General features: G+C 41.3%; 2 protein-coding genes and 1 non-coding gene across 3 annotated transcripts; 2 read left to right on the top strand and 1 right to left on the bottom strand.

Moving 5' to 3' along the window:
* Positions 1-16,466: 16,466 nt before the first annotated feature.
* On the bottom strand, positions 16,467-20,175 carry IL10 (interleukin 10). The gene is made up of 5 exons (XM_004610057.2): positions 20,011-20,175; positions 19,084-19,143; positions 18,676-18,828; positions 17,529-17,594; positions 16,467-16,577 (listed from the first exon to the last, which is right to left on the bottom strand). The coding sequence occupies exons 1-5, from the start codon at positions 20,173-20,175 to the stop codon at positions 16,485-16,487; spliced, it is 537 nt and encodes a 178-aa protein (XP_004610114.1). The 3' UTR covers positions 16,467-16,484.
* Positions 20,176-59,514: 39,339 nt separating this feature from the next.
* On the top strand, positions 59,515-59,677 carry LOC129406711 (U1 spliceosomal RNA). Its single transcript, XR_008631184.1, has one exon. It is a non-coding gene; the product is annotated as a U1 spliceosomal RNA (small nuclear RNA).
* A 1,199-nt stretch (positions 59,678-60,876) lies between these two features.
* Positions 60,877-128,914, top strand: IL19 (interleukin 19). The gene is made up of 6 exons (XM_004610056.2): positions 60,877-60,917; positions 119,804-119,950; positions 125,723-125,788; positions 126,624-126,776; positions 127,692-127,763; positions 128,819-128,914. Exons 2-6 carry the CDS (start codon positions 119,807-119,809, stop codon positions 128,912-128,914), a joined length of 531 nt encoding a protein of 176 aa, XP_004610113.1. The 5' UTR covers positions 60,877-60,917; positions 119,804-119,806.
* The last annotated feature ends 15,265 nt before the right edge of the window (positions 128,915-144,179 follow it).

Genomic DNA, 144,179 nt, shown 5'->3' with positions numbered 1-144,179 from the left:
GCAATTCCAATTTTGGGCATCTATCCTCAGGACTTAAAGATATTCTTTCAAAAGGATATATGCACACCATTACTTATTGCTGTATCAACATAACAGCTAATATATGAAATCAGTGTAGGTGTCCAATGACAATGAAATGTAGTATATATACACGATGGAATACTATGCAGCTGCAAGGAATGATGGAATCATGCATTTTGCTGCAACATGGTTGGAACTGGAAGATACCATGTCGAGTGAAGTTAGTCAGAAGAAAGGCAAAAACAAGATGATATCATCTATGGTGTAATGAATAACTGGACGAAGAAGTGTGATGTGGTAAATGTATAAAAAGAAAAAGAAAAGGCGCTGGCGAGAGAAGGGACGCCTCACCGCACTGAGCCAGGCACAGGGCCTAGGGCAGCCGCTGTCTCTCCCGCCACCCGAGTTCGGTAGCCTCCGGCCGCTTCCCCCACCCCGGGGAGGTTGATGGCGATGATGTGGCAGGCGAAGGAAGGAAGGAGCCAAGATGGTTGGTCTCACTTGCAGTTTATTCCAGTCTTCCCTCTATACACTCTCCCCCCCCCCCCACCTTCTCTCCGAACCCTTTATTGATCATGGCCCTTCCAAAGGGCGCAATACATTGACATCACCAAAGGCACCAAAAGATCTTACAGGAAGAACATTGAGGCAACATAATTCTCTTGTATCTGTAGGCCGTTAATGTAGCCCCCCCCCAAAGAAGATACAAAACCAAAACAGAAGCTTTCATTGGGCTGAAAGCACTCGGATTTACATCCCAAAGACCGGGCTAGGCCAGAGCCTGGAATCTACAATGTCAAGTCAGGCCTGGCTAGCACCTAAAATCTGCATGTCAAAGATCAGCTAGGCTTCTGTGACAAAAGGGAAACTGCCTCTGAAATTAACTCCAGAAAGCAGCTGGAAAAGGGGAAATATTCCAACAGTAAAGAGAGGATGTCCGAACACCCTTTCCCTCAGAGCTTAGGAAAGAGGACAGAAATAAATAAATAAATAAAGGGGGAAAGGAAGTACGTGAGAAAGGCAAGTAATGGGGAACAGAGGTCAGGGCTTTGATTATACAGATGATGTGGGAGAATGGTATAGTTATACATCCGTAGCACAGGCTCAACAACACTTAAAACAGAACATCTAAGCTCAACCCACTGAACTTTGTAATATGCCCGTCAAGGTGGCAGGTGAGGTATGTGTGAGTGATAGGGGATGGAGTATGGGAACATTATGGAGGGAAGTTGACACTGGTGGTGGGATTGGTATTGGAATACTATATGCCTAAAACTCAACTATCAATAACTTTGTAAATTACAGTTATTTAAATTTTAAAAAGAAAAAATCTCTCTTGAGAGCCATTTGGAGCTTGCTCTGCCAACCCATGTTCTCTTTTGAGCACATATATTGCTTATTTGTCTCTATTTCTTTCTTTGCTTATTTCCACTCTGGGGAAGACTGTGTTCTGTATCCTTCCACCCCTCCCTCAAAACAACATGGATTTCTTTATTGTCCAGTGAAAAAGGCTATTATGATGATTTCTATATTTTTCTTTTATTTATGCACCATAATTTTCAAAGTTGTTCATAATGCAGTTGTTTCAGCATTCAATATTCCAACCCAATCCCATCACCAGTGTGACTTTCCTTCTACCAAAGTCCCCAGTTTCCCTTAACAGGAACAAATAAGTTTACTGCACATTGCTTGTTACAACAAAAATGGCAAATGGAATTATCAAAAAACAGACCAATAAAAATCAATTTATGATCATTGTTTTGTCTCACGGTAGTGTTACTAAAATCATTGTCTGGGAATTTACTGAGCTGGTTGGTGTTAGTCGAGTCTTCTGTGTTACTCTTTCCACTCGTTGAGCTCAGCGGGCTTATACACAACTTTCCTATCAAATTTACCGTGTTCCTGTTGAGCTGTCAATAGTATGAAGTTTGGAGGTGTCACATACCACATGTGTGACCATGCACTCCAGGAGCTGTGGAACTGGGACAATTTGGTGACTTGGAGGCTTGGTAAGGTTCAGTTGTAGAACTGGGTTAATTATATGTGAGGATGTCAAGCGTAGCTTAGGGCTGCTGGGTCTTCCAGCAGGGAGGGAAATGTGCCTTTCCCTATTCTGAGAAACCTCAGAGTTCTTAGACCAGAGATCAGTCAAACTACCTGGGGTGATTCAGCAACTTGGAATTCTTTTGATATTAGTGTGGAGCTGGGTCAGTTATATCAGCTGGGTCAATTATATCAGCTGGGTGAGTGGGCATCATTGGACCATCTGTCAGAGAGGGCAATCTTCTCTCTCCCATTCTAAAAAGACCCCCAGAATTCTCAACCTGGAGACCAGTCTACCTGAGTGATTCAGCACCCTGACATTCTTTCACTATGTTCTTTTTTCTTTTGTTTTATTTTATTTTTTATTTTATATATATTTTTATTTTCTTTAATTACTGAATCACTGTGAGACAAAGTTACAGACTTACAGCTATATGCAAAAAAATGGGCTCAGACTTATACATAACATCATACACAAAAGTCAGATCAAAATGGATTAAAGACCTCAACATCAGACCAGAATCCATAAGGTACATTGAAGACAAGGTCGGCAAAACCCTCCACGACATTGAAGCTACAGGTATCTTCAAAGAGGACTCGCCACTGACCAGCAAGTGGAAACAGAGATAAACAAATGGGACTACCTTAAACTGAGAAGCTTCTGTACCTCGAAAGATACAGTGACCAGAATACAAAGACAGTGTACAGAATGGGAAAGGATATTCACCCAATACCCATCTGATATAAAGGGTTGATATCAAGGATTTACAAGGCACTGGTTGAACTCCACAAGAAGAAAACATCCAACCCCATCAGAAAATGGGGCAATGAAATGAACAGAAACTTTCTCAAGGAAGAAATCCGAATGGCTAAAAGACACATGAAAAACTGCTCCTCATCACTAATCATCAGGGAGATGCAGATCAAAACTATGTTCTTTCTTGAACACATTTCCTCTCTCTCTCCTGTCACATCTTTTTTTTTTGCCTTTTGGGTCACACCCAGTGATGCTCAGGGGTTACTCCTGGCTTTGCACTCAGGAATTACTCCTGGCAGTGCTTGGGGGACCATATGGGATGCCGGGGATTGAACCCGGGTCGGCCGCGTGCAAGGCAAACGCCCTACCCGCTGTGCTATCGCTCCGGCCCCATGTCACATCTTTTCTAAGCAAGTTTCATTCCATAAAAATGATCTTACTTCATTAAAAAAAGACAACAAAGATGGGTGAGGTTTCAGCACCATGCAATAGGAGGACTAGAAAGATAGTATAGCAGACAGGACACTTTTCTTGCATGTGGCCCAGCTGGATTGAAACTCCCACACCCAAGGTGGCATACAACATTGTATTAATTACAACAATTAATTTCACTGTTATTGTTACTATGATAATGCTCAGAAATATTGACCACATGTGGAAAATGGCTCTTTCTCTTTCTTTCTCTTTTCCTAAGAGCACTAAGAGATAAACTGAGCGCACAGTAATATGACAGCGATGGTCAGAGTGAATAGTTCAATGACCCAGAATAACCACCTTGTAAGCATATGATCACAAACTCAATTCCCTTTGTCTCCATATGTGTCAAGCACAATGCTAAGGTGCTTGTAGTTTGAACCTTAAAGCTCTTATGCCTGTAATCCCCCATACCACAATTTCCTGCCACACCACAGCCAGGTCTCATTCCCCTGACCCTGAAAGAAGCCTCCAATCATTGGGAAAGATGAGTAAGGAGAGGCTGCTAAAATCTCAGGACTGGGACAAATGGAGACGTTACTGGTGTCCGCTCAAGTAAATGGATGAACAATGGGATGACAGTGATACAGTGATACCACAGCCAGGTATAAAGTTTCTCAATTCAAAATTGGTTCTCAATAAATTGTAGTTGTTATTGATGTCACATTAATATCTCTAAGATTTTGTCTATTGATTTTAGATGCCTCTGGTGTTACATGAAGTTCTTCTTTAAAAAATTGAATCACCACGAATTAAAAAATTATAAATTTTGGGGCTGGAGTGATAGCACAGCGGGCAGGGCGTTTACCTTGCACGTGGCCGACCTGGGTTCGATTCCCAGCATCCCATATGGTCCTCTGAGCACCGCCAGGGGAGATTCCTGAGTGCAGAGCCAGGAGTAACCCCTGTGCATTGCCAGGTGTGACCCAAAAAGCAAAAAAAAAACAAAAAAAATTATAAATTTATTTATTATTCAGTCTTAGGTATACCCAACCAATCATTTCACCAGTGCCTACTTCCCTTCACCAATGTCTCCAGTTTCCCTCCTGCGCCCTAGGTCTGTCTCTGTGGCAGACAAATTTTCCTTCCGTCTCATCTCTTTTCTTTGAAGCACTGTGGTTTATAATACTTTTTCCATTAGGGTGTCATGCACATTATCTTACCTCCTTTAAGCACTTACCTGGTCTTACTCCAGAATGTCCACTTCCTTCCACTACCCTCATATTGTTAGTATTCCCTTTCCTGACCTCGATAACCCAGCACAAGCTTCCTACTAAAGACCAGTTCTTTGTTTCTATTTCCTGTTTCTAACTCTGTTATTTCTCCAATATGTTTTTTTATATCCCGCATCTGAGAGAGAACATTCCGTGTTTGTTCTTCTTTCTTTGACTAACTTCATTCAGCAGGTTACTCTCTAGATTCATGCATGAGTAGCAAATTGCGTGATTTCCTCTTTTCTTATAGCAGAGCAATATTCTATTGTGTAGACGTCCCCTAATTTCATCTATTCTTGGGTACTTGGGTTGTTTCCAGATTTTGGCTACAATGAACATCAAATGTCTTTTCTGCATTGTGTTATTTTGTCATTAGTGTATTCCAAGAAGTGGTTTATGGAAGCTCAATTCCCAGTTTTGTGAGGAATGACTATACTGTTTTCCAAAAAAGGCTGGACCAGTTGACATTCTCACTAGCAGTAAATGAAGGTTCCTTTTACCCCATATCCATACCAATACTGGCTGTTTTTGTTCCTTTTGATATTTGACAATCTTTCTAGTGTGATATGGTATCTCATTGCTTTGATTTACATTTCCCTGATGATTAGTGATAGTTTGTTTTCACATGCCTTTCAGATATTTGTAGTTCTTCTTTTTTTTTTTTTTTTTTTTTCACTTTTATTTTTTATTTTTTTTTTTAATTTTATTTTATTTTATTAAATCACCGTGTGGAAGATTACAATGCTTTCGGGCTTAGATCTCAGTTATACAATGCTGAAACAACCATCCCTTCACCAGTGCCCATATACCACCACCAAAAAAAAAAAAAAAAAAAAAACCCACAGAGTACACCTCCCATCCCGCCCCCCCACCCCCTACCTTGTAACTGATAAGTTTCATTTTTACATTCTGTTTACTTTGGTTATATTCAATATTTCAACACAAACCTCACCATTGTTGTTAGGAGTACCCCACTAGATTCAGACCTACTGTGAAGACAAATAAGGTTGCGCGGCCGCGGTAGCGGCCGCGCGGTTTTGAATTTCTGTACTTTAACAAGAAGTCCAGGGAGATTTCTTCCAGATATTAGATAATTGCAGGCTTGAAAACCCAATCTGTGGTCGCTTGTACAGCTGCGGAGAGGCCGCACATGTGTGCGGCCCCCGGGATCACATCTCGGCGGTGGGAGGGGCCGGTGCCTCCCACCTTCCCAAGAGCACCCTCGTGTCCTTTTGCTGCAGTTTTTGTCGTAAATCCCATCTGTGGTCGTCTTAATATGGCGGCCACCGCGCCCTTCATCCCCGGAGAGAAAGAGGCGAGAGAGAGAAATACCTTTCCCCTCCCGGGCGGGCACGGGGCCGAGGCTTAGTTCTCAGGCTGGAGACATTCTGCGAGGAGTTGCTCACACCGAAAGAGGTTTTGCTGGGTCTGGATTCACGCTTGTACAGCTGCGGAGAGGCCGCACATGTGTGCGGCCCCCGGGATCACATCTCGGCGGTTGTAGTTCTTCTTTGAGGAAGACTTTGTTGTCTCTCCTCATTTTCTGATGTAGTTGGGTTTTTTTTAGAATAATTTAAAAATGTATTTACTTTTTAAAATTATGGTTTCTCATGCACATAATTCCAACACTACACCCATCACTAGTGTACCCCTCCTCCTAAGGGCTCCATGACCCCTCCTTCCTAAGCCCCACCTCCAACTCAGTTATGAGGATCAGTTCTCCCATTATGTTGTCTTTGGACCTTTGTTGCTACCTTGCTGCTTATCTTTAAGCCCCACATGTGAGTTACATATGAGTTTCTTTTCGATCCCACCATTCTTGCTGCACTAACATATGCCTCAGAGACCTGGGCCCTACGCAAACAGGATGAGAATGCTATTCAGGTATCCCAAAGAGGAATCGAAAGAGCTATGCTAGGAGTATCACGTCTCACTCAAGTGAGAGAAGAAATCTTGACCTCCATCGACGGTCAAGAATCAGGGACAGTGTCTCGTTTGCCAAGACATCAAAAATCAGATGGGCCAGACATGTAATGCAATTCAGAGATGACCGCTGGACTAGAGCTGTTACCAACTGGATTCCATGGGACGTCAAAAGACCACATGGCCGCCCACAAACGAGATGGTCAGACTTCTTCGTCAAAACCCTGAATGAGTGGTTTGAGGCTCTTCCTGTTCCTGGAGCAAGCAGATATCATTGGGCTACACTAGCACGTGACAGGGACAAATGGAGACGTTACTGGTGCCCGCTCAAGCAAATCGAAGATCAACGGGAAGACAAGTGGTACAAGTGATATGAGTTACATCATTCTATTTATATCCCTTTGTGACTGACTTCACTTAGCATGGTATCCTCTAGTTCCATCCATGTTGCTACAAATTGCATGACTTTGTTCGTTCTTAGAGTTGCACAGTATTCCATTGTGTATATATACCACAACTTCTTTATCCATTCATTTATAGTTGGACATTAGAAGCACTAGAATTGTTTTATATCTTGGCTATTGTACTAAGTGTGATGATGAACATAGGTGTGCATGTGTTCTTTTGAATGTTTTGTAGTCTGGAGGTAGATGCCAAAAAGTGGTATTGCTTGATCATATGGTAGTTTTATTTTTTTTTAAATTAATTTCCATATTGTTTTTCATTTAGACTGAACCAGACAATATTTCCAACAACAATAGGAGGGATTGGCATATTTTTTTTTTGTCAAGTTATAGCAGTGTTCTGTATATTTTGGATTATCCCCATATCAGATGAGTGGTGGGCTAATAGCTTCTCCCACTCTTTGGGGTATCTGTAAAACAATTTTTTTTGTTGAACCACCATGAATTATATAGTTCCAAACTTATTTATGATCGAATTTCAGGTATACAGTGTGCCCACTTCTCCCCATCAGTGTTCCTGGTTTTCTCTTTTTTTCCCTTTCATGTACTGTGGTTTACAATACTGTGACTGATAGGGTATTGGTATGTCACTGCTTCCTTTCTACAACTAGCCCTGGTACAGAATGATCACGTCCCTCTATCACGGACATAGTAGTATCTCCCTTAGCCTATTCCATCGCTCCTCCTCCAGCCCCCACTCCCCACCCCCAGTGGCAAGCTTTCTACTAACAACAGTTGTCCTATTAAGGAGAACTGCTTGCTGTTTCTATTGCCTTTGGGTTTTAATTATTTCTCTATGTTTCTTTATATCCCACATATAAGTGGGACCATTTTGTGTCAGTGCCCCATGCCACCTCACCCATTTCACTCTCCAGATCCATCAGGAAATTGAATGAGTTCATTTTTTCTTATGGCTGAGTAGTATTCCATTGTGTATGTGTATGTGGGATTTCTTTGTATTCTGGTCCTCCTTCCCTTCACATTACTTAAATTAACCTTAATCTTTTAAAAAAATTATTTACTTCACTGTTCATCATTGTTATCCCATTGTTCATCGATTTGCTCATGTGGGCACCAGTATGTCTTCATTGTGAGACTTGTTGTTACTTATTTTTGGTATATTGAATACACCACGGGTAGCTTGCCAGGCTCTGCCGTGCGGGTGAGACACTCTTGGTAGCTTGCCGGGCTCTCAGAGAAGAATGGAGGAATTGAACCCGGATCGGCCACGTGCTTATTTTTTTAAAATTAAACTTAATCTTAACTTAATGCAGTAGTATTTGTTTATCTTTGCTTCCACTTGTTTGGCAAATGGCATTACATTCTTAAAGATATTTTTGGTTTCAATATAATGGAAGGTTCTATGTTTTCTTCATGTAACTTATGGAAACAGGTCTATTATTGAGGTCTTTTATGCATTTTGATTTGATGCTTGTCCATTGCATTAGAAAGAGGTCTGAGTTTATTATTTTGCATGTGGGCAACCATTTTTCACAGCACCAGTTGAATAGGTTTTTCTTGCTCTACTTCATACTTTTTGCTTCTTTGTCAAATATTAGCTGACCGTATACCTAATGATTTCTCTCTGGATTTTCAATTCTATTCCATTGATGATTGTTTATCCTTATTCACATACTACGCTATTTTTATTCTACAACTTTGTAGTACAGCTTGAAGTTGGGGGAAGCGATGCTACCCGTCTTTTTCTCCCAAGGATTTCTTTGGCTATTCGGTGGAGGGGCACTTTTCCATATGAATTTCAGGAGTGTTTGATCTATTTCTTTGAAAAATGATCTAGGTATTCCCTTTGAGATTGCATTAAATCACTATAGTGCTTTGGGGAGTGCTGTCATTTTGATAATTCTCCCAATCCAAGAACAGGGAATATGTCTTCATTGTCTCATATATTCTTTTTATTTCTTTAGTTGTATTTTGTTATTTTCTTTGTATAGGTATTTCACTTCTTTTTTTTCTTTTTTGGGTCATACCCGGTGATGCACAGGGGTTACTCCTGGTTCTACACTCAGGAATTACTCCTGGTGGTGCTCAGGGGACCATATGGGATGCTGGGATTCAAACCTGGGTTGGCCTTGTGCAAGGCAAACGCCCTACCCGCTGTGCTATTGCTCCAGCCCTGTATTTCACTTCTTTGTTAAGCTAATTCCTAAGTACTTGCTGTTCTGAGGCACATTGTGAACAGGATTTAAAAAATAATCTCTCTTTTATTTAATCATTTGCATCCAGAAAAGCTTCTGTGTGTTGATTTTGTAATCTTCCACTTCACTACACAAATCCATTATTTCTAGGAACTTTTTTGTGGAGTCTTTGGGGCTTTTTAAAATATAGAATCATGTCATCTGTAAATACTGAGAGCTGAATTTTTCTTTTTTTCTCTTAGTGTTCTTCATATACTTTTCTGACCTTATTGCTATGGAAAGCAATAATATATTGAAGAGGAGTGGTGAGGTGGACAATCTTTCTTGTCCACCTGCTATTAGAGGAAAGGCCTTCTATTTTTCACAATTGAGTATAATGGGTGCTGAATATTCTTAAATGCTTTTGCTGCATCTACTGATGATCATATGATTTTAATTCTTCTTTGTATTGATATAGTTTATTATGTTGGTTGACTCATGTGTTAGACCATCCTTCTATGTGTAGGGTGAATAGCACTTGGTTATGATCTATGATCTTTTTGATGTGTTTCTGGATTCAATCTGCTATTATTTTGTTGAGAATCTATGATATGCAGCTATGTTCATCAGAAATATCTATCTTTGCTGTCTCTTTCTTGCACTGTCTCTGTCTGCTTTTGCTATCAGGGTATGTTTGCTTCATAGAAATTGTTTAGGAGTGTTTCTGTTTCTTCAATTTCCTGGAAGAGTCCAAAAAGGATTGGTAGTAGCTGTTCTTTAAAGTTTTGGAAGAACTCACTATTAAAACGATCTTGGCCTGGGATTTTGTTTTGGGGAGACTTTTGACAATTATTTTGATTTCCTTGATAGTAATTGGTCTGTTCAGGTGTTCTTTATTGCCTTGGTTCAACCTTTGGAGGTAATGGCAATCCAAGAATGTATCCATTTCTTCTGCATTCTCTTGTTTTGTGGAAAAAAGATTTTCAAAGTAGTTCCTGATTATCTTTTAAATTTCTGTGAAATTGTTGTTATATCACCTTTTCCTTTCTAATTTGAGTTATTAGAGCTCTCTGTCTCTTTCTTTGTGAGTCTTGCTAGTGGTTTGTCAACCTTGTTAATTTTATCAAAGAATCAACTCTTGGTTTCATTAATATTTTGGATTTTTTCTTGGACTTAAGTTCATTAATTTTTGTTCTAAATTTTTAAAATTTTCTTCTTTTTATCTGCCTTGGCCTCCTTTTGTTGGTCATTTTCCTTCCAAGCCATGGAGCCAACCTCCTGGTACTTATTTCTACTATTCTTGGGTGCTAGTCTCCCATTCTCATGTGTGGTTCTTTAAAAAAATTATTTTCAAAGAGTTTTTCACAATAATTGATTACATTCAATATTTCAATACCAATATCACCACCATTATACCTTCCCACCACCATTATTTAGAATTTTCCCACCACTACCTGAGCCTGAACCAAAGGCAGATGCTAAATTATTTTCTTTTGCTTGTTATGAATAATTAACTAAAAATTATTTAAAAAGATCACTTAGAGGAAAGTGTATGAAAATTGTTGTATCTCTTCTTGGAACCATTCAGCCCTGTATCACTAACATGTTGTTAGAGTTTGAGCCTTGTGTGCTAATATATATAAATATATATGTATATGTATATATGGGTTGGAGCGATAGCACAGCGGTTGGGTGTTCACCTTTCACGCGGCCAACCCGAGTTCGATTCCTGCGCCCCTCTCGGAGAGCCCAGCAAGCTACCGAGAGTATCAAGCCCTCGAGGCAGAGCCTGGCAAGCTACCTGTGCATATTGGATATGCCAAAAACAGTAACAATAAGTCTCTCAATGAGAGATGTTACTGGTGCCCGCTCGAACAAATCGATGAGCAATGGGATGACAGTCTTAGGATATGTATATATATTGATTAAGATTAGTTGTCTTCTGCCTTACACCTCATAAAATATGGCGTGCTACTCTTAGTATATCAGTGACATAATCATATGAGATGTCATGTGTGGCCACAAAAGTGGCCATATGCTCCTGGAATTCTAAAATTTTTCATAGTGTGCTATAACTGAAGTTAAAATTTTTTTATCTGGATGTTTATTTTGGAGTCTGGAGGCATCTCTGCAGCATGTTGTTCTCTTCTGAGATTCATTTGTGTGTCTCTGGATCATGGCTGTTAATGCGCTTAAATGGTGCCTAGAGGTAGTTCATGGGCATGACAACCAGGAAAACAGAAGTGAATGGAGATGGGAGAAGGGGATCTATTCCAACCCTGGAAGCCTGAAGATTTCAGTCATAAGTCCCACATACTTGGGTTTTCCAGCGGATTCAGTATCGTGTGTGTGTGTGTGGGGGTAGGGGTTGGAGTGACCATGAGTGTGGCAGCGATTGGGTTCTGGAGGTTTGCAGCTGCCAGGGTTCTTTTTTGGGGGCAGATGAGGGACCCACCTGACCCCCTCCGAGGTGCCCAGATGAGATCAGCCTGACTTGGGATGGGGAGACATCTCTGCAGCATGATGCTCTCTTCCAAGATTCATTTGTGTGTCTAGAAGTTTTGAGGAAGGGGGTGGGGAGGGGCAGAGAGAGATACATAAAGATAGATATAGAGAGATGGAAAGAGAGAAAGAGAGAGAGATAGAGAGGGGGGGAGAGAGAGAACAGGTTTCTCAAAAGTGGAGAGGTTGCCAAAGTACACATCGCAGAATCTGATATGTCAGTATGAAAGTACACATCTCAAGAGGGGAGATGTTAGTGACACATTTGCTCGGGTACCACAGGGGATTGGCAGCAACACAGGGGCAGAGGCAATAGTACATGGACTCAGGCAGAATGTGTGCGTGCTTCTTTATTTGGGTTGACTTTTATAGGGTTTCTCCCAAGCTGCCCCACATGGGGCTTTCTACCAAAGTAAGAGTATGTTGCTAGGGTGATTACCAAGCAGTAGAGTTGGGAGTCATTGATGATCTTTGATACTTTTTTCCCCTGGTCTTTCTCAGAGTGGGGTCCAACTTTCTCTGGGTCTGTGCTGGTACCAGGTACAGATCTTATCAGGCCTTAGTCCCTGTGTCCCCAAGGTGGACTTTTGCAGCCTTAGGACTGTTGGTTTTCTTGCTTCCCAAGAATTCATTGCCATGGGGGACCTTCCCTATCTACCTGTCTGCCTGCTTCAGTTCTGTTCTTTCTGTTAGTGGTTTTCTCATTTCTGATCTCCATTTTTTTTCTCTTGTCTTGTTTTTTATTGTCTTGGTGGCATTGTTTCTTTGAGTTCATTAAATGTTTTCCACACTTCCTCTCTAAATTCTTGACTTGAGAGATATCACCAGTCCATATTGATTGAGTCTTCAGGGCTACACTCTGCTCACCTGTGGGTCTCTGTGCTGCTCTCCCACTGTCCCTGTTGCAGGTCTGTGATTTTATTGTCAGACTCCAACTGTGCTCACTCCGTTATGAAGGGGAAAGTCTTTTGCGGCTGCTTCTGGGAGGCCTAAACATCACTCCTCTCACTCTGGTGTCTGGTCCACGGGGGGCATGCACTTGGGAAGTTAGCAGGTTTGGGACAGTGATGTAGTGACACTGCAGACAAGCTCTAACCCCCTGAATGTACATGGAGTTCTTTTTTTAAAAAATTAAAAAAAAATTTTATTGAATCACCATGAGATAGTTAGAAGCTTTCATGTTTGGGTTACAATCTCAATGATCAAACACCCATCCTTCCACCAGTGCACATTCCCCACCACCAATATCCCAGGTATACTCCCCCTTTCCCACCTTCCCCCTGCCTCTATGGCAGACAATATTCCCCGTACTTCCTCTCTACTTTTGGGCATTATTGCTTGCAACACAGACACTGAGAGGTCATCAGATTTGGTCCATTATTTACTTTCGGCATGCACCTCCCATTCCAACTGGTTCCTCCAGCCATCATTTTCTTAGTGATCCCTTCTATATTCCATCTGCCTTCTCCCCTCTGCTCATGAAGCAGGCTTCCAGCTATGGGGCAATCTCCCTGGCCCTTGTATCTACTGTCCTCGGGTGTCAGCCTCATGTGATGTTATTTTATACTCCACAAATGAGTGCGGTCCCTCTATGTCTGTCCCTCTCTTTCTGGCTCATTTCACTTAGCATGATACTCTCCATGTCTATTGATTTATAAGCAAATAATGATTTCATCTCTCCTAATAGGGCTGGAGTGATAGCACAGCGGTTGGGCTTTCGCCTTTCACGCGGCCAACCCGAGTTCGATTCCTCTGCCCCTCTCGGAGAGCCCTGCAAGCTACTGAGAGTATCGAGCCCGCGCGGCAGAGCCTGGCAAGCTATCCGTGCATATTGGATATGCCCAAAACAGTAACAATAAGTCTCTCAATGAGAGACGTTACTGGTGCCCGCTCAAACAAATCGATGAGCAACGGGATGACAGTGACAGTGACATCTCTCCTAACAGCTGCATAGTATTCCATTGCATACATAGAGTTCTAACCTTACACTTAATTTGGTGCACATTCCATGGCAGAGAGCCCCAACTCTTAAGCTCCAGACTTCCAGACCAAGGGACTCTTGGCTTTTCCTCCATTTCAGAGTAGAGTTTCTGCATAGAGGATACTTAGCATGCTCTTCTCTCTTCTACCAATGGTAAACACTCTCTCCCTTTCCTCCCCTCCCCTCCCCTCCCCTCCCCTCCCCTCCCCTCCCCTCCCCTCCCCTCCCCTCCCCTCCCTCTATATGTGTGCGTGTGTATGTATGTATATGTTTTGGGACCACACCAGGCAATGCTCAGGGATTCCCCCTGGCTCTGTGCTCAGGAATCACTCCTGGCAATATTCGGGGACCATATGGGATGTCAGGGATCAACTCAGGTCAGCTGTGTGCAAGGCAAGTGCCTCACCTGCTATACTCTCACTCTACCCGACGCCCCCGCCACCCCCTGCCCTTTTAAACCCCATTTCCTTCCCTTTTGTTGTGATAGCCAGAGGTCACACTCTTACTCAATCATAGTAAGTAAGTATCTGGTTGCAGTGCTTGGCAGAAATTGCATGCTTCAGTTGTGATGCTTGTATGTATGCTCACACCTTTAGTAGTGGTGCTTGGGCATTTTCTGGTAGTAGTGCTCAATGGGAATTGCTGTGGTGCTCACACAGTGATCACTTGGGGGGTGTCACATTTCCTGGCTGCAATCGGCACACATCTTTTTTTTTCTATTCTTATTTTTTATTGATTGAAGTTCTGTGACTTACAACATTGCTAATGATGGCTTCCTGTGCATATATTCCAACACTACATTCATCACTGGACTGGAGCGGTAGCGCAACTGGTAGGGCGTTTGCCTTGCACGAAGCCAGCCCAGATTTGATTCCTCCGTACCTCTCGGAGAGCTTGGCAAGCTACCAAGAGTATCCCGCCTGCGTGGCAGAGCCCGGCAAGATCCCCGTGGCATATTCGATATGCCAAAAACAGTAACAAGTCTCACAATAGAGACGTTACTGGTGCCCGGTTGAGCAAATCTATGAGCAACGGGACGACAGTGCTACAGTGCTACACTCATCACCAGTGTACTTCCTCTCTTCCTCAAGGTGTCTGATGCCCTTTCAATACCCTCCCCCTGCGAAACCTCCCCCCTCAGTTATGTACATCTATTCTCTTGTTGTGTTCCCTTTGGCACTTTGTTGTTACCTTGCAATGTATCTTTATCTCCACATATGAGTGAGATCGTTGTATTACTACCCCTTTCTTCTGACTTATTTCACTTTGCAAAATGTTCTCTAGTTCTATCCATGTCATGGCAAACTATATGATTTTGTTCTTTCATAGAACTGCACTGCACTGTATTTCATTGTGGATATATACCACAGCTTCTTGATCTACTTTTCACTCATAGTTGAGCATTTGGGTTATTTCCTTTTATTTTGGCTATTGGACTTAGTGCTGTAATGAACATAGACGTGGAGACATCCTTTCAAATTATTGTTTTTGCAACACACTGTTTTTAGTTGTGATACTCTCTAGGGTTCCATACCCCAATTGTGGAGCTCACACATGCCTGGGTGTGTGCTGAAAATCATACACTCTGTTGCAGTATGAGTTGAGATCCAGATAGCAGAGTTGCTGGAACCAAGTTTGACATATGTGGTCAACACCAGAAGCTGAATTTGTGGCTTCACTTGCAAGAGGAGTGTTTTTTTTTTTTTGCCTTTGAGCCATCCCTGGGTTTTTAGCCTCCATTCTTAACCCTAATCTTTTATGTCAGAATTTAGGCTTTGATGTTTCCCACTTCCTTCCTATGGTTACTTTAACTAAAGTGAGTCAGGTTTTACTGAAAAACTGACCACAGTCGGTTCACTCCCACCCTCCACTCCACAAAGACCGTCTGGTAAGAGCGAGGGGATCAGTGTTTACTCAGCCCATTCTTAGTCTGTTTCTTGTCCATGTCATGGGACTTTGGGTAGGGCTTCCCCCAACACAAAACCTCACCCAGCCGACCACAGTTAAAAAAGCCAATCTATCATTGGTCTGATGACTTGAGGCGGGAACAAGATTGCAGTCCTTGGGCAGTCCTTGAATTCTAGTAAGCAGGTCAATTGACTGCAGTATTAGACTCTACAGGGTAGGTCTGCAGTCTTTGATCTCATCTCAAGGAATAAGTGTATGAGTTTTTAGTTATAAGCACCATTAACACTCTCTGTGTATATGGGTAATCTGGAAGAGGGTAGCCAGCTTTCTTGTCTGGAATGCAGAAACCATCCATATAGTCTCTCCTAATTTGGAAACTTGGAGGGAACAATTTTAGTTAGATAGAAGTCAAATGACACCAGGCATGATTTTAATGACACATTTTTTTAATTCGAAATTAAAATCTGTTACGAAGACAGACAAACATTGTAACATTCCCAGAGGAATTGAATTGCTTCTAGTTAAAACGGAGTTCTATTAGAACCAACTTTAAGTTGTTATAAATAACAAGCAAAACACAGTTTTAGGAAAGTAAGGTTGGGGGAAATCCCTATGAGCCACTGAAATATAAACGATCAAAGGGACTCCCTTATTTCTCTTCCTAGAAAGTCAGTCTTCGTCATACTCTGGGAGTCTTAGACCCTGGCTTAAAAGAAATTAGAGGGAGGTCACAACAGCTATAAAGAGTGATAAGTTTTGGACTGGAATTTCAGTTGGCTCCCCAAGAAATAGTTTCTCTTAAAACACTCAACCATATAGATAAAAAAATAAATATTGAAAAAATTATAATTGTGGGCTTCTTTCTAAAGAGTTCACAGAGAAGCTCAGTAAATAAATAGAAATGGGAGTTGAGGTAAAAGAGGTAATAAATATCTAGGAGGGAGGTATAGTGAAGTTCTCCAAGAGGTGATCCAGAATCCTGTATCAGAACATGGAGATCCACAGTTGTGTTCTGGAGCTGAACAGAGTCAATATCCTGGAGGTGGGCTCCCAAGGGGGGTTTCACTGTTGCCTCCTCATTGTAATGTAGGCTTCTATGTAGTTGATGAAGATGTCAAATTCGCTCATGGCTTTGTAGACTCCTTTCTCTTGGAGCTGTGTAGATAATAAACAGTGAAATTCCCATCAGAGTCCCTCTTTAATCATCTGGGGCCCAGAAGCTGTACTTGCAGCCATAAGTTGCAAGTGAAGGACCAATGCTAGGAACCTGATTCTAGGCCATGCTGCTTTTGGGAAGAGTGCACAGACGTCAAGTAGGCTAGCAAGAGGAACATGCTCTTTGCCAAGTACAGTCTTGAAAACAGTGCCTTCTCAACAATTTTAAAGGTCACATCCCTCATGAAGCTTATTCATACTTTAATGAAAAGACAGAACCCCTTTGATAGTGAGGTAGTGAGAGGGGAAAGAGAGGACTTCCCTATACTGTCCGGCTGCTCTGCTGACCCTCAGAGGGCTCAGGCCTCCTTTGGTAGGAACCCTGCCCCGTGTGTGTCCTTAGCACCAGGTGAGTGTATAGGCCACCTGGTTTCTAGGCCGTGACGTTTACGGACAGATGAAGTGTCAGTCTTCATTTGTCTGAGAGTTGATACGTTCCGTTGCGGCCCAACTTCAAAACGAGAACTCTGCTTGCCTATCCTGTTTGAGTTCTGTGGAGTCTGGACTGAGCCTCTGACTGTGTGCTTCTGTGTGTGCACACTCATGGGTCGGCTTCCTGCACGTGTGTGTTCAGACTAGATTCCCGACCGCGCTGCTTTCTGTTTCCTTTGTCACGCTCCCCAGCACCTGGCTTGCTGCTCACCGATTGGCTGAAGCCACGGGCTTGTGAAGACGGGGAGTAGTCATTTAGAAACCCCCAAAGACACTTCACAGAAAACAAATATAACCAAGGCAGCACGTCCTCACCGACTGAGGAGGTCACACCATTTTGGGTGGGGGGAGGGGGCTTCCCAGACTACATGTGATCAAAAGACAGGGCTGTTCAGGCTGTTCAGTTCCTTGGGGAGTAGGCAGGAGCATGTTGCCTAAATCGTCACCACCTGGACTCACCTTAGTGAAGACGCTCTTCACCTGCTCCACGGCTTTGCTCTTGTTTTCACAGGGCAGAAATCGATGCTGTGAAGGAAATGAGAAAGTATTAACAACATAGGCTACTTTCTTTATAATGCTAGGGGGACCCTAGGGCCACATGAAGAAGGGGTCAGACGCCTCCTGAGTGCCTACCCACAGAGTTCATGCCCAGAGCTGAGCCCTCCCTCCTTCTGTCCCACAGGAAAGAGAAGAAGCAACTCAGTGTGATGCAATATGTTTTTCAAGGAGTCACTTTGAATTGTTTGTCGGGTTTGTGTGAAAATCCCTAGTTTGGGGTTTCCGCCTTCCAAATGCCACAGAGCAAGCTAGAGTGCTGAGTCACCATTCATTCTCCTTCCCTGATTCTCTTTCCTGTCCCTTCTGGCTTAGTCACTGTGGACCGGCTCTAACTGCATCAGGAACAGATACACAGTCTTAGCTGTGCAGTTCAAAGCATTTGCAAATGGACCTGTCTTCCAAATAGAGACCAACTGCCTTCCCAGAATCAGTAAGAGAACAGAGGAAACAAGTGGTTGTCGGAGTCACGTTACTTGGAAAAGTCAAATACTTGGGAGACTCATTCATAGATACTGGCCTGCAGAGGGCAGGGGTGTGTGTGTGTGTGTGTATGTGTATGTGTGTGTGTGTGTGTGTGTGTGTGGGTGTGTGTGTGTGTAGGGAGTGTGTGGAAGGGAAACGACTCCTTGGCCTATCTCACTCACATACCAGGGAAAATCCTGTCAGTTGAGCCCCACTTGGAGTGAAAGTTCTTTCAGAAGGTGAAGAATATAAGGTTACTGCTATTTCCTCTCAAGGTAGCCCTCACCTGTTGGTTCCTTCTGCTTAGCTCACACCCTAGATCCAGAGGCCCCAGCTGGAGCTCTGGACTCCTTCCATGAAGGGGGCAGGGTGGGTTAGTTAATCCACCAATGACTCACAAAGAACAGAAAAGCTGTTTGCAAATCTACACATGTAAATGCTTAGCAGCTCTCCCCACCCGCAGCTCAGAGAGAAATGAGCAAGAAATGAAACTCTTGCTAGTCTGTGACTCCGAGTGTGTTCAGAGACATTGAGAGGTGGTGTTTTGGGAAGAGTTTGCAAAGGAAAGAGCTGGTTTGTTACTCACACAGCGACGCAGACTCAGCCTGAGGGTCTTCAACTTTTCTCCTAAGGAGTTCACATGCTCCTTGATGTCTGGACTTTGGTTCTCAGCCTGGGGCATCACCTTCTCCAGATAAAACTGGATCATCTCTGACAAGGCTTGGCAACCCAGGTAACCCTAAGGGTAGGAACAGGTAGGAGGGTTGTAATGGGAGGAAGGGCTCCAGCAAGCTCCAGAAAACAGCTTTGACCCCAGCTCACCTCCCCCTGCCCCCCAGGACTGAGCCCTGCAGATGCTGGCCATTCGCTGAGCTAAGATCTTCCCACTTCTCTTTTTCAAAGTGAAGGAAGCAGATCCAGCTCCTGCTGGCATGAAGACTCCCTTCTCTCAGTCACACTGCACACCCTCGCTCCCCCCAGTGCCTGTTCTTACCCTAAACTCTTCCTGCAGCGACCCACTCAACAGCATGCTGTCCACTTGGTCCTTTGTTTGCTGCAAGATAAACAAAGAGGAGAATGAACCCGAGGTCTGGGGAAATACTGGAACTTTTTTTTTTTGGTATCCTTTTACGAATAGAATTTTTTGATTTTTAGTCAAAGCATTTTAAAGCATTTTCATTTTAAAGCCTTGACTTTAAAATGAAAAGGAGAGTTCCATATAGGACACATAAGGGGTGTTGGAACCTTTTGTCAAATCAGGTTTCTCTACTCATTTAAAAAAAATTAAAAATCTGGCCTGTCTTAAAGCAGGGTGGAGGCTTGACTGGATCCTGGTCTTTTTCTCTAGTTCCATATGAGGTTTCACAGGCCACCCCCCTCAGTCCTCAGGGCCTTAAATCTCCGAGCCTGCTCAGGTTTTTGCTTTTCTTTGTCCCTCCGTAAGACATGTAAGACACGAGCTCTGATACAAAAGGTGTCTAGCAATGGGCGACACTTCCTAAGGCAGTTTTCTTCATAAGTGTCAGTCACTTCCCCAAACCATCCTCTTTCAGGTTTAGGAAACCCTCTAATTAAAAGGCAATTTTTGTTTCCTCACCTTGGGGTCTGGAGAAGTGGTACCCTCCTATCAGACCCTTCTTAACTTCTAGCCAAGGGAGCATCAAACTTCAGGGGACTTAATTAGAAGTTCCAGAGCACAGGAGACACCACACAGTGACTTTCTCTGTATGTGGCTACATCAACCCTATGTAGCATAACTAACTGAACTCCTGGCTCCATGAGGGACTGACTCCCTTATCAGTTAAGTTTGTGGAAGATGAGTCCTGGGGGAAAGTGAAGAAGATAGGATTCCCATAGCTCCAGCAGAGTGCCATTGGGATAGCCTAGGAAGGATGGAAGGAAGGGATGGTATCATACTCACAAAGAAAACCTTCACCCTGCTGAAGGCCAGGCGGAGCTCCCGGAGCATGGAGGGCAGGTTGGCCGGGAAGTGGACGCAGTTGTTCTCATACTGGTTGCCATGGGCTTGGCAGGCCTCCACCCCAGCCAGCAAAACCAGGCAGCATAGCAGTGCAGAGCTGGACATAGTGGGGCTCTCTGCCTTCTTCGAGTCAGCCTTGTGGTTTGGTTTTGAGAGAGTGAGCCTCTGCTATGTAGACCTTCACCTCCTGGGTCCCCCTTTTATAGTGATCCAATTCATAAAAAGTCAGAGTCACAGATTTCCTGGTAAACTTTTTTTTTCTCTCTCTCTGATTCAAGCTCCTCCCTTTGGTTGAAATCTCCAACTTTGCATTTATTAAACTTCTTACTCTATTAGTTTTCAATTTTTGCATTGTAAGCAAAAGGAATGGATGAAAAAAAAAGAAGTGAACTTCTGCATGGCTATTTTTAGATGAGCTACCTCTCCCTTTTAAAATTAAAATTCAGCTGCTCTTGATTGAGAACTTAATTTCCGGACACGAGTGGCTGTTTTGTGTGCAGAGATCTAGCGTTGTGGGTTCCTCTGGCGTGTGCCTTGTCACAGTGACGTGGATGAACCGGTCATTCCACAATCCGCTAGGATCCGGAAATAACCGTGACCCTTTCCCGCCTCGGCAGAACGCCCAGTTTAATAACTTATTACATTTGGGGAGTCAACTCAGCTTTTTGGACCTGAACTTCTGTTCCAACACTGTCTCCTGAAAAGACTAGCCTCACGGAAGTTAGGCAGGAACGTGCGCTGAACTTCAGGCTTTTTCTCTGGTCCTGGGTTCAATGAGATGGTCAGGTCAATTGTCTTATCTCTTTAGCTTGTCCAGTACCGAATGCTGGTATTAGAAGGCTGCACTCATTGAAAATCACTCATGGTTCCCCTAAGCTTTCAAAGGTACCAGTGAGGCATAGAGATATTAAACTGCCTGTACCAGGTCACATGAGTGCAGAGTGAGGAAATCAAGGTCTGATTTACTCTATTGCTGCTACTCGTACTTACACTACTCTGGCTACTCAGTATATAGAATCAAAAGACTCATTTTTATGTTTAGAAACATTTTAGAATGTTTTTACTTAAAAACATTTTTTTATTAGTGAATCACCGTGAGGTACAGTTACAGACTTTTTAGTCATAGTATCCATCCCTCCACCAATGCCCATTTTCCACCACCGATGGTCCCATCATCCCTTTTAGAGTTTTAGGCAGCATTATCTACAATGTTATTAGTGATTATTAATGGGTGTGTGCATACTATTAATGGGTGTGTGCATACAATGCTCCAACACCACACCCTCCACAAGAGTATCCCCTGCATAGCCTCTCTCTTACTCACTGTCTCCCCACCATAATAAGCTTATTTCTGTAGACTATTTTACAGGTCTTGTTGCCTTTCACCTTGTGTTATTCCCACACCATGTTTCTTTATATCCCAAATATAAGGGAGATTGTTCTGTATGTGTTTCTCTCCTTCTGACTGACTTTATTTGGCTTGATACTTCTATAGATCAGCAGCAATTTTCATGGTTTCATCTTATAGCTGAGTAGTATTCCATTGTCTCTTAACCCAATCATCTGTTTTTAGACACTTGGGCTGTTTCCAGATTTGGAGTATTGTGAATAGTTCTGCAATGAGCATAGGAGAGAATAAAAGAATTCATTTACTTATTTTAATTTTTTTTATTAATGAATCACCGTGAGGGACAGTTACAGACTTACAAACTTACAAAATAATTAAATTTATTTTTAACTTATTAATTAATGAATCACTGTGAGGTACAATTACAGACTTACAAACTTTCGTGCTTATGTTTCAGTCATACAATGATCGAGCACCCATCCCTCCACCAGTGCCCATTCACCACCACCAATGTTCCCAGTATCCCTCCCACCACCTCCACCTCATTCCCCCCACGACCCCACACCACTCTGGCAGGCGCATTTCCTTTTATTCTCGTTCTCCTTTTGGGTGTTCTGGTTTGCAATACGGGTATTAAGTGGCCATCATGTTCGGTCTATAGTCTACTTTCAGCACACATCTCCCATCCCGAGCAGGCCCTCCAAGCATCCTTTACTTGGTGTTCCCTTCTCTATCTCAACTGCCTTTATCTCCAGCATGTGAGACCGGCTTCCAAGCTGTGGAGCAATCCTCCTGGTCCTTATCTCTACTGTCCTTGGGTGTTACTCTCCTATTCTGTTACTTTCTGAGAATAAAAGAATTCTTCAGTGCTCTTTTAATTGTACATGTCTAGGCTCCCCTGAAATATGGGGAGGAAGAAGAAAAACATAATAAGCCAGAGTTCCATAAAGACTTCAGAGTAGTTCTCTTTCTTTTCTCTTATTTATTCCTTCTCCATTTTCCCAAAAAAGTTTTAGTGGTCTAAAGTTGTAGTGGGGGCAGAGGTTGTGGAGGAGAGGGAGAGAAGGTAGCCAAGTGGGGCAAGGAATGAAATTTTAGTTCCTTTTAGAAAGAATGGAAGTAGTAACATTGCCTTTTCAGGCATCTGGAGATTTTCTGGGCATCAGTTGTGTTTTAGGCCTCCTTCTACAGGAGCTTTTCTCACCATCCCAGTAAGTTGGATGAGCACAGACCTGGGGGGGGGGAGGGGAGAGAACGGTGTATTATTTGCCCTGACTCTTCTCTCTTTAAGCTCAGGATAAGTAACTTGATCTCCCTCTGTCTGTTTTTTTAATTTGTTCAAGGGGGAAAGCGCCATTGCCAGAAGCCTTTGGACTCCCATCATTGGGAATTGGGACAGAAACAAGTGGATACAGGATATTGCAGTATGTCTGTTATTTCCTTGTCCGCTGCATCAGCAATGGATCACTACAAATGGCACAGGTAAGGGACTGACACACTGGCGAAGGATTTCTAACCAGAGCAAATGGGGCAGAGATTGTGGGAGAGTGAGTGCCAAGATGCAGTGAGCCGAAAGTAAAAGTGAGAGGGTTCAGACCCACCTTATGGATATGCCTTATGGGTAAGGATTAGGGGGCTACCTCTCCTCCCAATCATTTAAAGTGTATCAAGGCAGATAAGATCCAGGAAGGAAAGAACCTTTTAGCAACAAGAATGGAAGTATTGTGGCAATTGCTACTTCTGCCACAAGTTTAGACTTCTTCTAAACTTAGGGGCACTAAGTTTAGCCATTGCAGTAAGCGGAGAAGAGAGGACAGGAGCTGGGTTTTGTACTCTTCTGGCCCTTTCTCTTGACTCCTTAATTTTCTGGGTTGTGCCTCTGTAAGCCCATAGAGCTAACTTTACAGCTGTACTGGATTTGCCAGCACATGCTCGCTGTGGCAAACCTGTCAGGATACCAATGCTGGTGAGGCTAGGAGACCTGATGCAGGTAGCATAGATCCCCAGCTCCTTTCTCTTCTATCACACCCTGTGTTCTTCTACTTAGAGGGATTCCCTAAACATGTAGCAGATAGCACAGCCATTCTTATGTCTTGTCTTCCCCCAATTAGCTGTGTTTCCTAAAGCTCACAGAATCTTCTTTTCTATGTTGGAGTGGGCATTATAGAGTCACGGTATCATCACTGTCATCCCGTTGCTCATTGATTTGCTCAAGCAGGCACCAGTAATGTCTCATTTGTCCCTGTAGAGTTCAGGGTCAGGGGAATGAGGCCCATTATTGTTACTGGTTTTGGCACATCGAATAGGCCTTGGGTAGCTTGCCAGGCTCTGCCATGCGAGATTCTGCATTACTCTTTTCACGGAGCTTTGTTTTATAGTCTCTGGATCTTGGCTGTTGATGAGATTACATGGAGCCGGGGGCGGTTTGTGGGTGTGACTGCCAAGCTACTGGAAAATGGGGGACCTGGGTGGAGGAGGCCCAGTCCCGAACTGAGCAGCCTTGGAGAGCTCAGCCACGGGTCCCGCATACCTGGGTTCCTCTGTCAGTTCTTTCATGCATGAGGCTCGTCAGAATATGTGGAGAGTGGCCTTGAGCATGGCTGTGGCTGGGTTCTGGAGGTTTTTGACTGCCGGAACTCTGCTTGGGGTGGGGAGGGAAACTCAACCCGCCCCACCCCTCTGAAGGGGCCCGGTGAAGATAGCCTGGCACTGGGACAGGAGATTCTGCCAGGCTGGCCATGGTTCAGCAGCAGGGCATAATAGAATATCTTGTGAAATTAGACAGATTAAAAGAAGCAAGGGTGCTTAGAGCATAGGCAAGCACTCAGAGGTCCAGGGAGATCAACTTGGGGCAAGGAAATAGCTAGCATTTCCACTTTCTTCTCATTATATATGTATAAATGTAAAACCACAAATATGCATGAGATAGCAAGAGAAGGAAAGTGGGAAACAGCCATTTTTATCTTTCTGTATTCATAATTTATTTGAGGAAGTCTTTGACTTTATTATTTGTATTTGGATTCTAGCCAACCTATCTCAAACCATTTGTTGAGTAATCAATTCTTTCCTTATTGATTGAATTTTTTATCTTTTCTAACCTCAGAATTTCAGAATCTAAGTGGTTGGACAGCCATAGGCAAGTTCCTTGATGAAATATATAAATTTAAAAATCAAAATAGCTCGTAAGATTCATGTTAAGGTGATACAAGAGAGTAGGATGAATGTTCTAGGTTAAGACTTTGCTTTTATAAACCCCAGCGGGAACAATAAAGATAACTTCCTAGAATCCATTAAGAAAAATCCTGAACGCATACTTGATACTTATGACAACAATCTATGTAGTAAATTACAGTTTGGAATTTTGTCCAAGGCAAGAGCCTTGTGTAGTGAAAGAAATGAGAAAGAGGCAACTGCATTATTGGATGGGGTCTCATTCTAGTTATCATTTGTTCCTGAGGATTTCAAGGAGCTCAAATACCACTCATCAGATTCTGAGCTCCATGAGGGAAAATTATCTAAGTCTAATTTAGTTGAAATTCACTTTAATAAATGGTAAGGAATTCTCGTGTGTGTGTGTGTGTGTGTGTGTGTGTGTGTGTGTGTGTGTGTGTGTGTGTGTACAGATTCTGGAAGGTCCTATCTTCAGGCCATAAGATTTTAAAAAGTATACCTGGCCTAGCTAATCTAGCCCTCACAGCAGTTCTAGTCATGCTTAAGGGTAAGAAAAGGAGCCACATGGGTCTGCACTGAAGTCACAAAGAAAGACTAAGGAACTTAGACGTGCTGGATGCAGGATTCAGAGAGCTTGCCTGGTAACAGTACCACTTAGCAGGGAGCAGATGGATCAATGAAGCATGTAGAGAGGTGGAATGGAGTCATCTGGGGTGAGGGAGATGACTGTCCCGATGAAGAATCCCCTTGAGACTTGCTCCTACTTGTCATTGGAGTTTCATTTCTTCTTATTTGGGACATCGAGCGAGTAGAAGAGTTTCCCCAGCCTGAAACTTCTAGTATTCCCTTGAATAACCTTTCGCAGCTTTCTGGACAGATTTTTTTCTTCAGCAGTTATGCTGCAACAAGCTGGGCCAATAGGACAGTCTGGCAGCACACCCCCTAATTCCCCCCCTCCAAGCGTGACCGGGTGGAGGCCCTATTGAGATCAGGCCTGCAGCCACTGCAAACCACAGCGGAAGAGCTGATTTCTGGACAGGCACGTGGATTTCCCCTTTGTGCAACTGGGGCGCCAATTCAAACACTCTGGATTTTCCTTAGTGGATGGATGCAATGATTTCTAACTTCTCATAAGAGATCTGGCTTAGAGGGGCCATAACAATAGGTGTCTCGATCCAGGAATACAATTGTTTTGCTCTGTGTGCAAGATTATCTACAACAGTCTTTCCCAAAGTGGATGAAACGGACCCTCTGGGCAGGAGTAGTGCTGGAACAATCCAGGGGAGGCAGTTGAAGGGTGTTTTCTGTTTGTTTGCTTGAATATGATTTCGGGGGTCCGAATTTGGGGGTGCTGAGAAGTTATAAGTGATAAGTTTGGGAACCTCTGACTGAATCACTAGTGAGTTCCCAAAATGAAGACACAAGAGAATTCAACTCCAGCTCTGTCCTTTCATGGGATTACGCTTTCTTACATCTCCTCTGGATGGCTCACACCTCAAACCCAACACATATGAGCTGGGCTGTCTTTGTGAATGAGAAGCTGAACGTGGTACCTTGCTTCACTATCTTGAAAATATTAATTGTTTAGCAAGGAGCCCTGTGTTTTGACTTTGCTTTGAGCCCTCACGTTATGTAGTTCATTACGTATCTGAGACTAAATTCATATTCATCAGTTTTCTCTGGTCTCACCTTTATCCTGTTCTAATTCAGTAAATGGCACCATTATCTAACTAATGATTACAAAAGCTAGAAACAACCTAGAAACAATTCATTTATTTTCCTTCTCCCATACTGACCCATTACCAGTCCCTATAGATTTTTCTGCATGAACATTTTTCCTATGTACTTGTCTCCATTTCCATCATCATAAGCAACAACTCTATCATCTATAATAACATCTTCCCACCTGGTGAAATGTTCTTCATTCTGTCTACAACTCCGTTTATTATCCAACCCTACCAGGTTTTTTTCTGTCTTATCTTTCAGCACTCTCCATTTCTTTCTTTTTTATTTTTAAATCAAAACTTATATAATTTATTGTTGGTAGGGAAATACAATCAAAGAACTGGAAACATACATTGAAGAAAGGGACATTGAAAAGCAGATAAAAGATGAAGATCATTGGGAAATACCAATATATGGATAAGTAAGTCCACACCAACATTACTTGACTAAAACAAAAACTATAATGTCTTGTAATTTATTGTCACTAGACAATAAATTATATGTAGACTTAAAAAACTCCCAGAAAGTGGTGCCACAGAATGTCGGGGGAAAGTAAATGTAATGATAGTTTTAAATCTTCAAAGTGCTAAATTGAAAAAGACTCTAATAAATCAAGCTTGTTTATAGGAATCTCTGGGGCAACCACCAAAGTACTAATACAAGAAATGCATAACTAAAAACCTAATAAAAATAAAATGAAATAAAATGTACTCAACAAAAAGATTTCTGAAAATTTAGACAAAAAGGAACAAAGAGAAGATGAAACAAACAGGAAGCAAAGAGCTGTACATTTCTCAGTAATTATGTTAAATGCAAATATACAAGATTTTTTTTTGGTAAGGCAAGATAGTTTATTTTTTATTATTTTATTTTATTTTATTTTATTTTATTTTATTCTTTAATTAGTGAATCACCATGAGGGTATAGATACAGATTCACACATGTTAGAACTTGTTTTTCCCTCATACAATGTTCACAAACACATCCCTCCACCAGTGCCCCTTCTCCATCACCAATAAACCCAGTATCCCTCCCATCCCATCTCCCCCCGCCACCCTGCCTCAGTGGCAGGGTACTCCCTTTTGATCTCTCTCTCTCCAATTGGGTGTTGTGGTTTGCAATAGGGGTATTGAGTGGCCATTGTGTTCAGTCTCTAGTCTACTTTCAGCACACATCTCCCTTCCCGGGCGGGATCTCCAACCATATTTTACTTGGTGTTCCCTTCTCTATCTGAGCTGCCTTTTTCCCCAGCATGTGAGACCAGCCAACCTACTGGTACTTATTTCTACTATTCTTGGATATTAGTCTCCTATTCTGTTATTTTATATTCCACAGATGAAGCACTCTCCATTTCTTCAAGCACTCCAATCTATTTGAGTTCTGCCCCAACCCCAGATCTGATCTCTTTCTCATCCCACAAGGCCTTTGTTCATGTAGCCTCCACTTCTTCTAATTTTCTTTCCCCCTTTATCCTTTTAATTCTCAGCACCTGAACACTTCTCCTACAAATGAGTTTTCCCTTATTCCCAAGTCTGGATCAGATCTTTTGGGCATATAATCTAGCAAACCTTGCTTCTTTCCTTGTGTAAGTTTGTTGTTAAATATGTGTCTAGGTGCTCATTTCATTACTCTCCACATCTCACATTAGACTACCGTTTAACAAGGACAGGATCATTGTCTGTTTGTAATTATTACTATTTGTCTAGGGATACTTTCGATAGCACAGCGGGTAGGGCATTTGCCTTGCACACGGCCGACCCAGGTTCGATTCCTCCATCCCTCTCGGAGAACCCGGCAAGCTTCTGATAGTATCCCACCCGCATGGCAGAGCCTGGCAAGCTACCCGTGCCAAAAACAGTATGCCAAAAACAGTAACAACAAGTCTCACAATGGAGACATTACTGGTGCCCGCTTAAGCAAATCGGCAGTGCAGTGCTACTATTTGTCCAGTCATTAGCACAATTCTGGTTCTATTCAAGATTGTGTGCTTCCAAAAAATTGTTGCTTTTGGTGTCTCATCAGTTCGTGCTCAGCAGCTTCCACTCTGTACCCCTACTCCGGTGTTGTGGCTGTGGGAGCTTGCAGTGCCAGGGATCAAACCCGTAGCTTCTGAATGTAAAGCATGCACTCCAGTTCTTTGAGTTATTTTCTTGGCACAAAGTTAGTGTAGCTAGAATTGACTACATTTGTCTTTCATTTCATGTAAACAGAATAATTTTATGTGAGCAGGTTTCAAATATAGTTTTACATTTTATAGTGATTTTTATTATTATTGGTACTCTTCCAGGCATACGTTGACTAAATTTTCTATGGTTGGTATAATAATAAATACGACATATTGGGAATGGGGAAATGGTTCAAAGGACTGGAGTAGGTGGCCCCTGATCACTGTCAGGAGTCACCTCCAGCATAGTGAGAATAACCCTCAACACCATTGACCCCTGAACCAAAAGTACCAAAGTTAAAAAAAACACACAATGATCCTAAGAATGTCAGAGAGGAAGGATGTTAGACATTTTCTAAGTACATTCGTCTCATTTTTCAATGGGCAAACCAAGGCCCAGGGAGGCGAATGACTTTCCTAGACCCTAGAGATAATTGAAGGCAAAGATGATACCTGAACCTAATTCTCCTTGCTTCGCTCTCAAACCAGTGCCTAATATTTTAATTCAGCTTGTATATTAAAGAACTCTGAGTTCTACTGGCCTGTATCGACAATTAGAGATGGCATGTGGATTATGCTTGTAAACAGTGGAAGTCTGAGAAAACTTCCTATCTGTAAAACAATTATGAATCCATCAGTTTCCTGAGTAGTTAACGCTGTCATAGGTACCTGGGGATAGGGCTGAGGGTTGCTCAGATATTTTTACCTTAGAAAATTTTTCATGTCTTAGAAGGTACCTACTCCAGTCCTTTAAGCCATCTTCCCATTCCCATTATAGGATAGTTTTAATTCTCTACCAACCATAGGAAACTTGGTCATTTTTAAAGCACTTCAACTACAGTCTTCTCTTGTCTCTTGGCAGATCCTCCCATTATAGTATCCACAAAGCACCATCTTCTTAAAAATTTTTTCTAAAGAGCAAAAAGTTGAGTACTTCACTCCTTGTCTTACCTAATCTAGTTATTTATTTTTTTTGCTTTTTGGGTCACACCCAGCAATGCTCAGGGGTTACTCCTGGCTTTGCACTCAGGAATTACTCCTGGCAGTGCTTGGGGGACCATATGGGATGCCGGGAATCGAACCTGGGTCGGCTGCGTGCAAGGCAAACGCCCTACCCGCTGTGCTATCGCTCCGGCCCCTCCTCATCTAGTTATTGTCTCTAAAATGTTCTCCTCACTCTAACTCCTCCACATCACTCCATGTGATTTTGGTTTGCACATCTTTAAATGTACATCTGCTTTACGTATGAAGTGTCAAGTGCTCCCTTCTTCCTGAATTCGTGACACTTCACTGTGAGTCATTTACATTCCAACCTCAAGCAGCGTGGGCTATTATGTCCAGTGTGGTTCTAGATAACCCCATCAAAAGCCACTTATGTCTATCTAGATTTATCATATTAGAAACTTTTTAGGTTGAAATGCTTTTTAGTTGAAAATATGTGTTTATGATTTTTAAAAATAATAATAAATACATCACATGTTAATCTTACAAGATTAAATGGGAAACAGTTTTATTTACTATTTTAGTAGACATTCAGTGAGAAGCGTGGCATTTTTTGGCCTAATTTCTGTAAACATCCATTCGTTTTTTTTTTTTTTTTGTAGAGCCTTATTGTTATATTGGTTTCTACATTCAGAGTTTTGTGATACAGTGTTTTGATTAAGTATTTGAAGAAAATCCATCTTCATGTGTAGATATTGTTGGCAAATGTTGGGCTTCTCAGAGACTGCTTGAATTAGTTTTTGACAGGTAAGCAGGCTTCATTTTAACAAAAAATATCTGGGTGAGGATGAGTGGACACAGGGTGATCAAAGTTTGGCCTTGACAGAGCGGAGATACACCCATAGGCACCTGGCTGGATAGTAAGAGAGTAAACCCATGGCTCTGTGGCTGTCTTCTTATTCAAAGTTTCCAAATGTCCAGTGAAGGCCTTCAGAGCACCAGTTCTTCTGAGCATCACGTATGTCATGGAAGCTGAGGTGCCTCATACACAGGTTTGTGGTTTCAAGTCAGAGTGCTGGGTGTTTTGACACTGACTTTCAGTGCCCTGCCTATTACTGTAAATCTCTTTCTCCAAGGGGCTGTAGGGCCTGGGTAGATTCAGGTAGCACAGTATTAGAGAGATGCTACAGCTGCCTTAATTTGGGTTCTACTTTCCATTTCCAGTTTTTAATTCTCATTTTGGTGCTCTTCTTCACTTATGAGAAGCAGTGAATAAACCAGGCTTTCTCTTTGGTTAGCCTGTACTTTCTGAGCTTTCAGAAAAATCTTGAAAATAAAGCAGACATTTCCCATTCCAGCTGGATAATATTTAGATGTCCTTTAGATATCTCTCCAGACTTGTTTTTATAAGATACTTACTAAATTGACATTTTTTTTTTTGCTTTTTGGGTCACACCCGGCGATGCACAGGACTTACTCCTGGCTCTGCACTCAGGAATTACCCCTGGCGGTGCTCAGGGGACCATATGGGATGCTGGGAATCGAACCTGGGTCGGCCACGTGCAAAGCAAACGCCCTCCCCGCTGTGCTATAGATTCAGCCCCTACTAAATTGGCATCTTAAAACTATTTTATTGACATCAAATCAATAAAATTTCTTTTCCATTTTCTTCTTGATCCAAGCTAAATTGAATGACATAGAGTCAGTGGGCTCTTGTTAATCCAGAAAATTTAGAAATTACTTTGATACATTGCTCAATTTTTAGGAACTTGGTCATATATTGTGTGCTTGAATTAAAACTTGATCCCTGGTTGCTTCTCGGAATATGGAAGATTATATACTAGGTTTATATACTGACCCTGAAAGAGCTCCAATCGTTGGGAAAGACGAGTAAGGAGAGGTTGCTAAAATCTCAGGGCTGAGTTTAATAGAGATGTTACTGGTGCCCACTCGAGTAAATCGACAAACAATGGGATGACCGTGATACAGTGATATACTAAGTGTAATGGGATTTTACTCTTTCTTCCAGAACTGAACTAAGAACTCTTTAATATCCAATATAAATTCTATCAATGCTTAAATATTCTTAAAATTTTTAACAGTTTGATTTCTTGACTTTTGGGTGATCCAGAAATTGCTTCTGGTAGTGAGCTTAATGTGGATATAAATCAGTATTAAGTAATTATTTTATTGTTTTCTCAAAAGATTGACTAAAGATTAGCATGGAGCCTTTCTTATATAGTATATTTCATATCTCTTATAGCATAGGCCTTTGACAAAGCTATTTAGCCTCCCCCCAATAATTTCAAATAATCAGTTATTAGAAATCACATGAAACACCTTGCCTCTGGGCTGGTCTTTGCAGTAGAATGAGGTGATTAGATGTGAGCCCTAGAGTCAGACTAAATTTTCAACTCAGCTCTGTGCCTTAACTATTGGTATAACCTTGGGAAATTTACTGAACTCCCTTTGTCTACATCTGGCTACATGAAATAGCATGTGAGTTCTGCCTTGTATATAATTAATACCTGCATTTTAGTTGTTGATATTTTCCATTGTGAAGTTGCTACAACTGGGATTATCTTTTAATGAACCTGAAGTCTTGCAACAGCGGTGATTTTCAACCTCAGTATTTTGAGGACATCACAGAGACCAGAGAAGTCAATCCACTGTAGAAGGAGTTCTGGCTTAGGCATCAGAAGAATAAATGATTTTGAGTCTGGTCTTCCACTGAGACACCAGACACATTTTTCAGTCTTTCTGCATCAAAGGTGGGAGGCTTTGTAGACTAATTTGGGCGGCGCTGGGATTGTTGGGACACACCTGGCTGTACTCAGGGACCATATGGAAATCAAACTCAGGCTGGCCTCATGCAAGGAAAACACCTTAGCTATATCTCCAAACTTGTTTTTTCTAAGATACTTTCCAAATTAGCATCTTAGAATTTTGTTGTACTCCAATCTTCATTCCACACCTTCCTCCAACCACTTTCTTTGCAGGAACTAGTTGGCATATGTGGTTCTGATCCATACTTTCCTTCTCTGCCACATAAGCTAGATTAGCTCACTATCAAGTTCCTTCTCATTTGGGTTTTTTTTTTTTTCAAACTCGGGAAGTGCCACTCTGTACCATTCTGTAATAGAAACAAACATTTTCCTCTGGCAGCATTTGCGTGTGTTCACCTGTATTTCCTACTTGAAATCCTGGCTCTCAGCATTCTTGAGGTTGCAGTTTCGTTGTGAGTCAGGCCTGCTGAGAGCAGTGGAAATCAGGGGCCCCTACTGTCAGGAGGACATGATGATACCTTTTCCTCAAGAGCATGGCCTGGGGGAGGGAGGTTGTTGGGTTGTGGGAGGGTGGTGATCACCTTCCGGAAGTGGATTTCTCACATTGACTGTCCCCAGGAGGAAAAAATATTACTGGAAAGCCCTTGAGATAACTTTAGATCTCATTCAAAAGGACGTTTACATTCTCAAGAAATTCTCCATCCTGTGTGGTAAAAAGTCTGTGTCAACTCTGACACACTCCGGCGACTGCTGTGAGGCATACGAATGTTAAGGAGGAAGTATTCTTGGTGTGGTTGGCTCATGACATGATATTATTGGTGGAGGTGGTCATGGGGTGCTGGATTCCCAAGGCAAATTACAACAACGTTAGAATGATGCTCAATTCCTGGGGTTGTCAGCTCTATAGACTTTGAAGCTTCAACTTCTCAGTTGTTTTCTCGTTGGGAAAGATATAAAAGGTAGAAGAAATAACTGCTAGAAACTGGAGCACTGTGGTAAAAACCATTGTGGATGATCATTCCATAGCAACAGGTTTACGGATACAAGGAAGGAAGCTCCATAGAGCAAATAGATTGAAGATCCACAGAACAGAAACAAATCACTTCTGTTCAAAAAGTATAAAAGAATCTAGATGCCACTCTGGATTTTGAAATTCCTTTTTCCTGTAGATGACATCACTTCATACTTTCTTATACTTCAGAAGTAAGGAATCCCTTGATGCTGCTTCTGAGACACCCTTTATGAAATAATGAGTACCCTCAAGTTCCTTTAAGGTGTGATTCAGAATGGGAAAGGAACAACGAAAAAAGAAGCAGGAACTCCTTAAGTGTGTTGACTCTAAAGACTGAGTACTACCAGATGGGCTTGGTTGTGTTCTGGGAAAGGAGAGTAGGCCATCTGAGAGCATTTGGTCGAGCAGGGCAGAGAGCAGAAACTTCAACAAAGGGCTTTTAAGTGAGGGTCACCTAGGAGAGAAAAGGGTAAAAGGCCTCCCTAAGAGGGGTCTCAGTGAAAAATGCAGACATATTATCATAGGAGAGGACCAGAGACAATCTTGCCTATTTCAAAAATTGTCTAAAGCAGTCCTATCTTCAGAAAAAGAAAAGCAACCAACTTTTCTTTGTAAACTCTCATAGATCCCAGTTCTCCAAAACCTGCACCGAGGTGAGTAATATTTATAGTGTAACCAAATTGTCTGCTTGGAATGAATTTGTTTATAAAATGAATGGCATTCGTTTCAAGTTCTAAAACAGTGAGTTTCCATCATCCACTGAAAGAACAGGCATGCACCTGGCCAAAGGTGTTGCAAAATTCAACTATCTGTGTGTTCCAGAGAAATGGTGAGGAGAATTTGTAGCCAGGATGTGAAGGGAAGGGACAATAGAACATTAGTGGGTGTCAAGATAAACTGGCTTTTTATCTCTGCCGCTGGAACAGAAGAACCACATATATGCTTCCACCAAGGAAATTACATCATATATGTAAGATATGCCAAAAACAGTAACAACAAATCTCACAATGGAGACGTTACTGGTGCCCACTCAGACAAGTCGATGAGCAATGCGATGACAGTGACAGTGACGTAAGGTAGAAGAAATAATATCCATTTCTTTCTTGAGTATGAGAAAAGAATGGGGAAAATGCTTATCAGAGAATCCTATGAGTTTCCCCCAGAAATCTGTGATTATGTCAACTATATTCACTCTACAATTATTCTATCACAGTCACTACTACTTGAGCAGCTATGAGTATAGCTATATTTTGTTTTCCTTTGTCTCCTTCCTGAAGTGACTTTGAACATCCCAAGGGAGCTTGGAAGGAAAATTGAGAGACCTGGGGGGTTCTTTCTCTGTCAGTGAGGGCTACAGAAGACTCACAAGGTAGGTCCTGTGGTGGTGAAGATGAGCTTGAGAATAGGGGACAAGAGTACCTGGTCACTTCAGTTGTGGCTCCAAGGATTCAAATAGTAGTGATACTAGCATCATGCTAAAGACTGAACTGGAAGCCTCCTGCCTGCAAGGCAAATATTGTTCCCCTGACCTATCTTGGGGCCCCAGAGTTTGTTCTTAATACGAACTTCAGTAACAAGGAAGCTGGGATTGAAGTTTCTGGGGAAAATGAGATCTAGAACTGCAGAATGGTGTGAAGGAAGCCAAGAAATTCACATCGGAACCCTCCTAGGTTTCCTGAACTTGTTGCTTAAGCTGAACTATACGTCATGTGGAAACACAGTGATAGTTGGTACTTTATACATTTCCATTCTAAGGGCAACAAAGTTAGCTCTTCATGTAATCTTTACCTTTAATCTGACAAAGAACCAACTATTATTTAAGTCATTTTAGAATTCTCCAGACCTTGACTCATCTTCTTAATTAGTCACAGATTTCTACACCAAACTCCTACTGGCGTGAAGCTTCAATTGTTGCCTTCATCACAGAGTCTAGCTATTGAGTTGAACACAGCACTCCCCGATGGCTTTACAATTTTGTTTCCCGAGATTCTCTGCATAAGAGCTCTGGCATAAACAACCTGTTGCCATATGGTGCCCTGATCTCTCCCAAATCCTTATCTTTCCTTGTATTTTTACTGACTTGCCAGATGGCATGGTGAGGAGACCTTATGGTCTGGATATGGAGGGAAAGGACAGTAGTCACGAGTGGATTGTCTTTTCCTTTACTCAGTTCCACCTCTTCCATGAGTCTTTCTTATCAACCCAATCTCACTGTCTCCTTAAAATATTTCTCCCACTAATGATAATACTTGACAGTACTTTGTTCCCTTGACTCAAGAAGAGTCTTTTCTTATATATGAATTTGTGTGTGTTTGTGTGCATACCAGTTCATCTTGTTCTTGGGTCCCACATTTCACATATTCCAAAGACAGGGAGGAGATAAATCTAGATTGATGTATCTATCTTTGCTGTATGTAATCTATCTTATCATGTAAATAACTTTGCTCATTATGGGTGGCTATAGGTTTAAGACTCTTAAATGATAAAGAATTATCCTAGGAAAGGAGGCCTAGTTTAGTCTTCTCTGTGACTAAGGAGATGTCTTCCATTTTCAGTGGACCTTACTTTCCATCTATAAGGAGAGGAGATACATCAGTTCTTTTTACTTCTTTGCTGAAGATCAAAAGGGCTTGAAATTGCATGTGTGTATGTGTGGTTTTTATTTTGTTGTTGTTTTGGTCTGGTTTGGGGCTGCATCCAGCAATACTCAGGAGTTGCTCCTGGCTCTCTACTCTGGGCAGTGCTCAGGGGACCATAAGGGATGCCAGAGGTGGAATCTGGGTGAGTCTGGCGCAGAGCAAGCACACGTGTGCAAACATGCTGTACTATCAGGTCAAACCTTGAAATTGCTTAAAATGCTCTGAGGGCACAAAACAGTTAAAAACATGAAAAAGCTTGTGGTCTTGTCATTGACTCAGGGTAGAGGGGCCTGGTAGCTTTCTTGAGAATAAGCTATAGGATTCAATATATCTCTCCTCCCTAACTACAATCTGGGCTGGAGCAATAGCACATTGGGTAGGGTTTTTGCCTGGCATGCAGCTGACCCAGGTTTGATTCCTCTGTCCCTCTCGGAGAGCCCAGCAAGCTACCAAGAGTATCCCGCCCACATGGCAGAGCCTGGCAAGCTACCCGTGGCATATTCGATATGCTAAAAACAGTAACAACAAGTCTCACAATGGAGATGTTACTGGTGCCCGCTCGAGCAAGTGGATGAACAACAGGACAATAGTGCTACAGTGCTACAACTCTAAGCTGGCCTTTTTTTCTTTTAAGGTTTTATACTCCCCCACCCCCACTTGAACTATGTGTCTTACCAGGCTCTTTCCTCTCTACTGACCATATTATGACCAGGGGAACCAGAATTTTTCAGAATTCTTTCTTCTAAAAGTCTCTGCTGCCCAGGATTTGTGGGGACACTGTGGGCCTTCTTCCCTTGTGTAATGACTGGAGAAACACACTGTGTGCAGACCTCTTATTCATTCTCTCTCTGTAGATAGAGAACTTTAGTGGTCTTATTTGTTTTGAGTGCATGTGTGTGTATGTGTGTGTGTGTGTGTGTGTGTGTGTGTATGACTCATACAGGGTAGCATATATCTCTGACTACTAAAGGTCACGCAGTAGTCATACGGTCTACTATGTATCTTCATATGGTTTGACCTAAGACCTACAGCCCTATATCCCTGCTGACCCATAGCAGATGACTACTTGGGTTGGTTAGTTTGACTTTGCCACTCTTTGATTTCTTTTCCTTTTTTAAACTTGATTTCAACACTGTGCTTACAAAGTCACTCGTAATAAATAGCTCATAATAAATTTTGGGCATTCAATGTTCTAATATAAAGAAAGTGTTAGATGTATGTTATAATATATTATATATATATCTTTCTATATAATTATAGAGAGATATATGTAACACATTATAAATATAATACATTATATATAATATACTATGTAATATATAATATATTATAAATATATTATATTATATATAATATATTGCTATCACTATCATCCCATTGTTTATTTACTTGAGTGGGCACCAGTAACGTCTCTATTAACCCAGCCCTGAGATTTTAGCAGCCTCTCTGTACTCATCTTTCCCAACAATTGGAGGCTTTTTCAGGGACAGGGGAATGAGACCTATCATTACTGTTTTTGGCATATTGAATATGCCATGAGTAGCTTGTCAGGCTCTGTCGTGCAGGCGGGATACTCTCGGTAGCTTGCCATGCTCTCTGAGAGGTATGTATATATCTTTTACTGTATTTGGGATATGAATACACCACAGGAACTTGCCAGGCTCTTCTGTGCAGGCAATAGACTCTCTGTAGTTTGTCAGGTTCTCCAAGAGGAAGAACTAGGCTATTAGATATCTTCTGGGAGCTTGGTTTTATGGTCTCTGGATGTTGGCTGTTGATGGGATTACAAGGCACAGGGGGCAGTTTCTGGGTGTGATTGCCCAACTACTGGAAAATGGGGGATCTGGGTGGAAGAGGCCCAGTCCCAATCCAAGCAGCCTTGGAGATCTCGGCCCTGGGTCCCGCACACCTGGGTTCCTCTGCCGGCTCCCCCATGCGTGAGGCTCATCAGAACGTGTGGAGAATGGCCCTGAGCATGGCCGTGGCTGAGTTCCAGAGGTCCTCAACTGTCGAGCTCTGCTGGGAGGTAGGGAAAGGAAATGCAACCCTCCCCTCCAAGGGGCTCTGGTGAAGACAGCAAGGCACAGCAGGGACAAGAGACTGCATCACTCTCTTCCGGGAGCTTGCTTTTATAGTCTATATATATGTACCCAGGGCGCCGTGTAATCCCATCAATGGCCAACATCCAGAGACTATAAAACCAAGCCCCCGACATCTGATAGCCTAGTTCTCCCTCTTGGAGAACCTGGCAAGTTACTGAGAGTTTACTTTCCACACGGGAGAGCCTGGCAAGCTCCCCATGGCGTATTCATATCCCAAATGCAATAAAAGATATATATATATACCTCTCGGAGAGCACAGCAAGCTACCGAGAGTATCCCTCCTGCATGGGAAAAGCCTGGCAAGCTACCCGTGGTGTATTCGATATGTCAAAAACAGTAACGATGAGTCTCATTCCCCTGACCCTGAAAGAGCCTTTAATCATCGGGAAAGATGAGTAAGGAGAGGCTGCTAAATCTCAGGGCTGAGAGGAATAGAGACATTACGGGTGCCCGCTCGAGTAAATTGACGAACAACGGGATGACAGTGACAGTGACACAGGAATGTTCTAACACCAATCTCATTACCAGTGTGATCTTCCTTCCACTGTTGACCTCAGTACCCCCATCCCACTCCCACCCTGCTCCAATCTGGGCAGGCAGAAAATAATTTATTTGATATTACTTGTTACAATAAAATAGTAAGTGGAATTATCAAAAAAATAGTTCAGTAAGAGAAAGTTTGTGAAATTTTTTATATCTCACAACAGGGTTATTAAAGTCATTGTATGATGGAGATGTACTGAGCTGTTACTTGCTAGTTGAGCCTTCTGTGTTATTGTATTTCTTATTGGTACCTATGCTACTTTTTAAAAAATATCTAACTTACTGTGCTCCTGCTGGGATGTCACCATTGTGGAATTTGGAGGTGTCTGTGGCCACACACTCCAAGATATGTAGAAGTGGGACTATTCTTAGCCCACACCCCTCCTAAACGGGTCGCAAAGTTTTCAGCCCGAAGACCGGTGCACCCATGAGTTTTATTGGCTTGCCTTGGCATCTCTTTTGAAATTAGTTACTCTGATTTTCTAAAATCATGAGAAAGTTACTTTATTTATATTTTACAATTTGAGTTTTGCAACAACCTGAAGAATTTATCCAGTTATTAATCCTATTTTAAGATGAGGATATAAAGTTCAGTTGCTCTTAGGTAAGTGCTTAATGCAGAAATGTGAAGATAGCTTTAACTCCAGAAGTTAGACATTAGGAAAAACAAAGTATTGGGACTGGAGAGCTAGCACAGGGCTAAAGCACATTCAGCCAATCCAGGTTTCACCCCTGGCACCACGTATGGTCCTCTGAGTACTGTCAGAGTGACCCCTGAGCACAGAGCCTAGAGTGAGCCCTGAGGACTGCCAGGTGTGGCTGTGTCACCTCCAGCACACCCTTACACTATTCTCCCTAAAAGATATTGTTCAGTGTCTAATAAGAGCAAAATTTTTCTCTAAGTCGTCTGATTTGCTCATTGAACTTCCTGCTTTGAAACTACTAAATTCCTCCTCTACATTCCTTCAAAGGTTCATTCATTCCCCCATTCCTCATCCTTCCTGTCTGTTGCTTCAGAAAACATTGCCCTAGCTTCTAAAAGCCTATGCCAGGATCCTGGGTGTGGTTCAGTGGTAGAGCAGTTTTCGTCCATGTATGAGGCTCTGGGTTCAATTCCCGGCATTGCATTGTGAGTCCCCTGAGTACAGCTGGAGGTAGCTCTGGAGCACTGCCAGAGCTAACCAAGTCTCCTCCATCTCTGCCAAGATGCATCTAAGTACCTGCAGGCTTGCAACCTGAAAGCAAGATACATCTAAGCAATCCTTATCTATTCTTTTAATAAAGTTTTTCAGAAAGCATGCCATTTGACATGCCATTTAAACATGTCATTTATCCTAGTGGTCAGATCTTTTACTTCAGTCCAACAAAGCCCTCTACAGGACATGATACCGGTTTTCTGGAGCACCAGAAATTTCAATAATCAAAGCCTTCTCCCAGTCTGATGGGCCTGGAAATGCAAAGAATATGAATTTCACTTGTCTAGAGCATCAAGAGTCACAAAGTACTTTGTACCTGCACTGCGTCATTCAGGTCTCTAGCCTCCCCAGGAGATGGACAAAGCTGAGTTCTTACTGAGGTGTTATAGATAAAGAAACTGAGGCTAAGTGAGGTTAACTAACTTTTCTGAAATCTGTAGCTAGGATGAACAGTGTTAGCATTCAACTCCGAGTGCTTAGAGTCGACAAATAAGTACTTTTGTAATTTGTTTTTCAGATTTTCTCCATATATCTCTGTGAAATGAGAAAACTGAAGACCAGAGTCTTTAAAGAAGCAGCATAAGTAGCCAAGACGAAATTAGAATTATTTTTTTCTCCCAGTCACTTCATTTTTCTATCCACATCACCACACAAAACCAACAATGTGGCTCCAATAGTTTATTGTTTTAATCCACATGGAGCACACCAGGTGATGCTTGGGAGACCAAGGCCACTGCTGCAAAGTGCCTGGGGCCGTGCAGTGCCAGGGATTGAAAACAGGGCCTCACCTGTGCTCTGTGCACGTGCTCCCTGACTTGAACTATTTCCCAGGACTGGCTTCACTTATTTTTAAAAAAGATTGAAAGATAATCATTCCAACTGAAACAAATTACATCTTACAAAAAGATGTCATTAAGCCTGATAAAAGTTACATCTGGGGCTGGAGTTATAGCACAGCGGGTAGGGAGCTTGCCTTGCACACAACCGAACCAGGTTAGAATCCCAGCTTCCCATATGGTGCCCTGAGCACCGCCAGGAGTGATTCCTGAGTACATGAGCCAGGAGTGACCCCTGTGCATCACCGGGTGTGACCCCCCCCCAAAAAAAGTTACATCTTATAAAACATTACAGGTTGCCGTCAAGCCTATTCGTACCACAAAAGCAAACGTGAACCCTAAGCTCTTTGATTTTCACCTGCTTAGGGACATGCAACAGCAGTTTCGCCACTACAGTGAAAGGAAAACACCTCACTATCTCACAAAAAAACCCAAACTTGGCAACCATAGAAAATAAACAATATTGTCTCAATATGGCTCATTGGCAGGATTTTCCCCAGAGTCAATGGCCTGTGTCAGAGCTATATTTTCCACTCTGGCTACTGTGATTTGGTTGGGGCACACTTGCTTTCTTTCCTTTCGATGGAGACAAACTCTGACGCAGGTTTACAGTTCTGGCAGGTGTCTGGGGATTTACAAGTTCATCTTTGGCACCTGACACCTTGTCTTCTCATCTTACCTTCTCTCCATTCCTGATGAGATCAAACTGAAGAATGGAATTGTTGAGATTGGTGAAAAGGAGTTATGGAGTTAATTAACAGTCTCCACACACTCTCTTAGTGTGTGCCTGAATAGCTGATAGAAGAGAAAGAAAGAAAGAAAGAAAGAAAGAAAGAAAGAAAGAAAGAAAGAAAGAAAGAAAGAAAGAAAGACAAAGAAAGAAAGAAAGAAAGAAAGGAAGGAAGGAAGGAAGGAAGGAAGAAGGAAAGGAAGGAAGAAAGAAAGAAAAGGAAAGAAAGGAAGGAAGGAAGGAAAGAAGGAAAGAAGGAAAGAAGGAAAGAAGGAAAAGAAAACGAATAAAGAAGTAAGGAGAAGGTAGGGATTAAAGAAGGGAAGGAAAGAAAGGGGGAAGGGGGAAGTAGGGAGGGAGGAGGGACAGACAGAAGAAGGGAGGAAGGAATAAAAAAAAGGAAAGATCCTGGTTACACTGGAATTTCTTAATGTGCATTCCAGAAAGTTGAAGATGATTCTTGTACAAGAGAGGCATTTGTTGACAGGGCTTTCCAGAATTGGTCAGATTTACCTTCTCACTTGCTCATCACCAAAGACAAAGAGTTTCCTTTGTCAGGCATCCAGTAATCAGACTCCAATTCCAACTAGAGGGCCACTGTGACCTCTTCCACATCTTTCTCAAGAAGGGCATCGTTTAAAGGACAGTTTCAGGATAGAGAAATCATCAATGAAAATCATTTGTTCGTTACTAAGCAACGCTAGGCAAATCCCCTGTGGTCTATTTTGGCTGCATCAGTGAGTCCCCAGGTTTGACTTTATTTCTCTGAATACTGTGCCAAGCCCATCTCTACCTGTTCCCCAAGTCCTTTGAGTTGCTTTTCATCATTTCTCTGGCTTCCTAAGTCTTAAGAAATTTCCCTTACCAAGAGTTTTACCCATACCTGTATTTTTTCCCTCTCCCCCATACTAACCTTGCATTAAGATATTTTAAGTTTTTGTTAAAAAATAATTATTATAGTTTAGGTCACATGTTTACAATAGTGTAAATGTTTATCATTTTGACGTACACAGTTACCCTATTTCACCACCACCAAAGGATTCACCAAAGTAAGATTCTTGCTTTGTGCGTGGCTAACCCAGATTCAATCCCCAGTATCTCATATGGTCCCCTGAACTCCTCCAGGAGTAACCAGAAGTAGCCAGAAGTGACCTCTGAATATTGCCAGGTATGGCCCCAAAAAACAAAGCAAAAAGGTTCACCCATGGAATAGAAAATCAAAGCAACAGTGTACTCACTTCCTGAGAATTACTGATCTTGGGCAGGTCTGACCTAGGTCATCTTCCTTTCAAATCCTAGCAAGATGTTCCCTCCTCCTCCCTTACTTTAAAGGCCTCCTAGGATAAATTAGGTAACAACTAATGAAAATATGATTTCTCTAGTTGCCCTTTGGGCTTGGTGCATTCATAGTTCTCCCTCTTTACGATTGTTATCAGAGCCAAGCCTGATTTAAGTAACAAATAGTAGGAACCTACCTACCCCCACACTCAGAGCTAAAAGCCCCAGAGCTAACCCTTGTTTTGGAATCCAAACAATTTTGCTATTCATCCCAGCCTTGGCAGCTTCTGATTGAGGGCTTTTAGCAAGCTCTGGAGACACCATACCTCAGTTTTATCTCTAACAGAGTCACAGGAAGGCATTTCATACGGGTGTGTGAAGATGAGATTAAATAAAGTGTTTAAAGTGTTCCAGAAGGGATCCAGCACATAGAAAGCTCCCAATAAATGTTAGTTCCCTAAGTCCCTTTTCTAGCATCTGCTGGTAATAGTTTGCCTTCAAATATGGACGGAAGGAAGAACTTTTAGGATCAAATTTAGAGTGAGTTAGAAGAATTTGCTGTTGCTGCATTTCTGGGACATTCAGGCAGGTTTCTGGTCCCTGGGAAGGCCCTGGAGTTGAATTTTGATGAGTTTTTCTGCAGATGACAGTTATACAATTTCTGACACTTCAGTCTCCTCATTTCAGGTAAACATTGCTAGAATTTAAGCAGGGGAGACTATTTTTAAAATACCATGAGGCAGCTTTGATGGGTACTTGAGGGGCAGCACGTGAGCCATGTCCCAGAGGGGAAAGACGTGAATCAAGTGACATGTAGCAAGACAGGGTTTTCCTCTAGGTCTGATTTGGTCCACGGTTCCCTTGAGGGATTCCCCGACAGCACGCCCCAGTGGACATGCTGTAGTCGAATGTCTGATTCCCCCATCTGACTTGACTCATTCCAGCCCCCAGATTGCTCAGTGACACTCAATCCTCCATAAAGGTGCTGCTCAGAAAGTCAAATATAACCCCAGCAGGTATTCCCCTTTCAGAGTGGATGCTGAACAAAATGGTTCACCCTTTCAGTTCTGGGTATGGTAACTCCTTTGTGTTCTTCATCTCAGGCCTAGAAGTTGAAACATGGGAAAGACATAAGCACTGGAAAACTTAATTATAATAATTATCAATGTTTTATAACATCCAACACTACCACAGCACCAGTTTAGGTGGCTGTGATAACTCCGTTTTGGTCTCCTTAACCGTGGGTGATGATTAATCACATTATTTAATTGCTGGGCCAGGGAGAAGTGTGCTTATTGACAGAGAAGTTAGGCACCAAGGGAAAGGAAAGTAGCAGAGGGCAGACAACTGGTGTGTGTAATGGTGCTAGGCAAAGACTAATGTTAGTGTAACTGAATCATGTGATTCACAGCTCATAGATCACACTGTTTCTTTTTTTTTTCTTTAATTTCATTGAATCACCGTGAGATAGTTACAAACTTTCATGTTTGGGTTACAATCTCACAATGATCAAACACCCATCCCTCCACCAGTGCACATTCCCCACTACCATTATCCCGGGTACACCCCCCCTTTCCCACCCCCCCTGCCTCCATGACAGACAATATTCCCCATACTCTCTCTTTACTTTGGGCATTATGGCTTGCAACACAGACACTGAGAGGTCATCATGTTTGGTCCATTATCTACTTTCGGCACACATCTCCCATCCCAACTGGTTCCTCCAGCCATCATTTTCTTAGTGATCCCTTCTCTATTCCATCTGCCTTCTCCCCTCTGCTCATGAAGCAGGCTTCCAGCTATGGGGAAATCCTCCTGGCCCTTGTATCTACTGTCCTTAGATGTCGGCCTCATGTGATGTAATTCTATACTCTACAAATGAGTGCAGTCCTTCTATGTCTGTCCCTCTCTGACTCATTTCACTTAGCATGATACTCTCCATGTCTATCTATTTATGAGCAAATTTCATGACTTCATCTCTCCTAACAAAAGTATATTATTCTATTGTGTAGATGTACCAAAGTTTCTTTAACCAATCATCTGTTCTAGGTCACTTGGGTTGTTTCTAGATTTTGGCTATTGTTAACAGTGCTGCAATGAACATGTAGGTACAGATGTTATTTCTACTGTGCTTTTTTGCATTCTCAGGATACATTCCCAGAAGTGGTATTGCGAGGTCATATGGAAGCTCAAATTCTAGTTTTTGAAGGACTGTCCATATTGTTTTCCAGAAAGGCTGGATCAGTCGGCTTTCCCACCAACAATGAAAGAGTGTCCCTTTCTCCCCACATCCATGCCAATACTGGTTGCTTTTGTTCTTTTGAATGATCACACTATGTTTCAAAGACACCTAGGCAGTTTCTGGGTCATGTCACCTCTTGAACCCATTGGTGGCAGTGTAACATATTCTCTAGCAGCTACCCATTATGGGATATCTTACTCTATCATTACTATCAAGCTAATCCTCACTTTGACCACTGGCAGATACATCTCATTAGCCACTAATTCAGATTTCAAGTATATAAACATCTCAGTTTTCCCATCTGAAAATGGAAAAACTCTATTACTCTCTCTTTTTTTAATTGAATCATTGTGAGATACAGTTACAAAGCTTTCATATGTGAGCTTCAGTTATAGAATGATCGAACACCCAACCCTCCTCCAGTGCACATCTTCTACCACCATGTCCCCAGTATCCCTCCATCCCCACTCCCCCTGCCTCTATGGCAGACCATTCCCACATATGCTCTTTTGTATTGTTTGTTATAAATAGCATAAGATGTTGCGGCTGCTCTTGCAGCCACACACTCCTGGAATTCTAAAATTTTAGATAATTAGGGTCTGGAGAAATCTCTGCAGTGAGCTGTTTGGTTCAGAGATTCTTTGTGTGTCTCTGGATCATGGCTGTTAAGGAGCTTAAGTAGTAGCCAGAGGCAGATTGTGAACGTTACCTCCAGGGTCACAGATTGTGGGCGGGCATGACCTCCAGGGTCCCATGGGGTGGGGGGTGGGGGGGTGAGAAGAAACCCTATTACTCTTGTTGTAAGGATACATTGACATAATCTCTAGAAGGTGACTGGCACAATACATTATGAAGTTAAGCAATGGTGTTTTATTTCATTCCCATTTCTCTCTATAGTCTTTCTCATTGTACACCCCACCATTCTGTTCCATGCTTCAAAAGCTACTGACTTCTTGACACCAATATATTTGGTTACTATGCTATTGTGCCCTAGATATTCCTTATTTATAGAGCTTTGGCTCACACCTATCCTTAGAATGCTCTTCTCTGAGCTTCTTATGCTTTAGTTTGCTCCTTGAACTTTATATAACCTTTTAGGGTCTCACTACTTGTGCCATGAATATAAGTTTTTCCAGGTAGACTACAATTGCTCAAATTTAGGAACTAGGCTCATTTTTTTTTTCAGCTCCCAACAGGCCTATTGGTGAGCAATAGTTTTTTAAGAAGACACATAGGGCACAGCTTTGGTAATGGGTGTGGTGATGGAAAGTTACCCAAAGTTATGGGTAAGCCATCTGGGGCTCTTCTTTTTGGGGATTTCCCTGTACCATATTTCATGACCTGGACTGAGCTCTTTGCTTTGTCGAGCCCTACTACTCCCTTCTTTCAGTACCTGTTTCTGTTCATTCTGAATGAACTGGCAAAGGTGCTGTGGGGTGGAAAAAAGCAAGGCTACCCCTGACTCTGAAAGAGCCTCCAATCATTGGGAAAGACAAGTAAGGAGAGGCTGCTAAAATCTCAGGGCTGGGATGAATGGAGACATTACTGGCGCCCACTCGAGCAAATCGATGAACAACGGGATGACAGTGCTACAGTGCTACAGTGATAAGAGACCCCAAACCTATGCTCTGCTTGCTGATCATCCAAGACTCAACTCCCGTGTCTGTCCCAAGCAAGCTTATAGTCATGGCTGCCCTGTTCTGGCCAAGGCCTCTATTAAGGAGTCTCTTAATAGAGGACAGAAGACAGCCTTAACAGAAGACAGCCTGTGCCTGGCTATCTTCACCGGGGCCCCTCAGAGGGGGTGGGTTTCAGTTTCCCTCCCCACCCCGAGCAGAGCCCCCGCAGTCGAAAACCTCTGGAGCCTAGCCACAGCCATGCTCTAGGCCCCTCTCCACACGTTTGGACCAGCCTCATGTATGAAGGAACCAGCAGAGGAACTCAGATGTGTAGGACCCCGGGCTGAGATCTCCAAGTCTGCTCGTATTGGGAGTGGGCCTTTTCCGCCCAGATCCCCCATTTTCTAATAGCTAGGTGGTCACACCCAGAAACTAACCTTGGCACCTTGTAATCCCACCAATGACCAACATCCAGAGACTATAAAATCTAGCTCCCGGAAGTGTGCTACATGTTATAGTCTAGTTCTCCCTCTGAGAGAAACTGGCAAGCTACTGAGAGTTTCCTGCCCACATGGGAGAGCCTGGCAAGCTCCCCATGGCGTATTCATATGCCAAAACCAGTAACAATGATGGGTCTCATTCCCTGACCCTGAAGGAGCCTCCAGTGCGGCACCATTGGGAAGGATGAGTAAAGAGAGGCTTCTACAATCTCAGGGCTAGGACAAATGGAGACATTACTGACACCACTTGAGAAAATCGATGATCAGCGGGATGATGATGATGATAATGATGATGATGATGACTATTCTTTCTGTACTAAGAACTCACAAAAGGACTAGCTGAAGAATTTGAGAATTAGAGTACAGGCAGTCAGGGCTGGTACAGCTCATCTGGCAACAGTTTATGGGTAGTGATCTGTTTTCAGAGAGAATATTGTCATCTTATACCTGTTGTACTTTTCTAGAGCTAATATTTTTGACACATTTTAGATACTTTGCATCCAGCTGAACATATTCTGTCCTATAAATAGGTTTCCCTTTTCTCTGATGATGCTTTAAAGAGACGAGTCCTGAATGAGGCTTTTAAGGGAGGATTTTGAGTTTGTTCAACAGAAGTTGGTGTACTTGGATTTCTCTCAGATCAGATGTCTTAAGAACCTATCCCCTCCTACTTTCCACCTTTTTTTCACTCTGACCAAACTAACTCACCGTTGGTATATTCCCTATATTTTTAAGATTGTGAGTGTAGAATTCTGTCGTTGGAGGAGCTTATAGGGATAAATAGCTTATTTTTCTCAAACTATGTATGTGGAGCAAGACCTGAGACTAGGCAGAAACTTGTCATGACTTTTTAAAATATGTTCTCTTCCTTTGCATAGTATGACTCTGATCCCCGATTATTCATCAGAACCCATGCTTGCACTAATAGGTTTATTAAATCAATGTCTCCCTTCTTAGTCTTAAAACTCACCTTTCTCCAAGAAACCATGATTAGTTCAGCTCATTCTTCTCTCTTCACTGATAGGTCCTATAAGATCTCCTTATTTTTATGTAGTTTTCCTTTTTTTTCCCTCACTACGATTAAGATATCATTGTCTCCAGCATTTAAGGGGTGAGCCCACAGGCTTGTTTTCCCTTATTCTTGTGGCTTCTAGACCCTCACCCCTTTGTCTAGTTTAGAACTATATGTTCAGGAGGTGGGTACTATTTCCTGATAACTCACAAAGTCACTATTTGCTGATGGTGAGGCTGGCATAAGACTTCTAGGAAGAAGAAATTTCCCTGACTCCTGTTCTGGGATCAACCTCTAAGGGTCAGGTCTCCACCCTGCCTTTTTATTCAGTAGAATAGAAGCTTTGTTGCTGGACAGGACGTGAACATCTTCGATTTCTGCATGGTCAACTTAAATCACTTGTCTGGGGTCACACTGTGACACATTCATTTCCAAATCTGTTCATTTTGACAAGTCAGTTGTCTGTAGTACTTTCTTGCTCAACCCATGAAGAGTTCTAGAACTGAAAGGCAGGAAGAGAATTCACAGTGGGATGGTTGAAATGGGATGACGTCATACATCTTTCTAAGCAAAACACAAGGAAGACAGAGTCACTAGTGCTTCACATATACCTATGGCTACCCGTTTTAACCTCCATGGGCTCTGAGATGCATGGACAGATGCACTATTCTAGCAAATGTATGTATTCTTACTACTGCAATTTTGGCTAAGCCCCTGGTGTTTTTAAGCTCAAGTATTGCAATTCATTTGCCTAAAAAATGTGATATGAAAAACTGTTCTCCAACTGAAGCATCTCAGTTCCCTCGGTTCTTAAGGCACAAATTTCCTCATTGTCTTCCCATCTAACTGTCACTGTCACTGTCATCCAGTTGCTTATCGATTTGTTCGAGTGGGCACCAGTAACGTCTCTCATTGAGAGACTTATTGTTACTGTTTTTGGCATATCCAGTATGCACGGGTAGCTTGCCAGGCTCTGCTGCGCGGGCTCAATACTCTCGGTAGCTTGTCAGGCTCTCTGAGAGGGGCAGAGGAATCGAACTCGGGTCGGCCGGGTGAAAGGCGAATGCCCAACCGCTGTGCTATCGCTCCAGCCCATCTAAAAAAAAAATTAGAGTTTCCATGCCCAAAGAACAATGGCAGCTGAACATTTCAAGTCATGTCCTTCAAGGGATTGACCTGCTCTGAGACATGATGGAGGTCTAGTAAAGGAATAGTAGGTGGCAGGAATCACAACACTCTCATTACTGACTGGCTCTTTCTCCCACTTACTTTGAGATGAAGCCATTTCCCTCTCTTTCTTTCTTTCTTTTTCTTTCTTTCTTTCTTTCTTTCTTTCTTTCTTTCTTTCTTTCTTTCTTTCTTTCTTTCTTTCTTTCTTTCTTTCTTTCTTTCTTTCCTTCCTTCCTTCCTTCCTTCCTTCCTTCCTTCCTTCCTTCCTTCCTTCCTTCCTTCCTTCCTTCCTTCCTTCCTTCCTTTCTTTCTTTCTTTCTTTCTTTCTTTCTTTCTTTCTTTCTTTCTTTCTTTCTTTCTTTCCTTCCTTCCTTCCTTCCTTCCTTCCTTTCTTTCTTTCTTTCTTTCTTTCTTTCTTTCTTTCTTTCTTTCTTTCTTTCTTTCTTTCTTTCTTTCTTTCTTTCTTTCTTTCTTTCTTTCTTTCTTTCTTTCTTTCTTTCTTCTCTTTCTCACACCAGGCATTGCTCAAGGTTGCTCCTGACTCTGCACTCAGGAATTACTCCTGGCAGTGCTCAAAGGACCATATAGGATTCTGGGGATCAAATCTGGATTGGCCATGTACAAGGAAAATGTCCTACCCACTCTACTATCGTTCGAACTTGAGATGAAGCCACTTCTGAAGAGCTTAATAGAAATAAGAACTTTGAATATTCTCTAGCCCAATTCCTGAAATGAATCTAAGTGGAAGGATTGAGGTGACTTCTCAGAGAACCAAGGTCTGGGCTAATGAAAGAGGAAGCAGAACACGCTTCCTATAGGTGGTGGAAAGAAGGAGACTTCTGGATCACTTGTTGTTTATCTTTCCCTTCCAGCAGCATCCCAGGTAGAACTTATACTTTATTTAATTAATTTATTTAATTGGAGGAGGTGTTGGGGGTTTCTGGGATTACTCTTGGCTCTACACTTAGCAATCACTCCTGGTGTGCTTGGAGGACCATATGGGATGCCAGGGATCAAATCCAGGTTGTTTGGGTGCAAAGCAAGCACCTTACCCACTGTAGTATCTCTCTGGTCCCAGACTTTAAGCTTTAACAGCTCTACCCTTCTACCAGCTGAGGAGATCAAAACTAGGGACCACATGCTTTATTCTTCTTATAGGCAAGCCCTCAGTTTTTCCAAAGCACTGATCTTGCCTTTAATAGCTTTGTCTATGAGAGAGAGAGAGAGAGAGAGAGAGAGAGAGAGAGAGAGAGAGAGAAGAGGAAGAAGAAGAAGAAAAGCACCTGCCATAGAGGCAGGCTGGGGATAGGGGATGGTGGTGGGTGATTGGAGGGAAACTGAGGACACTGGTGATGTACATTGTCGGAGGGATGTATGACTGAAACCTAATCATGAACAGCTTTATAAGGGTATATCTCACATTCATTAAATTTTTAAAAAAATCTCTGGCTCTAGTCAGGGAAGATGGCTCAGTTGATAGAGCACATGCTTGGTAAGTGTGAGGCTATGTGCTTGCCCCCTAGTACTGGCTATACCCCAGTACTGGCTATACCCCAAGCACTACTGGCTGTGGTCCTGGTGGCCTCTGAGCACTGTAGGACCAAAGCACTGCAGCACTGTGACACTACTTTTTAAGAATGTCTTCAGATACCCTGAGCTGGAGAAGGACACTCTTCTCCCCACTCTTTTTGCCACACCATGCACAGCTTAGGGATTACTTCTGACTTTACACTCAGGGATTACTCCTGGGAGTTCTCAGTGGACCTTATGGAGTACTGAGGATCTTATTCAGGTCAGCCACACATAGGGCAAGTGCCTTGCCCACTGTCATATCCCCTAAACTCCCCTTAAAAAACGATCTCTGGGGCTGGAGTAATAGCACAGCAGGTAGGGCGTTTGCCTTACACGCGGCCGACCCGAGTTCGATTCCGAGCATTCCATATGGTCCCCCAAGCACCGTCAGGAGTGATTCCTGAGTGCAAAGCCAGGAGTGACCCCTGAGCATTGCTGGGTGTGACCCAAAAAAGCAAAAAAAAAAAGATCTCTGAACATTACTTTCATCATTTATTGAACGGAAGGAATTTTCTTTGTCTACTTCTCAGTACATCTGAGAAATGCTTTGATTTCCTTAGACAGTGGTGAGCAAAGAGACTTCTTAAGAAGGGTGTGTTCCTCTTAAAAGTGGGAGACTGCAGCTTGACAATCCATCTGCTGTCCTATGGAGCTTTTGAGTTAAAATACACGAGTCAATTTTATAAGCATGTACTGTTCTAGCAATTTTCTTGAATCATTTACACAATAACTCTATGGGATTTGGTTTAACTTTATAACCTTTTTAAAAAGGGGGAACTGAAAGGGAGAAATATGAAATAATTGGCGGAAGCAGGCTTGCACCCCGGGCCGACTGACTCCAGTCTCACATTCTTTGCTACATTGCCCCTGAGACTCTGGTGTTGCAAGATGTATGTTGAGCCTTTTCTACTCCCCCACCCCCACCCCTTCCCTCAGAGGAAGAGATATAGTGACAGGTAGTAGGGCTTGGGGAGTTTAAGAAGAGATGGATTTGGGGCCAAAGAGATAGTACAGGGGCACAGGGGTTAAGGCACTTTTCTTTTTTCTTTTGCTTTTTGGGTCACAGCCGGCGATGCACAGGGGTTACTCCTGGTGGTGCTGAGAACCGAACCTGGCTTGGCCACGTGCTATCACTCCAGCCCCAACGCACTTTTCTTCAATGCATATGATCCTGGTTTTATCTGTAGCACTGCATATGGCGCCTTGAACACTGACAACAGGAGCAAGACCTGAGCACTCCCAGGTGTAGTCCCAAACCAAAGAGCAAGCAACAAAAAAGAGAGAGAGAGAAAGGGGATGGATTGGTGGGAGGTAAAAAAGATAAATATGAAAATTTATGGGAAGTTCTGGGTAAGAAGAGTGGTCGAAATGGGAGAACATTGTTCATTTCTCTCCAAAGTGGCAGGTTCTTCACTTGGCCCAGTAGCTCATGCAGTTTCCCTTTCAGCCTGCAGGGGCATGTCCAAAAATCTCTACAGGTTTCGGCATAACATCTATGAAGAAAGTGGAATTTTCTTGAGCTACAATCCTCTGAGGGTCTAATTTCATATGGAAATGGCAAGGATAGAAGGGAGTAAAGTTTAAGAGCAAATTCTTGTCCTCCACCCCCAAATCAAGAGCTTTAGACTCTTGGGTACACTAGTCCTCCCCACAGACCTGGGGCTGGTTTTGCATTAATAATACCTATATTTAGACTGCTTGGGATACAAAAAAGTTCACTGTATCACTGTCATCCCCTTGTTCGAGCGGGCACCAGTAACGTCTCCATTGTGAAATTTGTTGTTACTGTTTTTGGCATATCGAATACGCCACGGGTAGCTTGCAAGCCATGCGTGCGAGATACTCTCAGTAGCTTGCTGGGCTCTCCGAGAGGGGCGGAGGAATCAAACCTGGGTCATCCGCGTGCAAGGCAAATGCCCTACCTACTGTGCCCATATTATCCTGCCCATATTATCCTGGAGCGATAGCACAGCGGGTAGGGCATTTGCCTTGCATGCTTTTGACCCGGGTTCGATCCCTCCATCCCTCTGCATGGCAGAGCCTGGCAAGCTACCCGTGGCGTATTCAATATGCCAAAAACAGTAACAGCAAGTCTCATAATGGAGATGTCCCTGGTGCCCGCTCGAGCAACTCGATGAGCAACGGGATGACAGTGACAATACCTATATTAATAAATAGACACATATGTATGTATATATTTTACGTGTATATGCTTTTGAAGGGCTGACCAACTGAAGCTCGGAGTGCCCTGGGGCTACTCCCAACAATACTTGACCAATACTTGGACCTGTGATTCAGTGTGAAGATCCAACCATGCGGTGCTGCAGAGATACAGCCAGCAATGCTCAGATTATTTGGCACTGAGGATCGAACCAGGGTCTCCCTAGTTTAGTACGTTTTATTTTTTCAAAAGCATACCACCTTCTCCCTTTTATATGCCTGAGGACATCATTAAGGTTGCTGCTCCCTCCTCCACCTGATCAGCTAAACGTTAGAGATCTATAGTCCTCTGCGAACATACCTCCCTCACCCAGACCTCCCACACACTACAGGTACTGATTGAGGTTGTGATTCAGCTCAGAGCAGCTGGTCATGTTCTTGTAAAGAGATTGCTGTGTGTGCAATTTGCAAACAAAAAGCCACCAGAAGTTAGAAGTTTAGTGTATCTTCTTTGTAATGGTGACTCTTTAGCATTTCCCCCCCTGGAGAGTACTTATATGCACTGATGTGATTAAAAAAGCTACACAGAGGGAGTGCTTATCTATTCATCTGTGTATTCCTTATCATCTACACATATGAATGTAGGTACATGTGGGTAAACACTTCTGAGTTCTTCTCCATGGTGTGAGTTGCTTGTGTTATAAGGACCTTTTCGCAGAAGAGGAGATCGAGGAGTCCGTGGATGGAGGTGCTAAAGGAGTGAGGGAATGTGAAAGGGAAGGCTGTGCACTACCTCCTCATATCCCTTCTCTACAGACCTCGTCCTGGCCATTTCTTCACACTCACACGTCTTCACCAAAGATTGCATACAAGCTAACTGAAGCAAGAAGGGGTATTTATTGTTAGCCTCAGATTATTAGAACATACATGGGTAGAGGCTGTTGTAGGTCATTGAGGGGTTGGAACCAGGAACAGAAATTACCAGAAAGTGTGGTCATATGACTACTCCCTTCTGCTTTTCTTGGTTCCCCTACATTATTCTTTCTTCCAAGACAGTTTTTTTTTATGCATTTCTAATGTTTATACAAAAGACCACAACAATATAACTTCAGGGGCTACTTATATTTAATTTAAGAGACCAAGAAGACTGATTAGTATTCTGAAACTTAATTTAATTTAATTATTTATTTTTGCTCTTTGGGTCACACCTGGTGATGCTCAGGGCTTACTCCTGGCTCTGTTCTCAGGAATTACTCTTGACGGTGCTCAGAGGACCATATGGGATGCTGGAGATTGAACCTGGGTTGGCCTCATGCAAGGCAAGCCCCCTACCTGGTATAGTATTGCTCCATTCCCCAAGTATTCTGAAGTTTTAAATCGCAACTGCAAGCCAGAGGGATAGTACTGGTAGCGTGTTTGCCTTGCACATGGGCAACCATTCTATCTTTGGCACCCCATCTGGCCCCCTGAACCCATCAGGATTTATCCCTGAGTCAGGAGTAAACCATGATCACTATTGGATGTGACCAAAAAGCAGCCAAGTGAACACACACACACACACACACACACACACACACACACACACAAGCAAATAAAATTGCAATTGCTAGGAGACAGAAACTAAAGGCTGAGTGAAGTTCATTGTTCCACCCTCCAGTTAGATGACCTGTTCACGTGACTACTGAAGTCTGATTTGGAGAGCATTACAAATGAAGTTTTCAGTAAAAAAGAAACTGTTCTCTGTGAGACCTGACCTACAAAAGAAAGTCCCCTCTCACCTGATCCCATAACACTTTCTCTGCCCCTCTTCCATGGCATTTATGATTTCCTACCACATGCTGCTTTTGAAAATAAACTCTCAAAGAGTGTTCGCAGTAATTGATTACATTCAATATCCCAACACCAATTCCATCACTATTACACCTTCCCATCACTTTTATTTCGAGGTTTCCCACCACCAGCCAAATCTTCCCCATAGGCAGATGCTAAATAATTTATTTTGTATTGCTTGTTATGAATAATTGACTAAAAATGATCCAAAAAGGTCTTCTTAGAGGAAGGTATATGAAAATTGTTGTATCTCATCCTGGAGCCATAAAGCCACTGAATCATTAACACAAAACACATATTGCTTTTTATAAACATTTTATTATCATCCCACTATCTATAAGCTTTTTCTTTTATTATGTTCATATATCATGCATCTTATATAGAAAATGAGTATGTGCCTAATAAATGTTAGAAGACATGACAATTTCCAAGTAAATCAATTTCCAATTAACTTAGAAAAACTTGACCACACTGAGTTCATTACATTAAATGAACCAACTGATTTAATCAGTTTTTCTTATCTTCATACCAGGCACTGACTAAGCTGTATAGAGGCTATAACACTAAACAAGACAAAGAAAGTTCTTACTTTACTGAACTTCCAACTTAGTGGTGAACACCATCAACAGGTAGTGTTTACTATGAACTTGTCTTGGTTCTGGGTCCTGATGTTAGAGATGTGCACTTTTCCAGCTCTTCCCCGAAAGAGTCCAGTTTTCTGAGGAGTCACACAGGTATAGGTACATCTGTTTCCACACAGTGGGACAGTGCTACTAAAGTATGCACTGTAGCACTGCACTGTCATCCCGTTGTTCATCGATTTGCTCGAGCGGGCACCAGTAATGTCCCCATTGGAAGAATTGTTGTTACTATTTTTGGCATATCGAATACGCCACGGGGAGCTTGCCAGGCTCTGCCATGTGGGCAGGATACTCTTGATAGCTTGCCGGGCTCTCCGAGAGAGAACTAAAGTTTTCATTTTTTACACTAAAGTATAAAGGAGAAATATTCTTAGACTTCAGAAAGACAATACTCCATCATCTGGAAGAAGGAAGGGGTGATCAAGATGGTATCACTGGTGACAACGTGACTAAACTTGAAGGGTAAGTGTAAATTGCCAGGGGGTGTATAAGTTGGGTCTATAAGGATGTGTGTTGAGGGGAGAGGTGTGGGAAGCAGGATTGATGCTAGGATTCATGGCTACTGGACCTGCCATACCATTACATACATGCCAAGTTGACTTCATTATGTTTTAAAGAGCTGTTATGACCAGGGCATCATAACACAGATATCTACCATACCTAGAGTGTAAGGAAGAAAGGGGGAAAGAACGGTGAAGTGGGCAAGAAGCTTTGCTTGCTATCATATGCTATGCCCAGGAGGCAATAATTGAGGATCAGCAGCCTTGGCATCTAGAAGACAATGACATTGGCTTCTTCAAGTATGGGCCTATGTAGGGTTCTGGAAAACAGCAGCAATTCCTAAACCGGAGTGATGGGCACAGGTCCTGTTGAGGGAGATGGCTGGATGGTGAGGTGAAATTTTCATTCCCAAATAGCAACCTTCCCGGAAAGCTCAATCACATCCAGTGATCATAGTGTTGTTCTAAATATTGAAACTGAATAAAAATTAAATTTAGGAATCCTGGAAGATAGTTCAGTGACTTACAGATCTTGCCTGGGAAACCCGAGGTCATGATTTCTAACTCCAATGCCTGTGTCCCGAATGTTTATGCTGTTTGTGCTTTTGAACTAAGGGGAAAGAAGAAAGAAAAATAGTGGATTTCTATTGGAGGTTTTAAAAAAATCCAGCAGAATGGGGCCTCCAGACCCACATATCCTCTAATTTTCAATCATATAGTCCATAACCTCTTAGCTTCTTATTTTATTTCATATAATGGAAACTAGAACTAAGGTTCTAGAGAATATTTATGAATGTTCCTCATAGGATCACAGATCTATACTGTTCAATATACCAATGAGTCAGAACAGGGGTAGAATGGAGCTAACTTCTCAAATCCTCTGCCTGGCCCAAATCAACATGTTCATAAGCTTTTACCCACTTAGCTCTGTCTCCATCCCCTCTCTACTCCAAATCGGTCTCTAGCCATGCTAACCTTCTGCCTTATCTCAGGTCTCTAAGCCTTTCCCCAAATCTCTGCTTGCTATCTAAATCATCCATATGACTGTAGCACTGTAGCACTGTCGTCCAGTTGTTCATTGAATTGCTCGAGCGGGCACTAGTAACATCTCCATTGTGAGACTTGTTGTTACTGTTTTTGGCATATTGAATACGCCACGGGTAGCTTGCCAGGCTCCGCCGTGGGGCCGGGATACTCTCGGTAGCTTGCCGGGCTCTCCAAGAGGGATGGAGGAATTGAACCCAGGTCGGCTGCGTGCAAAGCAAATGCCCTACCTGCTGTTCTATCACTCCAGTCCATCCATATGACAAACATTAAAATCCCTTATCTCTGTGTTGGATTTCTCAACCCATTTGACTCAAGAGCTCCCTCTTCTGTACTCCGCCAGATTTAGATTTCTCTCTTACCACATGATATTATAGAAAGGAAGAATAAATTGTCACTGTCACTGTCATCCCATTGCTCATCGATTTGCTCGAGCGGGCACCAGTAATGTCTCCATTGTGAGACTTGTCGTTACTTTTTTTGGCATATCGAATACGCCACGAGTAGCACAGCAGCAGGGCATTTGCCTTGCATGCGGTCAACTCGGGTTCAATTCCTCCGCCCCTCTCAGAGAGCGCAGCAAGCTACTGAGAGTATCTTGCCCACATGGCAAGGTCTGGAAGAATAAATACATATATAAATATATATGTTGTAATATAAACATATAGAAAGGAAGAATAAGCACACACACATTCTTCCTTTCTTCTTTAAAAAAATCCCCTCTAATCTGCTCGGGATGGAAGATGTACCCTGAAAACAGACTATAGAATGAACATGATGGCCACTCAATACCTTTACTGCAAACCACAACACCTAAAAGGAGAGAGAGAGAAAGAGAGTAAAAGGGAATGCCCTGCCACAGAAGCAGGGTGGGGGGAGGGGGAATGGGGTGGGGATAGTGGGAAGGATGCTGGGACCATTAGTGGTGGAAAATGGGCACTGGTGGAAGGATGGATACTTGACCATTGTATGACTGAAATGTAAGCACAGAAGTTTGTAAGTCTGTAACTGTACCTCATGGTGATTCATTAATTTAAAAAAAAGATTTGCAGAGGCTTATAAGATTAAAAAAAAATCCTCTCTATCCCCATTGATACTGTTAACCTAAAGTCATTCATACACACACTTGATGGGGTGCGCTCATTAGTTGGCAAGCTCATGAATATTCTGATTATAGAGCTCACTGAGGGAGGGAGGGAGTGGAGGGTGGAGGAAGGAAAAAAGAAAGAGGGGATGGGAGAGAGGAAAGAAGGAAGGGAGATAGAGAGAGAAAGACAGAGGGAGGGAGAGAGAGACAGAGAGAGAGAGACAGAGAGACACACAGAGAGAATAGGAAGGTGAGGGAATGTCAAGCACTGTGAGAACCCGTCTAAGATCTCAAGAAAACATGTAGGCAGGGAAGAAGTTCACTTTTCCAGATACAGCCCTTAATGGGGTAAAGTCAAACTTAGTAAGGTGAAAGCCATTCTTAAAATAACCTGGGCCTGCTAGTTCAAACAGCAGATTCTGGCCAGGCAGGAGTTGGAAAGTCTTTTTATGAGATGCTAAAGTTTGTCTTTTAAAACAAGCACCCCATAGTGGCAAAAAGAATGAGCTCGCTGGATTCTACAGTTACTCTCATGGGCTGTACTTAGTACAGAGAGCATTTGGATACCAGGATCTTTGGGTTGGATTGTCTTCTAGATTATCAGCCCAATTAGAGGCATTGACCTGGAGGTCATGTGTAGGGGTCCCTGTCTTTCAGAATTAGTGATGTGGTTAGAATAGCACGTGACTTTCTGTGGATGGAAGAAGGTAGGTTGGTCAGATATGAGATTCTTCATCACCGCCCTCTGTGAAAACATACGCATCATCTCAGTCACAGCTTATATCTCTGCTCTCAAAAACAAGTCATATTTTTTCCCTGTCAGCACTTTGCCTAACCCCCAGCAAAGAAAGCATGCTGAAATGGAAAGGTCTAGACACAGGTTTCTGGTGATGTTTCAGGATTTAGTTAGGGTTGGGGAGAGCATGAAATCATTATTTGGGAGGTTTAATTGAGCTGTTCTCAGTAGTACAAAAATATGTTCAGAGAAAACACTGCCAGAAGATATAAGAGCTATCTATTTGCTTTGCTTATAAGTGGATAGACATGGAGAGTATCATGCTAAGTGAAATGAGTCAGAGAGAGAGGGACAGACTAGAAAGACTGCACTCATTTGTGGAGTATAAACTAACATAACTGACACCCAAGGACAGTAGACACAAAGGCCAGGAATATTTCTCCATAATTGGAAGTCAGCCTCATGAGCAGGGGAGAAGGCAGCTGGAATAGAGAAGGGATCACTAAGAAAATTATGGTTGGAGGGATCGGTCGGGATGGGAGATGTGTGCTGAAAGTAGATAAAGGACCAAACATGATAACCTCTCAGTATCTGTATTGCAAACCATAATGCCCCAAAGTAGAGAGAGATTATGGGGAATATTGTCTGCCATGGGGGCAGAGGGAGGGTGGGAAAGGGGGTGTATACTGGGATATTGGTGGTGGGGAATGTGCACTGGTGGAGGAATGGGTGTTTGATCATTGTATGACTCTAACCCAAATATGAAAGCTTGTATCTGTGATTCAGTAAAATAATAAAACAGTTATCTATTTGCATAAATTTTATGTATTATAGTATATTTTATTTAAAAATTAAAAAAATTGATACCTGGCAGGGGAGATACCATGATCACGAAGGTGTTTTCCCAGGGCAAGGATTATCCACTGCACTTTGGATATGCTTACCCTGGCCATTTCCCCAAATGTGGGAAACTTGACTGCATAATTCGTGGTACTAGGGGACTGTGTTTGTGTTCTCCCCTAAAAGCTTTTTTATTGAATTACTATGAGATGCACAGTTACAAAGTTGATCGTCATCGTTTTAGTCATATAATGTTTCAACACTCCTCCTTTCACCACTGTACATTTCCTGCCACCAATGTCCCCAGTTTCCCTCCCGCCCCCAACTCCACACCACAACCTGTCCCTATGACTGGCACTTTTATTCTCTCTTTTTTTTAAAAAAAATTATTATTTTCTTAAATTGAATCACCATGAGATACACAATTACAAAGTTCGTGATTGGGTTTCAGTCATAGAATTATCCAATACCTATCCCTTTACCAGTGTATATTTCTCACCAACAATGTTCCCCAGTTTTCTTCCTGCCCCCATCTCAGCCTTCTCATCCCCCCCCCCTCTCTCTCTCTCTCTCTCACACACACACACACACACACACACACACACACACTATCTTTCCTTCTAGGCATTATGGTTTGCAATACAGGTCCTGACGGGTTATCAAGTATACTTTTATATGCTTTCAGCACTCACTTCTTGTCCAGAGTGATCATTTCCAACTGTCATTGTCATAGTGGCCCCTTCACTACCCTAACTGCGCTCCCCCCCGCGCCCCGCCATCCTTCCACTTGTGGCAAGCTTCCATCCAGTCTTCTGGCCCTTGTTTCTGCTGTCTGTGGGTATCAGTCTCATATTACCCTTCTTTTTTATGTCTCACAGGTGAGTGCAATCATTATAAGTTTATCTCTCTCCTTTTGACTCATTTCACTCAGCATGACACTCTCCCTATCCATCCATTTATAAGCAAATTTCGTGACTTTTTTTTTTTGAAGTAAGGATTCTATTCATTTATTTACTTTGCCACCATGTTCAAGCCTAGAGGAATGGCCAGAGAGAAGTAGACTCTATATGAATATTTGTTGAAATTATTTCCTCAGATCCTCATCGATACCTTTTATTAATAATAAAAGGGTTCACAGGGTTTTCTATATCAGTTTTTTTTTATCTGACTGCTAACCCCCAATGCTTTGTTAAATACTAAAAAATAATTTTGAATCTAAGCTTATCAGAAATGCCCTCTGTTGTAGAAATGAAATTGGGATCTCTGAATTCTGATATGCCCAAGCTCATGTCACTCTTCCCGGAATCCACGCCCTGCCTTAAAGGAGGTTTCTGCAGGTGAAAGGAGGCATTTGGACTCCGGGGCGTCCGGGCGTCGTGACTTTGTTTTTCCTGATGGTTGCAGAGTGTTCCATTTGTAAAGGTACCAGTTTCTTTATCCACTCATCTATTCTTGGGCTCTCAGGCTGTTTTCAGAATCTGGCCATTGTGAATAGTGCTGCATTGAATATAGGAATGAAGATGGCATTTCTACTATGTGTCTTTGGGTCTCCAGGATATATCTAAAAAGTGGTATTGCTGGGTCAAATGGGAGCTCAATTTTTAGTTTTCTGAGAAATAACCTTATTACTTTTCAAAAAGGCTCTACCAGTCAGCATTCCCACCAGCAATGAGTCAGAGTCCCTTTCTCCCTGAATCTGTGCTAGCACTGGCTGTTCTTGTTCTTTCTGATGTGTACCAGTCTCTGTGGTACGAGATGATATTTCATTATTGTTTTAATTTGCATCTCCCGGATGACTGGTGGCATACAGCATTTTTTCATGTGCCTTTTTGCCATTTGTATTTCTTCTTTGAGGATGTTTCTGTTCATTGCTTCTCCTCATACTTTTGATGGGGTTGATTTTTTTTTTCTTTTAAAGTTTGGGCTGGAGAGATAGCACAGCAGGTAGGGGCATTTGCCTTGCATGCAGCCGACCTGAGTTCGATTCCTCTGTCCCTCTCAGAGAGCCTGGCTAGCTACCGAAAGTATCCCACCCGCACAGCAGGGCCTGGCAAGCTACCTGTGGCATGTTTGACATGCCAAAAAAAAAAGTAACAACAAGTCTCACAATGGTGCCCGCTTGAGCAAATCATTGAACAATGGGATGACAGTGATATAGTGCTACCAGTGTCATTTATATCTTTGATATTAACCCCTTTTCAGATGCTCATTTTGTATATAATTTTTCTCATTCCATGGGCTGTGTTTTTTTTATCTTTGTCACCATTTCTTTTAAGGTGCAGAAGCTTCTTAGTTTAATGTAGTTCCATTTATTTATCTTCATTTCCACTTTCTTGGTCAATGGTGTTTCATCTTTGAAGATGACTTTAACTTCATTGTCAGGAGGGTTCTGCTCACATGTTCCTCCCTGTACCCTATGGATTCAGGTTTGATATGAAGATATTTAATCCATTTTGATATGACTTTTGTGCCTACCATTAGAAAGAGTTCTGAGTTCATTTATTTATTTTTTCTTGCATGTAGCTGCCCAGTTTTCGCAGCACCACTTGTTGAGGAGGCTTTTCTTGCTTCACTTCATATTTCTTGCTCTTTTATCAAAGATTAAATGATCATATGTTTGAGAGTCTGTGTCAGAATATTTAACTCTATTCCATTAGTCTGCAGGTCTGTCTTTATAACAATATCATGCTGTTTTAATTAATATCACTTTGTAGTATAGTTTGGAGCGATAGCACAGCGGGTAGGGTGTTTGCCTTGTGTGCGGTCGACCTGGGTTTGATTCCTCTGTCCCTCTCAGAGAGCCCAGCAAGCTACCAAAAGTATCCCGCCCGCACGGCAGAGCCTGGCAAGCTACCCGTGCCCAAAGCAGTATGCCAAAAACAGTAACAACAAGTGTCACAATGGAGATGTTACTGGTGCCTGCTAGAGCAAATCCACGAACAATGGGATGATAGTGCTACTACAGTGCTACAGTATAATTTGAAGTTGGAAAAGGTGATATCTCCCATCGTCTTTTCCCAATAATATTGTTGGCCTTTTTGGGGGTGGAATTATTGTTCCATTTAAATTTCAGGAGTGTTTTTTTCTATTTCTTTAAAAAATATCATGAGTATCCTTATAGGGCCTGCGTTGAACCTGTATAATGCTCTGGGGAATATTGCCATTTTGACAATGTTAGTTCTCCCAATTCCATGAGCAGAGGATCTGTCTCCATTTCCTCATGCTTTCTTTTATTTCTTGAAGTAGCATTTTTCAGTTTCTTTGTATAAGTCCTTTACCTCCTTAGTTAAGCTAATTCCGTGGTACTTGATTTTCTGAGCACAATTGTGAATGGGATTGCTTTTTCAAATATCACTTTCTTCTCTTTAATTCTTTGTTTATAGGAAAGCCATAGACTTTTGGATATTCATTTTTTTTTTACCTGATGATGGTACTCATTCCCCAGACCCTGAAAGAGCCCCCAGTATGCCATTGGGCTACACTAGCATGCAACAGGGATGAATGGAGATGTTGCTGGTGCCCACTCGAGCAAATCAATGGACAACAGGATGATAGTGACAGTGACATTGACACTTTACCATACAAATCTATTGTTTCTAGAAGCTTTTGGTAGAGTCGTTAGGATTCTCTAAGTATGGTACCATAACATCTGCAAATAGTGAGAGCTAGACTTCTCCCTTTCCTACATGGATGTCCTTGATATCTTTTTCTTCCCTAACGGCTAAGGCAGTTACTTCCAGTTCTATATTGAATAAAAGTGGTGAAAGTGGGCAACCTTGTCTAGTGACTGGATCTAGTGGGAAGGCTTTCAGTTTTTCCCCAATGAGGATAATGCTTGCTGTGGGCTTGTAGTAGATGGCTTTGACTATATTGAGAAACATTCCTTCAACTTTCATTTTGTTGAGAGTTTTTTTTATCATGACGGGTGACCAAAAAATGAAGATTAGCAGTGTTTGGAATTATCCATGAAGAAACATGAATGGGTGCTAGATCTTGTCAAATGCTTTCTCTGCATCTATTAACATGATCATATAGTCTTTTTTTCTTTTGTTGATATGCTGTATCATGTTGACTGATTTGTGAATGTTAAACCTCCTTGCACATACCCTGGATGAATCCTACTTGGTCATGGTGTATGATCTTTTTTGATGAGTCTTTGGATTCAGTTTGCTAGTCATTTGTTGAGGATTTCTGAGTCTGTGTTAATCAGGAATATCCACTTGTAATTTTCATTTTCCATGGTGTCTCTGCTTTGGGTATCACAGTAATATTTGTCTCAAGAAACTGCCTGAGAATGTTTTTATTCTTCTTTTTTCTCGAAGACCCTGAAAAGGACTGACAGTAGGTCCTCTTTAAAGGTTTGGAAGAATCCACTAGCAAATCCATCAAGGCCTACGCTTTTGTTTTGGGAAGACTTTTGATTTCCATTTCAGTTTCCTTAATAGTGATAGGTCTGTTCAGGTATTCCAAATCTTCTTGGTTCACCTTTAGTAGGTTACAGGAATGCAAGAATTTATCAATTTCTTCTAGGTTCTCTTATTTCTTTTCTTTCTTTCTTTTTTTTTTCTTTTTGGGTCACACCCAGCATTGCACAGGACTTACTCTTGGCTCATGCACTCAGGAATTACTTCTGGCAGTGCTCAGGGGACCATATGGGATGCTCGGAATTGAACCCAGGTTCAATTGTTGAGAGTTTTTTTTTTCTTTTATTTTCGGCTGTGTGCAAGGCAAACTCCCTACCCGCTGTGCTATCACTCCAGCCCCTAAGTTTTCTTATTTCATGGCATATAGATTCTCAAAGAAATCTATTGTGATATTTTGAATTTCTTTAGTTTCTGTTCTGATTTCCCCCTTTCATTTCTTTTCTTTGGATATTTTATTTTATTTTTATTGAATTATAGTGATATACACATTTGCAAAGTTGTTCATGATTGGATTTTAGTCATATAATGTTCTAACACATGTCTCTTCACCAGTGTACTTTTCCAATCACCAATGGTCCTGGTTTTCCCCTTTCATTTCTGATTAAGTTTATTTGAGTTCTTTCTCTCTGTTTCTTTGTGAGTCTTGCTAGTGGTTTATCGATTTTGTTCATTTTTTCAAAGAATCATCTCTTGGTTTCATTGATATTTTGGACTTTTTTTTAAATTCCAACTTATTGATTTCTTCTTTAAATTTTATTATTTCTTTCCTCCTGCCTTGTTTGGACTCCTTTATTGTCATTTTCCAAGAACTTAAGCTGTGAAGTCAAATTATTTATGTGGGTCCTTTCTTTCTTCCTGATAAACACTTGCAGAGCTACAAACTTTCCTCTTCACACTGCTTATGCTGTGTCCCACAAGTTCTGGCAACTCATATCCTCCATTCTCATATGTTTCCAGGAATATGCATATATATATGTATATATATATTTATTTATGTATTTGCTTTTTGGGTCATACCCGGCGATACTCAGGAGTCACTCCTGGCTCTGCACTCAGGAATTACCCCTGGCAGGGTTCAGGGGACCAAATGGGATGCTGGGAATCAAACCCAGGTCGGCCGCGTGCAAGGCAAATGCCCTACCCGCTGTGCTATCACTCCAGCCCCTCCAAGAATATTTTGATTTCTTTACTGATTTCCTCTTTAACCCACTGGTTGTTCAGTAGTGAGCTGTTTAATTTCCAGGTGCTTGTTTTGGTTCTTTTCCTTTTATTTTGAGTTGTCTGAAAAGATAGTTGATACAATTTCTATCTTTTGATTTTATGGATGTATGTTTTGTGGCCCAGCATGTGGTCTATCTTGGAGAATGTCCCCTGTGCACTGGAAAAGAATGTGTATTTGGCTTTTGTGGGGTGAAAATCTCTGTATATATCTATTACCCCCCCCCCCCCTTCCATTTCTTCATTCAAAGTCAGCATTTCATTGCTGAGTTTTAGTCTCACTGATCTAGCAAGAGTTAATAAGGTCCTGTTGAAATCTCCAACTACTATTATACTACTATTGTACTGCTGCTAATGTCCTCTTTGAAGTCTATTAGCAGTTGTTTTAAGTATTTTGGTGGTCCCTCATTAGGTTCATTTATGTTTAGGAGTGTAATTTCTTCCTGATGTATGTATCCCTTGATTATTAGAAATAGCCATCGCTGTTCCTTCGAACCTTTTCCAGCCCGAAAGTCTACGTAGACTGATACGAATATAGCCCCCCTGGACTTTTTGAATGAGTTGTTTGCTTGAAGAGTTGTTTTCCAGCCTCTAATTTTGAGTCTGTGTTTGCTTTGACTTTTCCAATGTGTTTCTTGTAGGCAGCAGAATCTTGGGTTACATTTTAAAATCCTCTTTCAATTCCGTATTTCTTAATTGATATATTTAGTTCTTTGACATTGAGAGAGATTATTGTCCTAGTGTTTCGTGCCATCTTTCTATAGAAGTTTGTTGTGTTTGTGAGGGTTGTCTTGCCTTTCAGTAGCCCCTTCAGTCTTTCTTTTAAGGTTTTTTAGTCTATGAAATTCCTGAGCTGTTGTTTGTCCATGAAGTTGTGTATCATTCCTTCAAATCTGAATAAGTGTCTATGTAGGTAAAGTATTCCTGGTGAGGCCTTTTTCTCATTATGTTTTTAAACTATAACCCACCATTGACATAGGGCCTGGAGTGTTTCTTTCTTCAGCTTTGGTACTGTGCTGTTGAGGGCACTCATTGAGTTTTTTGTCTCATCTACCAAATTTTTAATTAATGACACTTCTGTTTGTATTTTCTTATTTATGCTTTCATTTCCTCCTGTATTTTATTGGCTGTTCATTCCACTGTTTCTCTCATATCCTTCTGTATTTTATTGGATATTTATCCCACTATCTCTCATATTCTCCTATGTTTTATTGGATATCCTTGCCACTGTTTCTTTAAGCTCATTAAACACCCTCATGATTTCATCTCTGAATGCCTTATCAGACAGATATTTTTCATGTGGATATTTCTGTTGAGATTTGGGGATCCTCTCTTCATCCACTTCTCATGGCAGGGTTCTGCGCTGTTTACCCATAGTGCCTGTGGTGTCTGGGACTGGTGATCTTTTCTTTCCCCTGCTAGGATATTTTCTTCCTTTTGGTGTTCCTGTGTAACTGTGAGGAGTCTCTTTGGAAATGGATCTTATGGACTATACAGGGAGGATATAACTGGAAGATTCTGGGAAAACCACTCCCAACTCTGGTCCAACTTTAAAAAAATCATCAGAGTTCTAAAATATCACCAGAGATGGGGTGGCCTAGGTTAGAGCCCTCTAATTGAATCTTAACCTGAATAAGCATCAAAATAATCTTAAAGAAGCTTTGAAGGAATAATCTTCCAAAAGCATCGGGATGCAGGTCATTCCACCCACACTAGTCAGCACCCATTCTGCCTTTCAAAGGTACATGAGCTTTTAATGTTAGAATTTAATGGTATAAACAAAAATAATTTAAAATATTATATTTCTATCATACTAAAGGAAAATGCAAAGAATAGGATACCAGGGAAAGAATTCATTGGCATCTTACTCTCCTGTTTGATTATGTTACATCAGGCATTGCTTGTCAAGAATCTGTAAGAATAAGGTCTCCTTTTTAGGTGTGTACTACTCCTGGAAATATGCTGATATTGATAAAGTATATTGTTGAGAATAAAAACAAAAAAAACTGGGGCTGGAGCGGTAGCACAGCGGGTAAGGCGTTTGCCTTGCACGCGGCCGACCCGGGTTCTATTCCCAGCATCCCATATGGTCCCCTGAGCACCGCCAGGGGTGATTCCTGAGTGCAGAGTCAGGAGTAACCCCTGTGCATCGCCAGGTGTGACCCAAAAAAAAAAACCAAAACACTGTTGTGTTTTTTTTTAAAGTTTAGACCAAAAGTGGGCATGTTTTTCCCAGAAATCTCCAGTTAATCTCCCCTTGTATAGCCCATAAGATCCATTTCCAAAGAATCTCCTCACAGTTACATATTTTTTCTTTACATATTTTTTATATGCACTGTAGCACTATAGCATTGTTGTCCCATTGTTCATCAATTTGCTCGAGCAGGCACCAGTAATGTCTCTGTTGTGAGACTTTTTGTTACTGTTTTGGCATATCAAATATGCCACGGGTAGCTTGCCAGGCTCTGCCGTGCGGGCGGGATACTCTTGGTAGCTTGCCGGGCTCTCCAAAAGGGATGGAAGAATCAAACTGGGGTTGGCCGTGTGCAAGGCAAACGCCCTACCCACTGTGCTATCACTCTGTGCATGCACCCTAATATCTTCTGTCACTCGAACCTTCTAGCTTCTTGCTAATTATATAATTCCAATAAACCTAACATTTATTTCCATGGAGATGTTACTGGTGCCCGCTCAAGCAAATTGATGAACAATGGGATGACAATGCTACAGTGCATATAAAAAATATTTGGAACAATTTCTGTTGGTGGGGATGTGGTGAAAAAGAAGTCCTCATCCACTGCGGGTAGGAATGTTGTATGGTCTAAGCCCTAGAGAAACAGTATGGAGGGTGTTCAGAAAACTCTAAACTGAGCTCCCATATGACCTAGCAATTCCACTTTTGGGTATTTATCCCCAGGACAGAAAAGGAGTCATTCAAAGAGCATATGCACACCATCATTCACCGCAGCACTCAGTGCAGTAGCAAATATTTGGAATCAACCTAGGTGTCCAACACCAGCTAAGTGGAACATGAAAATGTGGTATATATACACAATGGAATACTACACAATTGTAAGGAAAGATGAAATCATGCAATTTGCAGCAACCTGCTGGGAATTGGGAGACATGATGTTAAATGAAGTAAGCCAGAAGAAAGATAAACGCAGGGCTTTTGGACCCGGCTGTGGAAGGAGCATGATGGAGGGGCCCGAGGGAGCGCCCTCGGACCCCAAGCAGCCCACTGAACTAATTCCGGCATGGGACCAGAGACCCCACGGCGTGCTGAAGCTGTGGGACCCGGGCATCCCCCAATTCTTTTAACCTGTCTCTCTCTCAACTCCTCCCTCCTGAGCACAGCGCAGGGGCCGCGGTTTTCCTGAGCGCAAAACGGAGACGCCGAGCCTCTCTCTAGGTTTCTCCATCTTATGAGCACCATAAAAGGGTAAAAGTTTGTAGTGATGTTATTTCTGGTTGTACTTTCCCTGGACTTTATACAGAAACCCAAAACCGCGCGGCCGCTGCCGCGGCCGCGCGACTTAATGTCATCTTAGTATGAGCAATATGTAATGGTTCCTTTCTAATGGGGCGGACTTTTGTGGGAGATCCTAATAGTAAGTCTGTTGCTGAAATATTGAAGGCAATCAAAGGGGTAGCCATCTCACTAGACTGAACTAAGCTATATCCCCACGCCGGCTGAGAAGAAATTTTCTTCTTTCTCGGGAAGAAACGCGGTGTGTCATCAACTACAGTGTGATGTCCATTAAGCAAACAGACCTGGTGGCGTGGGAATGGGATATAAGGGGAAAAATTATGTACAAGGAACAGCGGGACGCTGGTGGAATCTCGAGCCGGAGCCGACACCAGCGCAAGACCGTCGGTTCCAGAGACTGCTTGCAGATACTCTACAAGTCTATCAACTAAGCCAGAGCCCCACGCCTGCTGATGACGGGAAATAACCATCCTTTTCGGTTTTTTTTCCCTTGTCAGGCAGCGTGGCGATTACTAAAACAGGCGTGAACTCGGTGGCGCGGGGCAAGGGGGAAAAAGAAAAACTATGTAACAAACAGCGGGACTTAATATCTCTATATTCTTAGCAATGGAGAACTATCAAATGCCTCCTTGGCAATAGGACTGCTTTTCTTCTTTGGGGGAAACCCCAACAACGGTAGTGAGTTGTGTGTTGAAACATGGAATGTAATCGAAATAAGGCGTAAACGAAGTGAAACATATCATGTGCAAGGGTTGGGACTGGGGAGGTGGGAGGGGGCGGCAGGTATACTGGGGGGGTTGGTGATGGAAGATGGGCACTGGTGAAGTGAAGGGTGTTTGAGAACTGTATAACCGACATAATCCTGAGAACTATGTAACCCTCCACATGGTGATTCAATAAAATTAAAAAAAAAAAAAAAAAAAAAGAATTACTCCTGGCGAAAGGCAGATGGAATAGAGAAGGGACCACTAAGAAAATGATGGCTAGAGGAATCAATAAGGATGGGAGATGTGTGCCAAAAGTAGATAGCGGACCAAACATGATTACCTCTCAGTGTCTGTGTTGCAAGCCATAATGCCCCAAAGCAGAGAGAGAGTATGGGGAATATTGTCTGCCATGGCAGCAAAGGGAGGGTGGGAAAGGGGGGTATACCAGGGATATTGGTGGTGGGGAATGTGCACTGGTGGAGGGATGGGTGTTTGATCATTTTGTGATTGTAACCCAAACATGAAAGCTTGTAACTATCTTACAGTGATTCAATAAAATTTAAAAAAAAAAAAAAGAAAGATAAACGCAGGATAACATCACTTATATGTGATATTTAGAATAATTGGATGAGGGAATGCAATGTTTTGAAAGGGGATACCCAGATCAACTTGGCACCAGAGTATCAGAAAGAGAAAGAAATAAGAAGCAGGGGGGAAGGAAAGAAGAGATAGATGAGAAGCAATGGGGACCAGGTCGGGAGAGTCAGGTAAAAGGTGGTATTAGAAATGATAGAGTCAAATATACAAACCACAGAGTCAACAACACTGAAATCAAGAGCCCCAAACTTTAACCACCAAACTTAGAAAGGTTCCTGTGAAGAGAGCAGGCTGGAGGTGGGGGGTGGGCGGCATAAAGGGAATAAGGAAGGCAACCAGGAACATTGGTAGAGGGAAGTTGACACTGGTGTTGGATTGGTGATGCAGTGTTGTATGCTTAAAACTCAACTATGAATAGTTTTGTAAATCACAGTAATTTATAAAGTATAAAAAAATGAAATTAGGTGCATAAAGTTTACTTATGCATGCATTGAGTCATTGGATTTTTATTTTGGGGGTTCCTATCTTCATCCACTCCTCGTGGTGGGGTTCTGCTCTGCTTTGCCACAATGCCTGTGGTAGTCTGGAAGTAATGTTCTTTCCTTTTCCCTTCTAGGATATTCTCTTCCTTTTGGTGGTCCTGTGTAACTGTGAGGAGACTCTTTAAAAATGGATCTTATGGGATATACAAGGGGAGATTAATTGGAGATTGCTGGGAAACCAAGCCCACTTTTGGTCTAAACTTAAAAAAAAGGTTTTTTTTTTGTTTTTATTCTCAATAATATACTTTATCAATATCAGCATCTTTCCAGGAGTAGTACACACCTAAAAAGGAGAACTTATTCTTACAAGAATTCTTTTTTTTTTCTTTCTTTTTGGGTCACACCCAGCGATGCACAGGGATCACTCCTGGCTCTGCACTCAGGAATTACCCCTGGTGGTGCTCAGGGGACCATATGGGATGCTGGGAATCGAACCTGGGTTGGCCGTGTGCAAGGCAAACGCCCTACCTGCTGTACTATTTCTCCAGCCCCTCTTACAAGAATTCTTGACAAGAAATGCCTGATGTAACATAATCAAACAGGAGAGTAAGATGCCAATGAATTCTTTCCCTGGTATCCTATTCTTTGCATTTTCCTTTAGTATGATAAAAATATAATATTTTAAATTATTTTTGTTTGTACCATTAAATTCTAATATTAAAAGCACATGTACCTTTGAAAGGCAGAATGGGTGCTGACTAGTGTGGGTGGATTGACCTGTATTCCAATGCTTTTGGAAGAATCTCCCAACTTCCCTTTCAAATTTTACCTCTTTTTCAAAGTTCCATGTGATGCCTGGTTCTTCCAGGGACACTTATTATCTCAGCACTGAGTGATGTCCCCCTGCTATACCAGACTTTGATTTTGGTGAACAGGTGCAAATGCACAATTAATTTAGCTTTTAATTCTGTATAAGTGACAGCTCCTACATGTGTGATAGGATTCCTTTGTTGGTCATTTACATTTTTTTGGATAATTTACCTAACTAAAGATAATATGAACAAGTTAATGTGTTTATATAAGCCATTTACATAACCAATAAAAATTTTTTGAGTGTCAATTTGTACCGAGCATTGTTCTAGGTACTAGTTAGAGATATTTCCTTCTACATATCTCAGGTAGTAAGTGCTATAAAGATGAAGCATGTTCAGAGACGTTATACATGATTTAATAAAGAAGATCATTTTACAGGAATATGAACAACAGTTCCATTCATTGAAAATTATCAACGAAATCGCATTCTAGTGTATGCTGATTTTTTTTATCTGTGTGACTAGAATAATCCATTATTAAAAAGGAACTGGTCAAAGTGGAAGAAAAATATTAGTGGGTTGGAAAACATGGTTATTGAATTACACTCTAAAATGGAAGTTATGACCCCTGAAAGGATATTTCAAGAAACTAAACCAGTGAGTAAAGATAAATGGAAGATAAATTTCCTAGAACACAGAAACAGAAGATAAAGAATGAAAATGAAAGAATAGAACAATTATGAATGATAGCTATCAGAGGCAACCCACATATAAAAGTTCTTAAAAAATTAACAATCATTTGGAGCAGAAGTCATATGTAGAATGTTTCAGCAAATTATTTGAACTTTTGAATGTGTATTGATTGAGCCAGGATCCTAGCTCAAACAGGCTTAAACAAAAGAGCTTTATTGGCTCATATAATGAAGTCCCATTTGTTCCCCTGTCAGCTGTTACTGTGTCTGTCTTCTTTCTTGATGGCTTCATTCTTGGGTGGTTCTTCCATGCACTGGAACCATGTTCTTCCAGGATATGTTTTTGCAGTTTTCCAAGTCTAAATGACAAGAAAAAATTTTCTTTTAATACTTGTGGTATTAACCTAGGGCTGCTCCTAAATAAATATTTTATTTGAACTTACTTGTCTCTTGAGCTTACCTTCAGTCAATCTAGATGGTTGAGAATGTACATTAGTTTAGTTTTACTGGCAGTATAATCTCATTTCTGGGATAGGAATATTCAGATATATCCGGAATCTGCCTGTACTTCTAAGGAAGAGAGTATTTCTAAAAAAAAATTTTTTTTTATTCAGTCACTGTGAGGTACACAGTTGAGACTCTAAGTTGTTCATGATTGGGTTTCAATCATACAATGTTTCAACGTCTGTCCCTTCACCAGTGTACATTTCCCACCACGATATTCCCACTTCCCTCTCTCCCCCCTTCCCCCCAAATCCTGCCTCCAGCCGACCTGTAAGGCAGACAGTTTTATTCTTTTGGGAGAGAGTATTTCCCAGAGGTAAATGGGGCTGCTGATTCAAGAAAGAAGAGAAGTATATGCCGTATGCTTGTGTAATCACGCAGCGGCTAGGGGGATCCCGTTGCTGTCCCTCACCGCGTTCTGCGGACTCAGGCCGCTTCCCCACCGGGGTCGGCCAAGGCCATGGGTGGAGATGAAGGAGGAAACGTGGCAGCTAGGCTGGTTGGTGATCAGTTGCCGTTTATCCCATTCTCCCCACAAGCCTGTTCCAGTCTCACTGAGCTCTCCATTCTAGTCTCACACTGCCCCTCATTCCCGTCTCCTGTCTCTCCCGCTCATCTCTCTGTGCTCCCTCTTGCAGCTGCGTCTCTCATCTCTCCACGTGCCTGCTCCTGCATTCTTCCCCTTACACTCTTCTCCCTCAGTACCCCTTGCTACTCTCCCCGCACTCCATCTTGCTGCCCTGCTCTCTCTCTCATCTCTCTCCCACTCCCCAGCATTAGGGGGTTGCACAATCAAACATATCAAAAGCCCTTCCTGATGGCCCATGAGGTTGAAGGGCAGATATACCACCCAGAGGTTTCTCTCCTTTCCTTAGTCCAGTAACTTAATGAACTTAATTCTACTTCTTAATATTTGTTATTTTGTATGGACACAGTAAGAGATACATTAATCTCGTATGGTGGCTCTTCTGGGGACATCTCGCTAGAGCTCAGACTACAATGCCCAGGCCAGATTAATCTTTCCTAACCCTAGCAGGGTCCTAATCTGGACGTTACTTTTTGAATCATGACAGAATTTGTCCATGACCATGCTCTTAACTTATAGTTATGTATTATGGTCCTTTAGCCTGGCCCCTTTCGATGCCAGGGTAGCTCACAGCTTGCCCCGAGTCCATTCAGTCCCTTATTGGGACCCTGCTTTTGGGGTGTTAGGAAGTAAGGGCAACTGAGGCTTAAATCGAGAGAACAGATGCCCAGGGTTGAATATCATTCAGAGTCAATTAACTCCCAAGTTACAAAAGCATAGTGTTAACTGTCTTCCTGTGTCTATACAAAAAGGACATTGCTATATCCTAGAGAAACAAAAAAGTATAGTCGAAATGACATCTGCACTTATATGTTCATCGCAGCACTGTTTACAATAGCCAGAATCTGGAAAAAACCCGAGTGCCTGAGAACAGATGACTGGTTAAAGAAAATTTGGTACATCTATACAATGGAATACTATGCAGCTGTTAGAAAAGATGAAGTCATGAACTTTGCATATAAGTGGATCAACATGGAAAGTATCATGCTAAGTGGAATGAACCAGAAAGAGAGGGACAGGCATAGAAAGATTGCACTCATCTGTGGAATATAAAATAACAGAGTAGGAGACTTACACCCAAGAATAGTAGTATATAATGCCAGAAGGTTAGCTCCATAGCTTGGAAGCGGGCTTCACATGTTGGTGGAAAGTCATCCCAGATAGAGAAGGGAACACCAAATAAAATGTGATTGGAGATCCTGCGTGGGGAGGGAGATGCACGCTGAAAGTAGACTAGAGACTGAACATGATGGCCACTCAGTGCCCCTACCTCAAACCACAACACCCAAAAGGAGAGAGAGAGAGAGAACAAATTGGAATGCCCCGCCACAGAGGCGGGGTGGGCGGGGATGGGATGGGGGGTGGGAGGGATACTGGGTTCATTGGTGGTGGAGAATGGACACTGATGGGGGGATGGGCTCTCGAACATTGTATGAGGGAAAAACAAGCACGAAAATGTGTGAATCTGTAACTGTACCCTCACTGTGACTCACTAAAAAAATTTTTTTTAAAACGTGAATAAATTCAAACTTTGGACTTTAAAAAAAAAACAAAAAGGACATTGCTCTGAATTAACTATGCAAAGGACTTAAGGAGAAAAGAAAAGCAATATTTACAAGTTAACAGAGTCTGACTAGGATATAAAGGTGATTCACCAGTTGGGGACGCAGAGCACAAAGAAAGAAGTTACAAGTAAACACAGAGGAATGGGAGCACTGTGATGGGAGTAACCCAATAAACCTAAGCTCTCTGTGGCAAGGAGGAAAGAATTAACCAATATTATCCTACACATACTGGAAAGGTTAACTGATATCATGTTGGGCTGAGTAACAACAGCAACAGCAACAACAATAATAAAAGTTACCAGCAGGCCTATTTACACTGAATTTAAATATTCTATAAATATATAGGAAGAAAAAAAAGTCACATTTATGACTTCTTCATAAATCTAAAAATAAGAAGACAATAAAACATGCTTTTCTGGGGGTTTCTGGGAATGAGGCAAAAGCACATGTCATATGAGTTAGGTTCTTTGATTTTTGATAATGCAAAAAAGGAAAGAAAAGAAATATAATTCTCATCAATTTTCTTGAACAAAAAAATCATGATCCGAACAGCAAAGATAAATGAAAAATCACCAAGTTCTTCTATTTCTGTAAACTTGGTCTGCTTTTCCAGGGATAGAGTTAAAATTCGATAGTCCATGCCTTGCAGACAGAAAGCCTAAGTTTGATGCCTGGCACCACACGGGGTCCCTTGAGCACTGATGGGTGCCCAAGCAGCACTGGCTCAGCACTGACCCACCTGGCCATCCTGTTTCTCTTCACCAGAAGTGGCCTCCAACACCCCTGTCGTCCATGGAAGAGATCACTACAAATAAAACAACATAGGTCTCTTTCTGCTAGCATTTTACTGCAAGATTTCCTGTCTCCATTATCTCTCATGTGGACCATTGCTATAATGTCTTGTTTTTCTTCCCATGTCATTCTAAACCATCCCCCATCTATAGAAAAGCAACTTATATTCCTTATTTAAAATAATTCATGGATTCCCAAGGTATGGAAAAGCTCTTTTTTATGACCTTTGATACTTCACTTGACTTACACTATGCCTATTATCCCCACCACCTTTTATTTAGCAGAAAACATACTTAAATTTTCCCCCTTTATTTAAACACTGTGGTTTACAAAGTTGCATGATGCATATGTGACAGACATTCAGTATTTCAACACCAGTCCCAGCATCAGTGTGACCTTCCCTCCACATTGTCCCCATTTTCCCAATCATCCCACAAACCCGCACCCTTAGCAAGCACAAAATAATTGACTTTCTACTGCTTGTTGCAACTATAAAATTGTTGTAAAAGTATAAAATTATTTAAAATGCTTATACAATTATTAAAAATACTTCTGCGGAATAAAATTTGTGAAAATTTTTATATGCCACCATGGGTTCATTAAGTCCTAGCCTGAGGGTTTACTAAGCTGTTGTTCGTTGAGCCTTCCTGTGTTATTGTTTTTGCTTTTGAGCTTAGTTACCTTCTATGTTACTTTCCCATCTAACTTTGTATGTTTCTCCTAGGATGTCCATATACTAGAATTTGGAGGTGAATTTGTGGCCAGGGGCTCCAGAAACTCCAGAATAGTTAACTGGATCATGAATTTCCACTGCAGCGATTGTGGGATGTGGGTGTGATTGTTGAGGTTTCCAGAAGTATGGAGGGGGCGGATTTCTGGGGGAGGCTGCCCAACCCCAACAAAGAAGACCCTAGAGTTCTCAGCCCAAAGACCAGTGTACCTGGAATATTTGGCAATTTGACATTATTGCAGAGCTTAATTGTGGGGTAGTGGAGCCAGGCAGGCTCTTGGCACGGCAGAAGCTGTCCAGTGTGAATGTGGCTGTCAGGGCTTTGGCGGGGTGGGGGGAAGGGGGGGAACTTGGGCTGCCCACCTCCTGAGGGTGCCTCTGTTTTCATATGGGATATCCCCAACCACTTTTGGCCTGCAGTCACATTTACTTACCATTTCCTTCTGTGGATGGGCAATGCTCTTTCTGTGTCAGAGAGGAACAGTCCTAGTTCCCTCTAGTTGGAATGTCAATTTCTCTATTTTCTTTATTTAGCTTCTTTTTCATCCCAGGTCAACTTACTTAGAGCACTTCCTCAGATATTCTCTGAACATACAACCTAAAAATAACCTTCTTTCTGCTTTTCTTGGCACCCTTATCTCACTGTTGAAATCCCAAGCCTATATACCGACTGGGCCACAGACAAGATACATAATGTACACAGTACAGACACATATACATACACAATACACACATACAATACATGTGGGAACATCGTAAGGGGCTAACTAGATAAATAAATATACATAGAAGGAACTCCAAGTTGTTTTATTTCTAAGGTGATGGAAAATTTCTTTTTCCTCTTTTAAGTTGAATCACCATGAGATGCACAATTACAAGTTTGTTCATGATTTAGTTTCAGTCATACAATGTTCAAACATCTGTCCCATCCCTTTGCCAGTGTATATTTTCCACCACAAATGTACCCTGTTTCCCTCCCACTACCATCCCCACAGACTGCCTCTATGGCAACACTTTTCTTCCTCTCTCTGTCTGTCTGTCTGTCTGTCTCTCTCTCTCTCTGTCTGTCTCTGTCTCTCTCTCTCTGAAAAAATTATTACTAGTAAAAAGATAAGCTATGAAGTTAATAAAAATGACCAAGAAGCAGATTTTAAGGTCTGAACGAAATAAACAAAGTTAGTATATCATCCCTCTCGGAGAGCCCGGCAAGCTACCGAGAGTATCCCACCCACACGGCAGAGCCTGGCAAGCTACCTGTGGCATATTCGATATGCCAAAAACAGTAACAGCAAGTCTCACAATGGAGATGTTACTGGTGCCCGCTCGAGCGAATCGATGAACAAGGGGACGACAGTGCTACAGTGCTGCAGTATATGGTCATTTATATTCTTGAATTATTGCTATAAAATTGGGTATGTGCCAATGTGATGCAGAAGGTCTGAGAACAGAATCTGTTATGTATGGAATCATTGTGGCCTTGATGAAGGGTAGAATTTTAATGAATTAGGGAGTTATGTGTATGCCTGTGCATGTGTGTGTGTGTGTGTGTGTGTGTGTGTGTGTGTGTGTGTATGCGCGAGTGCATGTCTTGTGGGTCTGTGTAAGAAAATCAGAGTAAGCAGAAGTCTAGAATTAAGACAGAGGCGAGACAGATTAGATAGTGAGGCGGGAGGGAAGGCGCACAGTGAGACCATCATATAGCACAGGGTTCACAAAGGGTTTAACTTCAGATGAAATAAAGAAAATACCACCTTAAGAGCAAAGCCTTCTCTCTAGAAGGTCCTGGTATGTCTGCAGTAGCTCTAGGACTTCTGGTCTGTGGACAACAGGGACATCTTGTGGCCTAACAGGGAAGAGGCAAGACGATACAGCAAGGAGGTTGTAAGGACTAAATGTGTCACCTCCAAAACATCTGAAAGTGGGACTTCACTAAAGCCACGAGGAACCGATGTGACAGAAAAGCACATCCAAGGTATAAGGCTCTGTAAACAAATGTGTATGACTCTCAATGAACACAGAGGTAGGTCTTATTTAGGGGGAGTTGAGAAAAGGTGACTTTCCATTCCTGGAAGACAATCTTTTTGATAAACAAACTGGATTTTTTTTTGTTTTTTTATTGTCTTACCTTTGGATACAAAGTTACAACTTTGTTCATGATTGAGTGTCAGTCATACAATGTTCCAGCATTCATACCTTCACCTGTGTGCATTATCCAGCACCAATGTCCCCAGTTTCCCTCCTGCCCTCCTCTCCCAATCCCAGCTTGCCTCTATAGAAGGCATTTTTCTTTTCTTCCCTCCCTCCCTCCCTCCCTTCCTCCCTCTCTTCCTCCCTCCCTCATCCCCTCCCCCATCTCTCCTTCTAGGCTCTGTGGTTTGCAATATTGTTATTGAAAGATTATCATGCATATCAGTTTACCTCCTTCAGCACTCAGTTCTTGTCCAGAGTGATTATATCTAATTACCATTGTCATCGTGAGCCCTTCTCTGTCCTAATTGCACTACCCAACAACTTGTGTCAAGCTTTCTACAACACACCAATCCTTTTGACCCTAATCTCTACTGTCTTTAGTTATTAAAGTTTTTAAATTGTGACCAAGTACAAAATGAGGCAGTTTAGCTTAAAAAACAAAACCAAACCAAAAAACTCTTCACACCACCTGTGAAATGGAATAAATAACTCAAATTCACCTCAAATTCATATATTTAACAGACAGCCTCCTTCCCCATTTGAGATCAAAATAAACAGGTTTCATTTGCATCCTGCGTTTTCTGAATGGGGCTGGAGCGATAGCACAGTGGGTAGGGCGTTTGCCTTGCATTCCTCCATCCCTCTCAGAGAGCCCAGCAAGCTACCAAGATACCAAGTATCTTGCCCCGAAGGGCAGAGCCTGGCAAGCTACCCATGGTGTATTTGATAATGCCAGAAACAATAACAACAAGGCTCACAATGGAGATGTTACTGGTGTCCGCTTGAGCCAATCGATGAATAACGGGATGACAGTGCTATAGTGCTACTGTTTCTTTAAATGCTCAGGAAATAAGTGTGATCACTCTACCTATGTCTTTCTCCCTCTGACTCATTTCATTCACCATGATACTTCTCATGTCCATTCATGTATAAGTGAATTTCATGACTTCATTTTTCCTGGTAACTGCATAGTGTTCACTGAGTAGATGTACCATAGTTTCTTTATTCAGTCCTCTGTTTTCAGGCACTTGAGTTGTTTCCAGGTTCTGGCTATTGTAAATAGTGATGCAAAGAAAATCCAAGTGCAGATGATGTTTCTGCTGTGTGTTTTTCGGCACCAAGAGTATATTCCTAGAAGTTATTGCTGGGTCAAAGAGGAGCTCAATTTCTGGTCTTTTTTTTTTTTTTGAGAAATGTCCATATTGTTTTCCCAAAAAAAAATGAAGGAGAGAGTCATGACTTACTCCTGTTTATATGATTTCTATGCTTTTAACTTTTTGGAGATATGTTTTGTGTTCCAGAATTTGGTCTATCTTGGAGAATATCCCATGTGAATTGGAGAATGATATGTATTTGGCTCTTTGAGGATGAAAAGCCCTATCTATATCTACTGTCTTCCATTTTTTTTAAAGTATTTCCTTACTGAGTTTTAGTCTAGCTGATCTACCAAGATATGACAGAGAGGTATTGAAGTCTCCAATTAGTATTGTGTTACTATTAATGTCTTTTTTCATATCTTTTGGCAGTTCTTTTAACTATTTTGCTGGTCACTTATCAGGTGCATATATGTTTAGGAGTTTGAGTTCTTCCTGATTTAAATGTTCCTTGATAATTAAGAAACTACCTTCTCTGTCTCTTATAACCTTTTTCAGGCTGAAGTCTATGTCCTCTGGTACAGGTATGCTCACCCTGGTCTATGTGAGGGGTTGTTTGCTTGGAGAATTGTCTTTCAATCTTTGATTTTGAGACTGTGTTTGCTCTTACTATTCAAATGTGTTTCTTACAGGCAGCAGCATGTTGGCTTCAATTTTCTTTTCTTTTTCTTTTTCTTTTTTTATTTATTTTTTTGCTTTTTGGGTCACACCCGATGATGCACAGGGGTCACTCCTGGCTCTGCACTCAGTAATTACCCCTGGCGGTGCTCAAGGGACCATATGGGGATGCTGGGAATCAAACCCGGGTCGGCCACATGCAAGCAAATGCCCTACCTGCTGTGCTATCGCTCCATCCCCATGGCTTCAATTTTCTAAACCATCCCGCCACTCTGTGTCTCTTAATTGGTGCACTTAACCCATTGATGTTGAGAGATACTATTGTTGTGTAGTTTTATGCTGTATTTCTGCAAGAATTTGGCATGTTTGTGGAATACATCTTGTCTTTTTATTTATTTTTTCTTTCTTGGGGGGGAGTCATACCCGGTGATGCTCAGGAGTTACTCCTGGCTCTCCACTCAGGAATTACTCCAGGCGGTGCTTGGGGGACCATATGGGATGCTGGGAATCGAATCCGGGTCGGCTCTGTGCAAGGCAAATGCCCTACCCGCTGTGCTATTGCTCCAGCCCCAACACATCTTGTCTTAAAGTAGCCCCTATAGTTCTTATAAAGATTGTTTTGAGTCTATGCCATTTTTGAGTTGTTTCTCTGTGAAGTTGTGTATTGTTCCTTCAAATCTGAATGACAGTCTAGCTGAATACCAAGTATTCTTGATGAATACTTTACTTCATAGAGTTTTACACTATATCCCACTACTGTCTTTTGGCCAGGAGAGTTTCTTTTGATAAATTTCCAGGCAATCTTAAGGATGCTCCTTTATATATAATTTTCTTCTTTGCTCTTACTGCTTTCTGTATTCTATTTCTTTCCGAGGTCATCATCATTAGGGTTAGGAGATGTCGTGGAGTATTTTATTTGGAATTCTTTTTAGCTGGTATTTTCTGGCCTCCTGGATCTGGGAGGATCAGACCACTCTTCAGCTATTCACTCTTCAACTATGGGAACTTCTCAGCAATGCTGTCGTTGACTATTGCTTCGCCTTTAGGGTTGTCTTCTGGGGCCCTGATGATTCTTATGTTGTTCCTCTTGAACTCACCTCAAAGTTCTCTTGTCAGCTGTTTGTTTATTTTGAGGCTTCCCCCTTCGACCCCATATTCTCTTGTTGTTTACGTTTCTGCACCTGATCTTGGAGATCACTGATTCTGTCCTCACCAACTGCTGAGATCTGCCATTGAGACTTTCATTTCACCTATCAAAATTTTTCAGTTCTGTGACTTCTGTGTGTAGTTTTCTCATTTCTGCTCTCATATCCTCCTGCGTTTTATGAGAGGTCTGTTCCATGGTTTCTTTGGGCTTCTTAGATATCCTCACAATAATTCCTCTCTAAAGTCCTTACCAAAGTTTATACAGTGCATTATTATTGAGTCTTCCAAGCTACATTTAACCACATTTTATCTTTATCTTTTTTTATTCTTTAAATTTTTTTAATTTTTTATTTTATATTATTTTTATTTTATTCTATTATTCTTTTATTTTATTCTTTTTTCTTTTTACCATTTAGATCACACCCGACGATGCACAGGGGTTACTCCTGGCTCTTCACTCAGGAATTACTCCTGGTGGTTTTCAGCGGACCATATGGGATGCTGGGAATTGAACCCAGGTCAGCCGCGTGCAAGGCGAATGCCCTACCTGCTGTGCTATTGCTCCAGCCCCTTTTACTACAGTCTTAATTACATTTATGGGTAGAGATTTTGTTTTTAAAAATTTAAACAAATTTTATTGAGATACTTACGTTTTTCATACTGTTAACCATACTTTTCATGCATACATTATTCCAATACCACACCTATAATCAGAGAGCTCACCAGTGTCTGGAGACCCTTCCAACACCCTCCAACCCTATAAGCTCAGTTCTCTAGACAAAATTTTCAATTCCAATGATTTTGACCATTTGTTGTTGTTTCCTACTATGTTTCTTTTAAAAATCCCACATGTGAGAGATCTTTAAATTGTAAATTAATTCAATTCAATTAAAAAAACTCTAATTTTACAGGTGATGTAAATTTTAATTTTACACTAAAATTTAAATCTACATTAATGTAATGTAAATTTTAATTTTACATTAAAATTTAAAAATTAATATTATGGATAATTATATTTTGATTATATAATTATTTATATAATAATATATTTAAACATTTTAAAATTTACATAAAATAGGTACAGTCTACAAATATAAAATTTACTACAAGCGAAGAGAATTAAGTAAATTTGTGCAAAAATTTCTTAGACTTCTGTTCTCAGCTGAGACATCTGGGGAACACTCGCACGGGGGTGGGCTAGCACCTACCTGAACAAAGCCCCAGGAGCTGCCTGCTCCTATATCTCAAAGTTGCAGCCATGCTTCTGACCAGACTCCATCATCTCACAGAAAACTAAAACTGTCAAAAAAACTCAGGTACACAGGTCCCTGTGGTTGAAGACTCCAGAGTTGGGATGGGCTACCTCCTCCCATCTCCCTTCACTTCCTGAAGCCCCAACAACCACACTCATGAACCACCCTAGGTGCCATGTGAGCTCATCTACCAGTCTTGTTGCAGAGATTCATAAATAAATCTCGAAAGAGATTAACTAGCCTCAACAATGTCTTGGACATAGTCTAGTTAAAAAATGATCTCCAGCTGTACTTCCGATTTTAAATTCTGGATTTGCTTGAACTCTCAGTTGCCTTCACAACCACGCTACATCTCAAAACTTTACAACCAGTAAAACTTTACAACCCAGTAGTAGCACAACAGATTGGATGGGATGTAATATGGAAGCCAATCAACCTCCAATAACAAAACATGAACACAGATAGCTTAACTTGCAACATCCTAGTAATCCCTCAGACAAGGACTTTATGTCCCGATGATGAGATACAACAATTTTCACTAATTTTCTCCTAAGAAAATATTTTTTGATCATTCCATTAGTCATTTATTGGTAACAAGCAGTAGAAAATAAATTACTGTGGGCTTGCTATGGGGGCAGGCTTGAGGGGGGTTGGGAAAATGCTTGAACGAAAGGTGACAGTGGTGGTGGTATTTGTGTTGGAATATTGGACAAAAAACTGTAACAAATCTTCGTGAACAACTTGGTAAACCACGGTGTTTAAATAGAGTATGTGGGGGGAAAACAAAATTTAAAAGTGTAATTTAATAGCATTGGGGAAAAAAGAAAATTTTAAGGGGAATGTCTGAATAGGACTATCAAGTATAAAAGTGTGTTTTATCTTAAGAAAGGAATATTGGCTTTGCATTAGAAAATTTCATAATTAACTGCATTAACGCATAATTAACTGCATTGATATGTAAGCTAATGTAATAAAATATTTGTACCCATGTAAAAAACACCTAGTCAGATATAAGACATTCAATATAAATGAAACTTCAACTCATTATTGAAAATGTATAAAATTCCTTAGAAATTTAGGAGTAAACATGCCTTTCTTAATCCAGTAGAGGGCAACCACAAATGGCAAGACTGAATGTTATATTTATTGTCAGACTGACAAGTTTGTCCTGTTTCTTTTTTTTTTTTTCCAAGAAACTCCTTTAATGCTTCTGGCAAAACTGGCTTCAATCTGTGAATTCCCTAAACTGTTGCCTCTACATGAAGCTCTGATTCTTTCCTTTATATCTGAATGATAATCTTGCTGGATAGAATATTATTTTTCTTTCCCTAACTTTATTTAAACATCGTGATTTACAGCGTTGTTTATAGTATAGTTTTTTCAGGCAGCTAATGTTTCAACATCAATTCTATCACCAGTATGACCTTCCCTCCAATATTGTCCCCAATTTCCCACCCATTCCCAAACCTGCACACTTAGCAGGTGCAGGATTATTTATTTTGTATTATCCATAAAAACAAAATGAACTGAAGCACTGTCATCCTATTGTTCATCAATTTGCTTGAGCGGGCACCAGTAACGTCTCCATTGTGAGACTTGGTGTTACTGTTTTTGGCATATCGAATATGCCACGGGTAGCTTGCCAGGCTCTGCTGTGCAGGCGAGATACTCTCGGTAGCTTGCCAGGCTCTCCGAGAGGGATGGAGAAATTGAACCCGGGTCGGTCGCCTGCAAGGCAAACGCCCTATCTGCTGTGTTATAACTCTAATCCAAAAACAAAATAGTGATGAAAATTATCCAATAATAGTTCAGTAAAAGAAAATTTGTGAAAATTATTATACTTCACAATGATGTTAGACTATTCTTGGTGAAGTTTTCATTTCATTGAGTTTTATTACTTCCATTCTTTCTAGCTCACTGTCTCATTTGATCTGCTGTGAATCTTATGGGCTTTCCTTTGTATGTAAGTTTCTTTTCTGATCTAGCTGCTTTTTATATTATCTTGTCTTTTTTTAAATTTTGGTCATTTTGAGCACAATGTGTTTTAAATTTCTTATTTGAGTCCAGTTTCACTGGAGCCTTTCAGACCTTTTGTATTTGTTTTCCTATATTCCTCAATGTTGAGAAATTCTTATCTACGATTTCCTTAACTATTTATTTTTCATCTGCTTTGTCTGCTTTGCCTTTCTATTCTGCAGGGACTCTGACGATTCTTAGATTGTTCGTCTTGAAATCATTCCATAGTTTTCTGCTACGCTGTTGATTTCTTTTCAGATTTTTTCCTCCATCTACTGTTGTTTTCTTGAGGTTTCCTCTATCTCATCCTAGAGCTCCTCAATCTTTTCCTCAACTGCTGGTTATTCTGCTGCTCAGACCTATGGAGCTGTTTTTAAAGATATAATGTACCATGGGAGAAGACACAGAAGCAGAGCACAAAGTGAAAGAGAATCAGGGAGTCATCAGAACCTGAAGCAGGGGAAAGAAAGAGCACAGAGCGAGTCAGAAGTAAGAGTCAGAGTCAGAAGTGAGAGCGAGAAGGGCTCCAGAGAGAGAAGCAGAAGGGCTCCGGAGAGATCGGAAGAAGAGAGACTAGAAGAGAGATGACAGACAGAGAGAGGTTGGAAGAGACCAGAGGAGAGACTACAGAGACGGAGACAGAGCTAGAGAGACAGAGAGAAGAGAGCACAGCGGCACACACAGAAGCAGGGCACAAGGAGGAGCCATCTGGTCTGGTCCATACACAGCGGCTCAAGAGCACCAAATGCGAGCGGTGAGAGAACGAGAGAGAGATAGGGCAGTGAGAGAAAGAGAGAGAGAGAGAGAGAGAGAGAGAGAGAGAGAGAGAGAGAGAGAGAGAGAGAGAGCTGCCCTGAGAGCCCGCCAACAACACACACACACACACACACCATCATCATCATCATCCTTCCACATCTGCGCACTTGTGCACGCTTTTATATTTTTTACAAATAAGTATGGTACACTGTAGAGAAAATATACCAATTAGCCTTTGCCTCACTTTAAGCTTTTAAATTTAATTTTAGGTTTATCCTCTTTGGAAGATTTTGATACCACATTTTAATCCAAGGGATGAAATGATTTCTGTTATTACGTATCAGGCTGGAGCAATGGCCACAGCAGATAGGGCTTTGCCTTGCATGCAGCCAACCAGGTTCGATTCCTCTACCCCTCTCGGAGAGCCCGGCAAGCTACAGAGAGTATCTTGCCCGCACGGCAGAGCCTGACAAGCTAATCAATGAGCAACGGGATGACAGTGATACAGTGATAGAGTGAATGTACCATACTTTTCATTTTTGTCATTTCTACTAATAACACTTTTGTTTATAGTTTTTTAAAAATTTCTGCTCTCATTTCCTTATGTATTTTATTGGCTGTGCATTTGATGTTTCTCTCATATCCTATATTTTATTGGATGTCCATTTCACTGTTTGAGCTCACTGAACATCCTCACCATTTCCTCTCTGAATTTCTTTATCAGAGAGATTTTTCATGTGGGTTTACTCCTTGTTGAGGCTTCAGGGCTCCTATCTTCACCCTCTCCTTGTGGTGGTGTTCTGCATTATTTTCCCATAGTGCCTGTGGCAGTCTGGGGTTGGTGATGGTTTCTTCCTCCTCCTAGGATATTCCCTTCCTCTTTGGTGTTCCTGTGTAATTATGTAGAGCCTCTTTGGAAATGAATCTTATGGGATATATTATCATCATCATCACCATCATTACCATCATCATCACCATCATCATCATCATCATTATCCCATTGATCGTCAAATTTCTCGAGCAGTTTTGGTAATGTCTCCATTTGTCCTAGCCCTGAGATTTTAGCAGCCTCTCTTTACTCATCCTTCCCAACGATGCTGCACTGGAGGCTCTTTAAGGGTCAGGGGAATGAGACCCAGCATTGTTACTGGTTTTGGCATATGAATACACCATGGGGAGTTTGCTAGGCTCTCCCATGTGGGCAGGAAACTCTCGGTAGCTTGTCAGGTTCTCCCAGAGAGAGAAGGCTATGAGATGTTGCTTCTGGGAGCTTGGTTTTAAGTCTCTGGATGTTGGCCATTGATGGGATTACATGGCTGGGGGCAATCCCTGGGTGTGACCGCCTAGCTACTGGAAAATGGGAAATCTGGGTGGAAGAGGCCCAGTCCTGATCCGAGCAGGCTTGGAGGTCTCAGCCCCAGGTCCCACACACCTGGGTTCCTCTGCCTGTACCTTCATGCGTGAGGCTTGTCTGAACGTGTGGAGAGGGGCTTTGAGCATAGCTGTGGCTAGGCTCCGGAGGTCTTCGGCCGAGGGAGCTCTGCTCAAAGCGGGGAGGAAAGCTGGAGATATATAGGGGAGATTAATTGGTGGCCAAGTTAGCGGGGGTTTTGGGGGGAAGCCATGCCCACCACCTTTCTAACCTGGAGTGGGGCATTAACAGAGTTTGTGAGTTTGAATCCTGCTTGGTTGCCTCCTAGGAATGTTCCCACGGGGTCTGTGCTGCCTCTGCTGCCACCACCACCTCTGGGGCGGCCACAGGGGAAGCCACAGCCATGGTCTTTCTCCAGTTCTGTCATTTCTGATTGTATTTTTCTCATTTAGACTCTCATATTTTCTTGTGCTTTGCACCATCCTTTCTTTGGACTCATTAAACATTCTCACCAGGGTGTCACTAGTGTCATTCTTTGAGAATTTACAGAAGTAATTGGCATTGACTGAACTATTGTTTCCACTCATTGGGTTTGACAAGCTGTTACATGTCTTTCCCATTGGGTTTGCAGTGTTTCTTCTGTGGAAAGGGTAGGTCCTTGTGGTTAAACCTATTGGGTTACAGTTTCAAGTATTTTAGGTTTAACATTTGGTTGTCCTTTGTCTTCCTGCAAAGAGTTTAGGTTAATTGAGTTACACCCACTCTAATGCTCCTAGGGCCACACCCAATTCTCCCGGGGCACTCCCAGTCCTCCATGGTTATATTTAACCTCTCTTTTCTGTTCTTCTTCCCCTATCTGTTAGTCACAAATATCTCCAGATCAGACACAGTAACTTATAAAGTCATACATTCTGATGGCTCTGCATTTTTGTATATGTAAGTGAAATGTTGTTTTTCTCTTTCCTGTATAACCTTTGCATATTTTTATTTTGGAGCAATGTATTTTTTTTTGTGTAAACACAGTTAATGCTATGCTTTTGTAATATGAAAGTTAATTGACTCTGAAGAAATTTACTCCTGTGTATCTGTCATATTTACTTGACTTAAGCTTCAGTTGTCCTTAGATTGATCTTAGTTCCATACACCTAAAAGGTGGGTCCCACTGAGTGTCTTGGATGGACCCAGGGCAAGCTGTAAACTACTCTGGCTTCCACATAAAACAACCTAAGGGCCAAAAGAAGAATATGAGCATAGTTATGGAACAAACTCTTTTTTTTTGCTTTTTGGGTCACACCCAACGATGCACAGGGGTCACACATGCACAGGGGTCACACCTGGCTCTGCACTCAGGAATTACCCCTGATGGTGCTCGGGGGATGATATGGGATGCTGGGAATCGAATCTGGGTCGGCCGCGAGCAAGGCAAACACCCTACCCACTGTGATATCACTCCAGCCCCTATGGAACAAATTCTTTCACAACACACAAAAAAGGTAGCTGAATAAGGACCCTATAGGGGTTAGGGAAAACTAACCCGTCCTGAGGATTGTATTGTGCGAAATATAGCAAGATGTCCCCAGGAAATGCCATCTTTTACTATGAGTTCAGAGAGATCACTTTAAAGTTTAATCTAGGGTACAGAGAAAAGTTTATATCTTTTACTGTGTTTATACAAACTGACTAGAAATACTATTATCACTGTCACTGTCACCGTTGCTCATCGATTTGCTCGAGCAGGCACCAGTAACATCTCCATTGTGAGACTTGTTGTTACTGTTTTTGGCATATCAAATACACCATGGGTAGCTTGCCAGGCTCTGCTGTGCGGGCTAGATACTCTCGGTAGCTTGCCAGGATCTCCGAGAGGGGCGGATGAATCAAACCCGGGTTGACAGCGTGCAAGGCAAAACCCCTACCTGCTGTGCTATCGCTTCAGCCCAGAAATATTATTAAGAGGTAAATTTTATGTGATTGCTTAAATGGGTTTCCAGTAAAGGAAAGGAAAAGGCAATATACACTTTGATGGAATATCCCATCTTTGGGTGGGTCCCTTAGAAGAATTTCCCCTGAAGGAGGGGCTTTACATCTGTTCATTGTTTATGTTAATGTTCAACCACACCTATGTGTAATTGCTGACCTGCAACCCATACAAATTTCTCTATAATAATGTTGAGTGATTTGAATAAAGTGCCACTGATTACCAGCCTGTGGCCCCATTCCTTCGTCCATTGCACGGAGCTCAGCCCTAAGTGCGCCAGGGGACCCCAGTCACCGTGGTACAGTGGCTATTGGCGCCTGAACAGGGAACCCAGGGATGCTCTTAGGATTTTATCAAGAAGTTGCTTTTTACCTTCCTTGCCAATATTCATCAAGTATATCTGTGAACACCCTGAAATGTGTGGAAGCAGCTGTCTGATAGTATGCACCCATAGGGCTTAGGAGATGTGAAGTTGTGTTTGTTGATATGGTGGAGGTAAGTCAAGGAGGGTGCTGGGACCTAGCCTGAAGGGAGGAGAATCTGCCTTCTGTTCCAAAAAGGGTCCAGAGATGTCCGCTGGGAGATTAATTAGGAAGTGTGGAGCTGTGCCCATTCATGCCAAAATATCTATATAGCCTCAAGTTAGTTCGATATCAACACTGCTCTTATTGAGAGGAAACAGTAATAATAGTTTCAACTAACAAGCTGGGTCTCATTCCCCTGACCCCTAAAGAGCCTCCAATGTGGCATCGTTGGGAAGGACGAGTAGAGAGAGTCTTCTAAAATCTCAGGGCTAGGACGAATGGAGACGTTATTGAGACCACTCAAGAAATTCGACGATCAATGGGATGATGATGATGATGATGTTGAATAAACTTTCTGAGCTGTAATACTTGGTCCAGGATAGTGGGGAATAGGTAAGTGGGGAATAGGTAGGTATGAACTTTAAAAACACCTGGTTTTTTTCCCCCCAAAAGTTCTCAAAGAAAGATTCTGCTGACCTGCTTAATAGAATGTTCCTTTATCTAGTCCTCAACCATAGTTAGCAATATTGCAAATTACAGTATCTCAATTGATTTAAAAAAAAAAGAAAGAAAAAGTCATCTTATGCTCTCTTCCCATTAAAAGGAGGAGGTGGGGAGGCAGATGACATAGTATAGTTACAGCAGGTAGGGTGTGGTTTACCTGTGTTCTATCCTCAGCGCTGAATATGGTTCCCAGAGTACTACCAGGAGCGATCCACACACAGAGCGCTGCTTGTGTGCCTCACCCTAGAAAGTAAAAAGGGTGGGTAAGAAATAAGGTTTCATGAGCAGTTGCCACTAGATGGCATTATAGCAACATCGGTCTGTCAGGTAAGACTACTCAGACAATAAAGTATGCTGATTCTTTAAATGACTTGCAAGATACTTTCACTCTTTCTGACTCATTTCACTTAGCATGAAACTTTTCATGCCGATCCACTTAAATAAAAAATTTGTGACCTCCTTTTTTCTAACAGCTGCATAGTATTCCATTGTATAGATGTACCAAAGTTTCCTCAACCAGTCATCCGTTCTAAGGCATTCGGGTTTTTTCCAGATTCTGGCTATTGTAAACAGTGCTGTGATGAACATACATGTGCAGATGCCATTTCGATTATACTTTTTTGCCTCTCTGGGATATATTCCCAGCAGTGGTATTGCTGGGTCAAATGGGAGTTCAATTTCTAATTTTTTGAGAATCGTCCATATTGTTTTCCAGAAGGGCTGAACCAGTCGGCATTCCCACCAGCAGTGTAGAAAGGTCCCTTTCTCCCCACATCCTCTCCAACAGCGGTTGCTTTTGTTCTTTTGGATGAGTCAGAAAGAGAGAGACAGACATAGAAAGATTGCACTCATCTATGGCATATAGAGTAACATAGTGGGAGACTAACACCCAAGAATTGTAGAAACAACTACCAGGAGGTTGACTCCATGGCTAGGAGGCTGGCCTCACATTCTGGGGAAAGGGCAACTCAGAGAAGGGATCACCAACTATAATGTAGTCGAAGGCCATGTGGGAGAAGGGAGTTGCGGGCTGAATGAGGGCTAGAGACTGAGCACAGTGGTCACTCAACACCTTTATTGCAAACCACAACAGCTAATTAGAGGGAGAGAACAGAAGGGAATGCCCTGCCACAGTGACAGGGTGGGGTGGGGGGAGATGGGATTGGGGAGGATGGGAGGGATGCTGGGTTTACTGGTGGTGGAGTATGGGCACTGGTGAAGGGATGGGTTCCCGAACTTTGTATGGGGGAAGCATAAGCACAAATGTGTATAAATCTGTAACTGTACCCTCATGGTGATTCATTAATTAAAAATAAATAAATTTATTATTAAAAAAAGATACTTTCACTCTTTTTTAAAGGAGATGGCTGATTTCAATCAACCATCTCATCTGTGTTTTTGAAGAAAACAGTTTCACTTGGGGACAGATGACTTCGAAAAGACTCTTCTCAAGTTCCACTCCATTCCAATCACTTTTTATTGCCACCAAGCTTTTTGTTGTTACTTTATCCAGCTAGACTCTCACTCAGACTCAAAGGAATAATAAGACTCAAAGAAATAATAATATTTCATGAATAAACAACAGAATAATGAATAATCTGTTGTATTATTCATTAAATGAATAATCAAGAACTTTATAGACTCAAAATCAACCTTAAAAGAAGGACTGAAGGGGCTATTGTAAGACAAGACAAACCCCTACAAGCACGACAAACCTCTACAGAAAGATGGCACAAACCCCCAATGACAATAATCTCTCTCATTGGTTTTTTAAAATTTTATTGAATCACCATGATATAGTTACAAACTTTCATGTTTTCAAGCTTTCATGTTTACAATCACACAATGATCAAACACCCATCCCTCCACCAGTGCACATTTCCCACCACCAATATCCCTGGTATACCCCCCTTTCTCACCTTCCCCCTGCTTCTGGCAGACAATATTCCCCATACTCTCTCTACTTTGGGGCATTATGGCTTGCAACACAGACACTGAGAGGTCATCATGTTTGGTGCATTATCTACTTTCGGCACACATCTCCCATCCCGACTGATTCCTCCAGCCATCATTTTCTTAGTGATCCCTTCTCTATTCCATTTGCCTTCTCTCCTCTGCTCACGAAGCAGTCTTCCAGCTATGGGGCAATCCTCCTGGCCCTTGTCTCTTTGTTAATAGTCTAAATGCACCAATTAAGAAACACGGAGTGGCAAAATGGATTAAAAAGCTGAGTCCAACATTCTTCTGCCTACAGGAAACATATCCGTACAGTCAGAGCAAACACAGACTCAAAGTCAAAGGATGGAAAACAATCCTGCAAGCAAACAATACCCTCAAAATAGCCAGGGTGGCCATACTAGTATCTGACAACATAGATTCTGCAATATTACACAAGCATTTTCTTTCTTATTTTTAATTGAATCACTGTGAGATAGAGCATTGCAAAGCTATGATTGATTTTCAGTCATACAATGTTCCAACACCCATACCTCCACCAGTGTACATTTTCCAACACGTGATCCTTCACACCCCACAACCCCTCCGACCCCTATGGCAGGCACCTTTCCTCTCCCTCTCCCTCTTCCTCTCCCTCTCTCTCTCTCTCTCTCTCTCTCTCTCTCTCTCTCTCCTTTTGTACATTATTTTATGGCTATGTCAAAGTTCAAATTTTTGTAATGTTTTGATTGTTGATGAGGCAAAGTATCAGTTACTAAACTCTTGCACCTTATATTCTGCTCTGTGATTCTGCTCTCTCCTATTTGCAATACAGGGGCTAAGAGGTTGTCGTGTTTGCACAGGGCATTTAGTATTTTTCTTGGGAAGGTACAGCTGGAGTAGTTGTTTTTTTTTTTTAAAGCTGCATGGCAACTTTGAAGTGTGTACATGACTGCCAGGGCTTCTGGAAGTACAGAGAGATGAGGTGGGGGGTAAGGGGGTGGAAGCCCATACTGACCCAGAGAAAGCCTGGGGATTTCAGTCACAAAACCCACGTAATCGAATTTTCAACAGATGAATATCTCGGTGAGGTTCATTCTAAGATGGTGGAGTCCAGTGGTGGCAGTTTTGGATTGTGGGCGCGAGCGGCTGCGGGGAGCTCTGCTAGGGCAGGGAGTGGGCTGACCCACCCCTCTTTCGATCTGTTCCGGTCTGTTCAGCCTTGTGCGGGTTCAAGATTAACTGCGGCTTTTGATCTCATTTGAGATTTATTTATTGATCTCTGGAGCAAGACCACAAATGATCTTTTATGGCTGAGCGGGAGGTGGAGAGTAGGTGGGGGTGGCTTCCACATTACCTGACTTTCGGTAATTTAATTTCTGAAAAAACTCGGCCCTGAATTGGTAGAGTCCTGCCAGAGGCATAGTGGTGATTTTGGAGTGTCAGGAAGGCCAAGGGCACCATCAGTCTGCTGATGCCTCACCTCCTGTGTCCAGGTTGACCGCCAGTGGCATTGGGCCCTTTGGACCCCAGTGGTGACAGCAGCAGTGACCCTAGAAGGGACCAGGACTGAAGCAAGGGTTGCTACCATTCCCGGCTTGGGTGCTCTGGTTGAGCCATAGCCACTGATCAGGCCAAACCTGACCAGGGGACACATACCCCATTCACGCCCCCTTCTTAGTCTCCAGACACTTGGCACTCAGGAGGGTTTTCCTCCATAATATGCTGCAGGCAGCACTGGTGGTGTGGGCTGGTCCAGAAAGAAATGGTGGCAGGGACATCCTGCTGGCAGTGAGTTGCCTGTGCCCTCCTGCCATGGTGAGATCCCGGCGCCCTCTCAACTCTGGAACCCTCACTCCCGTGGTAGTGCCAAGTTGAACTTGAAGATCCCTAGTCATTCATGCTAAACTCACTCCACTCTGGCGGCCGAGAACTGCATTAGCTGTGGTAGCTCCATCAGCTTTGGAGCCTGTATGGTTGCCCCCGACATCTTCATGAGTTCCACTCAGGCCAGGGCCCCACGTAACGCCACTAGTTTTGAGAGAAAATATTTAAAAGGGCACTTACAGTCATGCATGCAGAAATGTTAAGACCCCATTGGACCTGTGTGCAGAGTGCTGAGGGCTCCCACCACCCTGCAGGCTGTGGGCCCGCTGCTGCCTTGACGGGCCACTTTCTCTCACAAGGATTCTCTTTCTGTAGCAGCAACTGAATGTGATTTGCAGTTTTTCTGACACTTGTAAAAACAACACCAACTTGTTCTCCTAGGGAACCTCGGCAATACCTGCAAGTGCCAATTCCTCAGAGATTTGAATCCCAGACTCCCGGATCCTCTCTTTTGAGTTCAGGTGACTCAGCACTGATTGAACTCCTATTCAGGGACTTGAGGTTCAATCACTGAGGACCTCTCTGCTAAGTTCTAAATATCAATAATTTGTGAACATGGTTAGTCTGTATTAGTCAGTTAAGTTAAAGTCAACTAAAAATTAATTTATTTTGGAAATAATTTAATTTTTTATATATTATAAATTTAATTATAAATATCAATTTATATTTGAAATAAATTCATTTTTCTATATTCATATTTCTATATTTCTAAAAAAGGATTCTGGTCCTTTTTCCCCCCTGGAAATTCCTGACTCATATAGCAGCTTAGTTTAGATCTTTGCATCTATCAACACATATTGAACTTTCTTTTTTTTTTTTAAATTTATTTTATTCAATCACCATGTGGAAAGTTACAAAGTTCTCAGGCTTATGTCTCAGTTATACAATGCTCAAACACCCATCCTTTCACCAGTGCCCATATTCCACCACCACCACCAAAAAAGAAAAACCCAGTATACCTCCCACCCCCCTACCCCCACCTGCATAACTGATAAATTTCACTTCATTTTCTCTTTACCTTGATTACATTCCATATTTCAACACCAAACTCACTATTGTTGTTGGAGTTTCAACACAGAACTCACTATTCTTGTTGGAGTTTATCCCCCATAAATACGGCCCTATTGACTAGGAAACATTTGATAATTAGTTTTCCACTGATGAGAATGAAGGGATATAAAGTTTAGGATTTCTGTATTTTAGTAATTAAGTCCAGGGAGATTTAAGTTGGAAATTGCGTCATTTCCCTTCCTGGGGCAGCATGGGGCAAAAGCTTAGTTCACAGTCTGGAGACATGGCTGCAAGCACTTGCTGGGACCAGAACTAATGTAGCTGACTCTGGATCTTGGTCATTCAGCAGCAAAGTGGCTGTGCAAAAGCCTGGCTACCTGGGTCGAATCTCGGAGGAGCGCGAGCCAGTATCGGCCCCGGCCCGAGACTGCCCAAATGTCCCGCTGTTTCAAGTTCAAAACACATTTTTTTTCTTTATTTTTCCCGAGCCACCAAGTCATATTGAACTTTCTATTCCGATAGTTGATGTTGTTTTGGTTGCTTGTCTGAAGTTAACTGATCAGTTAATTGTGAAGTTAACTACACAATTGGTAGAAGGTTTTTGTTTATTTTTAAGATGGGAGGTCAAACCCAGAAGTTCTCAGAGCTAACCATGGCTCTGTGCTCAGAGGTCACTCCTGGAAGTGTCTGGGGGACCATTTGTGGTACCAGAAATCCAGTCAGGATTGGGCACATGCAAGGCAGAGACCTTAGATTCTGTACTGTCACTCTGGTTGTCGTGGAAATTTCTAGTAAACCGAATGCGAATTTACATCGCTAATATGGACAGAAATTGCAGTTAGTAAACAGGGCATTGCTTAGAAACAGAAAACAAATGCTAAATTATGTAAGTTATAAGACTAGTAAGAGACAATGTCTGTCACAGAACAATAGACAACATTTTGTAGAGCGGAAGGGGGGGAATAGAGTCTCAGAAAAAGTCAGGTAATGAAGCAGTGATTAGAATACACTTTGAATTTATATAGAGGTGAAGAATGAATATGAAGAATACAAATAGCTAAGTTATCTAGAAAAAGAGGGTTATCCCTGTGTTTATCTCAGTGCATAGAAAAGAGAGGACAGAAAATTTTATATAAAAGATTACATATTGGAAGATAAGAAAACCACAGTAGACCACAGCAGAAACTACTTGTCTCAGATATTGGCTTACAATTTTTAAGGGATGATGTAATATTTACCTACTCCTAGGTTACGAACTCTCTATAAACATAGATTAACTTGTTTTAATCATTGGTGGCGGGAAATGTACACTGATGAAGGATAATGTTGAAACAATGTATGAATGAAACCCAGTCATGAACAACTTTGTAATTGTCTATCTCACAGTGATTAAAAAAGTTGAAAGAATTCATTATCAATGAACCTGCACTAGAAGAAATATTAAAATCCTTGGGGCCAAAGAGATAGTATAGTACTTGTGTTTCATGTGGTGAATCTGGGTTTTATCCCCGGCCCAACATACAGTCTACAAAAATCACCAGGAATAACCTATGAGCACCCAGCTAAGAGTAAGTTCTGAACACCACCAGAACATGACCCCCAAACAAAACTAAACCAAAAAAGGCAGAAGGGAACCAGTATGTAAATCATAGTATTATTTAGCTGATAAAACCAACATTGTTTTCTGCTGTGTAATTTTTATTTAAAAAAAAACTTATTGATGTACTGTGATTCACAGTACTGTTAATGATGGTTTCACTGCACATAATTCCAGCAACACACTCAGAGCAGAGTACTCACCCACCCCTAAGGTTTCCTTTGAACCTTCTATTCCAAACTCTATTTTAAAATAATCAGTCTCCTGTTATGTTCCCTTTACCCCCTTTTTTTCCCCTTTCTTTTTCCTACCTTGCTGTTTATTTAAGTCCCATATATGAGAGAGATTATTTTACTTTCTTTGTGACAGACTTTACTCAGCAAAACATCGTCAAGTTCCAGTCATATTACAGCAAGCTGAATAACTTCCTTCTTGCTTTTAAGCATCATAGTATTCCATTGTGTATATATATGACACAACTTCCTGATCCATTCATTCTTAGTTCAGCAATTGGGATTTTTCCATATTTTGGCTATTGTATTAAAGACTGTAATGCTCATTGCTGAGTATGCATCCTTGTGAATTAGTGTTTTTGTGTCTTGGGAACATATTAGCATCTAGAATTTAGCCAAATGATATTAGGTTCTAATCATACATTGCCACTAATATCTTGGGCCTAGGAGGTTCAAAATATTGGTACCTGGATGAAGTTTGTAATTACTTCCAGCCTATCCCTCTTTACTCTTCAGTGTCTCATTAAGTCCCCCAAGACATCTGAAAATAGTGGATTGAATACTGATAACCATTTTATTGGCTCACAGATTTGAAATTTGAGCATGGTTTGATGATAATCATTTACTTTTATTCTGTTAGGACCCACTTAGCCAGAGTACTGCCATGACAGGCTCTGAGTAACTTAGGCCTCTTCCAGGAATGTGAAAAGCAGGAAAACCAGATGCTTTTGTCAAAGATTACATCCCCCAAATAAGACTAGGTCTCTGGAATGTAACTGTTAAGGAGTGGGCTGGAAGTTGCGACCAAAACAACAATAACAACAAAAAATATATGTATTCTTTGCTGAGTAATGCTTACTTGCTAAAATGAAAGTGCTCGGGGTCCTTGTTGAAACCTGCTGCGTCAGGCAGATACTTGGACCCCAGCTGGCTGGAACAATAAACCTCGCTATGTGATTTGCTTTATCGACCCTGTTCTCTGTCCTTGAGGGGTGGTTGACCCCGACTCTAACAATTCCATGGGGCATCAGGCTAGGATGACTAGAAGGACAACTGGGGACCTGACTCAATGAGTTTCTCCTGACATAGTTGATTAATTATAAACTCTGAGGATCTCATGATCTTACCTTATGTCTTCCTGTTACCTTCCTTTCTACTTTGCTTTGAAACTCGGCCAGTGTTGGTTAGCACATATTCCCAGGACTTGACATCCTGATCTAGGCTTCCACATGACCTGCATTTATTTCACTTTACTTTATTTACTCCTCTTTATCATTGAAGTCTCAGTAAAGGCATCACCACTATACGGAAATCTTCTCCAACACCACAAACTTCAAGTTGAAATAAGTACCTCCATTTCTGTTACATTTCCATTGCACATGGTTTTCCTTCTTTTTGCCTGCTTCTCAAACTCAATCCAAAAAAATTATTTATTTATCTATTTTGGACCATACTCCTGGCTCATGCACTCAGGAATTACTCCTGGAGGTGCTCAGGGACCATACGGGATGCTGGGAATCAAACCCGGGTTGGTCATGTGCAAGGCAAACACCCTACCCATTATGCTATCACTCCAGTTCCATCAACCTCAATTATTAAGAAAAGAAATTACTGTAATTTTGATTTCCCAGTAAGTGGTATATAGTAAAATATAGTTCAGTATGTTAAATCAAGTTCAGTATGTTGAATCCCAATAAGTGGGATATAGTTCAATATTTTGAATAATAAATGATGTGATGATAAACAGATTAAGTTAAAATGATGTTATCAAAATACTGTATTAGCAGTAGGACCCAGATTCTAGTCTCAGTGAAGCAGGTTATCCTAATTCAGGTTTAAATGAGTTCAAACAATACCGGTACTGAGAGGTTATCATGTTTGCTTCTTTATTGCAAACCATAAGGCCCCAAAGGGGGGGAGGGAGAGAGAGAGAGAGAGAGAGAGAGAGAGAGAGAGAGAGAGAGAGAGAGAGAGAGAGAGAGAGAGAGGAGAGAAGGAAAATGGAAAGTGCCTGACATAGAGACAGACCAGGGGGAGGGTGGCAGGAGGGAAACTGGGGACATTGGTGGTGGGAAATGTATACTGGTGATGTAGGCAGGTAGAAAGGGAAAGGCCCTCAGCAACGAAACTTAGGTCAACAGAACTTCTGGGAGGAAAATCCTGACTGATCCACCCTGTGGATACAGAAAATAGACGTGATAAGACCTTCAGCAGACCCTGAGGAGGTTGACCCCTCCCCATGAAGTTCCTCAAACCCTCGGACCTCTCCCTTAATCTGATTAAAATATGATCCAGCCCCGAGAAGACTCCAGAACTTCTGGATCAAGATAACCGGAGAAGAGTCTACAAAAGCCACCTTGAACAAAGGGAGGGAGCGCATATGCTGCCAGGGCCCATGTGCTGCTTGCGCCCACATGGCCGAGCACATATGGTGCCTGAGCACATGTGTCTCCCACATCTCCCCTCTTGAGATGTGTACTTTCATGCTTTCGTGTCTAATGCTAGGGTTTGCATTGGGGCTCTCTCCACCCTTGGAGAAGCCCATGTTCTCTCTTGAGTGCATTACTCTCTCTCCTTTCTCTCTCTCTCTCTCTCTCTCTCTCCACACCTTAAAAATCCTCCAAATAAAATCTATTTATTCACTATTTGTCTACTCCTGAAATTCCTTTCTGCGAGGCAAGACAAGAACCCAGTAGCCCTGGGTCCTGGGTGGCAGAGGTGGTTGGGGAGAAAGTGACTGTCTTTCTCCTCCCCGCTTTACATAAGTCACCCGTGGGGCCCAATGACATCACCGATGGAGGGATGGGTGTTGGAACACCATATGACTGAGATCAAAGCATGAACAGCTTGAAAACTATCTTATGGTGATTCAATAAAAATAAATAAATAAATTCAACCGCCCAAACCATTATAAAGTAATGCCTCACATGGCAAAAGTTTGCATGTGTAATTCTACTGCTACTCTTGCCCTAACTTGTTCTGTTCTCAAAGGTTGAGCTGTGCTTGTGAGTGTCGCTCTCCCAGTAGCTTTTTTGCCTTAAAAGGAGCCTGACATGGCCTTCACATCTGGGAAAAAAAGCACCCCTTTCACCCTTATCCTCGGCTTAGTCAGTTCCCTGAGGTTAGTATTCACCAATGCTAATTCTAGTCTTCTGGGAGAAGAAGTGTGTTTAAAACCAACAGAGTCTGGGTGTGTCTTTGTCCTGACGAAAGCACTCTGGGACTCTCAGCTTCTCCTCTCCTGGCTTCCTTGGAAGCAGGTGTATTCAGATATTGCCACCTGCCGAGAGATTCTGAACTTCCCCTGGCCTAGCAGTGCTTGAGCGAGGCAGAAGTGAGTCAGTATCAGACTTCACTGGTATAGTGGCCCTGGGATCAGCATCAACTTTCCCTTTGAACCTGGGGTGTTTTTAGGAAAAACCGAAGGGAAAACACACCTACTGAATGAAGGGCAGTTGCATTTGGGTAGAAGACTTGGTCTGCTCTTAATTTGGAGGCGGTGCCTAGGTTCTTCAAGTCCCCACAGGCCTTGCTCTTATCCTGTCTTTTTGGGGTGACTGAAGGTTAAAAAGTCCCAGATTTCTTCTCATCATATCTCTGCCCTATCCTGCCAAGGAATTTGGGGGAACTTAAACATGATAGTTTACATTGAACTGTGATTAATATTTGGTGCTGGAAAAGTCAGAATTCCAGAGGACACTTGGGAATTTGGTGGCAAGAGAAAGGGAATTTCTAAGATGCCTCCCACTGCACTCAAGTCTCTTTCCCTGGGATCTACAGGGGGGAAACTGAGGGGAATAATGCAAACATTAGGATCGAAAGACTAAAATGCAAGTCAGGTGGAGAATAGAGATGGAAGGTCTTGTCAAAAACTTAGATAGGACAAGAATTCTAGTAAGGTTGATAGAACCTAGTGGATGATTTGAAGGAAGGAGTAAATTCAGATATTTTACCTCTTGCTTCTAATTAAATCTCATTTCCTTTGAGAGTCCTTTTCCGACCTCTTGAACCATGAGCTTGGTTTACAAACTGGACCTACTCCAGACTCATACTCTGGGTCCAGACCCAGCCTCTTCCTTTTGAGTTTGATGGTCTTACCCAACTATTTATGCTATTTTTTACCCAAACTTCTGCCATCTGTGCAATGTAACTGAAAATAGTCCCACTCTTCCCCTAGGGCTCACCCTGATACTGCACCTGCTATAACTCGAACATTTGAGACTGTGGGTTCTCCAAGCTGGAGAAGCACCAGCATTTGTGCCACGGGAAGGGAAGGAGAGAGGTCTAGAGGGAAGAACTCTGAGTTTAGAGTCAAGGTACTTATTTTGCTTGTTTGATTTGCTTTTTGGGTCACACCCGACGATGCACAAGGGTCACTCCTGGCTCTGCACTCAGGAATTACCCCTGGCAGTGCTCAGGGAACCATATGGGATGCTGGGAATCGAACTCGGGTTGGCCGCATGCAAGGCAAATGCCCTACCTGCTGTGCTATCACTCCAGCCCCCATAGAGTCAAGGTAATTTGATTATAGTTTTAATTCACCTGGCTTCATGTTCCTCTAATGCCTGAACCTAAGCTTTGCCATCTGTAAAAAGAACATCTTCCCTACTTAAGTGGATTTTTTAGTATAAAGCAGTTCATGTGTGAAAATGTGTTTAGGAATATAAAGTCATGGACAGATGCTATTTGTGAATGGAAAGGTATTGGTGGGGAAGAGGAAGGTACATATTTTAGCAGTGATATTTCTATTGCTTGCATTTTCAGGCTTAAAAACATCTATTGAGCTTCTCTCTTTGTCTAGTAATTGTCATGTTTGTTATATTGTCTCAATAATTAGCTTCATGTTGTAGAATGGTAGAAGATATCTCTGGAATTTGCCCAAGGTCACACTGTGACTAGGCAAGAAAGCAAATTCAATTCTTTTCCAGTCAAACTCCTGATATTCATTTTGTCTTGGTTTGCCTAAGACATTTTTTTTTCTTTCAAATTTTAGGGCTGAATGTCCTCTGTCTCAGGAAATTCCTAATTCTGGATAAAGTGCAACATGGCAAGTCCAGTGACGTTTCCATAACTCAGCATTATTTGGCTTTGCCAATTGGTGGAACTTGGAGATCATGGCGTGCCAACTGTATTCACCCCTGCTTCTTACTCAGGGACGTGTAGCTCAAGCTCTAGCCAGGGAGTGACTTCTATGGGCAGGACTCACATGAACTAATGACTTAAAGGCCAAGTAGGTAGCTCCCTTTTTAGCATCAGATTTGCTTCTCCTTTTTCTTTTTTAATCACTTCTATCACTGAACAAGCTGTAACCTGATCTTAAGTAAATAGATGAATGTCCCTCCCTACGTGTTAATCATCGCTTACACGTGTGTACATGTATACATTTGTAATGCAGGAGGCCACACAGAAATGATCACCCGTTTCTCCAGCTGAGGAAGCTGGATGAGAGAGGGGGGAGGAGGGAGAGAGAGAGAACTGTTCAAATACATGCAACTCATAAGGGTCAAATTGAACTCAAATTTGTGTCTTTTAAGTTTTGAAATCTAAGATTCATGGGTTTCTTGAAGGTCTATGGGTGGACATCAGAGGAAAAATTTGTATGTTGGCCACTTGCTTTTTTGGATCCATATATTTTCTCAATTTCTCATATATTTTATCACATATCACATATTTTATTACATATCACATATTTTCTCATATATTTTAGTGCCACATTTTAATTTTTTTTTTTTTTTTGCTTTTTGGGTCACACCCAGCGATGCACAGGGTTACTCCTGGCTCTGCACTCAGGAATTACCCCTGATGGTGCTCAGGAGACAATATGGGATGCTGGGAATTGAACCCAGGTCGGCTGCTTGCAAGGCAAATGCCCTACTGGTTTTGCTATTGCTCCAGCCCCCTAGTGCCACATTTTAATTAATCTTCAACACAGGTGCACACACTAAAAAAGGAAGGCCTATATTATTTAACTCTTCATCTATGAAGGCTGAGGAGTTACAGTATAAATACCCTCTGGGGATTGGTTTTTTTGGACACTGGGTGGGAAGCACGCAAAGTCTTTTGGTTGAACCTCTCTGACTTTTCTCTAGAATGGATTTGCATAAAGGGCACAGAGGAATAGTGTTTCTGTGGGATAAATAATATACCCCAGGATTTTTCTTACTAGTTGCCCATTAACATACAAGCTGTTAGTCTTGAATTTATCAGATAATAATTATAAAACTTCTGTCTATGGCTTCGGGAAGTTCCATTTCCTATTACTCATTCATTAATTTATTAATTCAATAAACATTCATGGAATTCCTACTGTGGCTGCATTTGAAGGTAAAATACTGAACAGGAGAGGGGTAGGAGCAACAGTACAGTGGGTAGGGCATTTGCCTTCATGAAGCTAATCCAGTTTGATTCCTGGTTTCCCATATAGTCCTCTAAACCTGCCAGGAATAATCCCTGAGTGCAGAGCCAGGAGTCAGCCCTGAGCACCACTGTTCAAATATATGCAACAAAAACAGACAAAAACAGACAAAAATATTGAATAAGAGAGACAAGATATCTGACATCTTGGAGTTTATATCAAGAAAGTAGCAAACCTTAGATTCACAAGATCAAAGGCTAATTTATCAAAGATGTGTTCTAATCTCTGTGTGTGTGTGTGTGTGTGTGTGTGTGTGTGTGAATCCTCTCAAGCTTCAAGTCTAACAAGAAAGATTTCAGAGAGGCTTAAAGCATCAATAGTAAGATAACAACAAAATAGACAGCACAAAAACAAGTCAACATTTGCTGAGGGGAAAAGAATGCAGTGAGAGAAATTACTGAGAAATTGCAACTTTTGGGGTTTGAATCTCAAGGGAAAAATCTTAGTTCATGTCTCAGACATTCTAACTTATGATTTTATCTCAGTATGTCACAATGAATGAATTTGTATCTAGAATATTTTGGAGGTCTAGACAACTTAGGAGAGAAAATTATTTAAGAAGGAAGTCTAAGCTAAACCTCTGACTGTTAATGGAGAAGATCCCAAGAGTTGAACAGTGCTTTGGTTGGGGATTTATACATGATTTCCGTGTAGATTCAGGATGTTGTTCTTGTTTCTGCCCTACCCTTAAACTTCAAGCATTTCAGATCTTTTAGCACTTGCTCTGTCACCTGCTTACTGTAATTATGGGATACATTAACAGCATTCAGCCCAGCCCTCTTATCCTCCCAAGGCAAAGCTCTCCTCAGGAACTTCCCAGATCCCATTGCCTGTAGAAGCAGTTCTTTATAACTGACAGGGTGATTTTACCAATAAGGGAAAAACCACATTCAATTTCCACAGAATCACAGTTTCTGCCAACATGTCTGGATGTGTTGTTTGGGAAGGGCTCTCTCAGGCCATACTCCATGATGGTCTGTTTTTCTTTGTTTGGAAGGAAAGGGTGTCTTAATTTTTATTGGAAGAAGACCTAAAGTCGGAAGAGGCAACAAAGATTATATGAATGAAAAGAACACCAGGCTGAAAGTTTAGGGATATGGATTTTGACCTACCTCTGACACTCTTCAGTTGAGTGATTTGGGGCAAGACAACTTCTCTGAGTCTGAGCTGTCCCCTCAATCTGTAAATAAAAATTCTACACCAGATACTTCTTCATGTATCATAGAGTGATGTTGCTAAGAACAGAGGTGCTGGGGTCAAGTTGCCTAGATTACAACTAGCTCAACTACTTCCTTCATAGGTGCCTTTGGGCATGGTACCTGACAGCCCTGAGTCTAGCTTCCTTATTTAAAACAATGGACTCAAAAATAGTATCTGTCTATGAAACAATGTGAAGATTAAAAAAAGATAATAGAATCTTGGGTGTTAAGTGTGCTTGACACATGTTAGTGCAGTTCCTTCAGTTTATAAATTTTGAATTTGTTATCATGAGAAAATAAAATGGTGCAACGAAAGGCAAAGCATTTGAATATACCACGACTTCAGACTCTGCTTTCTCCCAATGCCTTTCTAGAAAGATTTGGCTGACATGTGGTATTCAAAGAAGTACTCTTGTGATATTTTTATTTTGCTGAATGGGGATGGGAAATTAGATAAGATATACAAAAATTACATAGAAGAACTAATTTATGAAGTTGGAGGGGCCTTTGGGTATTGATATGCTACTTAGAAAGTGCTGCTTGTTTATTTTTGTTTAATTTCCAAGTACTTGAGTTTTCCCTGTTTCTGACTGTGATTTTCATTTTCAAAGCATAAATGTCTGAAAGGATAATTGATATGACTTCTAAATTTCTATCTTCTTGATTTTATGGAGATATGTTTTGTGACCTGTGTAATCACAAAATAAGTGAGTGAGGGCAGCATGGCCTCTCACCTGCCACATGCTTTTGGTGGCTTTGAGCCGCTTCCCCACTGTGGCCTGCAGCCTCCAACAGATGCATGAAGGAGGGAACAAGGCCACCAGGCTGGTTGGTGATCAGTTGCAGTTTATTCCAATCTTGTCTCCCTCAGTCTTCTTCCAATCTCACCCACCACCATATTCCTCCTGTCCCACATGCTCGCCTCTCCATGCCCATCTCCAGCCTTAGTCCGGAGCTCAACCCCCAAGCATTGGGGGTGGTAACTGCACCTAGGTCAGCTAACATAATCAACATATGTAAATCCCTTCCCTTCCTTCTGGAGAAGCTCTTCTAAGACAAAGATCTCCACTCAAGGCAGAAATTTCATCTAAGGGAATTCTTCTCCTTTCTTTAGTTCATAAACAATCATCTTAGATTTACATACTTCTTTGTTTTTCTTTTTGGGTCACACCTGGTGATGTACAGGGGTACTCCTGTGCATCTGCACTCAGGAATTAGCCCTAGCAGTGCTCAGGGGACCTATGGGATGCTGGGAATCAAACATGGGTCAGTTGCATGCAAGACAAATGCCCTACCCATTGTGCAATTGCTCCAACCCCAGATTTACATACTTTTTAATAATCTTTGTAGTCATTTTGTGTGGACACAGTAAGAGATTATTAATCTTATAGGATGGCTCTCCTGGGGACATCTTGCTATAGATCCCAGACTACAGTCCTCAGGCCAGATAGTCCTTCCTAACCCTAGCAGGGTCCTTGTCCAGTTCTTTCTTTTTGGATCATGACAGAATTTGTCCATGACCATGCACTTAGTTAAGTCTCTGCAGCAAGGGAGAAAGGACAAACCAATGTTATCCTCCAGTGACCCAGCATGTTTCTAGCTTAGAGAATGTCCCTAACATGCACTGAAGAAGAGTGTGTACTCAATTTTTTAGGGATGCAGAGCCATATATATATATGCACACACACACATATATATATATATCTGTTAGATCCATTATTCCATTTCTTCCTTCAGGGTTAGTATTTTCCTGTTCATTTTATTTGTTTTTATTTTGGGGTCACACCAGGTGGTGCTCAGGGCTAACTCCTGGCTCTGCACTTAGAGATCACTCCTGGCGGGGCTTGATGGACCATATGGCATGCAAGAAATTGAACCAGAATTGAACCAGAAATTAATCACATGCTAGAAAAGCACCCTATTCCCTATACTATCTTTCCAATGCCTCTTTGCCAACATTTTTTTTTCCACCTATGTGATACATCATTCTATAGTTGATAGAGAAGAATCTCCTGGTACTATTGTGTTGCTGTCACTATCTTTCTGTCTTCTCCAGGTGTATCAGAAGTTTTTAAAAATAATTTATGGTCCCTTTGGTGCATATGTATTTAGGAGTGTGAGCTCTTGATGCATTGATCTTTTAATCATTAAGATATGATCATTTCTTGGAGTCAGAGTGTGCACTTGCTTTGCACACAGTCAACTGGCATCCTATATGGTCTCCTAAACCCACCAGGAGTAATTCCTGAGTGCAAAACCACGAGTAAGCTTGAGCACTGCCACCTGTGTCTCCCCCAAAGAGGAAATGACCATCCTTATCTTTTAAAATTTGAAGTCTATGTTGTCTGTATAAACCTAAGTAACCAGAAAACTCTTTTTTCTTATTTTACATTTTTTCCTGTCTCCTTACTTGACATGTAAAATTGATATCTTGTATCTCAATCGTGAATCAATTGTCTGGATGACTTCTGGATGTAGGAGAACCATCCTCCAAATCCACCCATGAAAGAGCACTGCCACTCCACTTTGTTCTCTGGTGGAGACTTCTTCACCACTCCATAACTCCTCATAAACATACAAAGACACCCTAATGTAGGCTCCTAACCACACAAAATAAGCAAGAAATCACTCCAAACTGCAAAGGTCATGATGGTAAAGCAATGCAGAAACTCACCAGGCTTAGTTAGTGAAGAAGCTTGCCCACTTGACCCAACCAGTTATAATGAGCTTTATAACCTCTCTAACAAGGAATTTAGGATGGAACTATTAAAGATGCATAAGGACATCAAAGAAACCAAGGAACATACCATTAATAAAATGCAGGAGGGTATGAGAGCAGAAATGAGGAACATACAAACAAAAATGCAGGAATAAATGACAAATCTGAAAAACCTGGTACGTGGAATGAGAAACTTACTGGAAGACCTCAGCAGCAGAGTAATAGCTGCTGTGGATAGAATCAGTGAGCTTCAAGATGAGGTGCAGAGAATCTTCCAACTACAGCAGAAGATAGAAAAAAAAGCTTCAAAAATAAACCAAAAGATGACAAGAGAACATCAGAATGAAGTCAGGAAGAACTACATAACAATCACTGGAGTATCAAAGGGGCAAGAAGAAAACCCTGATGAAGAAAAAACTATCAAAGCCATCATTACTGAGAAGTTCCAAGAGCTGAAGAGTGTATGCACTCAAATCCAGGAGGCTTGAAGGACACCAACTAAAAGAAATACAAATGGTGAATCAACTGATTACTAGAAGACATAATACTAAGTATAGGTAACATATTTTGATTGCAGTATTGCAAGAGATGCTATTCATTTCAATCTATATTCATATTTTATGTTGATTTTGGGACGGACAGGGATGGGCATCCCAAAATTAACATAAAAATATAAATATAGGTTGAAATGATTTTTTGTCTCTCTTGGAGAGCCTGGCAATCTACCGAGAGTATTACACCCACACGGCAGAGCCTGGCAAGCTATCCATGGCGTATTTGTATACCAAAAACAGTAACAAAAAGTCTCACAATGGAGCCATTACTGGTGCCTGCTTGAGCAAATTGATGAACAACAGGATGACAGTGCTATGTTAATTTTAAAATTTATTTTTATTTATTTATTTTTGCTTTTTGAGTCGCACCCAGTGATGCTCAGGGGTTACTTCTGGCTCTGTACTCAGAAATTACTCCTGGCAGTGCTTGGGGGGCCATGTTGGATACCGGCGATTGAACTCGGGTTGTCTGTGTGCAAGGCAAAAACCCTATCTGCTGTACTATCGCTCTGGCCTAAAACTTATTTTTATTAAAATGCTATGCTTTAATGTTTTTTTTAAAAATAGTGTTATTTCAGGTATGCAATGTTTCAACACCCATGTCACACCCAATGTCCCCACTTCCCTCCCATTCCCAGCCTGTCCCTTGGCAGGCATTTAACAAATTTATTTAAAATTAATCGCTCTAACAAAACTTAAAGGAAGGGAAAATGAAATTATCAGAAAATAAATCAGTATAATAATCAGATGCCACTTCACACCAGTGAGAATGTCACGTACTAAAAATAATGGGAACAATCTGTGTTGACTGGGACATGGTATAAAAAGAACTCTCATCCACCTCTGGGGGTATGTTACTTGGTTCAACCCCTGTGGAAAACAGTATGGAGTGTTCTCAGTAAACCTAAAATTGTGCTGCCATGTGACCCAGCAATTCCACTTTTGGGTATCAATCTCCAGGACAGAAAACCATTTTTTTTTTTTTTTTTGCTTTTTGGGTCACACCTGACAATGCACAGGGGTCACCTCTTGGCTTTGCACTCAGAAGTCACTCCTGGCGGTGCTTAGGGGACCATATGGGATGCTGGGAATTGAACCCAGGTCGACCGCTTGCAAGGCAAACGCCCTACCTGCTGTGCTATTGCTCCAGCCCCCGGAAAACCATGTTTTAAAATAACATTTTATTTCTAAATCAAATTAGGTGGAGAGTCATGGGTTTTACTCTTGTAGCCATGTCATTAAAAAAAAGTTGTTGCCATGAGGAAGAAGGAAATAGAACATATATATCAGCTAAAATCGATTTGTCCAGGGTTAGGCGCAAAAGGATATATGCGCCTCATTATTCATTGCAGCACTCAGTACAAAAGCTATGACTTGAAATCAACCGAGATGTCCGAAGACAGATCAATGGATCATGACGATGTGCAATATACATACAATGGAATACTACACAGCTGTAAGGAATGATGGAATCTTGCAACTTGCTGCAACATGGATGAACTGGAAGGTATCGTGTTAAAGAAGGTACAGTAGAAGAATGACAAAAACAGGATAGTATCACTTATATATGGTACTTAGGGTAACCGGATGAGGAAATGCAATGTGTTAAAGGAAGATGCCTTGATTACTCTTTGTATCGGAATATGGGGAGGAGAAGGAAAGAAACGGAGTAGAGAAGGGGAGAAGAGATAGATGAGAAACAACAGAGTCAGTGATTAAGGGAATTTCAGGTACATCAGTGGTGTTAAGGAAGGATAGAACTAAGTGTCCGAACCATACAGTGCGCAACAGTGAAATCATGAGACCCAAACTTTAATAATCAATTGTAAAAGATGCCTATCAAGATAGCAGGCTGGGTCTGGGGTGAGGGAGGGGAGAGAAGAGGGAACCTGTGAATTTTGATGGAGGGAAGTTGACACTGGTGGTGGGGTCGGTGATGGAACTTTGTATCTCACAGTAATTAAAAAAATCTTTTGTATTTGCATCTTTTTCTAACTTGAATCACCGTGAGATATATAGATACAATACAAAGATGTTTATGAGTGAGTTTCAGTCATACAGTGTTCCAACCCATCCCTTCACCAGTGCACATTTCCACCCCAATATCTCCAGTTTCCTTTCATCATTTATTCCTTTTAGGCACTGTGGTTTCCAATATTGTTACTAAAAGGGCATTATGTATATTACTTTACCTCCTTCCCTCCTTCCAGCACTCAGTTTTTACCCAGAGAGATTATTCCCGACTATTGTTGTCGTAGTGGTCTCTCCTCTGTTCTAACTGCATTTTATCACAACTTGAAGCAAGCTTTCTATCATGGGCCAGTCCTCCTGACCTTTGTTTCTTTGTCTTTGGGTATTATTTACTTACTATATTGTGGTAATTATCATATCCTCCCTTTTAGAAATAAAACTTTAAAAACATTTTTTTTTGCTAATATGTTTTAGAGTTTCCATGAAATAGGCAAAAACCACAAAGGTAAAATTTACTGAGTGAAGAGAATTAAGAAAATTTAAATGGAAAAATATGAAAGTACAGAGAGTTTTATCCGAAGAAAGGGAATATTGACTTTATAATAGAAAGCATTAGATTATAGATACTGCTTAAGTATAGGGTTAATAAATAAAGTATTATAATAAAAATTTCTGTACATAGAAAAACAGACATAGAACAATAAATGTAAATGTGTTAGAATAAATGTATTGGAAATAGAAAGCTAGGAGTAATCATACCTTTCTTTAATCTAGTAGAGGGCAACCATAAACACTGTTAGTGTACAATGTGACATATTGGGAAGTTTGTCCTCTTCTGTAAAGAAGCTCTTTTAATGTTTCTTGAAAAATTGGTGTCAAGGTTTTGAATTTCCTAAGCTGTTGCTATCCACAAATTTATATATTGGTCTGTCAAATCTGAATGATAAACTAGCTGGATAGAGTATTCTTAGTGAGGAGTGCATTTTCTTGAATATTTTGTACCATGTCCCTCCATACTCATTTTACTCAGAGTTTCATTTTATAGATCTGCTGTGAATCTTATGGGCTTTCCTTTGTGTATATGTAAATTCCTTTTTTTATTTCAATGTTTGCAAAATTTTGTTTCTATTTTTGGCTTTTGTCATTTTGAATGCAATGTATCTTAGAATATTCCTAGGTGAGTCTATTTTCGCTGGGACCCTTTGGGCCTCTTGGATCTCCGTGCCTGTATTTCTCAATTCTGGGAAATTCTTATTGATAATGCCTTTAACTATTTCTTCATCACATTTGCCTACCTGTTCTTCAGGGACTACAATGATTTTTTAAATTGTTCCTCTTCAACGCCTCCCATAGTTCTCTGTCATGCTGATCATTTCTTTTCAGACACTTGGAGTTACTTGAGATTTTGCTCAGCTGCTGTTATTCTGCTCTTCAGAGGGTTGAGGGTTCCCCTGTGCTGTCATTTCTGATTGTAGTAGTTTTCTCATTTTGTCTCTTCAATTTTCTTGTGTTATTGCTGACTACCTGTGCCATGGTTTCTTTGAGTTTGTTGAACAGCATCATCACGTGTCACTAAGGTCATTGCCAGAGCATTTGCTGAGCTGGATGATATTTGCTTCTCTGGCGATACTGTTTTATTTAGTTCACTGAACTTGGTGTGCTTGTTCATGTTTTCCCCATTGATTTTCTAGCGTTCTTGATGTGTGGGGTCAAGTTTGTAGTTTGACCCCTGGAAGGTACTGAGAGATTAGGTTGGGGGTTGCTTTCTCTCTCCTTTGCCTGTCTTCATTGAATGACAGAAGTGTAACCTGTGAGCAGTATGCAGAGTATATCTGTTGCACAGCTGCTTCTGTTACTATGGACTCCTCTGGTTTATTAATGTGGCCCAGATTGGGTGTTGTGGATTTAGAAAGCAGCCCACAGCAAGTCGGGAGCTGTGGCAGGCACTGACTAATGTGCTGCAGATCAAGTGTGGCCAAGATGGAAGGAGGGGGCTCGGAGTAGACCTAGGGATATCAGTTTGAGACTAACCTCATCTGGGATGTCCGAACTCAGTAAGGAGAAACGTTTATCGTGATAGCCTCTCAGTATCTATATTGCAAACCATAATGCCCAAAAGTAGAGAGAGAGACTATGGAGGAAATTGTCTTCCATAGAGGCAGGGGGATGGTTGAAAAGTGGGGAGTACACTGGGGACATTGGTGGTGGAGAATGTGCACTGGTGAAGGGATGGGTGTTTGATCATTGTATGACTGAAACTCAAACATGAAACTTTGTAACTGTATCCCACTGTGATTCAATTTAAAAAAGAAGAAAAGTTTATATTCATAATTTTAAGTATAAAATATAGAAAGATCTTATTACTAGTGTTAAGTAGTATGATTTAAGACAGACAGAAATAGGTTTTTTTTTTGTTTTAATTCTAATTTCTTTTAATTTTCTTCCTCCCAACTTAGGGACTCAAAGGGATGGAAAATTATAACAAAGGCTATAATTTTTTCATTTCTTATTAACAACTTTGTTCTAAGTTGCCTTTAATTAAATAATAATTTAACACCATGTATATATATAGGTGGGCTGGAGCGATAGCACAGTGGTTGGGCATTCGCCTTTCACGTGGCCGACCTGAGTTTGATTCCTCTGCCCCTCTCAGAAAGCCCGGCAAGCTACTGAGAGTGTCGAGCCCGCATGGCAGAGCCTGGCAAGCTACCTGTGCATATTGGATATGCCCAAAACAGTAACAATAAGTCTCTCAATGAGAGACGTTACTGGTGCCCGCTTGAACAAATCGATGAGCAATGGGATGACAGTGACAGTGACAGTGACAGTATATATAGGTATTATTAAGACCATGGGGCCATGCTGGGACCTTCTTTCTCCCAGTCTGACACTAGGGAGAGACCAGAGATCAAATCCTGAGGTTCCCACCTGCAAAGCATATGCTCCCTGGCTTAATTATTTTTGCAGAGGAACTAGCGAAAGCACAGAGATGAATAGAAGGGTCTGTGGCTGACAGCAAGGGCAGCTGGACTGATTGCAGAACTATTGCATGAGAAAAGGAGCTATAATCACAGAAAAAAAAACACCCTTATAAATGTCTTGATATATCTTTTCCCTTAAGAGAAAGCTGGAAAATAAAAGAGAAAACTGGGTCAGAGTTTATGGTGTGAGTATAGGGGATGAATGTAGATGTGAGTCAGCACTGAAAGTTATGCAATCCTTTCACCTGTGGGGCTGGGTCACCATCTGTGAACTGTGAGCCAAGGAGTTTGGACCTTGTTCGGAAAATTGCACCCATACGCCTGCCCCTGCCAAGGGAAGTGGAACCGGGTTGGAAAGACCCTGTATTAAAAAGTAATTCTTCCCCCCCCAGAAGAAGCAAAGAATAGTTTCTAACATATTCCTAACAAAATTTTCTTACCAGGTATCTGTCACACAGATTTAGAAATACTAATTGAGGACTTACTGGGAACCAAGCGTATTGTCTCGTTCAAATGTTCACGGTTCGTTTTACCGATTTATGAATCTTCATAAAGGTCTTAAATAGCTTATGCAACATCTCACAAAGGAGAGCCAGGGTTTATTCATTAGTATAATTTTGGGGGGATTTTGGTCTACACCTACCAGTGCTCAGGCATTACTCCTCCTGGCTCTATATTTAGGAAAGACACCTGATGGTGCTTGGGAGACCATTTGTGGGGATGGGATTAAAAGAGAGCCCACCGGGGGCTGGAGTGATAGCACAGCGGGTAGGGCGTTTGTCTTGCACGCGGCCAAACCGGGTTCGATTTCCAGCATCCCACATGGTTCCCTGAGCACCGCCAGGAGTAATTCCTGAGTGCAGAGCCAAAAGTAATCCCTGTGCATCGCCGGGTGTGACCCAAAAAGCAAAAATTAAAAAAAAAAAAAAAGAAAAAGAGAGAGAGAGCCCAACAGGGGCAAGGCAAGACCCTGTACTATTCAGACCCCTCTTCAACAGATTTACACTGGGACCAGTAGAGTATCTTGTTATCCCTAAACACATCATTTTTTTTTTAAATTTAAACTTATTTTTATCACTTGTATACCTTGTCATCCTGTTGATCTTCAATTTGCTCGAGCAGGCACCAGTAACGTCTCCATTTGTCCCTGTCGAGTGCTAGTGTAGCCAAATGGTATCTGCTCGCTCCAGGAACAGGAAGAGACTCAAACTGTTCATTCAGGGTTTTGACAAAGTCTGACCATCTCGTAGGTGGGCGGCCACGTGGTCTTCAGCGTCCTGTGGAATCCAGTTGGTAACAGTTCTAGTCCAGTGGTCGTCTCTGAATCGCATTATGTGTCCGGCCCATCTGATTTTTAACGCCTTGGCAAATGAGACAGTGTCCCTAATTCTTGATCTTCGATGGAGGTCGGAACTCTGATTCCTTCACTCACTTGAGTGAAACGTGATACTCCAAGCATAGCTCTTTCGATTCCTCTTTGGGATACCTTATTTTTATAAAGCAGTTCACTATATTTGATTACATTTAATATTCGAACACCAGTCCCACCCCATTGCACCTTCCCACCACCATATTTCGGATGTTCCTATCTCGAATCCCAACCCTTGCCCCAAAGCAAGACTGGAATAATATATTTTGTATTGTTTGTTATGAAAAACCACTGAAAATGCTACAAAAAGTTTCCTTAGAGGGAAGAGTGTGAAGATTGTTGTATTTCACCCAGGGGCCATTAAGACTTTCATAAGAGATCACTAACATATTCTTAGAAACTTTTCCATTGGATCCAAGGTGCTGGGAAAAGAGACTGCCAGGCCCAGAGTCTCCTTTTTTTGAATTTCTATAAAAAGTTTTAAATCCTTGTCTCTCTTGTGTCTCTATCAGGACTCTCGCCTGCTACCATTTTGTTTCCCGAATCTGGCTACGGACCAGGGTCTGTTCTAGCTTGTTGTATTAGTCCATAGTCCGAAGGACCTTTGTAACGTAACTGCACCCTATTTCAGAACTGCTTCATTTGGTAAAAACAAGTTCTGTTTATTTTGGGATTTCATCATGTTTGGATAGGAAACTTTTAAGAACACACTTTCTTTCATCATCATTCCTTTCAAACACTTATCCTTGGAGAATCCATAATGTATTAAAAAGTTTGTTAAACAGAGGATTGTCTGGCCCAAGAGCAAGAACTTTAGACTTTAATACTGGCTGATCTTATGCTTTCTACCACCCAAGTCCATTTTCTTTCTATGCATTAACAGAACAAGGAAGGGTCCTCCAAGTCAGTGATAATATCCAAAGGCTGATGATAGTATCTCAGTGGCAGAACACATTCGTAAGTATGAGGCAGAATCCTTGGCAAGTGTGAGGTCTTTGTGCATACACACACACATACACAAAGGGAAAAGAAAATAATATTGTTCAAAAACTAGAAATCGAGCTCCCATTTGACCCAGCAATACCACTTCTGGGAATATATCCTGGAGATGCGAAAAAGTACAGTAGAAATGATATATGCACTTGTAGGTTTATTGCAGCACTATTTACAATAGCTAGAATCTGGGAAAAAAAACATGAGTGCCTGAGAAAAGATAAATGGTTAAAGAAACTTTGGTATATCTACACAATAGAATACTATGCAGCTATTAGGAAAAACTGAAGTCATGAAATTTGCATATAAGTGGATCAACATGGAGAGTATTATGCTAAGTGAAATGATTCAGAAAGAGAGGAACAGACATAAAAGGACTGCACTCATTTGTGGAATATAAAGTAACATAATAGGAGACTAACACCTAAGGACAGTTAAAATAAGGGTCAAGAGGACTGCCCCATGGCATGATAGCCAATCTCACACACTGGGGGAAAAGGTAGCTGGAATGGAGAGAGGAGCACTAAATAAATGACGTTTCGCTTGGGATAGTAGATGCATGTTGAAAGTAGACTATGGACCAAGCATGATGGCTGCTTGTTACCTGCACTGCAAAACAAAACACCCAAAAGGACAGAGAGAGTAAGAGGGATCGTGCCTGCCACAGAGGGAGGACATGGGAAGGGGTGGGGGTAGGGAGAGGGATACTGGGAACATTGGGGGTGGAGAATGGGCACTGTTGGAGAGATGGGTACTTGAACATTGTTTGATTGAAACACAATCATGAAAGTCTGTAAGTCTGTCAATGTATCTCACAATGATTCATTAAAATAAAAAAAATTTGGGGGGCTGGAGCAATAGCACAGCAGGTAGGGCGTTTGCCTTGCACGCGGCCGACCAGGGTTCGATTCCCAGCATCCCATATGGTCCCTTGAGCACCGCCAGGGGTAATTCCTGAGTGCAGAGCCAGGAGTAACCCCTGTGCATTGCCGGGTTTGATCCAAAAAGCAAAAAATAAACAATAAAAAAATAAAAAAAAATTTAAAGCAAGTAATATTGTCCAATAAATCATTAAATTATTGAGGGAAAAATATTCCCCACTAAGTTGAAATAAGGCATCAAAAACATTTGGTGTCTGGCACATGGTAGATGCTCAGTAGCTGTCTGAGATGTTGGCAGATGAAAGGTGCTGGAGCCTGGGGCGTGAGTGGAAAGAGTCTCCTGGGGCTTGTTGCTGATGGGGCACAACTACCAGGAGAGGGCTTTCCTAAATTTGCCTGGAGCATAAAGTTGGTAACATGCCACAGCTCTCAGGAAACTGACCTAACTTGGATTTTTCTGTGTGGACACCGAATTACAAGAAATTCTTATTTGCATGAAGGGGACTTTATTTTTCCTAGAAGCTACATGTCAAGACCCAGAAGAAACATGTATTTCTTAATGATTAATCAGCTGTATCTCAAATAAGAAAGAAAGAAAAACAATCAAGGAAATGAGATGCTAAAGAAAAAGGGGAAAAACAATCTCCCAAAGGCGAACCCCACCCTTGACAGTGTTTCCTCCTATACACCTGCATAAAAGTGACCAGCCCTTTCCAAGTGGCTATGGGCGCTGAGGAAGAGCATCTGACACAAGAGCATCCAGGAGCATCCAGTGAGAGGTGAGCTCATGTTGGCCTTCATCGGAGGCTCTTATTCATTGCCACCCTAACCCTCAGTCTTCACAGGTCCAGAGAGAAGACCAGACACCACCGTGGAGTCCCAGATGCTGGCTCACCAGTTGAGTGGGAAGGCATACTCCATAGAGAGGATGAGCTTTTAGTATCTTATTTTCAATAAGAGATGGAGAGTAGTAGAGAAGGAAGAAAAAAAGGAAAGGAAAAAGTCAGGTTTCTAAAAAACCTTTTCGTCTTTCCTTCAGAACGAGTCAATGATGGTTGTGGGGTTGCTCGGGATGACGAACAAACTCTTTTAAGGGAAAAAAGATTTGCAGCATTAACTCTTTTAAATGTGTGGGTTCTGCCTATCTGACATGCGGAGATTTGCTGGTATCATCAGTTAAGATGTCAAAGAAAGAGGATGTAGCGTGAGGAGAGAATTGTCAATGGCCAGCCTGACTTTCTTTACGTCCAGGCTCGTCTCTTGCTAGCCACTCCCTGGGAAGGTAACCTCAGTTCTCTTTGTCTTGGTTTACTCTTGGGTAAAATGGGGATAGAAACAGAGCCTATCTCACAGGGGGATTGTGAGCATTAAAGAACAAATTTATGTGGAATGCCTGGAACAGTGCTAAGACCTATGAGTGTATGATAAACGTCAACTAACACTCTTACTTGAATTTGCCATGATGTCTGGAATGACCAGGTCAAGGGGGTATCATCTTACTCCTCCTTGAAATGTCAGAGAGTTGGCACGAGATGAACAGGTGATGTTTCCATGCTTCTTCTGAGTGTTATTTGGTCAGAAAAAAAAACCTACTATTTGCCTAGTCACTGGCTTCCTGGTTGTCTTTAGAGGCAACAGAGCCCTGGAAGATTGTGCCTATGGGTCCTACTTTAAAGGTGCTGTGTGTGTGTGTGTTTGCATGTGTGTGTCTGTGTATGTGTGTTGTGCATTAGCTAAATGCCTGCTACCTGGTACGCACCCGGTCACTCACTGAGAATTATAATTAATCGAGTGATGGGGCAATGACTTAGAAAATTGGAATTTGATGTTTCTTGATTTTCTGGAGAAATTCCTAGAGATCCAGAAGAATAAGGGGCAGTGGGGTATGGGAATAGTTGAAGTTAATCCTGTCATATTCCTGGCCTTACAGCTGTTATAAATATAATTAGTTGTAGGGAGTTTTCCTCTATACTATGCTTCTTTCCCCCACTACCATCCATATATACTTCATAAAGTGTAGTGCATGTATGTGTGCATGTGCACGTGCACTCACACACACACACACACACACACACACACACACACACACACACACACACACCCCTGTCATTAGAATTGGAAAGATTTTTTTTTTAGCTTTTTGGGTGACATCTGGCAATGCACAGGAATTACTCCTAGTTCTGCACTCAGGAATTACTCCTGATGATGCTCGGGGGACCAAATGGGATGCTGGGGATCGAACCCAGGTCGGCCTCGTGCAAGGCAAATGCCCTACCCACTGTGCTATCACTCCAGCCCCAGAATTGAAAGAATTTGGTGGGCCCATGGAGGATGCTGGGCAGAGGGTGATTCATTCACATATATTTTCATAAAGCTTTAAGGTTAAGCTCTCTTTGTGCCAGTGCTGGGACAATTCAGAGGACACTCAACAAATTGTACAATTATTTTTAGTGCATATTTTGTTGTGTTTTTTTCTTTTGTTTTCAGGCCAAAACTGGCAGTGCTCAAGGGTTACTGAGTGTCTCTTCACTCAGGTATTACTCCTGGGGCTTGGGAGTAGTACTAGGACTCTAATCCAGGTGGGCCACATAAAAGGCCTGATGTATTAGTCTGGTCCCTTGTGCACATTTCTTGTTTAAATTTGTTTTTTTTATTTTTAATTTAAAGAACTGTGATTTACAAAGTTTTTCGTAGTTGTGTTTTAGGCATATAATATTTCTTTTCTTTTTTTTTCCTTTTTGGGTCACACACACTTTTCTTTGTTTTTTTTCTTTTTGGCTCAGGGTTTACTCCTGGATCTGTACTTAGGAATTACTGCTGGTGGTGCTCAGGGATACCGGGGATTGAACCTGGGCTGACTGTATGCAAGGCAAATGCCCTACCTGCTGTACTATGGCTCCAGCCCCTGGCATATAATATTTCAACACCAATCCCACCACCAGCTTTCCCATACTGAATTACCCCAACCCCACCCTGCTTTGCCTGACACCTTGATGTGTTTTTAGTGTTGTTGAGTCTGTGCTGTGGATGTATAGATATACATGGTGTATATCTATACCACTCTCCCACATCACCAGGGTAACTGAAGCCCTGATCCCTGTTCCATTTGCTTCTCATTTTCTTCCTGCTGCCTTGATTTCTCTCCTTCTCTGTATTTCTTCTCCCTAAGCTCTAGGGTCAAGAGTAATTTAGGCATCTTCCTTTTACTACAGCACATTCCCTCATCTAGTTATTCTTTATTCAGATAAGTGACATTCTGTGTTTGTCTTTCTTCTTCTGGCTTACTTCACTCAACATCATATCTTCAAGTTCTAGCCATGTTCCATGCAGCAAATTGTATGATTTCACTATTCCTTACAGCTGGGTGGTATTTCATCGTGTGTGTGTATGTGTATCACATTTTCATAATTCTTTCATCTGTCATTGGACACCTAGGTTGATTCCATATCTTAGCAATTGTACTAAATGCAGCAGTGAATAATGGTGTGTGCACATTTCTTAATGACATCTTTGAAAAGAGTTAGAGAGAAAGACCAGGAAGTGTTAAGTAGAAGGTATAGTAAGTATGTTAGGGGCTATCCCCGCTGGAAACTAGCTGTAAACTTATCTCTGCTAACCCCGGGATCAATGGGTTACATAGTGGAAGCCTCTAACTTGCCTTCTGCAGGCAGCCTTCTTTCTCTTCTCTGTGACTAGTTATTAGGAGATACCTTATGTCTCTTCCCTATCTTTTACAGAAAGAGTCATCTTCAGAGGTGACTTAAAATTATTGAAGCAAACACACATTGATTTTTTTTAATGTTGTCTATTTTAGAGTCAAACATAAAAATCCAATAGGCTTTTATTTATTTATTTATTTATTTATTTGCTTTTTGGGTCACGCCTGGCAATGCACAGGGGTTACTCCTGGCTTTGCACTCAGGAATTACCCCTGGCGGTGCTCAGGGGACCATATGGGATGCTGAGATTTGAACCCAGGTCATCCGCGTGCAAGGCAAACGCCCTACCCTTTGTGCTATTGCTCCAGCCCCAGGCTTTTATTTTTTCTGACAAAAATTTTCAGATCTTTTGCTTCATTTCTAGGGTATATTACCAACTGTGGGTTTTTCTATTTATTTTATTATTGTCACAATTCTTGTCAGCCCATTGACTGTTGAGTAATAATAGAATATTATCCCACATAAATGAACTTCTTGGAACTTGTAAAAGCACCACGTTGCTTTCTGGCAGTGGGTATGAGTACACAGTAAGGGATGAATGGAGGGGAGAGGGACCACAACCAATTGATTTGAGAAAACCAGAAGAGAAGATATACGCCACAGAGATCCGAAGGTTGAGGGCTCTAGTGCTGGCTGCTGTCAAACCTTCCCTGTGAAATCCAGAAGGGAACTCAATCAGGGATCTCCTTCATGGCTCTCTGCTCTTGGATCCTGACTTCCACCTCTTTCTCTAGGACATGAAAAAGCAGTGTGTTTCCTTCTGGCTTCTGGGTGCAATACCCTTCCTGTGCCTAGTGCATACCCGAAGTCTCAGGAGATGTCTAATTTCCATGGATGTGCATCATATCGAAGAGAGCTTTCAAGAAATCAAAAAGGCTATTGTGAGTATGGGTTTAGAATGAAGCGCAAGGGGGTTTGCCTGCCTTATATGTTTTAATTAAATTTTTAATTTTTTTTATTGAGTCACCATGAATTACAAAGTTATCAATGATTGCATTTCAGACATACAACCCAAATGTGTAGGGATAGTGTCCACTTTCCTCCACCAATGTACCCAGTTTCCCCCCCCCCCCCCCCCACTTCCTACCTCTGTGCCAGGCACTTTTTCCCTTTAAGCACTTTGATTTAGAATACTGCTACTTATACGCACATCATGCATATCACTTTACCACCTTTCTGCACCCCCTCCTTTTTCAGAGTAAAACCTTCCCTCCACTATTAATCTTAGTGTCCCAGCACTTATCTTAGCGCCTTTAGTGGCGAACTTCCTACTGAAGACCAGTTCTAATATTCTTTCTTTCTATTGCCTTTGGGCAATTGCTATTAACTTACTATATTTCTTTATATCCCAAGATCTTTCTGTGTCTGCCCTTTCCCTCTAACTAACTTCACATAGCATGATACTCTCCAGATACATACATGTAGCAGCAAATTGCATGACTTTATCTATCCTTAGGACTGTGTAGCATTGCATTTTGTGTATATGTCCCATAGCTTATTTTTCCAGTCGCCTGTTTTTGGGCTTTGGGGTTGTTTCCAGATTTTGACTACTGTGAATAGTCCTGCAATGAATATAGGGGTGCAAATGTTTTTTTCCTGGATTGTGTTTTGTGCCATTCTGGTTTCTGAGTCATAGGGAAGCTCAATACTTAGTTTTTTGAGAAGTATCTATATTACTTTCCAAAAAGGTTGGACAAGGAGACATTCTTATCTGCAGTGAATTAGAGTAACCCCCCCTCCCCACTTCCAACCTTGACAACACTATTGCTTTTGTTCTTTTTGATGTGTATTTTTTTGGTGTGAGGTGATAGCTCATTATTGTTTTGGTCTGCAGTTACCTGTTGATTAGTAACAAAGAACATTTTCATGTGCTTTAGGCCATTCATAAGTCTTTGAGGAAGTTTCTGTTTGTTTCTTCTCCCTAGATGTTGGATAGGTTTGGATGTTTTTTCTTGTAAAGTTCTACCATTCTTTTATATATCTTGGATACTAACTCTTTGTCACATGAATGGTGAGCTAATATTTTCTCCTAGCTTCTATATTTTGGTCACCACTTTCTTTGAGGTGCAGAAGCTTCTCAATTTATGTAGTCCCATTTGTTTCACTTTGTTTCCACTTGCTTGGCCAATGTTATTGAATCCTGAAAGATGCTTCTAGCTTCAAAATCTTGGAGAGATCTGTTTGTTTTCTCAGTGTAATTTATGGTTTTAGGTCTGATATCAAGGTGTTTAAACCATTTTGACTTGACTTTTGTGCATGGTGTTAGACAGGGAGTCTCAGTTACTATTTGGCATGTGGCAGACAAGTTTTTTCAGCACCTCTCGCTGAAGAGACTTTTCTTGTTCCACTTTATACTTTTTCTTCTTTATCAAAGATTAGCTGTCTGTACACCTGAAACTCAGTCTCTGGGTTTTTAGTTTCAGTCCATTGATCTAGGAGTCTGTTCTTATTCCAGTACCACACTGTTTTAATTACCATTCCATTGTAGAACGATATGAAGCTGCAGTAAGTGATGCTTCCCATCTTCTATTTTCCCTAGGATTGCTCTCTTAGCATGGGGGAATTTTATTATTTCATATGGATTTCAGGATTGTTTGATCAATGTCTTTTAAAAATGTCATGGGTATCCTTCTAGGCATTGCATTGAATCCTTTGGGGAATATTGCCATTTTGACAATATTAATCTTCCCATTTGAAGAGCAGGATATGTTTCCATTGCCTCCTGTCCTTTTTATTTCCTTTAGCAGTGTTTTGTATTCTTCTCCATGTAGGACTCTCATTTCATATGTTAAGCTAATTCCTATGTGATCTTCTGAGGCACAATAGTGAATGGGACTTAAAAACAGTTTCTCTGTCTTCAATTCCATTATTTGCTTATATAAAAGTCACAGATTTTTTTCATGTTGATTTTGTAGTCTGCCACTTTACAATACAAATCTACTTTCTCTTGGAGATTTCTTTTGTAGAGTTCTTGGGGGTTTTTCTAAGTATACTATCATGTCATCTCACAAATATTGAGAGCTTAATGTCTTCGTTTCCTATCTAGATGCCCTTAATATCTCTTTAGTGCTTAATTGATATGGCAAAAACTTCCATACTATATAGAGTAGAAGTGATGACAGTGTGCTTCTTTGTCTTGTGCCTGGTCTTAGAGGAAAGATTTTCAGTTTTTTCCCATTGAGTATAAAGTTTTATGTGGACTTGGGGTAAATGGCTTGGACTATATTGTGGAAAGTTCTTTCAATTCCCATTTTTTTGAGAGTTTTTTTTTATCATGCTAGATGTTGTCAAAAGCACTCTCTGCACCTATTGATATGATAATATGATTTTAATTTTTCCTTGTAACCATGTGGTATATTATGCTAATTGATTCGCATATATTAAATCATCCCTCTATCTCCTCACGAATCCCACTTTGTCATGGTGTATGATCTTTTTGGTGCGTTGTTGGAATCAATTTGCTAGTATTTTGTTGAGAATCTTTGCATCTATGTTCATCAGGGATAAATCTATAGTTTCCTCTTTTGCTGATGTCTCTGATTTTGGTCAAAAGATGTTTTCCTCATAGAAACTAGGAGGGTTTCTGTTTAGTCAGTTTGCTGAAAGAGTCTGAAAAAAGATGTATTTTCTTTTATATTATATTATAGCAGGTATTGTCCAGGTATTTCAGTTTTTTCCTTCATTTCTGCCCGTGATTAACTTCCATTTCAGAACATTATGGTCTGAGAAGATAGTTGATATGATTTATTCTCCCCCTTTTATTTAAATACCATGGTTTGCAAAGTTGTTCAAGGTACATTTGCTACAGGCATTCAATATTCCAACACCAACCCCACCACCATTTTGACATTCCCTCCAACATTGTCTCCATTTCCCAGCCATCCCTCAAGCCTGCCCCTATAGAAGGCCCCAAATAATTTATGTTATATTTCTTGTTACCACTAGATGACTAATACAATGATAAAAATAATTTAGTAAAAGAAAATTTATGAAAAGTGTTATATCTCACCATGGGGAAATTAAGTTTGTATCTGAGGTTTCACTAAGCTGTCGTTGCTAGTTGGGCCTTCTGTGTCAATATTTTTGTGAGTTGAGCTTAGTTGGCTTCTATGTTACATCCAATCTGGTGCGCTCCTACTGGGATGTTAATATTGTAGAAATTGGAGATGTTGCTCTAGAAAATCCAGAATATTAACTGGGCAGTGAGCTTACATGGTGGTGATGGTGGAATGTGGGGATGGCTTCCCAGGCTTCCAGAAGTGTGGGGAGGTGGGGGGGAGGTCATCCATGTTGACTTCAAGAAGGCCTGGAGTTTGCAGCCAAAAATAGCCAGTGCACCTGAAATTTTTAGCAATTTGGCATTTCTGTGGAGCTCAGTTGTGATGAGTTTAGTCATAGTAGAGTTCAGTCACACGCATAGAGGTAGCCACTGGAGGGAGTGTGGCTGCTCTGGCTATGGCAGGGCAGGAATCGAAGATCACCCAGGAGATCTCAGTTGGGAATGTGCATCCAAACAGTTTTTGCAGCAAGTTGATCTCTCTCAAGATTTAATTATGAGTCTCAGGAGCAGGGCCAATGGTGGCGGCAGCAGTGGATCATGGGTGTGGCCGCCAGGGCTTCTAGAAGTACAGGGAGGCTGTTCTTGCCCAATCTGACAAGGCCTACAGTTTTCAGTCTAAACCCTCCCCCCCCCCCCCCAGTACCTAAAATTTTCGGCAGTTTGATGTCTCTGTGGAGCTCAGTTAAGATGCGGTGGAATCTGGCCATGGGCATGGCAGCTGCTGTTGGACTGTGAGTGCACTTGGTATGATTTTTATCTTTTAACTTTATGGAGGTAGCTTTGCGGCCCAGCATGTGGTCTCTCTTGGAGAATGTTCCATGTGTATTAGAGAAGGATGTATTTGACCTTTTAGAGATAAAGAGCCCTACATATGTCTTCCAAGCCACTCTTTCATTTCTTACTTCAAAGCTAATCTTTCCTTGTTGAGTTTTAGTCTGGTTGATCTATCTAGAGGTGATAGAACAATGCTGAAGTCTCCAACTGTTAATTGTGCTTCTATCAATGTCCTCCTTCAAGTCTCTATTAGCAGTTGTTTTAACTATTTTGCTGGTGACTCATGTGAATAAATATTTAGGAGTGTGAGTTCTTCCATATATATATATACATATATATCCTTTTATCATTAAGAAATGACATTTTTTAGTCATTTCTTAGTCATTCATAAACATTGAAGTTTATGTTGTCTCTCATGTATTCCAGCCTTTTATGAGGGAATTGTTTGCCTGAAATATTCTCTTCCCACCTTTAATTTTGAGTCTGTGTTTACTCTGACTAAACGTTTTCCTTCTAGGTAGCAGAATGTTGGATTTCAGTTTTCAGTTGGATTTCAGTTTTTTTGTGACTCTTTCCCCCACTATCTTCTGACATTTTCTACTTTTCTGCATCTTATCTTGTAGGTAATCGATTTTGTCCTCAGCTCCTATTACTCTACTGCTAAGAACTTCCACTGAGATTCCCATTTTACCTATCAAATGATTTAGTTCTGTCACTTCTGATTTTAGTTTTCTCATACTTTCTTGTGTTTTATTGGCTATCTGTACTACAGTTTCTTTGAGATCATTGAACATCCTCAATGTTTGATGTATATTTATCTGAGCAGTAGAACTGATTATTAGTAGTACTTATCATTATGGGCTAGAGAGATAGCACAGTGGGTAGGGCGTTTGCCTTGCATGCGGGTGACCCGGGTTCGATTCCTCCGTCCCTCTCAGAGAGCCTTGCAAGCAACCGAGAGTATCTTGCCTGCAAAGCAGAGCCTGGCAAGTTACCTGTGGCGTATTTGATATGCCAAAAGCAGTAACAACAAGTCTCAAAATGGAGATGCTATGGGTGCCCGCTCAAGCAAATTTATTAACAATGGGATCACAGTGATACAGTGATACAGTGAATTATTAGTACTGGTTAAGTCTTCATGGCTTCACTTACTGTCTTTACTTACTAAGTTTGGTGAGATTCTGTGTTGCTTTTCCACTGTGTTTGTTTCAGATTGATGGTGAGTCTTTTCAATTCACTGTTTCTGCTTCCCTCCCCACTGCTGGGAGCTTAATGGAGCACCCTAGTTTGTTGGCTCTCTCTTTATTCCCTGTGAAAGTGATTTTAACTAGATTTTTTATTACTAACTAGTTGTTTAGAATTCCATGCACTGGTTCCAAGAAGGCTGTCTGTGTTGTTGACCCTGCCACTGTTACAGCTGTAATTTAATTCCTTATTACCCCATCAATTTTGTGTGTCATTGTGTAATTAGGTGACCTAAGTTTGGATATCCAATGTATGTTCCTCATAAGACATAAAGTAATGAAACATCATGCAGCTATTATTAGTGGCTAAACACTTTGAAAAATTCCTGACCTGAATTAGATCAGAGGTTGTGTAAGCTTCCCTAGTCTGTGGAGGGCTGAGGGCAGAGCAGAAAACCTTTCCCTAGTCCTCAGACTGGGGAAAAGGGTGGTTGGTACTAAATGGGACTGAATGAGCAGGGTTTCCTACCTTATATCTTAACTTGAAGAGCGAATTCTTTATCTTTATCCTTTATGTCTCAGGAGGACAATGGAGTACTTACTTCTTGTGTCTGTTCTTATGTTTCTTTCTACAGCAAGCTAAGGACACCTTCCAGAATGTTACCATCTTGGCTACATCAGAAATCCTGAAGAACATTAAGGTATCAGGCTGTGGCTGCTTTTTCCTGTACAGTTTTTTTTTAAATAATGAAGTGGCTCTAAACTGAGGAAGAGATCTACCCTCTTCTTCTCCCCAAATTCCTGCATCTAGATCGGTAGTGGTGGTCAATCACTTTCCAACCACGACCCACTTCCAAACTTGTTTCCTTTCTGTGACCCCTCCCCCTGTTTACCAGCTGGCCCCTGGTTGCCAATAATCCCTTCATTATGTAATTTTCATCCTTCATCCTGGAGACCCAAAAAAGGCCATATGACCCTCGACTGAGAAATGCTGCTTTAGTGTTCTCTCTTATAACAGAGCACAGTTATGTCTCAGATTTTGGAATTCATGACAGGGTTTAAGGGAGGATCAACTATAGAGAACTTAATGGGAATGTCACACACTGAAATGAGATAGGGTGTCTATGACTAGGAAGACTCTACAATGTTTCCTGGGGAAATGAAGAAATTTAAGTGGTGACCCAAAAGATAATTAGGATATGGATTGGCATGGAAAAATGGTGAAAAGGTTTAGGGTGCAGGGTATAATGTGTGTCAAGGAACAGTGAAGTAACCAGACCTATGGTATAAGGGGTTTGAAAACAAGTGAAAGAGAATGAATGAAAAATATGAAAAGTGGAGGTAAACTGAAAAATTCATCTTCATCATAAGTAGCTTTTGTTTGGTAAGAGGAGATGGAGAACACGAGTTCTTCACAATTTCAAAAATTACTTTTAGTTATTTTTTTCTTGCTGCCTCTACTCAAAAAGGTTGCTTTATTTCTAAGATGGTAAGAGAAGGGGGTCTCTGGGGATTTTCTCTAATTTGTATTTGTAGCCCTTAGATGTGTGCTGCATGACCAAGAACCTCCTGGCATTTTATGTGGATAGGGTATTCAAGGATCACCAGGAGTTGAGCCCCGAAATCTTGAGAAAAATCAGCAGCATTGCAAACTCTTTCCTCTACTTGCAGAAGACCCTGCTACAATGTGTGAGTAATTATGTATGGGTTTCAGTATCTTTTTCTCTTCCAACCCTGGGTATTCCTAAGACATGCTGAACACAATAGACCTTCTAACATAGTTCTGGAATTAAAGGAAATTCCCGTCTGGGAGAATTAATGAGAATCTTTTCCCAGTATTCCTTTCTGCTCACACCTCCCCAGTCCTAAGGTTTCCTCATGAATAATATGTCTGTAGTGACCACTAATGACAAAATAAATCTTAAGTGATGGGAAAAACTTGTCAAGGATCCCAAGTTAACAAGCATCTCTCCATTTTTTCCATTTCTGGTTCTCTAGCATGTCTATACTTGTTACCTATTGATGGTTTGCAGGTATAACCAATTCCTTAGTGTAGCTTATGCATTAGTTGTGATCAAAACATATGTGAGATATGAAAACAGAACAAACTCACAGAAATTTTGATTAGGAGAAATCCTGGGTTCTATCCCTATCCCTGCCAATTATTTTCTATCTGACTTTGTAGCTAGTTATTTGACCTCTCTCTGCCTTCCATGATAAAGTTATTAGAAACTATTTCACTACACTAAGACAGCAGAACTAAATGGGTTCATTTAACCGATCACTTAGTTAATCCAATAAATAAATATTAAGCACCTAAGGAATGTTGCATTTACATAGTGATGATAGACAAATCTAGAACCTTCTATCTAGGCCATTCCAGTCTAGCAGGCTACATCCAAACAAGGAAAATCCATGGTCAAATAAAGAATGACCCTGTCAACAGGCCTTGCCTCCTTCTAATACTCCAAGATGAGTTTGAGTTTGCTCACCTGACTTTCACTAGTAAGGAAGAATAAACACCAGTCTGCATATGGGGAGGTCATGCTAAGTATGAGCTAGTGTAGGAAGGTCCTCTGATATGTACTGTCTTTCTCATACCAGGAGCAGAGGTTCTGTCATTGCAGACCAGAAGCCATCAATGCAACCAGAACCATTCACAACAATTACAGTCAGGTAAGGGCTAAAGAAAAGGGGGTCAGGCAGTATAAACCTGACAAAAGTATCAATCCTTCATCCTCATCTCCACTCAAATTCATGCATTCACCTCAGCAAGTATTTACTTGGCCACCCCAATACTATGTGTCTACAAAGAAGTGTGTGGATCTTATCTCCTTTGTTAATTTCTTTTTTTTTTCTTTAAAGAAATATTTTATTGAACCACCGTGAAAACAAGAAAAAAAATACAAAGCTTTCAGGTTTAAGTCACAGTCAAATACTGATTAAACCACCATCCCTTCACCAGTGCACCCGTTCCACCACCAAGAACCCCAATACACCCCCCTCCTACCCCACCCCCCATCTAAGTAGCTAATGATATTCCTATTATTCTCTATATATATTGAGTACATTCCATATTTCCATACAGAACTCACTATTATTGATTGGAAATTTTCCCCAACAATCAGGCCTGCTGAATAGGCATCATCTAATAATTTCTCTTCATTGCTAAGAGTGAAGACTTTGAGTCCGCGCGGCAGCTATTGCGGCCGCGCCGTTTTGGGTTTCTAATATTTTAGCTCAGTTCACAGTCAAAATGCATGGCTCAAGCATCCGCTCTGGTGCCAAAATGGGTTAGGAGACCTCAGGATCACAGTCAATAGGCGCGGAGGGTTTGCTTCTCATGCCGCGGCTCCCTGTTAATTTCTTGAAGTCCTCTTCTTTGTCATATTGTACCATTTTCTTATATCCTCACATGCCAGTCCAGAAGGTATTAGATTTGAGGGAAAACACACACTGTTTAAGGTGAGCAAAGATTCCCACGAAAGTGTAAGCTGAAGGAACAAGGGGTAGAGACTGTGTTTATCTGTGTCTGTGCATGTTACCTGCAAAATGTAGTGAGAAAAGAAATATCATTCTCATGTAAGGGTATGCAAATTTATTTAATGAACACATTAAATAAAAATATGTTTAATGGTCCCCTTCTGGGGACTGAAACATGGAGAAAGTGATTTGAAAATTTATTATATATTTTAGAAAGGGGAATCCTCATGTGATTTTATTGGTTTCAGCTGGAGGTCCAATCAGCAGCCATTAAATCTCTGGGAGAACTCGATGGCTTTCTAGCATGGATTCACAAGAATCATCAAGAAACTTCTACTGCCTGATAACAAGAAGCCTAATTACCCAATTTCTTAAGGAGGGGGGGGTCCCTGAAAGGTCTTCTTATATTTAACTTTGAAGGGGAGGGATCTATGCAAGACCAAATTTGTATGCAAACAGGGGCTTTTATTTTTTGTGGGTAAACCTCTTTGATTTGTAATTTTTGGAACAGAGATGCTATAAGTAAAAATATAGGTTTAAACAGATTTGATCCTGCATCTGTAAGTCCTGCTGGCTGGCATTTATGAACTATGTATGCTGAAAGGTCTTGTGGAGGGAAATGTGGGCTTCCACCTAATTTATTGTGAAATTATTTATCCCATGTCTGTGAGCGAGATGAGCAATATCCTGTAGTGCATATTGTACTGACTTATGTTTTCTGAATAAAACTGCTTTTTACACATTACTGGAAGAGTCTTCTCATTCAGGGAATGCTGTTTTTGGAATATAAGTGGGAACTAAGAAATATGAAAAATATTTAAGGAACTGAGGTAGGGAGTGTGAGAGGGTAAGAATTTTCCTAGAGGACTGGGGAGAAGGCTCAATGATAATGTTGCATGCATAAGGCTAAAGGTTCAATTACCATTACTGATTTTTAAAAAAAGGAAAAAGGAAAGAAATGAATTGCCCAGAATCCCCAAGCAAATTAGTGCAGAAAAGTTTCCAAACTAGATTTCTAAATTTTCCACCTGGAACCCTAAATTTCAAATAATGATCTATGAAATGGATGTAGGTAGGGTTTCTGACCACTGACTCGTTTGATTTCTGATTTCTATGTTTCTGTCCCTTTTTTCTGAGTTTATCTTTGTTATTTCTTTCTTACTGTTGTGCAACTTATTTGTCTTCTTCCATGGATGTGTTAATTTTGGACTACAGAAGGGAGTATGAACAACTGTATTATAGGATTGGGATGTCCCCTGGGTTAGGGGTCCAAACTTCAGGAGAGAGAGCCCAGATTCTGCACCAACTTCTTGAAGGACACTCCTGAGTGATTAATGGATGGCTAGTGAGCATCTCCCATATGCTCAGTGCTGCGATAGGTACTTTATTATGCATTGTTCTGAATAAATATCTGTACTGTAAATGACTACATGAAAGAGTCTTTATTCCTATTGAGAAAGGATTTCACTGGTCATATTTTTATGGAAAGAGCAAGACATCAAAAGTCAGATCCAGTTTCCAAACATTTAACTTTGAATAAATTACTTAATGTCTCTGTGTCTCAGTGTAAAATACAGATTATAACGTCAACCTCTGTGTTACTGTGAGCATCAAGTGAAATAAAGGGTCCCTGGTAGCTTCAGCAGGGTGGTAGACTGCATGGTATATGTAGTATAAAGTGCCATTTAGGGGCTGCCATGAATGACTAAGTTTGCCTTGAATGACTCGGTACCCTCAATTTAGATCACTGTATTTATTTGGTCCTCATTCGTCTGTCCCCTACTATGTTATATATACATATATATATGTACATATATATAATTGTATCATTGTCACCCCATTGTTCATCGATTTACACGAGCAGTCACCAGTAACGTCTCTATTACACTCAGCCCTGAGATTTTAGCAGCCTCTCCTTACTCATTTCCCAATGACTAGAGGCTTTTTCAGGGTCAGGGGAATGAGACCTATTGTTACTATTTTTGGCATATCAAATACGGTAGCTTTCCAGGCTCTGCTGTGCGGTCAGGATACTCTTGGTAGCTTGCTGGGCTCTCTGAGAGATATGTATATACCTGTTACTGTATTTTGGATATGAATATGTCACAGGGAGCTTGCCAGGCTCTCCCAAGTGGGCAATAGACTCTCAGTAGCTTGTCAGGTTCTCCAAGAGGGAGAACTAGGTCGCTTCTGGGAGCTTGGTTTTTATAGTCTCTGGATGTTGGTCATTGATGGTATTACATGGCACCAGGGGCAGTCTCTGGGTGTGACTGCCTAGCTACTGGAAAATGGGGGATCTGGGTGGAAGAGCCCCGGTCTCGATCCGAGCAGCCTTGGAGATCTCAGCCCAGGGTCCTGCACACCTGGGTTCCTCCACTGGCTCCCCCATGCGTGAGGCTCATCCAAATGTGTGGAGAGTGGCCCTGAGTTGGCTGCGTTCCAGAGGTCCTCAACTGTGTGTATATATATATATATGTATATATATATATATACACAAATACACAAACTGTGTGTATATATAGGAATATATATATATACACACACACACATATATATTATACCTCCTTGACTTTGTTTCCTCAATCTGTAGTTCTAATGATTTCTTGCATTTTTTCTGACCAAGCCAAAATCTATTTCCTTCATTTTCCTAAAACACACCATATATGTTTTCCCCATATACTTCATACTTTGCATTTGTACACACATGTAAACTCAGGGAAGGTTAAAAAATCCTAACGTTAATGATATTAATGAAATATTTCATGTGGGCAAAATTGCTTGTAGAGACCTCCAAGGTGAACTTGAATGGACAACCATCCTGATACAGCTAGACATTGTCAGGTCTAGTTTCATGATAGCACTTCCAATCTTTTTATAACTGTCCATACATGCACTCCTTATAGACACTATCTGCATAGTTTTTACATCTACTTCCTTTAGGCTTATACTAAAAGGATAAAACTTTTATACTCTTAGAAAATTTTTATATTTAAGCATAAAAAATCTAATTCCCACTTTTGGCACTTCTTACCTTCCTTTACTATTTTCGTTTTATTATTATTCTTTCTACTTTAATATAAGTTATATGAGGGTGATGACAGTTTGGTTCGTTTATTGCCTAGCAGTTAGTAGGTGGAAAATTCACATATCTTGAATATATAACAAGATGAATTAAATCAATAATAATTTATTTACACAACGCATTCTATATTCCAGATCAATGAAAATATTTAAACTTAATATATTTAATTTAATCTCATGACAATAATACAGAAATTCAGAAAATTAAATAAAATGACAAAAACCAACCTCACTGGATATTGAAAACACAGATGAGGAAGGAACATAGAGAAGTTAAGTAACATTTGAAATTCCATACCTCAGCAACAGTTGCTCTAGATTTCCCATCCAGGAAACATGGTTTCAGAATGAACTAATGTCAATACCATGGGGTGAAATTACTTGTACCTTATCCTTATTCTCACAGTAGTCCCTGAAGGTAAAAAAATATTGAGTAACTCAATTGTATATTTGAGACTTAGCCAGGCTCAGCAGCGCATCTTGGGGCTTGCAATTAATTATGGAAATAGGATTTAAACTTGTTGTCATATTACAACCCCCTAGACTCTCATTTATGGTGGATTGTGGTGTGGAAATGTTTCACACGTGAAGGGAGAAAGAGAAGGGACTTTACTAGCATGAACAAATATTGTTAGAATAACAGTTGTAGAAGCAACAAAAAAGAAGGAGAAGGAGCTGAAACAGCTTGGGGAAGGAGAAATATTGCAGGACAAGAGTTCTCTTGCTCCTATTTAGCTTGATTGCTTATTTTGGTCCCCTCCCTCACCCCCTATGCTTGTCCTCTTTCGCTAGTGAGGAATGAGCTCTGATTCTTGTAGTTAACAGGGGTCAAGAGCGGAGTTGTATTTTTGTTTCTTTCCTTCACAGTACTGATGTTTAATAAAAACCTACCATGGAAAAAATAGAGAAGTCTTGCCCCAAACACATCTTCTGAGTACTCTGAGCATCCCTGAGACTCCACTAGGATGCAGACTGTTTTTCTAGTTTTTGAAAAATAAAAGATATCTGCATCCACTTCTTTTTTCCAGTTTGAACTCCCCAAGAACAGCTGTTTTATGAATGACTTTACCAAGAAATAAACATTCCCTAAAAGACTATATAGATACACAACTGTATGACGCAAAGGCAAGTGTAGTTTTATCCTGTGACTTTGCAAATATCCATGGCTTCCTCTTAGCCTCCACAGCTTTTTAGCAAGGTGTCAATTTGCTTCCCCCTATCTGATTTTCTTGGAAGAATTTTTTATTTTGCTTATGATTTCATGATTCTTCTCTGAGACCAGTGCTACCAACCCTTTATTTTTGATAGCCAGTAGCTCAGATATCCTACTAACATGGTTCTCCATTAACTTGAAATAAACATAGTCCAACTTTTAGGACATTGCTTGCTCTGACAAGGCCAGCATTACAGCTTTCAAGGAGTTCTCAATTTTTCCAAACTAGCAGTCCTGTGAGAAAAAACTCATGATGAAAAAGTTCTTTCACGCTTGAATGTATTCATTCCCTCCTCCTCTTCCTCTTCAATTTCTCCAAAACTTACCTAGCTCAGAAAGAGCACAAAAAACTTAAGATGAAACAGACCTGAGACAGACAACTTTTCTATAGTAACTCCTAGGGTAGTTACATTATGGCAATGAAATTATTTTGGATGGTCAGCAATGATATTTAATGTGGGAGTGATCTTTAAAGGAAGCCAATGACTAATAGTGCTTTGAATTTAGCTAGCAAAATATATCAGTATTTGGTGAGTTGAGCTTCTATAAACTGTGTGATGTTGATATAGATTCTCATTAGGGTACCAAAGAAAACTAGTATTAGAAATGGAATGTCTTAGCATGTGACTTCTTCAGGTTGATCTTTATAGAAGTTCACTACATGTTGAGGCTTTTCAAGTTCCTCAATACCTAGCTCCACTCCCCATAGAATACCCAAAAGGGACACCACCACCCAGGGACAGAAATGCTCACTCTTCTTGGGAAATTTGTTCCAGTTTTGCCTATTGTAGTGTGCCTGGCTGTCCGCATCTTAGTTTATCCATCTCTGAATCTTATGAAATTGTTAGTTCTTCAAGGCCTTGTTCAAACTGGACTTTGTACAAGAAAACTTCTCAAATATTTTCTATGTTCTCAGAAGTAATTTCAGCATCCTGACCCACAATGCCTATGATGAGCATAAGCTTGGATGTTTTAGGAAAGTCCTGAGAATAATGTGATAGTAATAATAATAATGTGATAAACATTATTTCTATAAGTAGCCTCACTCTTTTCAGACTTTAGTCACAATTAGGAAGGTATGATTATCATACACAGAAGAAGATTTTGTGTCAGCCTAAAGCCAGGAATGGTAGAGCTAGAATGATTCTAAGTGCACAAATAGAATATTTAGGGTTACAGAAGAAATCAATAACCTATTATTTGGCACAGATATCAAAATATGGAAATACGATGAGTTATGCAATATTTGATAACTATGAAGAGTTATCAATAAGCTTAAAAATACTGAAATTGTGATTAATAGAAATGCTATTATAATATCTATGAAAAATAGCAATGTGATGCAAAATATCTGTCATTTCTTTTTTTAAAAAAATTTTATTATATCACCATGTGGAAAGATACACAGTTTTCAGGTTTATGTCTCAGTTATACAATATTCAAACACCATCCCTTCACCAGTGCCCATATTCCACCACCAGAATCCCCAGTATACCCCCTCGCCCCCCACCCCTCACCGTATAACTGATGAATTTCACTTCATTTTCTCTTTACCTTGATTACGTTCCATATTGCAAAACAAAACTCACTATTGTTGTTGGAGTTTCCCCCCAAGAAAGACAGCCTTACTAAGGAAGCATTTGATAATTGGTTTTCCATTAAAAGATTGTATGTTTTCAGTTTTTAGAAAAGGTCGCGCGGCCCCACTAGCGGCCGCGCCGCTCGGATGTGTTCCAGTCCCGCAACTCGGAGCTGTGTTAGTTGCTGCTCAGTGTCGCCAGGGCTCCATTTGGAGAAGGCGTCCCAGCTGTACCTCCTCTGTCTGGATCCCTGGTGTTGTTGGCCCGGATTCCGGTCCGGAGCATTTCTCCGGCCGCGTTGCTCACCAGACCGCCTGGCCTCTTCTCTGTTCAATCATCTGTGATTTCTGTCAGTGATATAGATTAGGTACGGATACTATTGTGATTTGTATTTTTTTTCCTTTTGGGGGTGACAGAGGCTTCCAAGCATCCTATTTTTATAATTAAAGAGATCATTGATTAGTAAAAAGAGATGCATTATTTTTTAAAAAAAGAGTGAGAGATGCATTTTCCCATACGTTTTCTATACTTTCTGTCCAGATTAAGAACCATGAGAAGGCAGTATCTGTATTGCAATCCATAATTCCCCAAAGTAGAGAGAGAGTATGGGGGAAATTGTCTGCTATAAGGGCAGGGGGAGGGCTGTGGTGGTGGAAAATGTGCACTGGTGGAGGCATGGGGATCATTGTATGACTGAAACCCAAACATGAAATCTTTGTAACTGTATCTCACAGTGATTCAATAATAAAAAAATAACTATGAGAAGTTCTATTCCTTACCGTGCCTTGAGGTCCCATGAGAGGCTCCAAGAGACGATATATTTCCACCTCTGCACGCTGGGAACATCTAGCTCAGTGACCATTGAGAGTCTCCCTGCTTGTCTGAGGAATTAAAAAGGAAAGTAACCGATCATGTTCCTTTTCTTCCAGGTGAAGAAACTTATTTCAGGACAGTGTATGGATTTTATTCATCAATTCTATGTCCTTTTCCACTGGCTTCCACTTTCTAGATGGGAGCAGAGGGTTAGTTAAATTTGGGGACTCAGGAAATCTCAGGAGAAATGGTAGCAATAAACCTAGCTGACTTAAGCTGGGACAATTCAGGAAAGGGAATGAAATCACTCATTTTGTCAGCTTTGAGAATTTTTGTACGGGGACTCAAAACTCCAAGAAGTTGGCTGCTGAGGTTGCCTCACTCATTCCCTCTCTTTGGGGAGGTAACAGGCACCACAGGTAAGGCAGAGTTCCTGGAAGTGTTGTGCAGGAGAACAAAGCCTCAACTTGCTACACAAAGAGACATGCAGAACCCGAACATTCCTCCAGCAGAACTTGAATGCCACCTTACTTCCCTGTAAGTGACACACCTCTGCAGGAAGCACTGATGTCAGCAAGTGTGGCACAGTGCTGTCATAGAGAGGGAAAATCCTGAACTGTAAACTAGAGCTTACTATCGAACAAAGAGAGCAGCTGGAATTTCTTCTTGGCTTCTAGAAAATTATTTCCTGCCCCCAAATGGCTGAGTTCATTTCATAAGAAAGATTTCTTTTCTCTCCTTTGCCCAACTTGATTTTACTATTATATTGGCATGGAATAGACACCAACCTCGATTTTGAAAGCCCACTTTCAAAAGTTAGCATGAGGTACTCATGAAATGTACCCCTGTTTCTCCCCCACAGGCATACAAGATTCCTACTATTTCATATGAGCATAAATCATGTGCCAGCAAGTGAAGATCAAGGCATATCTGTCAACACATCTCTCCCTCGGTGTCAGAACATTTTGCCTGATGGAAAACAAATAACTACATAATCAAAAGACCAAGCAGAAAGGGATATTTTATTTATATCTCCATAATTTATATTTATGAGATTATGAGACAGGGAAGTAATTTATTCAAGACAACACAATGGTGTCTGGAGTGATAGTACCATGCATAGGGCATTTACCTTGCACATAACTGACTAAGTTCCATCTCCAGCATCTCATATGGTCCCCTGAGAACTTCCAGGAATATTCCTGAACACAGAGCTAGGAGTAATCCCTGAGCACCACCAGATATGGCCCCCAAACAAACAAACAACAAACAAACAAATAAATCCCACACAAATACAACACGATGGGCTTAAGGTAAGACAAGAGCAGGTTTTTTTTAAATTCTGGTCCAAATTCATATTTTTTGGTCTTTATTATTTCTGGTCCATAATATTATAATCATGTTCCCAACTTGATTTCTCACTCCTCCTTATATAGAGCTCCATCCCAACTCCACTTGCAAGTACTCAAACATGAAGACTTTGCTACCCTAGTTCATTTATGTTCTGAATGCTTTTGTTGAATACCTTTCCTCTCCCTAACATTTAAATTTCTCCCATTTAAATTTTCTCTATTATTTGAGACTCAGCTCAAAATTTCCTCTTTTACATGGTGAGTAGTACAGAGTAATGCTATTCTTTACCCTACCTGTCATTCCAGAGACTAATTTGGGAAACACTAATCCTTGTGGTGTTCAATGCATGTCTTTCAAACTTGGTAGATGACTTTCTGTGATTTTTTTCCCTCATCCTTAAACTTTTTTACCTTTCCACTCGAGAAATTTTTATGCAACCATGGGAATAGAGCTATATAAGATAATCATATTATAAATATAATATTTATTTAGAATTAATCATGAAGAAATTTATTTTAAAACAAAATTTTCTCAAACCTCACAATTCAGTTATGTGAATGGCCCCATAAGGGATCAATCAATGATTCACAGTTTAAGATTTGCTCTAAAGGACTTTGGATTTACCAGCAGTCAGGAGTCAGCTTACAAAGAGTAGTTTCAAAATGAAACCTATTTTATTTTTTTCCTATGTAACAATTTGAGAAGGAAGGTCACGTTATAAAAAATATGGCCGGATCTCGGGATGGGGGCGATACCGCCGTGCTCTCCACCGAGATGCAACCCAGGTGGCCCCATGTTTGTGCTGCCACTCTGCAGCTGATCGACCACGATCCGGAGGCCAGCTAGACTACTTTTGGTACCAGCAGCTGCTTGCAGAAATGTCTCTAGACTGTGAACTAAGCCATAGCCCCATGCTGCCCCAGGAAGGGAAATGATGTAATATCTAACACAAATCTCCCTGGACTTAGTTACTAAAATACTAAAATATGGAAATCCCAAAATGGCGTGGCCATGTGACTTCATATCTCTTCATTCTCAGCAATGGAAAACTAATTATCAAATGCTTCCTTTTCAGCAGGGCTATTTTTTGGGGGGAAACTCCAACAACGATAGTGAGTTTTGTGTTGAAATATGGAATGTAATCAAGGTAAAGAGAGGGGCTGGAGAGATAGCACAGCGGGTAGGGCGTTTGCCTTGCACGCGGCCGACCCGGGTTCAAATCCCAGCATCCCATATGGTCCCCTGAGCACGGCCAGGGGTAATTCCTGAGTGCAAAGCCAGGAGTAACCCCTGTGCATCGCCAGGTGTGACCCAAAAAGCAAAAAAATAAATAAATAAATAAATAAAAATAAAAAATATTAAAAAAAAAAAAAAAAAAAAAAGAGAAAGTGAAGTGAAATTTATCAACTACGCAGGCGGGGGTGGGGGGTGTTAGGGGGTGGGAGGTATACTGGGGTTTTTGGTGGTGGAATATGTGCACTGGTGAAGGGACGGGTGTTCGAGTATTGTATAACTGAGACATAAGCCTGAAAGCTTTGTAACTTTCCACATGGTGATTCAATAAAATAAATAAATTTTAAAAAAGTATTGCCATAGTTTGTAATACTGAATCAACATGTTCTTCACTGTATCACTGTCATCCCTTTGTTCATTGATTTACTTGAGCGAGCACCAGTAACGTCTCTATTCTTCTCAACCCTGAGATTTTAGCAGCCTTTCCTTACTCGACTTTCCCAACAATTGGAGGCTCTTTCAGGGTCAGGTGCATGAGACCTATAATCACTGTTTTTGGCATATCGAATACACTCTCCGAGAGGTATGTATATATCTGTTACTGTATTTGGGAAATGAATAAATACGCCACGGGGAGTTTGCCAGGCTTTCCCGTGTGGACAATAAACTCTCGGTAGTTTGTCAGGTTCTTTAAGAGGGAGAAATAGGCTATTGGATGTCGCTTCCGGGAGCTTGATTTTAGTCTCTGGATGTTGACTTTGATGGGATAACATGGCGCCGGGTGGGGAGGCAGTTTCTGGGTGCGACTGCCTAGCTACTGGAAAATGGGAAATCAGAGTGGAAGAGGCCCCGTCCCAATCCGAGCAGCCTTGGAGATCTCGGCTCCAGGTCCCGGTTCCTCTGCCAGTTCCAACATGTTCCTAGACACATATAATTAAAATTAATTCTCCAAGAAGAAGAAATAATTTACATTATATAGGAAGTTTGAAGGCCCTTTGAATTCAGAACTTGAGGAAAGTTAAAGTAATTCACTGTTTGCTTCCCAAAGGCTATTTCTTCATCTATTTGTCTATTTATTTATCTATTTATATATGAATAGAATAAACTATTTTATTTATCATTTATGAAACTCAAGCAGCTGATAAGATGGAATTATATCAGTAATTCAGGAATCCTGTAAATGATAATAAAGTGTTAGAATAAGATATTCTTTATATTACTACATAGTTACTTTATATTAGCATATATTATACTATATATTACTATACATTCTTTATATTAATATATTATACTATAATTGCTATATATTCTTTATATTACTACATATTACTATATATTATATATCAAGTTATTTTGGAAGGCTCTCAGACTCGTAGTCAGCTCTCTTTACTGAGAGTCTTGCTGAGCTTCTCACTTTTAAATAGATGTAGAAATCCTGTACCACAAATACTCCTATTCCTACTACCTTTCCAACATGTGCATTTCTCTGAGAACCCCGAATTTAATGCAAAGAGGAGTTCATTCCATGATAGGAGACCTCAGGCAAAGCCCCCCTTCATCTATTAATTTTCACCAAGATGTTGGCTTCTTGTACCTTTGTATTCTCATGCCAATAACAGCAGAGGGGCCAGAGAGATAGTACAGCATGCAGGGCACATACCTTACATGAAGCTGACCCTGGTTTGATCCCTGACATTCCATATACTTCCTAAGCCCACCATGAATGCTTCCTGATTGCAGAGACAGGAGCAACCTCTGAGACACACCAAATGTGGACTCAAAACAAACAAAAAGTAATAGTAGAAAGAGATACTACTTTAAAAAATATTTTATTGACTCACCGTGAGATAGTCATAAGCTTTTATGTTTGGGTTACAATCACACATCCATCCCTCTACCAGAGCACATTCCCCACCACCAATATCCCCAGTATACCCCCCCTTTCCCACCCTCCCCCTGCCTCCATGGCAGACAATATTTCCCATGCTCTCTCTCTACTTTTGGGCGTTATAGCTTGCAACACAGGCACTGAGAGGTCATCATGTTTGGTCCATTATCTACTTTCGGTATGCATCTCCCATCCCAACTGGTTCCTACAGCCATCATTTTCTTAATGATCCCTTCTCTATTCCATCTGCCTTCTCCCCTCTGCTCATGAAGCAGGCTTCCAGCTATGGGGCAATCGTCCTGGCCCTTGAGAGATACTACTTTTTAAAGTAGGTTCTTTCACTTACTGGCTGGATTATTTGGGCTAACCAACCTCTAAACTGTCAGAGAGTGGGATTTTTAGGATCTTTAAAATATATTTATTTATTTTATTTTTCTTATCAATTATTTTTATTGATTTATCGGATCACCGTGAAATACAAAGCTGTTCATGACTGGGTTTCAGTCATACAATGTTCCAACACCCACCCCTTCACCAGTGTATATTTCCCACTCCCAATGTGCCAAGTTTCCCTCCCCTCAGCCTGCCCCCCCCCGCCTCTATGGAAGGCACTTTTATTCTCTCTCTCTCTTTATCTCTCTATTTTATTTCCTTTTGGGAAATATGGTTTGTAATACAGGTACTGAAAGATTATCATGTACATTCCTTTACCTACTTTCAGCCCTCAGGTCCTGTCCAGAGTGATCATTTCCAACTATTATTGTCATAGTAGCCCCTTCTTTATCCTAACTGCCCTCTACCTCCTACACGTGTGTCAGGCTTCCAACAATGAACCAGTCCTCCTGGGCCCTATTTCTTCTGTCTTTGAATGTTAGTCTTATACTATGACTTTTTTTCATATTCCATAGATGAGTGAAATAATTCTATGTCTGTCCCTCTCTCTCTCTGACTCATTTCACTTGGCATGATACTCTCCAAATCCATTCATTTATAAGCTAATTCCATGACTTCATTTTTCCTGGTGGTTGCATAGTATTCAATTATGTAGATGTACCATAGTTTCTTTATCCAGTCATCCGTTCTCAGACACTTGGATTGTTTCCAGATTCTGGCTATTATGAACAGTGTTGCAAAAAACAAAAGTGCAGATGTTTCTTCTGCAGTGTGTTTTTGCACCCCTGGGTTATATTCCCCAAAGTGATATTGCTGGATCATATGAATGCTCAATTTATAGCTCTTTGAGGAATGCGGAGGTATGAGCCATAGTAAAGTTAATGCAAAATTACAAACTTGTTACACCATTACAATTCACTCCAAATAATTCCAACCCCTGTATAATCTCCAGGGCGGCCAGGGAAGGCCCTGGCAGCTCTCCCTCTCACCACCCAGGTTGGGTGGTCTTGGGCCACTCTCCCACCTAAGGTGGCCCGTGTCATGGGGTGGATGAAGGAGGAAGCAAGGGCCAGGCTGGTTGACTGATCAGTTGCCGTTTATTCCATTCTCCCCACGCACCTGTTCTAGTCTCTCTAAGCTCCCCATTCTAGTCTCACACTGCCCCTCATTCCTGTCTCTTCCTGTCTCTCCTGCTCATCTCTCCATGCTCCCTCTCACAGCCTGGGCTCTCTCTCTCCATGTGCCCGCTCCTGCATTCTTCCCCTACATCCTTCTCCCTCTGTCCTCCTTGCTAGTCTCCCTACGCTCCATCTTGCTGCCCTGCTCTCTCTCTCTCTCTCTCTCTCTCTCTCTCTCTCTCTCTCTCTCTCTCATCTCCCTCCAACTCTCTCCTCTCTCTCCAACTCCCCAACACTGGGGGTAGATACTACACCCAGCCTGGTAGCAAAATCAACATAAGAAAGCCCTTCCTTTGCTCAAGGGCAAAATACCACGTAAGGTTTTTTTCTCCTTTCCTTAGTCCAATAACTTCATTAACATCTTAATTCTACTTCTTAATATTAATTATTTTGTATGGATACAGTACCTAAGATACCTAAGCTTGTAGGGTGGTTCTCCTGGGAATATCTCGCCACAGAGTCAGACTACAGTGCTCAGGCCAGATTAACCTTTCCAAGCAGGGTCTGAATCTAGTTATTACTTTTCAGATCATGACAGAATTTGTCCATGTCCATGCTCTTAACTTACAGTTAAGAATTATGGCGCTTTGGCCAGGTCCATTTTGATGCCAGGGTAGCACATAGTTCACAGCTTGCCCTGGCTCCATACAGTCCCTCATTGGGACCTGCCTTTGTGGTGCTAGGAAGTAAGGACAATTGAGGCTTAAGTCAAATGAACCGATATCCAAGAGGTAAATATCATTCAGAGTCAATTAACTCCCAAGTTACAAGATGATAGCATTAATTGTCTCCTTGTGCCCATACAAAAAAGACATTGCTCTGAATTAACTATGCAAAGGACTTAAGGAGAAGAGGAAAACAATATCTACAAGTCAACAGAGCACAAAGAAAGAAGCTACAAATAAAACACAGAGGAATGGGAGCACTGTGATGGAGTAACCCAATAAAACCTAAGCTCCCTGTGGCAAGGTGGAAAGGATAAACCAATGTTATCCTTCAACCCCTCATGCCCGTTATGGGGTTATGAAATTCTGTATATCTATAATGTATTTTTGCCAATAAAGGTTTTCTTGTAAAATGTTTTCAGGGAGTTTTAAAATGCTAATAAGGCAGAAGCAATGGGACAAGGAATTTGACTCTCATGTCACCCATACCTTCTAGTTTCTTTTGGGAATAGATACGCAAGTGGGAATCTGGGCCCCCCCGCTCCTGCTGCATGTTATCATTGTTATCTTTATTCATACACATGTTGATCTCGCCATAAAAAGGGACTGTGACTGTTTTTTTCAGCCAATTTCACCTAACCCTCATTTCACCTCATGGTGAGAACTCTTCTTTCTGAACCTTGTTTTCTTTCATATTGCAGGCTGTCATACTCTTGTACAGGGGACATTGCAAAGTAAATTATCATGAATTTACTGAAGAGTTTGTTATAAGAATTGCACTGTCATAGCACTGTGGTCCCATTGTTCATCGATTTGCTCAAGTGGGCAACAGTAACGTCTCCATTGTGAGAACTGTCACTGTTTTTGGCATATCGAATATGACACGGGTAGCTTGCCAGGCTCTGCCGTGTTATAAGCATTAAATCACATAAATAAAGAAAAGATACATAAAGAAAAGTTACATAAATAAAGAAAAGTTACATAATTCTGTTCAGAAAGGTGCATGAGCTATTTTTTTGAAGCCCTTCCAGTTTAGGTTGACCTTGCGACCACTCACTACTTTCGGACTAGCCAAGGACTAGTCAAGTGCAGTAGTGAGAGAGTTAGGTAAATCCAAGTACATCCAGGAGTTTAGTTTATAGTTTGCTGCAGGCTGACTTTAGGAAGCCCTTCCAGTTTAGATTATAGAAAGCTTTAGGATTAAGGTTGCTGATAAAATTTTTGATTTTGTGACCAACCAATAAAAAATTAGTCGGTAATTTTTAAATTAAATAAAAAAATTAGTTGGTCACAAAAACAAAAATTTTATCAGCAACCTTAATCCTAAAACTTTCTATAATCTAAACTGGAAGGGCTTCAAAAAAATAGCTCATGCACCTTTCTGAACAGAATTATGTAACTTTTCTTTATTTATGTAACTTTTCTTTATTTACTAATGAGGCTGGAGCGATAGCACAGCAGTTGGGCATTTGCCTTTTATGTGGCAGACCCGAGTTCGATTCCTCTGCACCTCTCCAAGAGCCCGGTAAGCTACCGAGAGTATCGTGCCCTCTGGGCAGAGTCTGGCGAGCTACCCGTGCATACTGGATATGCCAAAAACAGTAACAATAAGTCTCTCAATGAGAGACGTTACTGGTGCCCGCTCGAACACATCGATGACAGTGACAGTGACAGTGTCCGTAAAAGCAGACTAATGCCAATGTTTCTAGAAAGAACTCTTCTTATTGCCTTTAGTTTCTGGTAGGGCCCTCACTCATCACTGTTTAATTTAAATAACTTATTAACTTTTACTTTTACTTATTATGTGATAAGTACCTTATCACATAAGAGAGATAAGTACCTTATCTCTACCTTATAGAGAAAATTGGAAAACAGATCTATAAACAAAATATGTGAAAATCATCCATCCATAATCCTACATTTAATAGATGACCAATTTTAACCATTTAGTTGCATATTTGTGAGATTTTAAGCTTTATTTTGGGCACCCAAATAAGTTACTATTAGTAGGATTTCATGCCTGGAACATTCCAGCACCACATCCTTGAAACAGGTTTCTGCTTCCTTCCACCATTGTCCCAGAGTTCCTCACCCACCATCTCTCTCTGTGGTAATCTTCCTATTGAAGACAAGTTCTCAATGTCTGATACCTTTAGGGTGCTGTTATTTCCCTACTCTGTTTTTTCATATTGTTTATATTAAAGAGATAATT

Source organism: Sorex araneus, chromosome 7 (genome assembly GCF_027595985.1).
Source record: "Sorex araneus isolate mSorAra2 chromosome 7, mSorAra2.pri, whole genome shotgun sequence".
In the NCBI taxonomy this organism is placed as follows: domain Eukaryota; kingdom Metazoa; phylum Chordata; class Mammalia; order Eulipotyphla; family Soricidae; genus Sorex; species Sorex araneus.
This window is presented reverse-complemented; position numbering and strand designations above follow the sequence as displayed.

Bases quoted from the DNA above. Each gene is read 5' to 3' on its own strand.
- IL19 (XM_004610056.2), top strand. From the start codon at position 119,807: ATGAAAAAGCAGTGTGTTTCCTTCTGGCTTCTGGGTGCAATACCCTTC. The intron at 119,951-125,722 runs GTGAGTATGGGT...TTCTTTCTACAG, and splicing joins AAGAAATCAAAAAGGCTATT to CAAGCTAAGGACACCTTCCA. The intron at 126,777-127,691 runs GTGAGTAATTAT...TTCTCATACCAG, and splicing joins AGAAGACCCTGCTACAATGT to GAGCAGAGGTTCTGTCATTG.
- IL10 (XM_004610057.2), bottom strand. From the start codon at position 20,175: ATGTCCAGCTCTGCACTGCTATGCTGCCTGGTTTTGCTGGCTGGGGTG. The intron at 19,144-20,010 runs GTGAGTATGATA...TTTATCTTGCAG, and splicing joins GCAGGGTGAAGGTTTTCTTT to CAAACAAAGGACCAAGTGGA. The intron at 18,829-19,083 runs GTAAGAACAGGC...TCCTACCCTTAG, and splicing joins CGCTGCAGGAAGAGTTTAGG to GGTTACCTGGGTTGCCAAGC.